The sequence below is a fragment of the Pistacia vera genome, unplaced genomic scaffold (genome assembly GCF_008641045.1).
Source record: "Pistacia vera cultivar Batoury unplaced genomic scaffold, PisVer_v2 Contig545, whole genome shotgun sequence".
NCBI lineage: Eukaryota > Viridiplantae > Streptophyta > Magnoliopsida > Sapindales > Anacardiaceae > Pistacia > Pistacia vera.
This window is the reverse complement of record NW_022196385.1, coordinates 348,776-492,954: the sequence shown is the minus strand read 5'-3', so window position 1 is coordinate 492,954 and position 144,179 is coordinate 348,776. Positions and strand designations below refer to the sequence as shown.

At 33.2% G+C, this 144,179-nt stretch overlaps 6 protein-coding genes, 2 long non-coding RNA genes and 1 pseudogene across 12 annotated transcripts in view; all 9 read left to right on the top strand.

Moving 5' to 3' along the window:
- Nucleotides 1–38,594: 38,594 nt before the first annotated feature.
- On the top strand, nucleotides 38,595–40,527 carry LOC116107680 (ALBINO3-like protein 2, chloroplastic). Its single transcript, XM_031393977.1, has 6 exons — nucleotides 38,595–38,637; nucleotides 38,736–38,909; nucleotides 39,003–39,059; nucleotides 39,600–39,689; nucleotides 39,936–40,045; nucleotides 40,176–40,527. The coding sequence occupies exons 1-6, from the start codon at nucleotides 38,629–38,631 to the stop codon at nucleotides 40,252–40,254; spliced, it is 519 nt and encodes a 172-aa protein (XP_031249837.1). The 5' UTR covers nucleotides 38,595–38,628; the 3' UTR covers nucleotides 40,255–40,527.
- A 3,972-nt stretch (nucleotides 40,528–44,499) lies between these two features.
- On the top strand, nucleotides 44,500–51,156 carry LOC116107650 (ALBINO3-like protein 3, mitochondrial; the record flags this gene model as incomplete). The annotated part of the gene is made up of 9 exons (XM_031393939.1): nucleotides 44,500–44,658; nucleotides 45,963–46,038; nucleotides 46,652–46,703; nucleotides 47,336–47,450; nucleotides 47,839–48,126; nucleotides 50,229–50,302; nucleotides 50,510–50,599; nucleotides 50,836–50,945; nucleotides 51,075–51,156. Coding segments are annotated over exons 5-9 (534 nt in total), but the record flags the coding sequence as incomplete, so codon positions are not given.
- Nucleotides 51,157–51,160: 4 nt separating this feature from the next.
- Nucleotides 51,161–52,156, top strand: LOC116107687. The gene is made up of 3 exons (XR_004124512.1): nucleotides 51,161–51,171; nucleotides 51,651–51,752; nucleotides 51,995–52,156. It is a non-coding gene; the product is annotated as an uncharacterized LOC116107687 (long non-coding RNA).
- Nucleotides 52,157–56,088: 3,932 nt separating this feature from the next.
- LOC116107649 lies at nucleotides 56,089–62,213 on the top strand (annotated as a pseudogene).
- Nucleotides 62,214–82,108: 19,895 nt separating this feature from the next.
- LOC116107648 (disease resistance protein SUMM2-like) lies at nucleotides 82,109–83,150 on the top strand. The gene is made up of 2 exons (XM_031393938.1): nucleotides 82,109–83,047; nucleotides 83,130–83,150. The coding sequence occupies exons 1-2, from the start codon at nucleotides 82,109–82,111 to the stop codon at nucleotides 83,148–83,150; spliced, it is 960 nt and encodes a 319-aa protein (XP_031249798.1).
- A 23,032-nt stretch (nucleotides 83,151–106,182) lies between these two features.
- On the top strand, nucleotides 106,183–118,123 carry LOC116107688. Of its 2 annotated transcripts, none has more exons than XR_004124513.1 (3): nucleotides 106,183–106,468; nucleotides 106,668–106,781; nucleotides 118,078–118,123. It is a non-coding gene; the product is annotated as an uncharacterized LOC116107688 (long non-coding RNA). The 2 variants fall into 2 exon arrangements; XR_004124514.1 differs by lacking the exon at nucleotides 118,078–118,123 and adding an exon at nucleotides 117,142–117,219.
- A 13,044-nt stretch (nucleotides 118,124–131,167) lies between these two features.
- On the top strand, nucleotides 131,168–134,157 carry LOC116107647 (disease resistance protein At4g27190-like). The gene is given in 2 exon segments (XM_031393937.1): nucleotides 131,168–131,786; nucleotides 131,789–134,157. Coding segments are annotated over 2 exon segments (2,988 nt in total).
- A 3,067-nt stretch (nucleotides 134,158–137,224) lies between these two features.
- Nucleotides 137,225–140,694, top strand: LOC116107681 (ALBINO3-like protein 3, mitochondrial). 4 transcript variants are annotated; one of them, XR_004124509.1, is made up of 7 exons: nucleotides 137,225–137,240; nucleotides 138,232–138,333; nucleotides 138,686–138,757; nucleotides 139,366–139,439; nucleotides 139,688–139,777; nucleotides 139,990–140,099; nucleotides 140,246–140,694. XR_004124509.1 is itself a non-coding variant. In XM_031393979.1 (4 exons), the coding sequence occupies exons 1-4, from the start codon at nucleotides 139,536–139,538 to the stop codon at nucleotides 140,256–140,258; spliced, it is 282 nt and encodes a 93-aa protein (XP_031249839.1). In that variant the 5' UTR covers nucleotides 139,452–139,535; the 3' UTR covers nucleotides 140,259–140,694. The 4 variants fall into 4 exon arrangements, 2 of the variants coding, with proteins under 2 accessions (XP_031249839.1, XP_031249838.1); XR_004124508.1 differs by having other exon boundaries at nucleotides 139,322–139,439; XM_031393979.1 differs by lacking the exons at nucleotides 137,225–137,240; nucleotides 138,232–138,333; nucleotides 138,686–138,757; nucleotides 139,366–139,439 and adding an exon at nucleotides 139,452–139,604.
- Nucleotides 140,695–144,166: 3,472 nt separating this feature from the next.
- The window catches only part of LOC116107678 (flavin mononucleotide hydrolase 1, chloroplatic-like), a 5,740-nt gene continuing 5,727 nt past the window's right edge, over nucleotides 144,167–144,179 (top strand). The window contains exon 1 of the mRNA XM_031393974.1: nucleotides 144,167–144,179. This exon is cut by the window's right edge and continues 267 nt beyond it. The gene's annotated coding sequence lies outside the window, so the exon portion shown is untranslated.

The window sequence follows — 144,179 nt, the reverse complement described above, 5'->3', positions numbered from 1 at the left end:
TTATAGAATTTGGATTTTTCAATGTTGATGTGATTATATCTAAGTAAGGGAAAGCTTCTTGAAGAGTAGATTGTTTGGTTTAGACTTTAGAGAATAGGTAGACTTTGTTCTTAATGGTAGTTTCTGATAATTTTTTTTTTAAACTTGGAGAAAACAAATGTTTCTTTGAATATTATGGTTTATTTCATAATGTTGTATGGTATGTATTGTGAGAAGTTAATATATTGATGAATGATATTATTTTGGTTAATGGTTGATTTTGATGCGATGATTTAAACATATCGGTTTCCATACCAATTCTGATTATAATATTGAGAATCGTGTAATTTAATTGTTGCTGATATTATAAACTAAGAAAGAAAAGCTTCTTGAGTTGCATAAATTTATTTTTTTTTAATTTATTTACAACTACAGTTTTTTTTTTTTTTTTTTTTTTTTTTTTTTTACTCTTTGGAAACAGATGATACATGAATCTTAGGAAAATACATTTGGTTGGGAGTTTTCAGAAACAGTATTTGGATACTCAGCATACCTTGCTCTTAATCTTTCCAGTTTTTTCTTATATTAAGGTTGCGATAACAAAGAGAATTTATGCTCAGAATGCCTATGAAGGAACTAATAGAATCAAGCACCCACTGCATGGATTGAATTCAAAAAGGGCTGATTGATGAGGTATGTGCGACACTAATGTGCAAATATTAGCTTTCATTCAGTTGAAGGAACTCGTTTTCAGTTAAATTGATTTGAGGCATCATTGTAGTAGTGAAGATTAAATTTGTACAGTATAAATGTTGAGTGATCATTTTATTAGTAATTAGGTCAATTCCTGTTTAAATTTGAAAAGTCATAAGATTTTATATCCTTGTATTTATTTTGACTGCATAATGATTATATTATTGTTTTCTTTTGTGGTTTGTGTGTCCTTTTTATATTTTGAAGTCTGGATTGCATTGAAACACAAGTTGGATTTTGGAATTTAAAATTGTTGATCACTAATCACTATTTCTGGATTGTTAACTTGTTGGAAATATGGAGTGATCTCTCCTCCCAAAAGTTGAGAATCTTTACAAAGTATGCCCCGTTTTTTTGGCAATTCTCTTATTCTCTTCATCGTGTAAATTTGATAGATTTTACCTTACAACTCCCTTCTGCTTATAATCCGCTCTATTGTTTTTTAAATTAACGTCATTGATCATCTAATTAGCTGTTCTTTGCTTTGGTTCCTATCAAATGTCCTATACTAATGTGTTTTGTCTTATTTTAGATGGAGTTAGCAGAAAATCCTTTAATGACGGAAGGCCTTTCAATTTGGAAGGTTGGTATGAGCTTTGAAAATCTAGTGCCTGCCATGTTAGAGCGGAGAGCATGTTCTGGGTTTTGCCTGAAAATTGTTTTGGACTTCAGTACAAGAAATCATATAAGTATTTTTTTTTTTTTTTTTTTTAACTGAGTTTTGGTTCAGTAACAATGCAACTTATTTTGTTATTTTTCTTTTCTTACATTGTATTAACTGCATTGTTTGTGATTCTTTTTCAAAACAGTTTCAGTTACATACATGAACCAGCAAATATGAATAATTGATAACAAATTGTTAATTAACTTTTAATCCAACTAATCTAACTCTTATACAGTAGCGTTTTTGTACTGGTTAGTGGTCTGTATCTTTCATTTTGTTTGTAATTTTCTTATGTCATGATCACTTTAGCCTGTCCTTTTTATCCTTTCCATCAGTTTAATCAAATTAGAAAGTGAAACACCAGTATATTTGTAATATTTTGAGAATCAATTGCAGATATTCTGATTTATCTTATTTCTGAATGACTATTCCTTGGATATGTTGATATGCTCTATGTTCTCTTTCTTCTATGGATCTATCCATCCTTATTTGTAAATACTGATTTTAACTAAAAATCTCTGCAGGACTTAAAAATTGTATGAGAAGAGGATTATTACATAGAAGGTGTTGAAGATTGCTTTTTGATTTAAAACAAAACAACTATGAGATGCATGCTTTCACTAATTATCCTATCAGCTGAGGTGAACTTGGTTTTTACTTTTGGAGGTCTTTTGACCAACATAAGCCAGAAAAAAAAATTTATGCACAAACTTCTTCTTTTAAAGTATAAGTAATACACAATAACCGTTGCTTAAAATTTCTGTTCACATTGAAGTTAGTGGAAAGAGTGAGTATCTCACACATGCTGCATACTTCTCAGAGAGTGCCTATCTAATTGGTTAAAAACTTTTTATGAATTACAATATTGCCTCTAGGTATAGCATAAATACCTTTATATCCATTATTAAATCCTCATTCCATACAAAGAATAAGCAATTTCTTCTTTGTCTTCTAAATCGGTTCTGCATCCAGCAAGATGTATCAATCTTTATTATTATTTTTTTTTATTTTTATTAGGTGCATGAGAGCTAAACTTTCCAAATTGGAAGTGATGAAAACATTTTATCAAATGGTGGCCATGAGACGGAGGAAGCTCTAGCTCGGTAGAGCACATAGCCTGCTTCACGAAACTGATTAGTTGCCTTCAATATATAGAGTACATGATAAAATTAGTGCCTCCACCATTTCCACCACCTCAGTCAGGAAGGAGTTTCATTGATCAATTTCACTTTTCCGGAGGGAAGCAAAAACAATCGGGTGTCCCTCATTTCTGTGCTTCCTAGCCTCCTTGTCCATCCAGGTGATACGCTACATATATTCTGTAAATAACTTTACCTTTCTTCTCCCATCTCAAACCTAGATACACAGACCTAGAAAGAAACACATCTCCTAATTGAAAAAATATATAGATGTTAGCTAGTTCATTCTGTACATTATTGTAATATATAGAGTATTCTTAAATTCTTTGTATCTTCCTTTTCCATGTTAAATGAAATTCACTCTTGAGATGTTTTGTGAAAAATAGAGGAAAACTTATTCACACTTATTCACTTAAAAAAATACTATCATACATCTCTATGTTATAGACTAACTCTAGATATCTTGATAACCTAAGTTAGGATTATCCTAACTTTTAAATTTAAAAACTAGATAATGCCTAGATAACTCCTAAGTTTTCACATTCTTATCTTAGGAATTCAACCTCCCCCTCAAGCTGATGAGAAGATGTCTACATTCCCAGCTTGGAGGTAAGACTATCAAAACTTTGTTTAGACAATCCTTTTGTAAGGATATCAGCGGTCTGCTGGCTTGTAGGTAGATATATAAACAACAAAAGCTTCTCTTCTACTTTTCTTTGATAATGGCGATCTATCCCACATGTTTGGTTCTATCATGATGAATTGGATTGTGTGCAATTCCAATTGCAGCCTTGTTGTCACAATGAGCTTCATAGTTCCTCACTCTTGATCCCCAACTCAACTAATAATCTTTTCAACCAGATCAGTTCACAAATACCTTGTGCCATTGCCCTAAACTCAGCCTCTGCACTACTCCTTGCTACTACAGTTTGCTTCTTGCTCCTCCAAGTCACCAAATTTCCCCAAACAAATGTACAATATCCTGAGGTAGACCTTCTACACCGTTGAACCTGCCCAGTCTGCATCTGTGAAAGCTTCCACCCTTTCTTTCATTAGTCTTCCTAAAGAACAGTCCTTTTCCAGGAGTTTTCTTCAGATATCTTAAATTCTATTTACAGCCAAGATGCTTCTCTTGTGGATTGTGCATATGCTGACTTACAACACTTACAGAAAATGCTATGTCAGGCCTAGTAGAGATAAATATATCAATCTCCCAACTAGTCTTTGATACCTCCCTTTATCAACTGGTGTATCTCCATTTATCTCATTAAGTTTCACATTCTGTTCAATGGGAGTCTCAGCAGGTTTGCAACCTAACATTCCAGTATCCTTCAATAAATCCAGAACATTTCCTCTGAGACACAGAAATTCCCTTCTATTCCTTGCAATCTCCATGCCTAGAAAATATCTTAGCTGCCCCAAATCCTTTATCTCAAAGTCCTGAGCAAGAACTTTTTTTACCATATCCATTTCTTCAAGATTATCCCCTGTAAGAATAATCATCAACATATACTATTAAGATAGTAATCTACCATCCTTAGTCTTGAAAACGTGTATGATCAGCTTGTCCTTGAATAAAACCATAACTCCTGATAGCCTTAGTAAATTTCTCAAACCAGGCCCTAGAGACTGCTTCAAGCCATACAAAGATTTTTTCAGCCTGCACACCTTCTTGTCAGCCTGATTTCCTTCAAAACCTGGTGGCAACTCCATATAAACTTCTTCTGCAAGATCACCATTCAAGAAAGCATTCTTAACATCCAATTGTTGCAAGGGCCAATCTAAATTTGTAGCAAGAGATAGAAGCACTCTAATAGTGTTCAGTTTGGCTACAGGAGCAAAAGTCTCCTCATAATCTACTCCATAGGTTTGTGTGAACCCCTTGCTACCAATCTTGCCTTGTATCTCTCAACTGTTCCATCTGCCTTGTATTTCACTGTAAAACCCATTTGCAGCCAACAATAGTCTTCTTTTCTGGTAAGCTCACCGCTCCAGTCCTATTCTTTTCCAAGGCCTTCATCTCCTCCATTACAAGCCCTTTCCATTTAGGATCACCAAGGTTCATCTACTGATTTTGGAACTTCTATAGTTGAAAGATTAGTAACAAATGCACGAAAACCAGAGGACATTTATCATAGGACACAAACTTAGAAATAGATGTAAAGTACAAGATCGAACTCCTTTTCTAGAGCTATAGAAGATCATCTCTTGATTCAGACTTACTAGGAGACAAACCTTTTCCAACTGATGACTGTGAGTCAATGACTTCTTCTGGTTGGGATATTGGCCTTGCAGATCATTAAGATGCTCATTACTTTGATGATCGCTTTCCGAGAATAAAATTTCAGTCCTGGCTGATTGAGTCTTGCTAATCCTCCCCTGTCTTTTTGTGTTTCTGACCTACAATTTCATGATTTTCTGTTCTGATAGAATGGGACTTATAGCCTCAGAATCTGGTCTAGTTAGAAGAGGTTGAGTTAGGGGTAATTCAGGTTTAGAGTGTTGATGTGAAAGTAGGATTAGAATTCTGACTTAAGGGAAGTGTTATTTCCCAAAAAATCTTCATTTAAGTTCTCCCCCTGAAGAGAAGGATTGGGAAATAAGGGTGAGACTCAAAGAAAGTCACTCCTTAGAAATAAACATTTTTCCCTTAATAGGCAAAACCCCTTATAGCCTTTCTGTGTGGGAGAGTATCCTACAAACACACATTTAATGGCCCTAGGTTCTAACTTGCCTCTATTCGGAGAATGGGCATGAACATATGCAGTACCACCCAAAGTTTTCAAAGGAAGAGAATTGAAGCTCTAAAGGTAGAAAATGTTTCAAGGAAGACAGACAAAGGAGTATTGACTCTAAACTCCTAGAAGGCAGCCTATTGATTAATAGGTGGCTGTGAGGACTGCCTCACCCCAAAAATATTTAGGCATGTTCATGGTGAACATCAAGGCCCGGGCAACCCTAATAGGTGCCTATTTTTTCTTTCAGCAATCCCATTCTGCTGGGGTATCTACACATGAGCTTTGGTGGATAATCCCATGGCTGGATAGATAATTTCCTAGGATAGAATTGAAATACTCTCACCATTGTCAGTCCTTAGATTTGAATCTGTGTTTGGAATTGAGTTTTAACCATGGAATGAAACTTCTGAAAAATCTGACCTGCTTCAGATTTTTCTTTCAAAAAAATATACCCAACTTAGTCTAGTATGGTCATCAATGAAGGTAATAAACCACTTAGATCCTGCAATGTTTGTAACCCTAGAGGGTCCCCAAATATCACTATGGATTAAAGAAAAAGGTCTAGACTTCTTGTGGATTTGCTGAATACATTGAACGAGTATGCTTTGCAATTTGGCAGATTTCACATTGAAATATAGGAATTTTATTTCTGAAAATAATGGAACAACCTTTTCAAATAAGGAAAACTAGGAGTGCCTAATCTCTATGCCATAACATTATTTCTAAATTACCGAAACTGAGGCAGAATTACACCTAATGCATAGCTGAGTTATTCTCATTAGCCTTCTCATCAAAGTAGTAGAGCCCTCCTCTTCTCTAGCATGCCAATCATCCTCCCCGAGGTAAGTCCTGAAATTCACAGTGGGAAGAGAGAATTTAGCCACACATTTTAGTCTTTGGTTATTTTGCTAATGGATAATGATTACAAGACAGGCTAGGAACATGAAGGACAGAATTTAAACAAAGATTTCTAGAGTTGGACTGATCCTTTACCAGCTACATTTGACAAGGAACCGTCAGCTGTTTTGACCTTAAATTACCATCATGGACTGTACACAAACACACTTGAGTTCCTGACATGTGATCTGAGGCTCCTGAATCTATAACCCAAGGTTTTGTTTGTTCCCAACTAGTATGCAGAGCTGTGAGGGAATTACCAGTCTCACAAATGACCATGAATGACTTGAAGAACCAAATGAACCAGACCTGGACTGACTAAACAACTCATGTAGGTGTTCTAACTGCTCTTTGCTGAATGGTACAGGCCTTGGATGATCCTCAACTTTCGAGATGTATTTTCCTCCACATCAGCATGAAATCCCTTGCCATTAGGTTTATTTGTCTTCCAATTTGATGGTCTGCCATGTAGTTTCCAGCAGTTAGCCTTAGTATGCTTTGGCCGATGACATATTCACACCAGATTTTCTCTCCTCGTCTCACAGTTTTTGATCTACATTAGGATTGGTATGTGTCCTCCCACCCTTGGAAACAAGAGCTGAGGCTCTGATTGTGGCTGTGTACCCAAACTGCTAGTTCCTGCTAAATCACCCATCATCACTTTCCTTCTGCTTTCTTCTCTTCTTACTTCTGCAAACACTTCACGAATAGAATGTAGGATTCTTTTCCCAAAACCCTACCTCTCACTTCATCTAGTTCCTTATCACCCTGCAAGGACTCAAACACTCTCTTCCTTTCCAACATCTTAGTGTACTTTACATTGTCTTGAGAGCAACTCCAATTTGCCTCATAGAATAAATCCAACTCTTGCCACAACTTAGCCAATACACTATATATTGGTTACAGACATGTTACCTTGTTTGTCTCTCTCAACCTTGATTTGATCTCAATATCTGTGCTGAATTCCCCATGTCTGAATATGTTTCTTTTGCTATTCCCAATATCTTTGCAGTGGGAAGAAACAAATAGAGCCGGCCTATCTCCTCCTCCATGGAATTGATCAACCAGGCCATTACTGTACTGTTCTCAGCATCCCACTTCTCATATGCTGGATCATCTTCCTTCGGAGCTTTGACTGCTCCAGTCAAGTAACCCAATTTTCCTCTACCTCGAACCATCAACTTCATAGTTTGAGACCATGGGTATAATTTTTTCCATTCATTTGTGAACACTAATTTGAACGGAATTTTATCATTTAACTGAGGTTGGACTCCTGTTTGTCCAGATTGCAAGTCTGAAGAAGGAATCTGTTGAACATGTGGTGGACTTGGCTCCTACCCTGCCTGCCACCAGTCATGCTGTTTTACACCATCAATTACTATGCCCAGAGAACCTGGCTCTGATACCATGAAAAATAGAGGAAAACTTATTCACACTTATTCACTTAAAAAATACATATCATACACTCTAGTTATGACTACTCTAGATATCTTGATAACCTTAAGTTAGGATTATCCTAACTTTTAAATTTAAAAACTAGATAATGCCTAGATAACTCCTAAGTTTTCACATTCTTATCTTAGGAATTCAACATTTTGCTTTAATTAGTTGTGTATAAAGCGTTTTCAGGTGGGTAATTATTGCTACTTCGACTTTGGCATTCAGACTTGCAGTGCTAACTGAAAAATATATTATAGTGTTAGCCAGTTATTTCTGTACTGTTATTGTTTTCTTTGCTTTTTATTCTTTTGGTATTTTGATCTGTTTGTCTTCTGTCCTTTAGGCGAAAACTTAAGCAACAGTAGCCTCGTATATAGTTTGGTTGAAAATTTTGTACTTATTTATTTTGTTGTGTTTTGTTCATTCTTCAGGTCCCATGTTTTATGTTAGGTTTTACTAGTATTCAAGAACGGTTTGATTGTGTATGACACACACTGCTTGAATATTGTATAGAGCAATAATATATGTATTAATGCTTACTATAGTTAAATTCTTTATTATTCATTGACTAATATCGTTGAGGGTTACCTTCCTGTTATTACTTTCTTTTGGATTACAAATGACTTGATATGTACTGAACCAGACAATTTGGCCATGCTCTTGCAACATGCAGCATAATTTTATAAAGATGACATATGATAATACCCATCTCATTTCTATAGTTTTTGTTGGTTCTCATCTTATTATTTTATAGTGAATGAAACAGTTTACAATTCTTAATTTGGTTGCCAAGATCTCTGTTCTATCTTTAATATTCTCATCAATGAAGGAACTCATTTTGCTTTTCGTTCCCTGCATATGTCTCATATTTTTTTTTGAAATGTGATGTTATTTTGCTATAGGCATAGAATGTATGATGCTCTGTCCATGGAATTTATTACAGGGTATAAGACAGGTAAACTCAGTGATGCTTTTGGTATTCTACACACTCCCGAAACTTATTATTCTCAAAACTATGCTACGATTTGAGTTCAATTTTAGGACCCAGCCATTGGCCGCTGTAACTTTTTGAGCTGGGTCAGCAGGCTTAAAATATAATTACTCGATGAAAAAAGGGCATTCATTTTTTTAAAATTTGTTTCCATTTTCTTCTGTATGTTACAGGGGGAAATGGCTGAAGGAATTGTACACGGAAAGAATTGCAAATTTGGAAGAGCCAGAGGAAAAAAGTTCCAAAGCCCATTATTATGATGGATTGGTATTACTTTCAAGGTATGAATTTTCACAATCATTTCTCAGTGTTTTTACTTATACCTGGTAATCGCTCATCTCACAATTGATCAATATCGTCATTACAATTTATGTCTATTGTTTGGACACTAACACTTGGGTTTTTCAGTGCTTTATATAATGTAGGTCGCAAGGCTGAAGCTGTAAGCATCTGCACTGAGCTGCTGCTTATAATCCTGAGTATAATGAACTACTGCAATGATGTGAAAACCATGATGATTTTCCAAGTGCTTAGCAGCGCAGAAGAGATTACTAATTTGTAAAGTGTACAAGTGATGTTGTAAAGTCATCTGCTCGAGGCCACCTACACAACATATCATCCCCATATTTTTTGGACCATCAAATCGTAGAGTCCTGCAATAATTCCCCGTCTTCATTGTTCAACTCATGATGAACTTCCGGGAAGGTTTTGCTATAATAAGGGAATGTTAATTAAATTATTTCATTTCTCATTTTGTTTATTGAATTGTATTGTACATTGAATAAGTTTTAACTAGTGCTTGTATGGCAGATTGTGCCACTGCAGCACTCCAATCTTGGATAGATTAAAATTATGAGAACTGTTTCATTTTTTGACTTCAAAAGAAGAGGAGAACTATTTTATAAGATAATAATTTAGAATTGGGACGTTATGTTTGTAATCCTCCCGTCATATTATGGATTTCCCCTTAGCTTTTGCTCAATTTTGATTATCGCCCTAACATTTTACTTTAATTATTATTGACCTTTCTGAGATTTGCTAGGTATTGGTAACCACTCTCAGTTAGGTTTGGCAAATACTTGATGGGATCGGTTGCTTGGAAAAACCCAATCCCACTGGACAAGTTAATCCTCAAATGGTGGGTTGGGAGTAGATAATAGAGTAGTCTCATCCCCGCCCCGAATATATATATAATCTACTTTACGTTAACTCTTTTGTTAAATTACTTTGATAATATATTAATTTGTGTTATAAAACGATGAAAGTAAAGAAGAAAAGCATAAAAATGAGGAAATTTATTATGAAAATAGAAAGAAGTTGCAGCATAAAGCAAAGAAAGAAAATGGTATGAGGGGGAAGGTCATACTACATAGCATCTTGAAATGATGATTCCATCCTTCGTCTTCCCTCCCAAGACTGCTTTTCTTTTACACATGATATTTGTGTAATGAATCTTTCATGTATTCAAATCAATGCAGATATATTACATGTTAAATTATGTAGAATATTTCTTGTCCTCAAGAAGAGCAAATCAATTGTACATAAGCAATCTTTACACACAATCTAGTACATGTACATATAAATAGACAGCATCCAATAACTTGCAACATTGTTGATGAAACCAAACAGCCTTGACATGTCATAGATTTTGACGCATTAACATGTTATAAAATAGAATTGATGTTGTAACAATGAAACCAAGCAGCCTTGGCAGCAAAGGCAGGAGTGGAATCGTTCAAAAAATTTCAGGAGAATTAATGCTTTTCCTTCTTCATATAAATCACTTTTCTATGCTCAACTTTTCTCTTTTCTTATTCTGCGTTCGTCCGCCTAATACCCTTGCTTGAAATCATATATACCTTCCTTCTTCACTCAAGATGCATTACATACCTTCCTTCTTCACACCATTTAATTTCTTTGCTTTATGCTGCAACTTTCTCTTTTCTTATTTCATACAAATATTTCTTCTTCTTTTGGTGCTTTTCTTTCTTTATTTTTATCATTTCATGACGCAAATAATATTATCAAAGTAATTAACACAGGAGTTAAAAATAGTAGATTTTAAATATATATCTGTGCTATACTTATATATGATTTTATACGTAAAATTTGACGTGTAGTAATTTGTTTTTATACCCAACTAATTGTATTCTTCATGCTCACTGTAGATATTGATATTCTCTTTCCAAAGACATTTCTTATAGAATAACCAATTGTAGATTCTACACATTAACATGATATAAAAGTAAAGAAAGATTATGTTGTAATTAATAAGGATGGACCCAGTAGGCTTGACACAAAGGCAGAAGATGAATTACATGCTTTCCTTCTTCAATAAATCACTTTTCTTTGCTCAAACTTTTCTCTTTCTTATTTCATTTATTACTCCTCCTCCTTTTTGATTTGTGCTTTTCTTATTCTTATCATTTCTCAAATTGCATTCGTCCTCTTTGTTACAACTAGCTCACAAAATCTCTCCTAAATACCTTTGCTTATATTTTATCCCTTTCACCTTCAATCATTCAAATAGATTCTCTCTTTCACCTTGCTTGAAATCATTTTACTTCTTTTCCGTTTGTTCTTATCATTTCACAACATTCAATTATTCATTCTTTAATTATTTCTTCATCCGATATGTTTGTGTCCTCCTCTTTGTTGCAAACTAAGCCACTAAATTTCTCTTAACCTTTCCTTCAAATCCTTTCTTTTGTCCTTCTCTCACCTTCAATCACTCAAATAGATTCTCTCTTTCGCCTTGCTTGAAATCGTTTCACTTCTTTTCCGTTTGTTCTTATCATTTCACAACACTCAATCATTCATTCTTTAATTAATTTCTTCATCTGATTGGTGTTGGTGTCCTCCTCTTTGTTGCAACTAAGCCACTAAATTTCTCCTAAACCTTTTCTTCAATCCTTTCTTTATCCTTCTCTCACCTTCAAGAGTACTTAGTAGCAAAAAAAAAAAAAAAAAAAAAAAAAAAAAAAAAAAAAAAAAGCCATGGAATTTCTTCTTCAAGTACTGTGGAGGTTGGAAAGTGCTGGTTCGCAGCTGCTGTGTGATCAACTTGGTTACTTGTTTCATTACACAACAATGTTAAAACTTGAAAAGCAATCTAGAAGCTGGCAGTGGCAGAGACATGTGCAAAGAAAAATCGAATTTGCTAAAAAAGAGAAATCATCTTCGCTAATGTTCAAAGTTGGATAGTTGAAGTTGACAATATTCCACAAGAGCTCAAATTTTTTGGAGGAAGACAAAGCCAACAAGAGGTGCCTCAAAGGGTGGTGCATTAATATCAAACAACGTTATCAATTCAGTAAGGAGGCAAAGCATACTCTGGTGATTTCTGATTACCTCCAAGAGTGGGAAACTTTGAGAGCGTGTCTTGTCCTGCTCCTCCATCTGGAATTATATCGTCATCTAAAGTATTTTATTCTGCCCTTTCGAATCTAGAATTCGATCAAGAGGAAAGTTAGGCGTTATTGATGATCATAATGTTAGCTAATTGGAATATGGAATGGGGGGTGTGGTAAAACCACACTAGTTAAAGAAATCAGCCAACATGTAAAAAGCTAAGATGTATGGTGCTGTAGTGATGCGGTTGTCTCTCAAACCCCTAGTATTATGAAGATTCAGGCGATATTGCTGACATGTTAGGTGCAACGAACTTCTGCCGGCTAATTCTGAAAAAGCAAGAGCAAGTTTCCTATGGATACAATCAAGAGCAGGAGCGAATCCTCATTATTTTAGATGACGTTTGGGAAGAAATCAAATTGTGAGATTGATTCTTTTGGAGTGACCATAGAGTTGTAAAATTTTAATCACCTCTCGAAGCAAAACTGTATGTAATCAAATGGAGTGTCAGAGATATATACAGTTGAAACTTTATCAAAACAATCTTGGGCACTTTTCAGCAAGATTGTCGACTCAAATGCGAAACTTCTGACATAAACTCTATTGCAAGAGTGATAGCTGCCAAATGTGGTGGCTTGCCACTTGCAATGTGTAACAATAGCAGGAGCTTTAAAGGGCGAGAACAAGCATGGTGTGAGCAACGCGGCACGACAACTTCAAAGTCCACCCCATCTGACATCCAAGGAGTGGAGGAGATCTTTTTTCGTCCTTGGAACTGAGCTTGAATCATCTACGAAAAGTGGGTCAAAATTGCTTTTCTTACTTTGTAGCTATTTCCAGAGGATTACAAAATTCCTATTGAATTTTAGTGAGATACCAATGGTCAGAGGGGTTTAAAGATGTTGATGAGACAAGAAAATGTCAGAGATAGAGTTCATGCTATTGTAGTACCATCACTTCTTCCTTTCTCTTAATTGATGATGGTGAAGAGTATGTTAAATGCATGATGTAGTGCGGGATTTCACATTAACATAGCTCCTAAATACAACCACCAATTCTTGTAAAGCTGGCATTGGTCTACGAGAGTGGACAATAATACATGCGAGATTTCACATGCATCTCATTGATGTCAAATAATACTATGGAGCTACCTAATGAGTTGGAATGCCCAAAGTTGCAAGTTTTGATGTTGCAAGGCAATTTTGAGATTTTTTTTCCTGAGAACTTCTTTCAAGGAATGAAAATCTTAATGTTTTAAAACTTGAGTGGATTCAGCTCTTGTCGTTGCCTGATTCACTTTCATTTCTTTCAAATCTTAAAACATTATATGTTAGTGGTTGCAAGTTGGGTGACCTATCAATGATTGGAGGTCTAGTAAACTAGAGATTCTAGCCTTTCCAGATCTTCTATTCAAGAGATCCCTGATTCCTTTAGCCAATTAGATATCTCAGGTTATTAGATTTGAATAATTGTTGGGAGTTAACACTAATACCTGTGGTGTAATATCCTCTCTTAAAAAGTTAGAAGAGTTGTACATTAATAGATTTTGGCAATGGGAATATGAAGTGAAATTTGAAAAGCAAGTCATCTTGTTGAGTTACAAGCTTTGTCTCAATTAACTCATTAGAGATTATATTCCAAACCTTAACCTCTCACCAAAATTGTTGGTATTCCAAATAACCTATCCAACTTTAATAAGAATAGGTTTAGAGTGTATTTTTGATGCTTCTATGGATAGAGTAGATACTCAAGAAATATGCTTGTCTCACAAACCAACATTTCAAAATATATGACTGGGTTAAGGTTTGCTCAAAAGAACCGAGCGTCTACTTTTAGAGAATATTGTTATTTAAAGAGTATTAGTCATAACCTAGTTGAGAAGGGTTCAATGAATTAAGTGTCTTTTATCGCATCTTGTGAATCATTGGCGTATATATTTGATTGTAAAGATATTAAGATTGCGAGAGGGAGAACCAAGTTACTCCTCGTTAGAGCTTCTAGAATTGGAAGAATTGCCCGAGTTGTCACTATATGGAATGGTGACCATCAATCCATAAGTCTTTGTAGCTTGAAGAGAGTAAAACTTTGGTTAGCAACAAGTTGATAAAACTATTTTCAGCAACTCTACTCCAAAGCCTTATTGTTTGGAAAAATAGATATAAGGTATTGCAATAATTAGAGGAGATCTTTGAGAAGAAAGAAACTTTGGATGAGGAGTTAGACCACACCTAACCTCCCCAAGTTTGGGAAACCTAACTACTATACAAATAATGATTGTGATAAATTAAAAAACCTCTTCACCCCTTCCATTGTCAACCTGGTGAAGCCAAAAGTCTTCAAATATGGGAGGCTCAACAATAGAAGAAATAGTCACAAATGAGAAAGGAGAAAAAGAAGCATCAATAGAGAGATAGTGTTTCCGTTTGTACTACTTGGACCTTTATTATTGGACAACTTCACTTGTTTTAGCTCTGGATCATATACTATTGATATCCAACATTGGAGAGGATAGAGATATGGGGATGTGGAAAAATGAAGACCTTTGGTTGTGGAGAGCAAGTGACACCCAAGCTTAACAAAGTGTTTGTCGAGGTATGAAGAACGTTGGAATGGCAACTTGAATGCCACAGTGCAAGATTACTTCAATGAACAGGTATGTAGTTAATGATGAAAGAGCTACATTACTGCTGTATTTATTGTAAAGTTTTACTTTTTTGCATTGATGATCTTCTCATGGATGCACTTTATTTGAAATAAATGTATATAAATATGACATTAATTCAATAGAGTAACCTATCCCATTGTTTTAAGATTTGAGATACATGATAGCTTATCAACATTCATGCCTAGCATATTAAAAGCTAACACTGGCCGATGTTTAGGTTTTTTGACTTTTTATACGCAATCTTTTTCACAAACAGGGGGATGTGATTGTTCTTTCCAGCTTTCTTTATGTTTGTAGTTTGTGATTGTTTTTAAACACAATACTTATAGCTGCTGTTTACACAACCAATTAAGCTAACATTTGCCTCATACAGTCCACACTAAATTGACTGTTTTATATTAATTTTTCAATAGTTGTTTCATTATTTTTTTTATATCTCTTAATCCTAATAAATAATTTTGTTTCTTTTCTAATAAAATTATAATATTCAATTTATTATGGAATAGTTTTCATTTTTTTCAATATATATATTAAATAATAAATCTTATTATATTAATTGTGTGACAATTTTTTATATTCTATATTTGAAATTATACATTTTAAATATAAAGTTCAATGTTATTTATTATTAATAAACTAATTGCTTTTGTAGGTGAATGAGACAGAAGATTAATTCAAAGTAGAGAGTGAAAAAGGTATGAATCGTGATTTATCATATTATTTATTCAGTATTATTGAATAACACAAGAAATTTGCTTAATTGTTCCTATGATTGTGTATATATTCAATCTTCTTGGATACTGTTCTCATTTTTTATATTTTAAAACCAAGTTAATATTAGTTATCAATTAAATATTCATATAAAAAAATTAGTTTATACCTTATTGAATTTTAGGGTATTTTAGTAACTGTCATATACATAATTAATTTTTTATTTAAAATCCTTCCTAAAGTACCTTTATTTTTTTAACTTCTCTTTGTAGTTTGTAATTGTTCTTTCTCAACTTCATTTTTCTTTTGTTTGTAGTTTGTGATTGTTTTTAAACACAATAGTTATAGGTGCTAGTTGCTTCTTTCTCTTTACTACCAATTAACAAAAATTTGCCTCATACAATTCAATACACAAAACCAATAATAATTTTGTATCTTAATAAAATTATAATAAGTTATTTTATTATGTGAATATTGTTTTCATTTCTCTTCTATATATATATTATTGTGATAACTTTTCATATTCTACATTTTAAATATAAAGTTCAAGTGGTGTCTATTATTATAAGCTTATTGTTTTTATAGGCAAATCGGCAAGCGGATCAAAGATGGTAGAATCTTGTTTATCAATTATTTATTCAATATTATTGACAACACAAGAAATTGTGTAATTTGATTTTCTTGATTATTCATATGATTTGAATATATTCATCACTAACACAGATTAAAAAAGAAAAAAATAAAAATTGATGGATCAATAGATGGTTGCTATTTTGGGGATTGTTCCTCGTCCTTATGGGTAGCTCATCCGCTAACTTCAATGGTACCTCTGTATAGTCAAACGGTGTTAGCATAATGAGTAGTGAAAGTGGTGTTTTGCTATGAGATGGGAAAAATTCATCTTGTTGGATAGAGTTTTTATTTTTTATTTAAATTAATCTAATGTTAATTATCAACTAAATTAAATAATTATGCGCATAAAAAATTAGTCTTACCTTAGATTGATTTTTAGGGCATTTTAGTAATTATTATTTATGTAATTAATTTTTTATTCGAAATCCTTCCTAAAAGACATATCCCTTTTCAAAATATTTGATAAACACTTTTAATTTATAGATTAGAAGTAATTGATTACTTTATAAACTATAACAATCCTATTAGATCTCTCAAGAGTTTGTTGATTGCTGTTTGCTTTATTAAGAGTTTGTTAGATTAGAGTTAGCATGGTCAACATTTATTTTTATGTATTCATCTTTTACATGTTTATTCATAACCAATGCTCTATAGACGAGGAGGAAGAAGAAGAAGAAGAAGAAGATGATGATGATGATGATTATGATGATGATGACAATGATGATAATGAAGAAGATGACGATGAAGAAGAATGATGAATTAACTACTTGTTTTGAAGATATTGAGATATCGATGCAAGAAATTTTAGTAATTTGATTTGCTCTATCATTCATATCATATGACTGTTTTGTATAAACATTAATGGTGTGTGTACATGCTTTTATATTTATTATTTGTAATTCATGCATAATTTTTTTTTTTCCCTTTTTATTGTATTTAGTCTTATTCGAGAGGTAAGGCTCGTTACGTCCCCCTCTGTCTAGGTGTCATTTTGTTTTTCAATTAATAAAATTTCCCTCGTACCGTCGAGGTTTGCTTAAAAAAAAATTAATAGTATAAGATTTTATTTATGATATAATTGAAATTTACTTATTATAGATTGGATGCATGAGATTTTTAACGTTATTCCAATTATAAATCAACTAGATGAAAGACGCACGGGTTCGTTATGACTTTGGTGTTGACATCATGTATGTTTGAATCATTGGATGTTTCAATTGATTTAGACTGCTCTTTTTATGGTGTTGATGAGTAATGAACCAATAAATTGATGATCCAGTAATTGAGTTCATATCTAATCATGAAACAACATGTTTGTTGTGCGTAAGGCTAATTTGTTTTCAAAATGAAACTAATTATAGCCAAATAAAGAACTCCCCAGATTATAGTCTGAGGACATTTACAGTATAATACTGCTAACTTATCATTAATAGGATAATCCCAAGATGCTTATGAATACTCCCCTCCGGCAATTTCACCTTGTCCTCAACGTGAAAGTCTGGAATTTGCTGTGCTATTAACTCCAAAGGTTCCCATGAAGCATCATGATCTGGAAGACCCTCCCACGCAATCAAAACTTCCCTGTCTGTTCAATTAAAAGTAAAACAAATTGTGAAAATAAAATATGTTAGAAAGCAATATATATATATATAATAGTTGTGAACTTATTAATTTCAAAATGCTAGTCTCTATATATCCCTTAAGGTCAGGATCTAGCTTTTGGGACACCATTGATGGACAGATGATCATCATCATTAAGTGTGTCAAATATTTACTCCATCAAAATTCAAACACATTGATGATGCAATCAAAATCACACATGCGATTAAACTTCAAAATTTGTTAATAAGGCCTTGATGTTTCTATTTATTAAGTTAAATAGCAATTAATTGTAGTAAACTTCAAGTTAAATTACTAAACTTGTAGTAACACAAATTGGATCCGATGATTTTAGAATCCATGGTGATAAAAAAAACAAAAACAGTAGTAGATCAAAGTTTTAGCAATAAACTCAATCAACAACCAAGCTTCAATCAAAATGACTATCACTGACAAAACAAAAACAACAATAGAGAAGAAAAAGCATGTAGAGAAAGGATTGAAATGGAATAAAAGAAGTTTACCAGGAAGAGACGAGACTTGGAGGGAACTGAAAGTCAAAATAGAATAGAAAGATGAATGCTACTGAAGATAAAAGCAAGTTGATGAGATAGATGATGAAACAAGGCTGTGGGCTGTGTTGAAGTGGAAAATTGGATATGAGAGATGAAATGAAGTAGTTAAAGAGAGATGAAAGGAAGAGATCGACGGTGAAGAGAGGAAATCGCAAATGGGAGAGTGACAAAATGGGTTAAGGCTTCATGGTATGAAGATTTTGGGGGGGAAAACGGGTGGCAAATTGGGTTTAGGATATAAAAAGTCAGGTTATGTTTGATCCACTGTTTAAAACCCAACCTGGGTAAAACCCGGCAAAGTTTCCGGTCCCGGGTGAACCGGTTAACAAAAACTTTTAAAATTAGCAAATACACCTCTAAAAATTACATATAAGTCCCTATAGATTGAACTTTATCAAACACACCTTAAATACAATCGACCGGCGACTGATTGACGGCAGCAACACCCCAGATGCAACCTAATCATCCCTTAAGCCCATTTCCATTAAAATCTACTCAAGATATGGTCAAAATAGGTTCAATTTTGCCAGATCTCACCGACATCGGCGTCGGCATCTAGGCCAGTCTCATCGACGCTAGCGTCGAAAACCCTCCCCATCACCAGGAATTACTCCCTCTTCCTCCCGACCAAAACCCACCTACCCCACCCTGTTAGCCTCGCCAATCGCTGGCAAAACCATTGTTGCTGCTGCCATATTTGTTCATTTTCCGGTCGATTTACTCACCGAAATCAACGCGACACCACCATTGCATTTACCGGCACTTACTCTTCAAAAGCCCCAAGCTTCCCTTTTTTGGGAAAAACGGATCAAACCAGTGTTTAAAACCCGCCTGGCCTGGCCGGTTTAACCGGGACTTGGCAGCTTCAACAGACCGGTTTAATTTTTCCGATTCGCCCCAAAACCCTAAGATTTGGAGGATAATCGGTGAACAATCAACGACCGAAAACTTGGGGCTTTTGAAGGGTAAGTGCCGGTGAATGCAATGGTGGTGTCGGCGTTGATTTCCAGTGAGTAAATCGATCGAAAAACAACAAATCTGGATTGGCAAATGGGTTTTGTCGGTGATTGGCGAGACTAACAAGGGTAGGGTGAGGTGGGTTTTGGTCGGGAAGAAGAGGGAGTAATTCCTAGGTGATGGGGAGGGTTTTCGACGTCGACGTCAATGAGATCTGGCCGGAATGCCAACGCCGACGTCGGTGAGATCTGGCCGAAATCAAACCTATTTCGCCGATCTTGAGTAGATTTTAATGGAAATGGCTTAAGGGACGATTGAGGTTGCATCTGTTGGCCATCAATCAGTCGCGGTTGATTTGCATCTAAGGTGTGTTGATAAAGTTCAATCATATAGGGACTTACATGTAATTTTTAGGGGTGTATTTGCTGAATTTTAAAAGTTTTGTTAACCGGTCCACCGGGACCCCGAAACTTTGCCGAGTTTTACCCTGGGTTGGGTTTTAAAACACTGTATTATAGTACTCTCGGTCTAACTATAAGTTATTCAGGTAAATGACCCCCGATTTTTGGTCCTTCTAACTAACTCACAAGCCAAGTCCCAGTCGAACCAGTTCTGTTTGTTCAACCAGTCAAACAGAACTAGTTTTTAAAACCTTAATTTTAATAATAAAAATAAATAACAGAATAGCTAATTAACCATGCATTTATATCAAATAATACTTTAAAAGTGTCATAAACATGTTAAAATTGTCAATTGTTAAATATGTGTGTAAACAAGTTAAATTTGTCAATTATTAAATAGGACAAATTATTAAAGTGTTTTAAACAGGTCAAGTTATTAAACGTGTCGTAATGGGTTGAAAATTTTATAACACGAATATTAAATAGGTTGAAACCTTAACATGAATAAGTAAATAGATTGGGTTTGGATTGAAACTTATTCAACTATTTATTGATATTTGTAAAGCATACAAGACAATGTAACATCGTTTGCTGGGGGTTTATAGTATTCTTGAATAACTAGGGGGTTAGAGAATATTCCAAAAGAGAATATTAATTTAATCCTTCCATTTTTTTTTTTTGGTCATTCAGTTGTATTATAAAGTGAAATAAGTTTTAGCTAGTACTTTGCATAGTGATGTCACTGGGGCACTCCCAATTTTAGTGATTAAATTATGAGAATTTTTTTTTCTTTTTTTATACCTCGAATAAGAGATAATAACTATTTTATAAGAATAATTACCGGGACATTATGTTGTTGTAAACTCCCTTCAAGTTGTTGATTTCATCTAAGTTTTTGCTTAAATTTGATGATCTTCTCTAACATTTTACTTAATTATATTGTCCTTTTTTGATTTGCTAAAGATCTTTGATCGATTGCTTGAAAAAATCCAACCCTAGGGGAGGGATCCCCAAAAAATTTTATGTTGATGAGAAATGATACACCTAAAATTGAGAGTTTGTGCAAATGAAAACCCGAAAAAAAAAAAAAAAAAAAAAAACTGTCAACAAGAAATTTTAAACTAATAATAAAATTCAATTAATTATATCACTTTAATTTCTTTTTAATTTTCCTCTAAGACCATATACCCTTAAGATATTTACTTGATCCACTTACAAATACGGGTTTGTGTTTTAATGGGTTGAGATGAGTGGTTAATGTCCTTAATCATGGTCTTGAATACTGTCAAGGTTACTATACAGAAATATTAGCGATACTTTCTTTCTCATCATTGACTTCTATTTTGATTTGTATAAAAACCAAACTAGCAACTGTTTTGTTTATAGAAAGTATAGGCTTGCAACACTTTTTTTTTTTTTTTTTTTCGGTCTTTATACACTATCAGAAGGAAGTGCAAGAGTAAAAAAGAAAATGTGTTAGCATTCATAGACATAATACAAGGAACGTGATGGATAGTTTCCAGACTAGGGGGACATTTAGAAATTCTACAAAAGCAAGGGGAGGTCGAAAATTCAACCTAAAGCTTAACAAAAACAACAGGGACTAAAATGATATTACACTTCATTTTCCCGGGACCAAACAAAACAAACCCAATCCACTGCACGGTTCGGACTAGGATCGAATGGCAGCAGTGTCTATGAGAGTACCTACCACACTGAGTTCTACAGCAATCCTCTAAAAGCTTACTCTAGAAAACCCACAAGAATATCTTTAAATCCGATCTTAAAAAACATTACAAAAAGGCCCCTCATGCCTCTTGAGTGGAAAACTCAACAGGAAAGCTTCCCATACTGCTCTTTGACATCATGGCACAATCGTTCGTGACCCTTTTTACCAGGATGTCCCTGCCTCTTTGGGTACTCGCTCTTTTGCTCATTTGTTTATGTTTTTTGTCAGAAATTGGGACGCCAAAGTCAAAGCCTTTTCGAAGAAAAAAAATAAAGTTTTATGTAAGCAATGAAATGAATTAGTGTGAACAGAATTAGATTATTTGTGAAGAATTCTGATCAAATAAAGGGTAAAGAGAGATAGTGGGGTTGTTTTGTTGGTTGTTATTTCAATAATGCTGATACAGTATCATGAGGACGAAATATTTTCAGTTTCATGGTATTTCTCATTATAGAATTTTGGATTTTTCAATGTTGATGTGATTATAATCTAAGTAAGGGAAAGCTTCTTGAAGAGTAGATTGTTTGGTTTAGACTTTAGAGAAAGGTAGAGACTTTGTTCTTAATGGTAGTTTCTGTAATTTTTTTTTAAACTTGGAGAAAACAAATGTTTCTTTGAATATTATGGTTATTTCTATAATGTTGTATGGTATTGTATTGGAGAGAGTAATATATTGAATGAAGATGAATATTATTTTGGTTAATGGTTGATTTTGATGCGATGATTAAAACATATCGGTTTCCATACCAATTCTGATATATAATTGAGAATCGTGTAATTAATTGTTGCTGATATATAACATAAAAAAGAAAAGCTTCTGAGTTGCATAAATATTAAATTTTTTTAATTTTTACAACATACAGTTTTTTTTTTTTTTTTTTTTTTTTTTTTTACTCTTTGGAAACAGTGATACATGAATCTTAGGAAAATACATTTGGTTGGGAGTTTTCAGAAACAGTATTTGGATACTCAGCATACCTTGCTCTTAATCTTTCCAGTTATTTTCTTATATTAAGGTTGCGATAATCAAAATGAGAATTTATGCTCAGAATGCCTATGAAGGAACTAATAGAATGCAAGCACCCAACTGCATGGATTGAATTCAAAAAGGGGCTGATTGATGAGGTATGTGCGACACTAATGTGCAAATATTAGCTTTCATTCAGTTGAAGGAACTCGTTTTTCAGTTAAATTGATTTGAGGCATCATTGTAGTAGTGAATGATTAAATTTGTACAGTATAGAATGTTGAGTGATCAATTTTATTAAGTAATTAGGTCAATTCCTGTTGAAATTTGAAAAGTCATAAAAGGATTTTATATCTTGTATTTATTTTGACTGCATAATGATATTATTGTTTCTTTTTGTTTGTTTGTTGTCCTTTTTATATTTTGAAGTCGGGATTGCATTGAAACACAAGTTGGATTTTGGAATTTAAAATTGTTGATCACTAATCACTATTTCTGGATTGTTTAACTTGTGGAAAATGGAGTGATCTCTCCTCCCAAAAGTTGAGGCTTTTACAAAGTATGCCCCGTTTTTTTGGCATTTCTCTATTCTCTTCATCGTGTAATTTGATAGATTTTAGCCACTAACTCCCTTCTGCTATAAAATCCGCTCTATTGTTTTCTTAAATTACGTCAATTGATCATCTAAATTAGCTGTTCTTTGCTTTTGGTTCCTATCAAATGTCCTATACTAATGTGTTTGTCTTATTTTAGATGGAGTTAGCCAGAAAATTCTTTAATGACGGAAGGCCTTTCAATTTGGAAGGTTGGTATGAGCTTTGAAAATCTAGTGCCTGCCATGTTAGAGCGGAGAGCATGTTCTGGGTTTTGCCTGAAAATTGTTTTGGACTTCAGTACAAGAAATCATATAAAACGTATTTTTTTTTTTTTTTTTTTTTAACTGAGTTTTGGTTCAGTAACAATGCAACTTATATTTTGTTATTTCTTTTCTTACATGTGATTAACTGCATTGTTTGTTTGATTCTTTTTCAAAACAAGTTTCAGTTACATACATGAACCAAGCAAATATGAATAATTGATAACAAATTGTTAATTAACTTTTAATCCAACTAAAATCTAACTCTTATACAGTAGAGTTTTTGTACTGGTTAGTGGTCTGTATCTTATCATTTTGTTTGTAATTTCTATGTCATGAATCACTTTAGCCTGTCCTTTTATCCTTTCCATCAGTTAATCAAATTAGAAAGTGAAACACAGTATTTAGTGTAATATTTTGAGAATCAATTGCAGATATTCTGATTTATCTTTATTTCTGAATGACTATTCCTTGGATATGTTGATATGCTCTATGTTCTTTCTTCTATGGATCTATCCATCCTTATTTGTAAATACTGATTTTAACTAAAAATCTCTGCAGGACTTAAAAATTGTATGAGAAGAGGATATTATTACATAGAAGGTGTTGAAGAATTGCTTTTTGATTTAAAACAAACAACTATGAGATGCATGCTTTCACTATTATCCTATCGCTGAGGTGAACTTGGTTTTTATTTTGGAGGGTCTTTTGACCAACATAAGCACAGAAAAAAAAAATTTATGCACAAACTTCTTTCTTTTAAAGTAAAGGTAATACACAATAACCGTTGCTTAAAATTCTGTTCACATTGAAGTTAGTGGAAAGAGTGAGTATCTCACACATGCTGCATATCTTCTGCAGAGAGTGCCTATCTAATTGGTTTAAAAACTTTTTATGAATTACAATATTGCCTCTAGGTATAGCATAAATACCTTTCATATCCATTATTAAATCCTCATCCATACAAGAATAAGCAATTTCTTCTTTGTCTTCTAAATCGGTTCTGCATCCAGCAAGATGTATCAATCTTTATTATTATTTTTTTTTATATTTTATTAGGTGCATGAGAGCTAAAACTTTCCAAATTGGAAGTGATGAAAACATTTTATCAAAATGGTGGCCAGTGAGACGGAGGAAGCTCTAGCTCGGTAGAGCACATAGCCTGCTTCACGAAACTGATTAGTTGCCTTTCAATTATAGAGTACATGATAAAATTAGTGCCTCCACCATTTCCACCACCTCAGTCAGGAAGGAGTTTCATTGATCAGTTTCACTTTTCCGGAGGGAAGCAAAAACAATCGGGTGTCCCTCATTTCTGTGCTTCCTAGCCTCCTTGTCCATCCAGGTGATACATAGCTACATATATTCTGTAAATAACTTTACTTTCTTCTCCCATCTCAAACCTAGATACACAGACCTAGAAAGAAATGCACATCTCCTAATTGAAAAAAAATATAGATGTTAGCTAGTTCATTCTGTACTATTATTGTAATATATAGATGTAATCTTTTAAATTCTTTAGTATCTTCCTTTCCATGTTAAATGAAATTCACTCTTGAGATGTTTTGTGAAAAAATAGAGGAAAAACTTATTCACACTTATTCACTTAAAAAATACATATCATACATCTCTAGTTATAGACTAACTCTAGTATCTTGATAACCTTAAGTTAGGATTATCCTAACTTTTAAATTAAAAACTAGATAATGCCTAGATAACTCCTAAGTTTTCACATTCTTATCTTAGGAATTCAACACTCCCCCTCAAGCTGATGAGAAGAGTCTAGCATTCCCAGCTTGGAGGTAAGACTATCAAAACTTTGTTTAGACAATCCTTTTGTAAGGATATCAGCGGTCTGCTGGCTTGTAGGTAGATATATAACACACAAAAGCTTCTCTTCTATCTTTTCTTTGATAAGTGGCGATCTATCTCCACATGTTTGGTTCTATCATGATGAATTGGATTGTGTGCAATTCCAATTGCAGCCTTGTTGTCACAATAGAGCTTCATAGGTTCCTCACTCTTGATCCCCAACTCAACTAATAATCTTTTCAACCAGATCAGTTCACAAATACCTTGTGCCATTGCCCTAAACTCAGCCTCTGCACTACTCCTTGCTACTAAAGTTTGCTTCTTGCTCCTCCAAGTCACCAAATTTCCCCAAACAAATGTACAATATCCTGAGGTAGACCTTCTATCACTCGTTGAACCTGCCCAGTCTGCATCTGTGAAAGCTTCCACCTTTCTTTCATTAGTCTTCCTAAAGAACAGTCCTTTTCCAGGAGTTTTCTTCAGATATCTTAAAATTCTATTACAGCCTCAAGATGCTTCTCTGTGGATTGTGCATATGCTGACTTAACACTTACAGAAATGCTATGTCAGGCCTAGTATGAGAAAATATATCAATCTCCCAACTAGTCTTTGATACCTCCCTTTATCAACGGTGTATCTCCATTTATCTCATTAAGTTTCACATTCTGTTCAATGGGAGTCTCAGCAGGTTTGCAACCTAACATTCCAGTATCCTTCAATAAATCCAGAACATATTTCCTCTGAGACACAGAAATTCTCTTATTCCTTGCAATCTCCATGCCTAGAAAATATCTTAGCTGCCCCAAATCCTTTATCTCAAGTCCTGAGCAAGAACTTTTTTTACCATATCCTTTCTTCAAGATTATCCCCTGTAAGAAAATATCATCAACATATACTATTAAGATAGTAATCTTACCATCCTTAGTCTTGAAAAACAGTGTATGATCGCTTGTCCTTGAATAAAACATAACTCCTGATAGCCTTAGTAAATTTCTCAAACCAGGCCCTAGGAGACTGCTTCAAGCCATACAAAGATTTTTTCAGCCTGCACACCTTCTTGTCAGCCTGATTTCCTTCAAAACCTGGTGGCAACTCCATATAAACTTCTTCTGCAAGATCACCATTCAAGAAAGCATTCTTAACATCCAATTGTTGCAAGGGCCAATCTAAATTTGTAGCAAGAGATAGAAGCACTCTAATAGTGTTCAGTTTGGCTACAGGAGCAAAAGTCTCCTCATAATCTACTCCATAGGTTTGTGTGAACCCCTTAGCTACCAATCTTGCCTTGTATCTCTCAACTGTTCCATCTGCCTTGTATTTCACTGTAAAAACCCATTTGCAGCCAACAATAGTCTTCTTTTCTGGTAAGCTCACCAGCTCCCAAGTCCTATTCTTTTCCAAGGCCTTCATCTCCTCCATTACAGCCTCTTTCCATTTAGGATCATCAAGGCTTCATCTACTGATTTGGAACTTCTATAGTTGAAAGATTAGTAACAAATGCACGAAAACCAGAGGACAATTTATCATAGGACACAAACTTAGAAATAGGATGTAAAGTACAAGATCGAACTCCTTTTCTAAGAGCTATAGGAAGATCATCTCTTGATTCAGACTTACTAGGAGACAAACCTTTTCCAACTGATGACTGTGAGTCAATGACTTCTTCTGGTTGGGATAATTGGCCTTGCAGTCATCATTAAGATGCTCATTACTTTGATGATCAGCTTTCCGAGAATAAAATTTCAGTCCTGGCTGATTGAGTCTTGCTAATCCTTCCCCTGCTTGTTCTTGTGTTGACCTACAATTTCATGATTTTCTGTTCTGATAGAAATGGGACTTATAGCCTCAGAATCTGGTCTAGTTAGAAGAGGTTGAGTTAGGGGTAATTCAGGTTTAGAGGTGTTGATGTGAAAGTAGGATTAGAATTCTGACTTAAGGGAAGTGTTATTTCCCAAAACAATCTTCATTTAAGTTCTCCCCCTGAAGAGAAGGATTGGGAAATAAGGGTGAGACTCAAAGAAAGTCACATCCTTAGAAATAAACATTTTTCCCTTATAGGGCAAAAACACTTATAGCCTTTCTGTGGGAGAGTATCCTACAAACACACATTTAATGGCCCTAGGTTCTAACTTGCCTCTATTCGGAGAAGGGCATGAACATATGCAGTACACCAAAAGTTTTCAAAGGAAGAGAATTGAGAGCTCTAAAGGTAGGAAATGTTTCAAGGAAGACAGACAAAGGAGTATTGAACTCTAAACTCCTAGAAGGCAGCCTATTGATTAAATAGGTGGCTGTGAGGACTGCCTCACCCCAAAAATATTTAGGCATGTTCATGGTGAACATCAAGGCCGGGCACACTCTAATAGGTGCTATTTTTTCTTTCAGCAATCCCATTCTGCGTGGGGTATCTACACATGAGCTTTGGTGGATAATCCCATGGCTGGATAGATATTTCCTAGGATAGAATTGAAATACTCTACCATTGTCAGTCCTTAAGATTTGAATCTGTGTTGGAATTGAGTTTAACCATGGAATGAAACTTCTGAAAAATCTGACCTGCTTCAGATTTTTCTTTCAAAAAATATACCAACTTAGTCTAGTATGGTATCAATGAAGGTAATAAACCACTTAGATCCTGCAATGTTTGTAACCCTAGAGGGTCCCCAAATATCACTATGATTAAAGAAAAAGGTCTAGACTTCTGTAGGGATTTCTGAATACATTGAACGAGTATGCTTTGCAATTTGGCAGATTTCACATTGAAATAATGATGAATTTTTTTTCTGAATAATAATGGAAACAACCTTTTCAAATAAGGAAAACTAGGATGGCCTAATCTTCTATGCCATAACATTATTTCTAAATTACCAGAAACTGAGGCAGAATTACACCTAGATGCTATAGCTGGATTATTCTCATTAGCCTTCTCATCAAAGTAGTAGAGCCCTCCTTCTCTTAGCATGCCAATCATCCTCCCCGAGAGTAAGTCCTGAAATTCACAGTGGGAAGAAGAGAATTTAGCCACACATTTTAAGTCTTTGGTTAGTTTGCTAATGGATAATAGATTACAAGACAGGCTAGGAACATGAAGGACAGAATTTAAACAAGAGTTTCTAGAGAGTTTGGACTGATCCTTTACCAGCTACATTTGACAAGGAACCGTCAGCTGTTTTGACCTAAGATTACCATAACATGGACTGTAAGACACAAACACACTTGAGTTACCTGACATGTGATCTGAGGCTCCTGAATCTATAACCCAAGGTTTGTTTGTTCCCAAACTAGTAGCAGAGCTGTGAGGGAATTACCAGTCTCAGCAAATGAACATGAATGACTTGAAGAACCAAATGAACAGAACTGGACTGACTAAACAACTCATGTAGGTGTTCTAACTGCTCTTTGCTGAATGGTACAGGCCTTGGATGATCCTCAACTTTCAGAGATGTATTTTCCTCCACATCAGCATGAAATCCCTTGCCATTAGGTTTATTGTCTTCCAATTTGATGGTCTGCCATGTAGTTTCCAGCAGGTAGCCTTAGTATGCTTTGGCCGATGCAATATTCACACCAGATTTTCTCTCCTCGTCTCAACAGTTTTTGATCTACATTAGGATTGGTATGTGTCTCCCAACCCTGGAAACAAGAGCTGAGGACTCTGATTGTGGCTGTGTACCCAAACTGCTAGTTCCTGCTAAATCACCCATCATCACTTTCCTTCTGTCTTTTCTCTTCTTACTTCTGCAAACACTTCACGAATAGAAGGTAAGATTCTTTTCCCAAAACCCTACCTCTCACTTCATCTAGTTCCTTATTCAGCCCTGCAAGGAACTCAAACACTCTCTCCTTTTCCAACATCTTAGTGTACTTTACATTGTCTTGAGAGCAACTCCAATTTGCCTCATAGAATAAATCCAACTCTTGCCACAACTTAGCCAATACACTATAATATTGGGTTACAGACATGTACCTTGTTTGGTCTCTCTCAACCTTGATTTGATCTCAAAATCTGTGCTGAATTCCCCATGTCTGAATATGTTTCTTTTGCTATTTCCCAAATATCTTTTGCAGGGAAGAAACAAATAGAGCCGGCCTATCTCCTCCTCCATGGAATTGATCAACCAGGCCATTACTGTACTGTTCTCAGCATCCACTCTCATATGCTGGATCATCTTCCTTCGGAGCTTTGACTGCTCCAGTCAAGTAACCCAATTTTCCTCTACCTCGAACCATCAACTTCATAGTTTGAGACCATGGGATATAATTTTTCCATTCAATTTGTGAACTAATTTGAACGGAATTATTATCATTTAACTGAGGTTGGACTCCTGTTTGTCCAGATTGCAGATCTGAAGAAGGAATCTGTTGAACATGTGGTGGACTTAGGCTCCTACCCTGCCTGCCACCAGTCATGGCTGTTTTAACCATCAATTACTATGGCCAGAGAACCTGGCCTGATACCATGAAAAATAGAGGAAAACTTATTCACACTTATTCACTAAAAAATACATATATACATCTCTAGTTATAGACTAACTCTAGATATCTTGATAACCTTAAGTTAGGATTATCCTAACTTTTAAATTTAAAAACTAGATAATGCCTAGATAACTCCTAAGTTTTCACATCTTATCTTAGGAATTCAACATTTTTGCTTTAATTAGTGTGTGTATAAGCGTTTTCAGGTGGGTATTATTGCTACTTCGACTTTGGCATTCAGACTTGCAGTGCTAACTGAAAAAATATATATAGATGTTAGAGTTATTTCTGTACTGTTATGTTTTCTTTGCTTTTATTCTTTGGATTTTGATCTGTTTGTCTTCTGTCCTTTAGGCGAAAACTTTAAGCAACAGTAGCCTCGTATATAGTTTGGTTGAATAAATTTTGTACTTATTTATTTTGTTGTGTTTTGTTCAATTCTTCAGGTCCCATGTTTTATGTTAGGTTTTACTAGTATTCAAAGAACGGTTTGATTGTGTATGACACTAACATGCTGAATATTTGTATAGAGCAATAAATATATGTATTAATGCTTACTATAGTAATAAAGTCTTTATGTATTCATTGACTAATATCGTTGAGGGTTACCTATCCTGTTATTATTTCTTTTGGATTACAAATGACTTGATATGTATCTGAACCAGACAATTTGGCCATGCTTCTTGCAACATGCAGCATAAATTTTATAAAGATGACATATGATAATCCCACTCATTTCTATAGTTTTTGTTGGTTCTCATCTTATTAGTTTTATAGTGAATGAAACAGTTTACAATTCTTAATTTGGTTGCCAAGATCTCTGTTCATCTTTAATATTCTCATCAATGAAGGAACTCATTTTGCTTTTCGTTCCCCTGCATATGTCTCATATTTTTTTTGAAATGTGATGTTATTTTGCTATAGGAGCATAGAATGTATGATGCTCTGTCCATGGAATTTATTACAGGGTATAAGACAGGTAAAACTCAGTGATGCTTTGGTATCTACACACTACTCCGAAACATTATTCTCAAAACTATGCTACGATTTGAGTTCAATTTTAGGACCCAGCCATGGCCGCTGTAAACTTTTTGAGGGTCAGCAGGCTTAAAAATATAATTACTCGATGAAAAAGGGCATTCATTTTTTTAAATTTGTTTCCATTTTCTTCTGTATGTTACAGGGGGAAATGGCTGAAGGAATTGTACACCTGGAAGAATTGCAAATTGGAAGAGCAGAGGAAAAAGTTCCAAAGCCCATTATTTAGATGGATTGGTATTACTTTCAAGGTATGAATTTTCACAATCATTTCTCAAGTGTTTTTACTTAAACCTGGTAATCGCTCATCTCACAATTGATCAATATCGTCATTACAATTTATGTCTATTGTTTGGACCACTAACTACTGGGTTTTTCAGTGCTTTATATAATGTAGGTCGCAAGGCTGAAGCTGTAAAGCATCTGCACTGAGCTGCTGCTTATAATCCTGAGTATAATGAACTACTGCAATGATGTGAAAACGACGATGATGATTTTCCAAGTGATCTTAGCGCAGCAGGAGAGGAGATTACTAATTTGTAAAGTGTACAAGATGATGTGTAAAGTCATCGCTCGAGGCCACCTACACAACATATTCATATCCCATAAGTTTTTGGACCATCAAGATCGTAGAGTCCTGCAATATTCCCCGTCTTCATTGTTCAACTCATGATGAACATTCCGGGAAGGTTTTGCTATAATAAGGAATGTTAATAAATTATTTCATTTCTCAGTTGTTTATTGAATTGTATTGTACATTGAAATAAGTTTTAACTAGTGCTTTGTATGGCAGATAGTGCCACTGCAGCACTCCAATCTTGGATAGATTAAAATTATGAGAACTGTTTCATTTTTGACTTCAAAAGAAGAGAGAGGAACTATTTTATAAGAATAATAATTTAGAATTGGGACGTATGTTTTGTAATAAACTCCCGTCATATTATGGATTTCCCTTAAGCTTTTGCTCAATTTTGTTATCTGCCCTAACATTTTACTTTAATTATTATTGACTTTCTGAGATTTTGCTAAGGTATTGGTAACCACTGCTCATGTTAGGTTTGGCAAAATACTTGATGGGATCGGTTGCTTGGAAAAACCCAATCCCACTGGACAGAGTTAATCCTCAAATGGGGGTTGGGAGTAGGATAGAGTAGTCTCATCCCCGCCCCGAATATATATTAACTACTTTACGTAACTCTTTTGTTAAATTACTTTGATAATATTAATTGTGTTTATAAAACGATGAAAGTAAGAAGAAAAGCTAAAAATGAGGAAATTTATTATGAATAAGAAAAGAAGGTTGCAGCATAAAGCAAAGAAAAGAAAATGGGTATGAGGGAGAAGGTCTATACTAATAATGCATCTTGGAAATGATGATCCATCCTTCGTCTTCCCTCCCAAGAACTGCTTTTCTTTTACAACATGATATTGTGTAGATGAATCTTTCATGTATTCAAAATCAAATGCAGATTATTACATAGTTAAATTATGTAGAAATATTCTTGTCCTCAAGAAGAGCAAATCAATATGTACATAAGAAATCTATTACACACAATCTAGACATGTACATATAAATAGACAGCATCCAATAACTTGCAACATTGTGTGAAACCAAACAGCCTTGACATGTCATAGTTTTGACGCATTAACATGTTATAAAAGTAAAGAATGATGTTGTAACAAGGATGAAACCAAGCAGCCTTGGAGCAAAGGCAGAGGATGGAATCGTTCAAAAAATTTCAGGATGAATTAATGCTTTCCTTCTTCAATAAATCACTTTTCTATGCTCAAACTTTTCTCTTTTCTTATTCTGCGTTCGTCCGCCTAAATACCCTTGCTTGAAATCATATATACCTTCCTTCTTCACTCAAAGATGCTACATACCTTCCTTCTTCACACCATTTAATTTTCTTTGCTTTATGCTGCAACCTTTCTCTTTTCTTATTCATACAAATATTTCCTTCTTTTTGTGCTTTTCTTTCTTTATTTTTATCTTTCATGACGCAAATAATATATTATCAAAGTAATAACACAGGAGTTAAAAATGAAGTAGATTTTAAATTTATCTGCTATACTTATATATGATTTTATACGTAAAATTTGACTGTGTAGAAATTTGTTTTTATACCCAACTAATTGTATTCTTCATGCTCACTGTAGATATTGATATTCTCTTTCCAAGACATTCTTATAGATAAACCAATTGTAGATTCTAAACATTAACATGATATAAAAGTAAAGAAGATATATGTTGTAATTAATAAGGATGGAACCAAGTAGGCTTGACAGCAAAGGCAGAAGATGAATTACAGCTTTCCTTTTCAAATAAATCACTTTTCTTTGCTCAAACTTTTCTTTTTCTTATTTCATTTATATACTCCTCCCTTTTTGATTTGTGCTTTTCTTATCTTATCATTTCTCAAATTGCATTCGTCTCTTTGTTAAAACTAGCTCACAAAATCTCTCCTAAATACCTTTGCTTATATTTTATCCTTCTTTCACCTTCAATCATTCAAATAGAATTCTCTCTTTCACCTTGCTTGAAATCATTTTACTTCTTTTCCGTTTGTTCTTATCATTTCACAACATTCAATTATCATTCTTTAATATTTCTTCATCCGATTATGTTTGTGTCCTCCTCTTTGTTGCAAACTAAGCCACTAAATTTCTCTTAAACCTTCCTTCAAATCCTTTCTTTTGTCCTTCTCTCACCTTCAATCACCAAATAGAATTTCTCTTCGCCTTGCTTGAAATCGTTTCACTTCTTTTCCGTTTGTTCTTATCATTTCACAACACAATCATTCATTCTTTAATAATTCTCATCTGATTGTTTGTGTGTCCTCCTCTTTGTTGCAAACTAAGCCACTAAATTTCTCCTAAACCTTTTCTTCAAATCCTTCTTTTATCTCTCTCACCTTCAAAGAGTACTTAGTAGCAAAAAAAAAAAAAAAAAAAAAAAAAAAAAAAAAAAAAAAAAAAAAAAAAAAAGCCATGGAATTTCTTCTTCAAGTACTGTGGAGGTTGGAAAGTGCTGGTTCGCAGCTGCTGGTGATCAACTGGTTACTTGGTCATTACAACAACAATGTTGAAAACTTGAAAAAGCAATCTAAGAAGCTGGCAGATGGCAGAGACATGGCAAAAGAAAATCGAATTTGCTAAAAGAAATGGAGAAATCACTTCGGTAATGTTCAAAGTTGGATAGTTGAAGTTGACAATATCCACAAGAGCTCAAAAGTTTTTTGAAGGGAAGACAAAGCCAACAAGAGGTGCCTCAAAGGGTGGTGCATTATATCAAACAACGTTATCAATTCAGTAAGGAGGCAAAGAAGCATACTCTGGTGATTTCTGATTACCTCCAAGAAGTGGGAAACTTTGAGAGGCGTGTCTTGTCCTGCTCCTCCATCTGGAATTATATCGTCATCTAAAGTATTTTATTCTGGCCCTTTCGAATCTAGAAATTCGATCAAGGGAAAGTTATGAAGGCGTTAATTGATGATATAGTTAGCATAATTGGAATATGTGGAAAGGGGGGTGTGGGTAAAACCACACTAGTTAAAGAAATCAGCCAACATGTAAAAGAGCTAAGATGTATGGTGTGTAGTGATGGCGGTTGTCTCTCCAACCCTAGTATTATGAGATTCAAGGGATATTGCACATGTTAGGTGCAACGAACTTCTGCCGGCTAATTCTGAAAAAGCAAGAGCAAGTTTCTATGGGAGACAATCAAGAAAGCGGAGCGATCCTCATTATTTTAGATGACGTTTGGGAAAGAATCAAATTGGATGAGATTGGTATTCCTTTTGGGAGTGACCAAGAGGTTGTAAAATTTTAATCACCTCTCGAAGCAAAACTGTATGTAATCAAATGGAGTGTCAGGAGATATATACAGTTGAAACTTTATCAAAACAAGAATCTTGGGCATTTTCAGCAAGATTGTCGCACTCAAGTCGAAACTTCTGACATAAACTCTATTGCAAGAGTGATAGCTGCAAATGTGGTGGCTTGCCACTTGCAATTGTAACAATAGCAGGAGCTTTAAAGGGCGAGAACAAGCATGGGTGGAGCAACGCGGCACGACAACTTCAAAAGTCCAACCCATCTGACATCCAAGGAGTGGAGGAGATCTTATTTTCGTCTTGGAACTGAGCTTGAATCATCTACGAAAAGTGGAGTCAAAATTGCTTTCTTACTTGTAGCTTATTCAGAGGATTACAAAATTCCTATTGAAGTTTTAGTGAGATACGCAATTGGTCAGGGTGGTTTAAAGATGTTGATGAGACAATAGAAGATGTCAGAGATAGAGTTCATGCTATTGTAAGTACATCACTCTTCCTTTCTCTTAAGATGATGGTGAAGAGTATGTTAAAATGCTGAGTGAGTGCGGGATTTCACATAAACATAGCTCCTAAATACAACCACCAATTCTTGGTAAAAGCTGGCATTGGTCTACGAGAGTGGACAAATAGAGATACATGGAAGATTTCACATGCATCTCATGATGTCAAATAATACTATGGAGCTACCTAATGAGTTGGATGCCCAAAGTTGCAAGTTTTGATGTTGAAGGCAATTTTGAGATTTTTTTTTCCTGAGAACTTCTTTCAAGGAATGAAAAATCTAATGTTTTAAACTTGAGTGGATTCACGCTGTCGTTGCCTGATTCACTTTCATTTCTTCAAATCTAAAACATTATATGTTAGTGGTTGCAAGTTGGTGACCTATCAATGATTGGAGGTCTAAGTAAACTAGAGATTCTTAGCCTTTCCAGATCTCTATTCAAGAGATCCCTGATTCCTTTAGCCAATTAAGTAATCTCAGGTTATTAGATTTGAATAATGTTGGGAGTTAACACTAATACCTCGTGGTGTATATCCTCTCTTAAAAAGTTAGAAGAGTTGTACATTAATAGATTTGGCAATGGGAATATGAAAGTGAAAATTTGAAAAGCAATGTCAATCTTGTTGAGTTACAAGCTTTGTCTCAATTAATCATTTAGAGATAATATTCCAAACCTAACCTTCACCAAAATTGTTGGTATTCCAAAATAACCTATCCAACTTTAAATTAAGAATAGGTTAGTGATATTTGATGCTTCTATGGATGAGAGTAGATACTCAAGAAATATGCTTGTCTACAAACCAACATTTCAAAAATATAGACTGGGTTAAAGGTTTGCTCAAAAGAACGAGCGTCTACTTTTAGAGATATGTTAATTTAAAGAGTATTAGTCATAACCTAGTTGAAGAAGGGTTCAATGAATTGAAAGTCTTTTAATCGCATCTTGTGAATCATTGGCGGTATATTTGATTGTAAAGATATTAAGATTGCAGAGGGAGAAACCAAGTTACTATCATCGTTAGAGCTTCTAGAATTGGAAGAATTGCCGAGTTGTCACATATTGGAATGTGACCATCAATCCATAAGTCTTTGTAGCTTGAAGAGAGTAAAACTTTGGTTATGCAAAAGTTGATAAAACTATTTCAGCAACTCTACTCCAAAGCCTATTGTTTGGAAGAAATAGATATAGGTATTGCAATAATTTAGAGGAGATCTTAGAAGAAAGAAGAAACTTTGGATGAGGAGTTAGACCACACCATAAATCCCAAGTTTGGGAAAACGAACTATATACAATAAATGATTGTGATAAATTAAAAAACCTCTTCACCCCTTCCATTGTCAAATGCCGTGTGAAGCTCAAAGTCTTCAATATGGGGATGCTCAACAATAGAAGAAATAGTCACAAATGAGAAAGGAGAAAAAGAAGCATCAATAGAGAGGATAGTGTTTCCTAGTTTGTACTACTGGACCTTATTATTTGGACAACTTCACTGTTTTAGCTCGGATCATATACTATTGAATATCCAACATTGGAGAGGATAGAGATATGGGGATGTGGAAAAATGAAGACCTTTGGTTGTGGAGAGCAAGTGACACCCAAGCTAACAAAGTGTTTGTCGAGGGGTATGAAGAACGTTGGAATGGCAACTTGAATGCCACAGTGCAAGATACTTCAATGAACAGGTATGTAGTTAATGATGAAGAGCTACATTACATGTGTAATTAATATTGTAAAGTTTTACTATTTGCATTGATGATCTTCATCAGCACTTTATTTGAAATAATGTATATAAATATGACATTAATTCAATAGAGTAACCCTATCCATTGTTTAAGATTTGAGATACAATGAATAAGCTTATCAACATTCATGCCTAGCTATTAAAAGCTAACACTGGCCGATTGGTTATGTTTTTGACTTTTATAACGCAATCTTTTTCACAAACAGGGGATGTGATTGTTCTTTCTCAGCTTTCTTTATGTTTGTAGTTTGTGATTGTTTTTAAACACAATACTTTAGCTGCTAGTTTACACAACCAATTAAGCTAACATTTGCCTCATACAAGTCCACACTAAATTGACTGTTTTATAATTAATTTTTCAAATAAGTGTTTTCATATTTTTTTATATCTCTTAATCCTAATAAATAATTTTGTTTCTTTTCTTATAAAATTAAATAAGTTCAATTATTAGTGAATAGTTTTCTTTTTTTCAATATAATTTAAATAATAAATCTTATATATTAATGTGTGACAATTTTATATTCTATATTTGATTATACATTTTAAATAATAAAGTTCAAATGTTATTTAATAATAAACTAATTGCTTTTGTAGGTGAATGAGACAGAAGAATTAATTCAAAGTAGAGAGTGAAAAAGGTATGAATCGTGATTTATCATATTTTATTCAGTATTATTGATAACACAAGAAATTTGCTTATTGTTCCTATGAGTGGTATTATTCAATCTTCTTGGATACTGTTCTCATTTTTTATATTTTAACCAAGTTAATTTTAGTTATCATTAAAATATCATATAAAAAAATTAGTTTATACCTTATATTGAATTTTAGGGTATTTTAGTAACTGTCATATACATAATAATTTTATTTGAAAATCCTTCCTAAAGTACCATTTATTTTTTTAAATCTTCTCTTTGTAGTTTGTATGTTCTTTCTCAACATTTTTCTTTTTGTTTGTAGTTTGTGATGTTTTTAAAAACAATAGTTATAGGTGCTAGTTGCTTCTTTCTCTTACATAACCAATTAAACAAAAATTGCCTCATACACAATTCAATACACAAAACCAATAAATAATTTTGTATCTTAATAAATTATAATAAGGTTATTTATTATGTGAATATTGTTTTCATTTCTTCTTCTATATATATATTAATTGTGTGATAACTTTCATATTCACATTTTAAATAATAAGTTCAAGTGGTGTCTATTATAATAAGCTTATTGTTTTTATAGGCAAATCAGGCAAGCGGATCAAAGATGGTATGAATCTTGTTTTATCATATTATTTATTCATATTATTGACAACACAAGAAATTGTGATAATTGATTTTCTTGATTATTCATGATTGTGAAATATTCATCACTAACACAGATTAAAAAAGAAAAAGAAAATAAAATTGATGGATCAATAGTGGTTGCTAGTTTGGGGATTGTTCCTCGTCTTATGGGTAGCTCATCCGCTAACTTCAAGGTACCTCTGTGATAGTCAAACGGTGTTAGCCTAATGAGTAGTGAAAGTGGTGTTTTGTATGGAAGATAGGGAAAAATTCAATCTGTTGGATGAGAGTTTTTATTTTTTATTTAAATTAATCTAATAGTTAATATAACTAATTAAAAAATTATGCCATAAAAATTAGTCTATACCTTAGATTGATTTTTAGGCATTTTAGTAATTATTATTTATGTAATTAATTTTTTATTCGAAAATCCTTCCTAAAAGACATAATCACTTTTCAAAATATTTTGATAACACCTTTTAATTTATAGTATTAGAAGTAATTGATTACTTTTAAACTATAACAATCATAATAGACTCTCAAGAGTGTTGATGATTGCTGATTGCTTTATTAAGAGTTTGTTAGATCTTGTTGGATAGGTTACGCAATTGCGTAATTGATTTTCGAGACCATTAAAAATAAGTGGGGTTCCTAGACGTTACTCCCCCGGCTGAATGGGCAAAAGTCGTTACATAAATACCGATAGTGTCAATGGCCTATTGAATTTTGAGAACACTGCTATCTAGTTCATTTTATTTTCTTTTTTCTAATTGCTGGTCTCAGAAAGGCTATTATTTGTCAGGGAAGTTCCCCTGACCCCGTGCGGCAGTAGAATCAATAATTTGTTTGCTTTGATTTGCAGGGAGTCTGGTTTATTGGGTTACTAATAGCACATTTGGTATGATTCAGGTAGTTATTGCCATTTTATTTCTTGGAAAGAATTTCTTTTTCATATGTTTGAAATGTTTTAATTGGTTTAGTGTGTGAAATCATAATCAACTTTGCAGCAATTATCCCTCAAACATCATGCTGTTCGTGCAAAGCTGGGGTTACCGGACAAGGATGCTCCATCAGCATTGGAAAAATCTGAAGAAATTGATAGTCCTGGAAAACATTTGGATTCCCCCGCAAAGCAACGCAAAATATCTGTCAAGGACCTAACCCCTAAAGGACTGGTAGCTGTAAGTGACTAACCTCGAAACATCACCCACAATTTGAATGTAAGGGTTGTGTTACATGTTGTCTTACATCTTTGTAGTTTGGATTTTGGACAGCTTTCAGTCAAAACACTTGACAAAAGGACAGAAAGAAGGAGCAATTTCTTTTTTGCAGTAATATTCACTTCTTATGTCTCTTTTCCTTCCCGTCTTCATTCTGTGGTTTTATTTATATTAAAATATCGAATAATTTCCTTAGTTATTGCACTAAGTGGTTGACATTTCATCACAAACTGGCACTTGATAAGGATCCTGATTACATAATTGCTTTGATAGTTATGGGTCAAACTCAACTGCAGAAAGGACTGCTAGCAGAAGCTATTGAATATTTGGAGCGTGCTATCTCCAAGTTCTCTCAAGTTTAATTTAATTATCTTATGTTTTTTTCACAATCAGATGTTTAGTATATAAAGTAGGATTTATAATGGCGGGATGCATGCTTTATTTATGATTTATGGTCACTAGAGAATTTTAAATAAAAGTTTTATATTATATTGGAAAGAGCATATAAAACCCTTATACATTGTGCTTTAGTCACCCCCATTCATTTTATCCTAGCATTTGATTCTTCCTAATTTTGAAAGTTATTTTCTTGCTCATATCAACATTCCTGGTTGCCATTAACTAAAAGGTGTTTCTTTGACATCCCATCAGCTCTTCATCTCCGGCCATCCCACAGAACTTGAGAATATTGATCTTCTAATTGTTGCTTCTCAGTGGGCTGGTGTTGCCTATATAAAACAGGTAAAACTCAGTGATGCTTTTGGGATTCTGCTCACTACTTTGAAATAAAAGGCCATGAGCATAACATATTATTCTCAAAACTATGCTACAATTTGAGATCAATTCTAGGACCCAGCCATGGGCCACTGTAACTTTTCGAGCCTGGTCGGCAGGCTTAAAAATATTTATACTCGATGAAAAGGGGCATTCTTTTTTTTTTTTTTTTTTTGTGTTTCATTTGTTTCCATTTTCTTCTGTATGTTACAGAGGCAAATGGCTGAAGGAATTGTACACCTGGAAAGAATTGCAATTTTGGAAGAGCTAGAGGAAGAAAGTTCCAAAGTCCATTATTATGATGGATTGGTATTACTTTCAAGGTATGAATTTACACAATCATTTCTCTAAGTGTTTTTAGTTATAACCTGATAATCGCTCATCTCACAATTGATCAATATCGCCATTACAATTTTTGTCTATTGTTTGGGCACTAACTACTGGGTTTTTCAGTGCTTTATATAATGTAGGTTGCAAGGCTGAAGCTGTAAAGCATCTGCGTTTAGCTACTGCTTTTAACCCCGAGTATTAACGGACTACTGCAACAATGTGAAAACGCCAACGATGATTTTACAAGTGATCTTAGCGGCAGCAGAAGAGGAGATTAATGGTGGCAAAATGGATCATGACACAGTTTAGGCAGGTTGATTGACACGATCAAAACCTTTGTTAAAGGGTTGGGTTTGGGCTGAGGGTTATCACCCTTCGAACCCGTTTATGATATATTAATACTTAATTATCATAATTTTAATCAATGTTTTAAAAACCAATCCGAGGTGAAACCTGACAAACTGCCAGGTCTCGAGTTGACAAACTGAACTGGTTCAATCGGTGATGTCATTATGTTAATGTTAGCAAAAAAAAATTCAGAATTCAGAATCCAGAATTCCAGATTACAAATTCTTGAAAAAAATTCTTTAACAAAGCATTAATCCATATTACAACTAATTACAAATCAAAATAACAAAATTCACGAAGAAAACATATAATCATTAATAAACATTTTAGCAAAAAATGATTTTCTTCACCTAATAATCTTCAATTCATCCTCAATTGAACTTGACACACCATGTGACAGATGATCATCATGTAATTCACACAGTTTATATAATGAGGTAGTTTTAAGTTTGTGTAACTACTACGTTAGTTTTAGTGTCATTGCGATTAAACTTCAAAATTTGTTTAATAAGGCCTTGATGTTTCTATTTATTAAGTTAAATAGCAATTAATTGTAGTAAACTTCAAGTTAAATTACTAAACTTGTAGTAACACAAATTGGATCCGATGATTTTAGAATCCATGGTGATAAAAAAAACAAAAACAGTAGTAGATCAAAGTTTTAGCAATAAACTCAATCAACAACCAAGCTTCAATCAAAATAGACTATCACTGACAAAACAAAAACAACCCAATAGAGAAGAAAAAGCATGTAGAGAAAGGATTGAAATGGAATAAAAGAAGGTTTACCAGGAAGAGACGAGACTTGGAGAGGAATTGAAAGTCAATAATAGAATAAGAAAGATGAACTGCTACCGAAGATAAAAGCAAGTTGATGAAGATGATGAAACAAGGCTGTGGGCTGTTGTTGAAGTGGAAAATTGGATATGAGAGATGAAATGAAGAAGTTAAAGAGAGATGAAAGGAAGAGATCGACGGTGAAGAGAGGAAATCGCAAATGGGAGAGTGACAAAATGGGTTAAGGCTTGATGGTATGAAGATTTTGGGGGGGGGGGGGAAAACGGGTGGAAAATTGGGTTTATAGATATAAACAGTGAGATTTATGTTTGATCCACTGTTTTAAAACCCAACTTGGGGAAAAACCCGGCACAGTTTCCAAGTCCCAGGTGGACCGGTTAACAAAAACTTTTAAAATTCAGCAAATACACCCCTAAAAATTACATGTAAGTCCCTATAGGATTGAACTTTATCAAACACACCTTAAATGCAAATCGACCGGCCACTGATTGACAGCAGCAACACCCCAGATGCAACCTCAATCGTCCCTTAAGCCCATTTCCATTAAAATCTACTCAAGATCTGGCCGAAATAGGTTCAATTTCGACTAGATCTCACCGACACCGGCGTCGGCATTCCAGGCCAGATCTCATCGACGCCGGCGTAGAAAACCCTCCCCATCACCCAGGAATTACTCCCCTCTTCCTCCCGACCAAAACCTACCTCACCCCACCCCCGTTAGCCTCGCCAATCGCCGGCAAAATCTCATTGTTGCTGCTACCATATTTGTTCATTTTCCGGTCGATTTACTCACCAGAAATCAACGCCGACACCACCATTGCATTCACCGTCACTTACTCTTCAAAAGCCCCAAGCTTCCTGTTTTTTGGGAAAAACGGATCAAACCAATGTTTTAAAACCCAGCCCGGCCCGGTCGATTGAACCGGGACTTGGCAGCTTCAACAAGCCAGGTTTAATTTTTTCGATTCACCCCAAAACCCTAAGATTTGGGAGGATAATCGGCGAACAATCAACGACCGAAAACTTGGGGCTTTTGAAGGGTAAGTGCCGGTGAATGCAATGGTGGTGTCGGCGTTGATTTCCAGTGAGTAAATCGATCGAAAAACGAACAAATCTGGCACTGGCAACAATGGGATTTTGTCGGTGATTGGCGAGGCTAACAAGGGTAGGGTGAGGTGGGTTTTGGTCGGGAAGAAGAGGGGAGTAATTCCTAGGTGATGGGGAGGGTTTTCGACGCCGACGTCAATGAGATCTGGCCTGGAATGCCAACGCCGACATCGGTGAGATCTGGCCGAAATCAAACCTATTTCGGCCAGATCTTGAGTAGATTTTAATGGAAATGAGCTTAAGGGACGATTGAGGTTGCATCTGGGGTGTTGTCGCCATCAATTAGTTGCCGGTCGATTTGCATTTAAGGTATGTTTGATAAAGTTCAATCCTATAGGGACTTACACGTAATTTTTAGGGGTGTATTTATAAATTTTAAAAAATTTTGTTAACCGGTCCACCCGGGACCCGGAAACTTTGCCGAGTTTTACCCCGGGTTGGGTTTTAAAACACTGTATTATAGTACTCTCGGTCTAACCATAAGTTATTCACGGTGAAATGACCCCTCGATTTTTTGGTCCTTCTGACCTAACTCACAAACCAAGTCCCAGTCGAACCAGTTCAACCAATCAAACAGAACTAGTTTTTAAAACCTTAATTTAATAATAAAAATAAATAACAGAAATAGCTAATTAACCATGCATTTATATCAAATAATACTTTAAAAGTGTCACAAACATGTTAAAATTGTCAATTGTTAAATATGTTGTAAACAGGTTAAATTTGTCAATTATTAAATAGGACAAATTATTAAACGTGTTTGAAACAGGTCAAGTTATTAAACGTGTCGTAATGGGTTGAAACATTTATAACACGAATATTAAATAGGTTGAAACCTTTAACATGAATAAGTAAATAGATTGGGTTTGGATTGATACAATACGTCAACTTATTTATTGATTTATTTGTAAAGCATACAAGACAATGTAAACTCATTTGCTCGGGGGTTTATAGTCATTCTTGAATACTCGGGGTTTACATGTGAAAGGGGTTTAGAGAATATTCCAAAAGAGAATATCAATTTAATCCTTCCATTTTTTTTTTTTTTTTGGTCATTCAGTTGTATTATAAAGTGAAATAAGTTTTAACTAGTACTTTGCATAGTAGATGTCACTGGGGCACTCCCAATTTTAGATAGATTAAAATTATGAGAATTTTTTTTTTTACCTCGAATAAGAGATAGTAACTATTTTTATAAGAATAATTACCGGGGCATTATGTTTTGTTGTAAACTCCCTTCAATGTTGTTGATTTCATCTAAGCTTTTGCTTAAATTTGATGATCTTCTCTAACATTTTACTTAATTATTATTGTCCTTTCTATGATTTTGCTAAAGTATCGTTTGATCGATTGCTTGAAAAAATCCAACCCTAGTGGACGAGGGATCCCCAAAAAATTTTATGATTGATGAGAAATGATACACCTAAAATTGAGAGTTAGTGCAAGTGAAACCCCCCACCCCCCCACCCCCCCGCCCGGCCCAAAAAAAAAAAAAAAAAAAACTGTCAACAAGAAATTTTAAACATAATAAATAAAATTCAATTAATTATATCATTTTACTTATTTAATTTTTTTTTTTTAATTTTCCCTCTAAGGACCTATATACCCTAAAAATATTTACTTGACTCCACCTCACAAATATGGGTTTGTGTAATGGTTGAGATGAGAGGTTAAAGTCCTTAATCATGGTCCCGAATATTGTCAAGGTTACTTTATACGAGAAATGTTAGCAATACTTACTTTCTCATTCATTGACTTTGATTTTGATTTTGTATAAAAAACCGAACTAGCCACTCTATTTTGTTTATGGGGAAGTATAGGCTTGCAAACCTTTTTTGTTTTTTTGTTTTGGTCTTTATACACTATCAAGAAGGAAGTGCAAGAGTAAAAAAGAAAATGTTGTTAGCATTCATCGACATAATACAAGGAACGTGATGGATAGTTTCCAGACTAGGGGGACATTTTAAAATTCTACTAAAAGTAAGGGGAGGTCGAAAATTGAACCAAAACTAAACAAAAATAACAGTGACTAAAATGATATTACACTTCATTTTCCCGGGTACCAAACAAAACAAACCCAACCCACTTCACGGTTCGGAACTAGGATCTGAATGGCAGCAGTGTCTATGAGAGTACCCACCACACTGAGTTCGACAACAATCCCTCTAAAAGCTTACTCTAGAAAACACACAAGAATTTCTTTAAATCCGAGCTTTAAAAACATTACAAAAAGGCCCCTCATGGCCTCCTTGAGTGGACAAACTCAACAGAGAAAGCTTCCCATACTGCTCTTTGACATCATGGACACAATCGTTCGTGACCCTTTTTACCAGGATGTCCCTTCCTTCTTTGGGTAATCGCTCTTTTGCTCTATTTGTTTATGTTTTTTGTCAGAAATTGGGACGCCAAAGTCAAAGCCTTTTCGAAGAAAAAAAATAAAGTTTTATGTAAGCAATGAAAATGAATTAGTGTGAACAGAATTAGATTATTTGTGAAGAATTCTGATCAAATAAAGGGTAAAGAGAGATAGTGGGGTTGTTTTGTTGGTTGTTATTTCAATAATGCTGATACAGTATCATGAGGACGAAATATTTTCAGTTTTCATGGTATTTCTCATTATAGAATTTTGGATTTTTCAATGTTGATGTGATTATAATCTAAGTAAGGGAAAGCTTCTTGAAGAGTAGATTGTTTCGTTTAGACTTTAGAGAATAGGTAGAGACTTTGTTCTTAATGGTAGTTTCTGATTATTTTTTTTAAAACTTGGAGAAAACAAATGTTTCTTTGAATATTATGGTTATTTCTATAATGTTGGTATGGTATTGTCTTGAAGAAGTTAACATATTGAATGAGGATGAATATTATTTTGGTTAACGGTTGATTTTAAAGTGATGATTTGAAATATATTGGTTTCCATACCAATTCTGATTATATAATTGAGAATCGCGTAATTTAATTCTTGCTGGTATTATAACATAAGAAAGGAAAGCTTCGGGAGTGCTAGAGTGTTTGTGTTTGTGGTTTCAGTTATGATAAATCTTACAGAACTTAGAGATTAAATGTTTTTGGGAAATTTAACGGAGGTTTATGATGATTTTTGCAAATTCAGAAAGGTTCTTGATGAAATGGTGGCGTCTTTCTGCACGTCTCTATCTTTAAGATGATCAAAATGACTATTGAGCATAGTTAGCGCCTAGAAGTAAATGCTTCCAATCCATAGAAATTCACAAAAATATTGTTAATCATCTTCTATGATGTAGGCTCTTGAGTTAGGGTCTATAAAGGTAATAGACGACCGCATGTAATGAATTGATGCATCTTGGTTTGTGTGTGATGTTGTGCTTATTCACCAAGTGTCTTGTTAAGGACACATGCTAACATAGTGATGAAGATAACTGTTGTTGATGCCTTATTGGCCATTGCTTTGCCTATTTGTGTTATGATTAGAGAGCTTGTATAAATATTAGAATTTTTTCTTTTTACAAGGGACAGATTTTTTCCTTTTTGGAAACAAATGATACATGAATCTTACAAAAATACATTTGGTTGGGAGTTTTCAGAAACAGTATTTGGATACTCAGCATGCCTTTCTCTTGATCTTTCCAGTTATTTCCTTATATGAAGGTTGCAATAATCAAAATGAGAATTTATGCTCAGAATGCCTATGAAGGAACTAATAGAATGCAAGCACCCAACTGCATGGATTGAATTCAAAAAGGGGCTGATTGATGAGGTATGTGCGACACTATTGTCCAAATATTATCTTTCATTCAGTTGAAGGAACTCATTTTTCAGTTAAATTGATTTGAGGCATCATTTGTGGTATTGAATGATTAAATTTGTACAGTATAGAATGTTGAGTGATCAATTTTATTAAGTGATTAGGTCAATTCGTGTTTGAAATTTGAGAAGTCATAAAAGGATTTTATATCCTTCTATTTATTTTGATTGCATAATGGTTATATTATTGTTCTCTTTTTGTGTTTATGTGTCCTTTTTATATTTTGAAGTGTGGAGTTGCATTGAAACACAAGTTGGATTTTGGAATTTAAAATTATTGATCAATAATCTCTATTTCCGGATTGTATAACTTGTTGGAAATGTGGAGTGATCTTTCCTCCCAAAAGTTGAGGATCTTGCAAAGTTATGCCCCTGTTTTTTGGGCAATTTCTCTCATACTCTTCATCTTGTAAATTTGATATATTTTAGCCTTAATAACTCCCTTCTGCTATAAAATTCACTGTATTGCTTTCTTAAATTTACATCAATTGATCATCTTAATGTGCTGTTTTTTTGCTTTTGGTCCCATCAAATGTCCTATACTAATGTGTCTTGTCTTATTTCAGGTGGAGTTAGCTAGAAAATTCTTTAAAGACGAAAGGCCTTTCAATTTGGAAGGTTGGTAAATTTCTCTTTTTATGAGCTTCGACAATCTAGTGCCTGCCATGTTAGAGTGGAAAGCATGTTCTGGGTTTTGCCTGACAATTGTTTTGGTCTTCAGTACAAGAAATCATATAAAACGTATTTTTTTTTTTTTTTTTTAACCGAGTTTTCGTTCAGTAACAATGCAACTTATATTTGTTATTTTCTTTTCTTACATGTGATTAACTGCATTGTTTGTTTAGATTGTTTTTCAAAACCAGTTTCGGTTACATACGTGAGCCAAGCAAATATGAATAATTGATAATATATTGTTAATTAACTTTTAATCCAACTAAAATCTAACTCTTATACAATAGCAATTTTTGTACTGGTTGCTGGTCTGTATCTTATCATTTTGTTCGTAATTTTCTTATGTCATGAATCACTTTAGCCTGTCCTTTTTATCCTTTCCACCAATTAATCAAATTACAAAGTGAAACGCAGTATTTTAGTGTAATATTTTGAGAATCAATTGCAGATATTCTGATTTATCTTTATTTCTGAATGACTATTCCTTGGATATGTTGATATGCTCTCTGTTCTCTTTCTTCTATGGATCTATCCTTCCTTATTTGTAAAATACTAATTTTAACTAAAAATCTCTGCAGGACTTAAAAATTGTATGAGAAGAGGATATTATTACATAGAAGGTGTTGAAGAATTGCTTTTTGATTTAAAACAAAACAACTATGAGATGCATGCTTTCACTAATTATCCTATTTGGTAAGGTGAACTTGGTTTTTACTTTTGGAGGGTCTTTTGACCAACCTGAGCTCAGAAAAAGAAATTTATGCACAAACTTCTTTCTTTTAACATATATGGTAATACACAATAGCCGTTGCTTAAAATTTCTGTTCACATTGAAGTTAGTGGAAAGAGTGAGTATCTCACACATGCTGCATATCTTCTGCAGAGAGTGCTCATCTAATTGGTTTAAAGACTTTTTATGAATGTACAATATTGCCTCTAGGTATAGCATAAATACTTTCATATCCATTATTAAATCCTCATTCCATACAAAGAATAAGCAATTTCTTCTTTGTCTTCAAATCGGCTCTGCATCCAGCAAGATGTATCAATCTTTATTATTATTATTTTTATATTTTATTAGGTGCATGAGAGCTAAAACTTCTTAAATTGGAAGTGATGAAAACATTTTATCAAAATGGTAGCCAGTGAGATGGAGGAAGCTCTAGCTCGGTAGAGCACATAGCCCGCTTCATGAAACTGATTGGTTGCCTTTCAATATATAGAGTACATGATAAAATTAGTGTCTCCACCGTTTCCACCACCTCAGTCAGCAAGGAGTTTCGTTCATCAAATTTCACTTTTTTGGAGGGAAACAAAAACAATCGGGTGTCCCTCATTTCTGTGATTCCTAGCCTCCTTGTCCATCCAGGTGATATAGCTACATATATTCTGTAAATAACTTTACCTTTCTTCTCCCATCTCAAACCTAGATACACAGACCTAGAAAGAAATACACATCTCCTAATTGGAAAAAATATATAGATGTTAGCCAGTTAATTCTGTACTATTATTGTAATATATAGATGTATTCTTTTAAATTTTTTAATATCTTCCTTTTCCATGATAAATGAAATTCACTCTTGAGATGTTTTGTTTTAATTAGTTAGTGTAGAAAGCGTTTTCAGGTGGGTAATTATTGCTACTTCGACTTTGGCATTCAGACTTGCAATGCTAACTGAAAAAATATATATGGATGTTAGCCAGTTATTTCTGTACTATTATTGTTTTCTTTGCTTTTTATTCTTTTGGTATTTTGATCTGTTTGTCTTTTGTCCTTTAGGCGAAAACTTTAAGCAACAGTAGCCTCGTATATAGATTGGTTGAATAAATTTTGTACTTATTTATTTTGTTGTGTTTTGTTCAATTCTTCAGGTCCCATGTTTTATGTTAGGTTTTACCAGTATTCAGATAATGTCACTGATTGTGTATGGCACTAACATGCTTGAATATTTGTATAGAGCAATAAATATATGTATTAATGCTTACTATAGTAATATAGTCTTTATGTATTCATTGATTAATATCGTTGAGGGTTACCTATCCCGTTATTACTTTCTTTTGGATTACAAAGAACTTGATATGTATCTGAACCAGACAATTTGGCCATGCTTCTTGCAACATGCAGCGTAAATTTTACAAAGATGACATATGATAATTACCCATCTCATTTCTATAGTTTTTGTTGGTTCTCAAATTATTAGTTTTATAGTGAATGAAACAGTTTATAATTCTTAATTTGGTTGCAAGATCTCTGTTCTATCTTTAATATTCTCATCAATGAAGGAACTCATTTTGCTTTTCGTTCCCCTGCATATCTCATATTTTTTTTTGAAATGTGATGTTATTTTGCCATAGGAGCATAGAATGTATGATGCTCTGTCCATGGAATTTATTACATGGTGGGACTTTGTGGTTCCAGAGTTTGACTTAATAACCTCATGGTCTTGTAGGCCCCGTCTTTCCAATAGTGATAGACTGATAGCTGCTCCACTAATGTTGAGGTATTTGACTGTATCAATGATTAAAAGTTCTAAACCAGATTGTCAGTTATTATGTTCCTTCATCTTTCTGGTTATAATGGTGATGCAGAACATCCCTCAATCCTTATCAAGCTGAGTCACCCCCTTTTTTTTTTGTTTCCGGCGGGGGGGGGGGGGGGGGGTGGTGGGGGGGGGGGGGGGGGGGGGGGGGGGGGGGGGGGCGGGGATGGGGATTGTGAATTAATATTAACATATTATGAGAAGTTGTTACTGGTCATCTTATTACAGTTTGTGCCATCTTTTGTTTGATATATTTACCTGATTTCTTTTAGGAAATCTTCGCTTGGAAAGCAAGAAGGCCCGCATGGCTTATTGGCAAATTTTAGTTGAGAACAGTTTTATTTAGGTTTGACTGGGAAGTTCCCCTGACGTTGTGCTGGGTATAATCACTAATTTATTTGCCTTGATTTGTTGGGTCGTCTTATTGGGTTGCTAATGCACATTTAGTATGATTCAGGTTGTTATTGCAATTTTCTTTTTTGGAAAGAATTTGTTCCTATGTGTGATATGTTTTAGTTGGTTTAGTGTGAAATCTGAAGAAATTGATAGTCCTGAAAAAAATTTGGATTTCCCTGCAAAGCAACGCAAAATATGTTTCAAGGACCCAACCCCTAAAGAGCTGGTAGCTGTAAGTGACTAACCTCGGAACCTCACCTACAATTTGAATGTAAGGTTTGTGTTACATGTTGTCTTCAATCTTTGTTGTTTGAATTTTGGACAGCTTCAGTCAAACACTTGTCAAAAGGACCGAAAGAAAGAGCAAATTCTTTTTTTGCAGTAACTTTCTCTTCTTGTGCCCCCTTTCCTTCCCTCCGCATTCTGTAGTTTTATTTTATTAAAACATCGAATAAGAGCTGTTGCCCTAAGTAGTTAACGTTTGATGACGGACTGGCGCTTGATGAGGATCCTGATTACATAAATGCTTTGATAGTTATGGGGCAGACTCAACTGCAGAAAGGACTGCTAGCGGAGGCTATTGAATATTTGGAGCGTGCTATCTCCAAGGTCCGTCTAGTTTAATTTAATTATCTTATGTTTTTTCACAATCAGATGTTTTGGATATAAAGTAGGATTTATATAGGCGGGAAGCATGCTTTATGGTAATTACAAAAGTTTAAATAAAAGCGTTTTATTAACTAAAAGTATTTTATGCTCATATCAACGTTTCTGCTGTGTCATTAACTAAAAGTTGTTTCTTTGACATCACATCAGCTCTTCATCTCCAGCCATCCCACAAAAGTTGAAAATATTGATCTTTTAATTGTTGCTTCTCAGTGGGCCGGTGTTGCCTATATAAGACAGGTAAAACTCATTGATGCTTTTGGGATTCTACCCACTACTCTGAAATAAAAGGGCATGAACGTAACATATTATTCTCAAAACTATGCCACAATTTGAGTTCAATTTTAGGACCCAGCCATGGGCCACTGTAAACTTTTTGAGCTCGGTGAGCAGGCTTAAAAATATAATTACTCGATGAAGAAGGGCATTCATTTTTTTTTTTTTCATTTGCTTCCATTTTCTTCTGTATGTTACAGGGGAAAATGGCTGAAGGAATTGTACACCTGGAAAGAATTGCAAATCTGGAAGAGCTAGAGGAAAAAAGTTCCAAAGCCCATTATTATGATGGATTGGTATTACTTTCAAGGTATGAATTTACACAATCATTTCTCAAGTGTTTTTACTTATAACCTGATATTCGCTCGTCTCAGAATTGATCAATATTGTCATTACAATTTATGTCTATTGTTTGGGCACTAACTACTGGGGTTTTCAGTGCTTTATGTAATGTAGGTCGCAAGGCTGAAGTTGTAAAGCATCTGCATTTAGCTGCTGCTTATAATCCCGAGTATAATGAACTANGGTTTGATCGTGTAAGGCACTAACATGCTTAAATATTTGTATAGAACAATAAATATATATGTATTAATGCTTACTACAGTAATATCGTCTTTATGTATTCATAGATTAATATCGTTAAGGGTTACCAATCTTGTTATTACTTTCTTTTGGATTACAAATGACTTGATATGTTTCTGAACCATACAATCTGGCCATGCTTCTTGCAGCATGCAGCATAAATTTTATAATGATGACATATGACAATTACACATCTTATTTCTATAGTTTTTGTTGGTTCTCATCTTATTAGTTTTATAGTGAATGAAAACAATTTACAATTCTTAATTTGGTGCCAAGTTCTCTGTTTTATCTTTAATATTCTCATCAATGAAGGAACTCTTTTTACTTTTCGTTCCCCTGCATATGTCTCATATTTTTTTTTTTGAATGTGATGTTATTTTGCTATTGGAGCATAGAATGTATGATGCTCTGTCCATGGAATTTATTGTAGGGTGGGACTTTGTGGTTCCAGAACTTGACTGAATTCCCTCATGGTCTTTTAGGCCCCATCTTTCCAATAGTGATAGCTGCTCTCCACTCCTCTAATGTTGAGGTATTTGACTCTATCAATGATTAAAGTTTTCAAACCAGGTTGTCAGTTATTATGTTCCTTCATCTTTCTGGGTATAGTTTTGTGATGCAGAACATCCCTAAATCCTTATCAAGCTGAGTCCCCTGTTATTTATTTATTTTTATTTTTTTGTTTGGGGGGGGGGTGGTTATTGTGAATTGATATTAACATATTATGAGAAGTTATTGCTGGTCATCTTATTACTTGTTTGATATATTTTCCAGATTTCTTTTAGGAAATCTTCACTTGAAAGACAAGAAGGCATGCATGGCTTACCGACAAAAATGAGTTGCTAACAGTTTTGTTTAGGTTTGCTTACTGCTATATTAGTAAATTCTAAATTTTTTACTGTCTAGATTTTATGTTCACGTCAATTGTGAGAATAAGAATGGCATATTGTCCATTTTTATTTTTTAAAACCAAGTTAATAATTGTTATCATTAAAATATATATCACATAAAAAATTAGTTTAAACCTTATATTGAATTTTAGGGTATTAGTATTATCATTACTAATTAATTTTTTTTTGAAAATCCTTCCTAAAGTACATAATCACATTCAAAAATTTTCCTAAGACAATGAACCCTGTAAAATTTTAGGAATTGAAATTAGCATCTCTTAAATTGAAAAAAGAATTTTATTTTTTTCATTTTTAAAATTTTAGGAATTGAAATTAGAGTCTAAACAAGAATTACTCTCCACCGCCGCTCTATCACCTCTTCCACGCGACACTACCACCACCAGAACCGTCAGAGTCACCCTACTTCAAGCACTCGCCGGTGGGTTCTCGTATCTTCCACTCCGGTTCAGTAGACGACGCTCGTTCACTGACTCCTGCCGATCCCGGGAGATTTTAACTTTTGTGACGGAGTGATTGGCAGTGGTGAAGAGTCGATTCTTCCTGTTAAAACTCTGATTTCGGTGCTCGATGCTTATCATAACTCTCTGGCTTCCCTTGGTAAAGCTTGCTCTCTCTAGCTTACTTTTATGTGTAAATGTGTTTCATGAAGTGGAATTGTCACAAAGCGCTATAAAATTGCTCTCTCTTTGAAATTTTATTTTCTTCTTTTAAATTCTTTTATTCTTCCTTTTCGTGGTGAATGAAATTCACTCTTGAGATGTTTTGTTTTAATTAGTTGTGTATATAAGGACTTTTTAGAGGGGTAATTATTGCTACTTCGACTTGGCATTCAGACTTGCGTTGCTTCCTGTTGTTGTTTTGCAGCTTCTTAAGCTGCGAAAGATAGGGAGTTATCTCCTAAATGTAAGTCTGCTTTTTCATTTCACTTGCAATTTGTTTGTAGCTCTAGTTACATCCGTTCTTTGGAGTTCTTGCCAGTACACATTCGCTAGAGAATAAAACTTGAAAACACAAATGCAGTAGTGTAAATTCTACTATATGCTAGTTTCTTTCTTGAAGTGTGATATCATATAGCGTAAGGTGGACCGAAGGGATACTGGATTAGGATTTATAAAACCTTTATATTTGTGGAATTTTTGAGTTATGCTGGGATTACTGGCTTGTTAATAATTAATGAAGGTTGTCAAGCTACATGAACTATTAACAAATTAAGTTTAGTTGGCATATTTACCAACTGAGTGTAGAGCGTGGCAGAATATTGTTGATTTTTTTTGTTTTTGCTTCACCTTGATGGTATGTTGTGTGGTGTCCTTAAAGCCTGTATCTGATGTACGACTCTTGACCATGATTGTTTTTGTAAAGGAGTAGGAGTAGAAGTAGGTTTTGGGGGTCATACGTAAAAGAGAAGGAAGGAATATTTCTTCCTTGAATTGAGGTTTTTCCAAAAACCGTCTATCTGATGCTCAATGTTGTATCATTGTCTTTGATGCCGTCAAGTTTGGTAAGGGCATTTATGCACACAATGGTCCGTGTACCAGTATAAGTTTCTGTTTCTGTTGTGCATGTGTTTTTGTGTAGACATTCCAAGTGAGGCTGCAGTACTTATTAACAATTGTCTGATATGTGGAGATATTTATTCTTCTTTCCCGCATAGAATATGTAATTCAGACTTGCCTCCGAGGTTGCGAGTCGTATGTAATTCTATTCATCGTCCTCATTAACAGTTGGATACTAGATCATTCTTCTGGAATTCTTGCAGGGTCATTCTCCCTCTCCCTTTCATTGTTGTTCATATATTTAATTTGCAATGAATTTTTGTTTGACCTCGTATGCATTTCTCAAGTCCCTCCACCATTTCCACCACCTCAGTCAGGAAGGAGTTTCATTGATCAAATTTCACTTTTTCGGAGGGAAACAAAACAGTTGGGTGTCCCTCATTTATGTGGTCCTTGCCTCCTTGTCCATCCAGGTGACAGCTATATATATTGTGTAAATAACTTTCCTTTCTTCTCCATCCAAGCCAAGACACACAGACATAGAAAGAAATTCACATCTTCTCTGAAGAAATAGTTAGATGTTGGGTTAGAGGATTTTGAGTTAGATTCAAAAGCCTGGAATCTATATAGAGGGCCAGTTATTTCTGTACTATTATTGTTTTCTTTGCTTTTTTTTTTTTTTTTCTTAATTCTTTTGGTATTTTGATGTATTTGTCTTCTGTCTTTTAGGCTGAAACTTTTAGCAACAGTAGCCTAGTATATAGTTTGGTTGAATATTTTGTACTTATTTATTTTGTTGTGTTTTGTTCAATTCTTCAGGTCCCATTTTTTCTCTGGGTGTGACCGAATTCAGAAATGTCACTGGAGGGTCATCCACAAAATGCATGATGTAGTGCGGGATTTCGCATTAAACATAGCTCCTAAATACAACCACCAATTCTTGGTAAAAGTTGGCATTGGTCTACGAGAGTGGACAAATAGAGATAAATGTGAAGATTTTACATGCATCTCATTGATGTCAAATAATACTATGGAGCTACCTAATGAGTTGGAATGCCCAAAGTTGCATGTTTTGATGTTGCAAGGCAATTTTGAGATTTTTTTTCCTGAGAATTTCTTTCAAGGAATGAAAAATCTTAATGTTTTAAACTTGAGTGGATTCACGCTCTTGTTGTTGCCTGATTCACTTTCATTTATTTCAAATCTTAAAACATTGTATGTTAGTGGTTGCAAGTTGGGTGACCTATCAATGATTGGAGGTCTAAGTAAACTAGAGATTCTTAGCCTTTCCAGATCTTCTATTCAAGAGATCCCTGTTTCTTTTAGCCAATTAAGTAATCTCAGGTTATTAGATTTGAATAATTGTTGGGAGTTAACACTAATACCTCATGGTGTTATACCCTCTTTTAAAAAGTTAGAGGAGTTGTACATTAATAGATTTTGGCAATGGGAATATGAAAGTGAAAATTTGAAAAGCAATGCCAATCTTGTTGAGTTATAAGCTTTGTCTCTATTTACTCATTTAGAGATTAATATTCCAAACCTTGACCTCTCACCAAAATTGTTGGTATTCCAAAATAACCTGTCCAAATTTAAATTAAAAATAGGTTATAGTGATTTCGGTGATGATTATTTGGATGAGAGTAGATACGCAAGAAATATGAATGTCTCAAAAACCAACATTTCAAAAATACATGATTGGGTTAGAGGTTTGCTCAAAAGAACCGAGTGGCTAGTTTTAGAGAAAATTGCTAATTTAGAGAGTATTAGCCATAACCTAGTTGAAGAAGGGTTCAGTGAATTGAAGTATCTTCATATCACATCTTGTGAATCATTGGTATATATATCTGATTGTAAAGATATTAAGATTACAGAGGGAGAAGCCAAGTTACTCTCATCGTTAGAGTATCTAATATTGGGATGGTTGCCAGAGTTGTCACATATATGGAATGGTGACCATCAATCCATAAGTCTTTGTAGCTTGAAGAGAGTACAACTTTGGTCATGCTATAAGTTGATAAAACTATTTTCACCAACTCTACTCCAAAGCCTTATTTGTTTGGAAGAAATAGATATAAGGTATTGTAATAATTTAGAGGAGATCTTTGAGAAGAAAGAAACTTTGGATGAGGAGTTAGACCACACCATAACCTCCCCAAGTTTGGGAAACCTAACTTCTATACAGATAGTTAGTTGTCCTAAATTAAAAAACCTCTTCACCCCTTCCATTGTCAAATGTTTGGTGAAGCTCAAAAGCCTTCAATTATGGAGATGCTCAACAATACAAGAAATTGTCACAAATGAGAAAGGAGAAAAAGAAGCATCAATAGAGAGGATAGTGTTTCCTAGTTTGTACTACTTGGAACTTAGATATCTAGACAACCTCACTTGTTTTAGCTTTAGATCATATACTATTGAATACCCAGCATTGGAGAGGCTAGAGATATGTGGATGTAGAAAAATGAAGACCTTTGGTTATGGAGAGCAAGTGACACCCAAGCTTAACAAAGTGTTTTCAGAATGGGGTTATCGTTGGAATGGCAACCTGAATGTCGCAGTTCAAGAGTACTTCATTGAACAGGTACATACTTAATGATGAAAGAGCTACATTACATCTTGTAATTAATATTGTAAAGTTTTACCATTTTGCATTGATGATCTTCTCATTGATGCACTTTATTTAAATTAAATGTATATAAATATGACATTCAAATCAATAGAGTAACCCTATCCTATTGTTTTAAGATTTGAGATATAATGAATAAGCTTATCAACATTTATGCCTAGCACTGGCCGTTGGTAATGTTTTTGACTTTTTATATGCAATCTTTTTCACAAACAGGGGGATGTGATTGTTCTTTCTCAGGTTTCTTTATGTTTCTAGTTTGTGATTGTTTTTTTCAATATATATATTAAATAATAAATCTCATTATATTAATTGTGTGATAATTTTTTATATTCTATATTTGAAATTATACATTTTAAATAATAAAGTTCAAGGGGGTGTTTATTATTAATAAACTTATTGTTTTTGTACGCGAATCAGACAAAAGAATCGGATTCAAGTTGAGAGTGAAAATGGTATAGTTGTGTAATAAATCTCGTTATCTTAACTGTGTGATAATTTTTTATATTCTATATTTGAAATTATACATTTTAAATAATAAAGTTCAAACGGGTGTTTATTATTAATAAGTTTATTGTTTTTATAGGCGAATCTGACAGAAGAATTGGATTCAAGTAGAGAGTGAAAATGGTATAAATTATGGTTTAAAACATATTATTTATTCGATATTATTGACAACACACAAAATTGTGATAATTTGATTTGCTTAGTAATTCATTTGATTGTGAATATATTCAATCTTGTTGGATACTGTTTTTATTTTTTATTTTTTAAAATAAAGCTAATATTTAATTATCAATTAAAATATTCACATAAAAAAATTAGTTTATACCTTATATTGAATTTTAGGGTATTGTAGTAATTATCATTACATAATTAATTTTTTATTTGAAAATCCTTCCTAAAGTACATAATCACTTTCAAAATAATTTTCCTAAGACAAGTTAACCCTATAAAATTTTAGGAATTGAAATTAGAATCTCTTAAATTGAAAAAAGAATTTTATTTTTTTCATTTTTTTAAAATTTTAGGAATTGAAATTAGAGTCTAAACAAGAATTACTCTCCACCTCACGCACCGCCGCTCTATCACCTCTTCCACGCGACACTACCACCACCAGAACCGTCAGAGTCACCCTACTTCAAGCACTCGCCGGTGGGTTCTCGTATCTTCCACTCCGGTTCAGTAGACGACGACTCGTTCACTGACTCCGTGCCGATCCCGGCGGAGATTGTTAACTTTTGGGACGGAGTGATTGGCAGTGGTGAAGAGTCGATTCTTCCTGTTCAAACTCTGATTTCGGTGCTCGATGCTTATCATAACCTCTCTGGCTTCCCTTGGTAAAGCTTGCTCTGTCTAGCTTACTTTTGTGTGTAAATGTGTTTCATGAAGTGGGAAATTGTCACAAAGCGCTATAAAATTGCTCTCTCTTTGAAATGTTATTTTCTTCTTTTAAATTCTTTTATATCTTCCTTTTCGTGGTGAATGAAATTCACTCTTGAGATGTTTTGTTTTAATTAGTTGGTGTATAAGGACTTTTTAGGTGGGTAATTATTGCTACTTCGACTTTGGCATTCAGACTTGCGTTGCTTCCTGTTGTTGTTTTGCAGCTTCTTAAGCTGCGAAAGATAGGAGAGTTATCTCCTAAATGTAAGTCTGCTTTTTCATTTCACTTGCAATTTGTTTGTAGCTCTAGTTACTTCCGTTCTTTGGAGTTCTTGCCAGTACACATTCGCTAGAGAATAAAACTTGAAAACACAAATGCAGTAGTGTAAATTCTACTATATGCTAGTTTCTTTCTTGAAGGTGTGATATCATATAGCGATAAGGTGGACCGAAGGGATATCTGGATTAGGATTTATAAAACCTTATATATTTGTGGAATTTTTGAGTTATGCTGGGATTACTGGCTTGTTAATAATTAATGAGAGGTTGTCAAGCTACATGAACTATTAACAAATTAAGTTTAGTTGGCATATTTTACCAACTTGAGTGTAGAGCGTGGCAGAATATTGTTGATTTTTTTTGTTTTTGCTTCACCTTGATGGGTATGTTGTGGTGTCCTTAAAGCCTGTATCTGATGTACAGACTCTTGACCATGATTTGTTTGTTAAAGGAGTAGGAGTAGAAGTAGGTTTTGGGGGTCAATACGTAAAGAGAGAAGGAAGGAATGATTTCTTCCTTGAATTGAAGGTTTCTTCCAAAAAATCGTCTATCTGATGCTCAATGTTGTATCATTGTCTTTGATGCCGTCAAGTTTGGTAAGGGCATTTATGCACACAATGGTCCATGTACCAGTATAAGTTTCTGTTTCTGTTGTGCATGTGTTTTTTTGGTAGACATTCCAAGTGAGGCTGCAGTACTTATTAACAATTGTCTGATATGTGGAGATATTTATTCTTCTTTCCCTGCATAGAATTATGTAATTCAGACTTGCCTCCGAGGTTGCGAGTCGTATGTAATTCTATTCATCGTCCTCATTAACAGTTGGATACTAGATCATTCTTCTGGAATTCTTGCAGGGTCATTCTCCCTCTCCCTTTCATTGTTGTTCATATATTTAATTTGCAATGAATTTTTGTTTGACTCTCGTATGCATTCTCATAGTGCCTCCACCATTTCCACCACCTCAGTCAGGAAGGAGTTTCATTGATCAAATTTCACTTTTTCGGAGGGAAACAAAACAGTTGGGTGTCCCTCATTTATGTGGTTCCTTGCCTCCTTGTCCATCCAGGTGACACAGCTATATATATTGTGTAAATAACTTTACCTTTCTTCTCCCATCTCAAGCCAAGACACACAGACATAGAAAGAAATTCACATCTTCTAACTGAAAGAAATAGATAGATGTTGGGTTAGAGGATTTTGAGTTAGATTCAAAAGCCTGGAATCTATATAGAGGGCCAGTTATTTCTGTACTATTATTGTTTTCTTTGCTTTTTTTTTTTTTTTCTTAATTCTTTTGGTATTTTGATGTATTTGTCTTCTGTCTTTTAGGCTGAAACTTTTAGCAACAGTAGCCTAGTATATAGTTTGGTTGAATAAATTTTGTACTTATTTATTTTGTTGTGTTTTGTTCAATTCTTCAGGTCCCATGTTTTCTCTTGGGTGTGACCAGAATTCAGAAAATGTCACTGGAGGGTCATCCACGGTTTGATCGTGTAAGGCACTAACATGCTTAAATATTTGTATAGAACAATAAATATATATGTATTAATGCTTACTACAGTAATATCGTCTTTATGTATTCATAGATTAATATCGTTAAGGGTTACCAATCTTGTTATTACTTTCTTTTGGATTACAAATGACTTGATATGTTTCTGAACCATACAATCTGGCCATGCTTCTTGCAGCATGCAGCATAAATTTTATAATGATGACATATGACAATTACACATCTTATTTCTATAGTTTTTGTTGGTTCTCATCTTATTAGTTTTATAGTGAATGAAAACAATTTACAATTCTTAATTTGGTGCCAAGTTCTCTGTTTTATCTTTAATATTCTCATCAATGAAGGAACTCTTTTTACTTTTCGTTCCCCTGCTTATGTCTCATATTTTTTTTTTTGAATGTGATGTTATTTTGCTATTGGAGCATAGAATGTATGATGCTCTGTCCATGGAATTTATTGTAGGGTGGGACTTTGTGGTTCCAGAACTTGACTGAATTCCCTCATGGTCTTTTAGGCCCCATCTTTCCAATAGTGATAGCTGCTCTCCACTCCTCTAATGTTGAGGTATTTGACTCTATCAATGATTAAAGTTTTCAAACCAGGTTGTCAGTTATTATGTTCCTTCATCTTTCTGGGTATAGTTTTGTGATGCAGAACATCCCTAAATCCTTATCAAGCTGAGTCCCCTGTTATTTATTTATTTTTATTTTTTTGTTTGGGGGGGGGGTGGTTATTGTGAATTGATATTAACATATTATGAGAAGTTATTGCTGGTCATCTTATTACTTGTTTGATATATTTTCCAGATTTCTTTTAGGAAATCTTCACTTGAAAGACAAGAAGGCATGCATGGCTTACCGACAAAAATGAGTTGCTAACAGTTTTGTTTAGGTTTGCTTACTGCTATATTAGTAAATTCTAAATTTTTTACAGTCTAGATTTTATGTTCACGTCAATTGTGAGAATAAGAATGGCATATAATTTCCCCTGTAATATTTATACCATATTTAGTACAAATTATTTATCTTCCTTATTGCAGTATTACAACAGATATTTGGATGTCTAGACGCTACCTTTATTTTGTTCCATGATTTTAAATCAGATTTCCCTTTTAGCTTACCTTCTTGGATATTTTTATTGTTTATTGAGATTCACAGTGAAATTTATTTTTGTTCTTGTATTTGTCCACAGTTTATTGAGTAATCATTAATCTCAGAATTTAAGCTCATAGGATAGATTCCTAATTGCATAATTGATTTTAGGAACCATTCAAACTAAGTGGTTCATATATGTTACCTCATCCCCGGCTGAATGGGCAAAAGTTGATACATAAATACTGATAATGCCAATGGCCTATTGGATTGTGAAAACACTGCTATCTATTTCATTTTAATTTCTTTTTCTAATTGCTGGTCTTTACCCTTATCAGAAAGGTTAGTGTTTGATAGGGAAGTTCCCCTGACGTTGTGCTGGGTATAATCACTAATTTATTTACCTTGATTTGCTGGGTAGTCTTATTGGGTTACTAATTGCACATTTAGTATGATTCAGGTAGTTATTGCAATTTTCTTTTTTGGAAAGAATTTGTTCCTATGTGCGATATGTTTTAGTTGGTTAAGTGTGTGAAATCATAATCAACTTTGCAGCAATTATCCCTCAAATATCCTGTTGTTCGCGCAAAGTTGGGGTTACCTGACAAGGATGCTCCATGAGCACTGGAAAAATCTGAAGAAATTGATAGTCCTAAAAAACATTTGGATTCCCCTGCAAAGCAACGCAAAATATCTGTCAAGGGCCTAACCCCTAAAGAACTGGTAGCTGTAAGTGACTTACCTCGGAACCTCACGTACAATTTGAATGTAAGGGTTGTGTTTCATGTTTTAAGATTTGAGATTTAATGAATAACATTCATGCCTAGCATATTAAAAGGTAATTGTCAAGAGTTTCCCAACCCAACACCCCGTTGGTAAGGTTACTTATTCAAACAACCATCATAACATAACATAACATAGCCCCATTTATTTGTTAAAATCTTCTCTGTGTAGATTGTTATTGTTCTTTCTCAGCTTTCTTTTTCTTTGTAGTTTGTGATTGTTTTTAAACACAGTGGTTATAGCTGGTAGTTGCTTCTTTCTCTTTACACAACCAACTAAACAAACATTTGCCTCATACTAATTCAATAGACAAAACCAATAAATAATTTTGTTTCTTTTCTTAATAAATTTATAATAAGTTCAATTTATTATGTGAATATTGTTTTCATTTCTCTTCATTTTTTTTTTTTTTTTAAATATGGATTTTAAATAATAAATCTCATTATATTAATTGTGTGACAACTCTTCATATTCTATATTTGAAATTATACATTTTAAATAATATGGTTCAAGTGGTGTCTATTATTAATAAGCTTATTGTTTTTTTAGGCAAATCAAGCAGGAGGATCAAAAGATGGTATGAATCTTGTTTTATCATATTATTTATTCAGTATTATTGACACCACAAGAAATTGTGATAATTTGATTTTCTTGATTATTCATATGATTGTGTATATATTCATTACTAACACTGATACAAAAGGAAAAATAAAATAAAATTGATGGATCAGTAGATGGTCGCTAGTTTTGGTGATTGTTTGCCGTCCTTATTGGTAGCTCATCCATCGACTTCAATGGTACCTCTGTGATAGTCAAACGAAGTTGGCATAATGAGTAGTGAAAGTAGTGTTTTGCTATGGAAGATAGGGAAAAATTCAATCTTGTTGGATAATGTTTTTTATTTTTCATTTAAATTAAGCTAATAGTTAATTATCAATTAAATTAAATAATTATTTGAATAAAAAATTAGTCCATACCTTATATTGATTTTTAGGGTATTTTAGTAATTATTATTTATGTAATTAATTTTTTATTCGAAAATCCTTCCTAAAGTACATAATCACTTTTCAAAATATTTTGAAAAACACTTTTAATTTGTAGTATTAGAAGTAATTGATTATTTTATAAACTATAACAATCTATAATTGAGTCTAAATTAGATCTCTTAAGAGTTGTTGATGATTGTTGATTGCTTTATTAAGAATTTGTTGGATATAGAGTTAGCATAGTCATACATATTATTGTTATATATTCATCTTTTACATGTTTATTCATAACCAATGCTCTATAGAGGAGATCATGATGATGATGATGATGATGATGAAGAAGATGGTGATGATGATGAAGGATGAATTAACTACTTGTTTTGAAAGATATTGAGATGTCGATGCAAGAAATTTTAGTAATTTGATTCGCTTTATCATTCATATGATTGTTTTGTATAAACATTAATGGTGTGTGTACATGCTTTTATATTTATTCTTTGTAATTCATGCACAATCATTTTTCTTTTTTCTTTTTATTGTATTTAGTCTTATTTGAGAGGTAAGACTCATTACGTCCCCCTCTGTTTAGGTGTTATATTTTTTTTTTCAATTAATAAAATTTCCCTCGTACTGTCGAGGTTTACTTAAAAAAAAAATTAATAGTATAAGATTTTATTTATGATATAATTGAAATTTACTTATTATAGATTGGATGCATGAGATTTTTAACGTTACTTCAATTATAAATTGTTGTAGATAATCATGCAAAATCTTACAGATATTGCATGATTAAGTGAATAAATCTATAATAGGATATTAGGATTGTAATCAATACATAATAGGAACAAATCTGTAAAATAGGAAGTTAGATTTTTTATTTCCTAGATTAGATTATTTATTTCCTAGATTAGTTCTCTATTTTCCTATATATTGATGTATAATTTGTCAATGCAATACATAAGAAAATTACAATCAGTTCTCTGTTTGTAACGGTATCAGAGCATACAAGCAATTCTAAGTTGTTTTTTATTTTTCAGTTTGTTTTTTTTTTCTCTTCTGCCCAAGTGAGCATTTTTCGTGAGTCACCCTGGAGAGTGGCCATTTTTTCTCAGCGACTGCCTAGGAATTCCTCAGTTTCTCACCAAATCAGAACATTTTTGTTGATTTCTGTTGATATCAGTTTTGTTTCTGTTGATATGAGTTTGTTCGTTGAAGAGTTTTTGTTGGCTATTTTCATCTTCTTACCATGACTAAGGTGGAAAATTTGGGCCGGGTTAGGCGGGTCAACCCACCCGGCCCGGGAAAATGGGTTAGGCCCGGACCGCCAAGATGGCGGTCCGGGTTGACCCTAACCCGGCAGCAACCCCCGCGGGCCGGGTTGCACAATGCAACCCCCAACCCGGCGGGTTGCTATTTTGTCTCTTTTGCAAGAGACCCGGCAACCCGCCGGGTTGGTTGTGTACCAACCCGCGGGTTGGCCGAAAAAAATTAAAAAAAATAAAAAAATTTTTATTTATTTTTCAAATTACCCTTTTACCCTTGAAATATAGCCGTTTTATAGCCGTTGAAAGGGTCTTTTTCGTCATTTCTCTTTCCCATTTTTTCCTATAAATTGGCCTTAAGTTCTCACATTTTTCTCACACACTCAAATTCTCTCATTCTCTCATATTCTCTAATCTCTAATCTCTCAATTATTCATTTATTAGTTTTTGCAATTGCTCATATTTTAATTTTTATTAGTTTTTGCAATTTTTAATTCATATTTCCAATTTTCCAAATTCCAATTTCCATACTCCAATAAGTCTAATTTTCTTATATTAAATTTTATGTATCAAAATTGAATTAATATTTGAAATGTTAACAAACAAAAAATTGAATTGAATTATTGATATTAGAAAAGTTAATTAAATAATTATTTTATAATTATTTATTTGAAAAGTTAATAAAAAAACAAAAAAAAAAAAAAAAAAAGGAAAATTGGGCTACCCCGGCCCAACCCCGCCACCTAACCCCGGGTTAGGGCTGGCGGGCCGGCTAGGCACCCATTTTGGAGAAAATGGCGGCCTAACCCGGCCTGCCTTTTGTTGGCGGGCGGATTAGGCCCGGCCCGCCAACAAAAGTACCCCGCCGCGGGCCGGCCGGCGGGTTACTTTTCCACCTTTAACCATGACTGTAAGTCTATAATTGATATGGTTCCTGTAATGTCAAAAATTACGGACCATAAGCTTATGGGTCTGATAACTATTTTGATTGGAGTAAGACAATTCGTCTTTATCTGCGAAGCATTGGTAAAATATCATCTCATCAAATTTCATCTGAAGACGATTCAAACAAACATGGTTGAGAGAGGATGCCCTGTTGTTCTTGCAAATACGGAACTCCATCAACAGTGAGGTACTTGGTTTAATTAATCATTGTGAATATGTGAAGAATTGATGGACTATCTAGATTTTTTGTATTCTAGGAAAGGAATGTTTCTAGTATTTTTGATGTATGCAAAGCTTTTTATCGAGCTGAGAAACAAGATAGTGTCTTTTACGGCCTATTTTATGGATTTTAAAAAGACATATGAAGAACTTAACTTCTTCTACCGGTGAGTGCTGATGTGAAAGTTCACAAGCTCAACGAGAGAAAATGGCGATTATGAGTTTCCTAGCTGGACTCCCTTCTGAGTTTGAATCTACTAAATCTCAGGTTCTTGCTAGTTCTGGATCACCTCCCTCCAAGACATATTTACTAGGGTTCTTCGTACAGAAAGCACTCCATCTGTTCAATCGGTAGTGCTCTTGTAAGTCGAATCATGACACTGGGCGTTCATATACAGGAGCAATAATAGAGAGGGGTTCGAATTATCGTGAGAATCGAGTCAGGGTCAAGGGATTGGTGTGCTACTATTGTCATGAACCCGGTCATACAAAGCACACGTATAGAAAGTTGCAAAATAAGACCCACCTCAGTCAGCTCATTGTTACCGCTACTGATACTTCTGAGAAGAAGGTTATGATTTCAGCTGATGAGTTTGCCATTTTTTCAGTATCAAGAATCATTGAGTCCTCATCTACTTCCATCACTGTTGTCGCCGAGTCAGGTAAACCAAACACATGTCTTATTTCCTCATCCTCCAATGGGTCATTGATTCTGGTGCCACGATCATATGACGGTAATCATAGTCTCTTTTCATCATATCATTCACATAATTCTTTGTCTAATGTTACTTTAGCTGATGGGTCAACTTCTTGTGTTCTTGGGTCTGGGTCTGTTACCCCTACTCCGTTAATTTCCCTATCCTCTGTATTGAGTCTACCACAGTTCGCTTTTAATTTATTTTCTGTGAGTAAACTCACTCGCGCTCTTAAATGTTGCATCTCATTTTTCCCTGATCATTGCCTGTTTCAGGATCTTACGACGAGGTAGATTATTGTAAAGGACATGAATATGGAGGGCTTTACATCCTTGAACACCAGGTGCCCAGAACCATTGCATGTTCTAGTATTTCGACCCCTTTTGAGGAGCATTGTGTTGGACATCCTTCTTTACCATTGTTAAAGAAACTATGTCCTCAGTTTAATAAATTATCTTCGTTAGATTGTAAGTCATGTCAATTTGCTAAACACCACCGTCTTTCTTCAGTCCAAGAGTCAATAAACGGGCTACTGTCCCCTTTGAATTAGTTCATTCAGATGTTTGGGGTCCGGGTTCTATTGTGTCTAAACCTGGATTTAAATATTTTGTTACCTTTGTTGATGACAACTCCGTGTAACTTGGCTTTATTTAATGAGAATCGTTCTGAGTTGTTTTCTCCATTTTTGTGCCTTTTGTGCTGAAGTTAAAACTCAATTTAATACTTCTGTCCACATTAAGAAGCGATTAGGCCCAAGAGTATTTCTCGATTCTTTTCAGTCTTATATGCGCCAGCATGGCATTCTTCATCAATCCTCTTGTGTTGACACACCATCCCAAAAGTAGTCCGAGAGGAAAATAGGCACCTTCTTGAAACCGCTCGAGCCCTATTATTTCAAATGCAAGTCCTAAACGTTTTGGGCCGATGCAGTTTCCACGGCCTGTTTTCTAATTAACCGCATGCCTTCCTCTATTTTGAATGGTTCCACTCCTTACAGTGTTCTCTTCCCGTCTAAGTCTTTGTTTCCTATTACCCCAAGATATTTGGTAGTACTTGTTTGTTTCGTGTGTTCGACCCCAAGTAACCAAGTTAGATCCCAAATCTCTTAATTGTGCTTTTCTAGGTTCCTCTCTTCTTCAGAAGGGATATCGATGTTATTGTCCGGTCTTAATAGTATTTGGTGTCACCTGATGTTACTTTCTTAGAAACACCCCTTTTTTTCCCACTTCGTCACCTATACACGTCAGGGGAGGACGATGACTTACTAATCTATACTGTCACGTCCACACCTGGTCTTCCCCACATACTGTTCCTCCTCCGGCACCACCACTTGTCCGTCCACTACCTCCAATTCGCATTGTCTATTCTCGTCGACAGGAACCTCTTGTACCAGTCCCTTCGTCGTTAGACCCTCCCCAGTGATCCGATACATGTGTTCCTCGTCAAGAAGACACTCAACTTCATGTCCTACCCAGACTCTCGTCGTTGGTCCAACCTTGAGTGTTTTTGATCTTCCTCTTGCTCTTCGGAAAGGTAAACGTTGTGTACTTATCCTATATCTTCATTTGTTTCTTATGATCACCTATCATCTTCTTCTTGTTCTTTTGTGCATCACTAGACTCTGTCTCCCTTCCTGCAACTGTCCATGAAGCCTTACTCATCCTGGTTGGCGTGATGCTATGATAGAAGAGATGACTGCTTTAGATGTTAATGGTACTTGGAACTTGGTTGACTTACCTACTGGAAAGAAGCCTATTGGATGCAAATGGGTGTTTGCTGTTAAAGTAAATCCTAATGGGTCAGTGGCTCGGCTTAAAGCGTTCTTGTAGCTAAAGCTATCTCAACTTATGGGTGGATTATTTTGACACTTTTTCCCCTGTGGCTAAATTGACTTCTGTTCCTTATTTATCTCTATGGCGGCTACTCATTCTGGCCATTACATCAGTTGGACATAAAAAATGCTTTTTACATGGTGACCTTCAAGAAGAAGTCTATATGGAGCAACCACCTGGATTTGTTGCTCAGGGGAGTATGGGAAATTTTGTCATCTTCGCAAATCGTTGTATGGTTTGAAAACAGATCCACATGCTTGGTTTGGAAAGTTCAGTGAGGTAGTTGCAAAGTTCGGAATGACAAAGCAACGTCTGATCACTCAGTCTTTACAAACAACGCAGTTGGCTTATTTCTTGTTGTATTTTTTGACGACATTATCATCACTGGGAGTGACACACAGGGATTGCATTATTAGTCATTTCTTCACCCTCAGTTTCATACAAAAGATTTAGGAGTGTTGAAGTATTTCTTAGGGGTTGAGGTAACAGGACAAGAAGGCATCTTCCTCTCTCAGAGAAATAGTACTTAACTTATTAACTGATACAGGAAAATTGAGTGCTAAGCCATGTAGTACGCACTGTTTCCTAATTTGCAACTTACCAAGATGGTGAACTATTTGAAGATCCTGAGAGGTATAGAAGACTGGTTGGAAAGTTGAACTATCTAACAGTCACTTGTCCTGATATGCGTACTCTGTTAGTGTAGTAGTCAATTCATGTCTTCTCCTACTGTTGATCATTGGGCAGCGTTAGAACATATTCTGTGTTATCTGAAAGGACTCCAGGACTGGTATTTTGTACAAATCATGGACATAATATATTGAGCTGTTCTCTGATGCAGATTGGGCTGGTTCTAAGATAGATAGGATCCCTACGGGCTACTGTGTTTTTATTGGTGGAAATTTGGTCTCATGGAAGTAAGAAGCAAATTGTTGTGCCCCGATCTAGTGCAGAATCGGAATATAGGGCTATGGCCCAGTCTGTGTGTAAAGTAATATGGATATATCGTTTTTGACTGAAGTTGGTCTTATGGCCTCTTTGCCAGCAAATTGTGGTGTAACAAGCCGCTCTGCATATTGCTTCTAATCCCGTATTTCATGAACAACTAAGCACATTGAAATTGACTGTCATTTCATCGTGAGAAAATACAGCAGGTTTAATTTCTATAGGATATGTGAAGACTGGAGAGCAACTAGGAGATTTTTTCACTAAAGCTTTGAATGGGTGTCGATTGATTATATTTGTAACAAGCTGGCATGATTAAATCTATGCTCCATCTTGAGGGGGAGTGTTGTAGATTGTTGTAGTAAATCATGCAAAATCTTACAGATATTGCTTTAAGTGAATAATCTATAATAGGATATTAGGATTGTAATCAATACATAATAGGAACAAATCTTAAAATAGGAAGTTAGATTTTTTATTTCCATAGATTGATTATTTATTTCCTAGATTAGTTCTCTATTTTCCTATATATTGATGTATAATTTGTCATCAATACATAAAAATTACAATCAGTTCTCTATTTGTAACATAAATCAACTAGATGAAGCGCACGGTTCCTTATGACTTTGGTGTTGACATCATGTATGTTTGATCATTGGATGTTTCAATTGGTTTAGACTGCTCTTTTTATGGTGTTGATGAGTATAACCCAATAAATTGATGACCAATATTGAGTTCATACCTAATCATGAAACAACATGTTTGTTGTGTTAGGCTAATTTTGTTTTCAAAATGAAACTTTAAAGCCAAATAAAGAACTCCCCAGATTATAGTCTGAGGACATTTGGATAATACTGCTAACTTATCATTAATAGGATAATCCCATATGATCAATTCCTAACAGCCTTGTCACTACCTAACTTTCCCTTATCTCTTTTAGAATAAACCCTCAAATCAAGATGCTTGTCAATACTCCCTCCAGCAATTTCACCTTGCCTCAACGTGAAAGTCTGGAATTTGCTGTGCTATTACCCCAAAGGTTCTCCCATGAAGCATCATGATCTGGAAGACCCTCCCACGCAATCAAACTTCCCTGTCTGTTCAATTAAAAGTAAACAATTGTGAAAATAATATGTTAGAAAGCATATATATAATAGTTGTGAACTTATTAATTTCAAATGCTATCTCTATATATCCCTTAAGGTCAGGATCTAGCTTTTTATATTAAAGCTATGTACGCTGCAGCGTTATCTTTAAGATTTGAGAGTTGTGAACTTATTAATTTCATTGGTAGGCATATAGTAATTGAACCTCCCCTCTGTCCCTCCTCCTCTGACAGCAACCCATCGCCATTCTTATCACACCTGGCAACAACTCTTCAGCAGAAAAATCTGCAACTGGCAACAACACTTCAGCAGAAAAATCTGGCAATTTCTCAACAACATAAACACTCTGCCCATAACACCCGCGAGCATTTCAATAGTAACCTCAGTCATTCAAATCAACAACGACTCACACAGACAATCAACATTAACCTCACAATTAATTCAACAGAAGTTTAGCATAGAAAAACAATAATACCTAGCAATTCATTCAGCAGCAGCTTGCATAGAAAAAAGTATTATTGGATAAAGATGGTTGTCTGTCGATTCCCATCAAAAGTTCCAAGGAATTCAATACAGGAACCATAAATACCTGCATAAACTAAACTTTGCCCAGTTAGCAGCTCTTAACATCGTCTCTGCATCATCATCCCAAAAACCCCAACAGCTCTGCCCCATATTCTCTTGAAAATTTGAAATCTCGTTAGCAACTGCAAGCAAAACCGAATGCTTGGAGTTTGGCCAAATAATCATTCCAATAAAATTAGCACCAGCTTCTGCTGCCATAGCAGCATCTTTAGTTGATGTATCCCATACATCTTAACCAATCGTACATTCTTTTCACGCTCCTCATCATAAAGTAAATTTCTAAGTTCCTCCCCTTACGCTTGCAATATACCATCTTAACGTGATTAGTAATGGTTAAAACAACTTTCAATGATGAAAAAGGATTTTAACATCACCTTGGATTGGCCTGCTGTGGAAGTTAAAAATTTTGCTCTGAAATAGGCCACCTATTAATAGCTGAATACTGGCATTGCATCGTTTGAAATGAACAACAATTTACGATACTGATGTTACTAACTGCCTTACAAACAAAGTTGACAAAGAACTCCGAAAAGGGTATTCGTAAAATTTTAAAAAAGGTCTCAAGAATTCACAACTTCAACCATTCCCTTTAATCTATACATATAAATAAGTTTTCTTGAGACTTGGGATGCCACTATTTAATTGTTCTAAATATTTAGGTGAATATGAAAAGATTAACATGAATCTATAAATATTTTAATTAGACTATTGGTGTCCAATATGTGCTATTAATACTATAAAAAACAATTCTAAAGTTACAATTGAATCCAACACGAATCCTACACAGCAATCATATTTAATAAGCTCTTAAATCCTATGTGGTATCCTACGTGGAATCCTCATGGAATCCAAAAGGCGATTAATAGAAAGGATGGACTTCAGTATATAAAAATATAGATGGTTCAAATGTTTGCTGAGTATCTATTTTCGATAAAATTACTAATTTAAAGAATTAGTCATAATGTAGTTGAAGAAATAGACATTTTTAAAAATTAATAAATTATTAAAACATTTTTAAATAATAAATGAATTAAATTAAAGTGTAATATATAATACAAAAATTAAACAAAATTTTGAATTGAAAGGTTATTCAACAAGGAGGATGAATTGAAAGTAGACAGTAAAAATGGTATGAATCATATTTTAGCAAGATTCAATCCCTCTAGAGTTAGCAGACTCATCCATATTGTTGAATTATATACATGTTTATTGACAGCCAGAATCTGTTTATGCTAGAAGAAGAAGAAGAAGGGTCTGTGTATTGTGATTGCTTTTATAGAGAGTTTGTGAATTGTGATTGCTTTTGATACCCTGCATAGCAATTATGATAATACAAGATTGTATTGTATTTTCTGATCTCAATTTGGAAACCCAAAACTTGCTGGTTGTAAAAGAAAAGGAAGCGGCTGAAAAGAATCTAGAAATTATAGAAACTGATGCTCAGAACTGGATGTCAGAGATCAATAAAATCACTACAGAAGCTGAAAATTCTGGAGGATGAAGTCAAAGCAAACAAGAGGCGTCTCAATGAATCCCAGACAACGTAACCAACTCAATAAACAGGTAAAGAATAATATTTATGTTGTGCTGATTATATGCTAAAACTGTGTAGTTTTTGTGTTTTTACACTTTCTGGGTTTGTTTAAGGCCTTTCATAGAACATGTTTGATGGAATGCTTTTGGGAATGGTTTCTTCATGCAACATGTTCGATGAAATGCTTGTGAGGAATGGTTTCTTACATGTGGTGTGTTTGTTGACAAATAGTTCAAAGACGCGTAAAACAAGTACTACTTGGACCTGATTGGTTTGCTCGCAAACAAATGACAGTTACAACCTGGCATGAGATGATTTCCAACTATTTGAATTTATTTATAGGTACTTAATCGGATTGATAAGCCTATTTAGTTCATCTTTCTGGTGTTGCAATGCCTGAGCAAGACCCTGATACGTTAATTGTGATGGAACTATGAGAGTTTGGATTGAACGTAAATATGGAAACGGCAAGATGATAATAATATGATACTCCACTTAAGGTAGGAACACCGTTACACGCAATGTTAATCAAAATACTCAATAATCATTTCTCAACGCAAAGACTCTCTTTAAATAGGTCACCTCTACAACCTGGTATCATTCCTACAATTCAGATACGAGAAAGCTAACATGCAAATAACGATAAGGATAAAAACTCTTCTACACACTTATTCTTATCCTACCACTAGAGCTATTCTGATATTTAGGATTAGGAGTCCTAATCCTACTACTCTTCCAATAGAACCCCATCAGACCCATTTAATTAGTTTCGTTTGTGAGCCAATGCACGCTTATTCTGATGAGGGTTGAAGCATAGTATTACCTGGGTCATTTACTTATCCTTAAAATTATTGCTCCAATTCTTACATTTGCTTAACTTCTTTGTTCATGATAGACTTATGTTTATTGCACATTTACATAATGCAATCTTACATTACATTACAAAATCAAACTGAGCATTACAAATAGTATCTATCTTTTATGTTGATTTTCCAAGAGAGAATGGATGATGCTCTTTGAAGAATCCTTGTGTTTTTGCTAGTGTCACCTTGCGTATTACTGTAACTGTGTTTTAATCCAAGAAATTCGCGAGTTAAATTGTTTCTTTTTTCCTAAATTCATTTGATGGCAAAACATGTGTTGATTCGTATTACTAAAGGATTTTCATCTCTGACTGTATCTCTGCCTTTGTATTTTGAATTTAGATCTGCGCCAGTGCTGACTTTGTTGGTTAATGCAAGAAGATTGCTCACATCTTACTTATTGGAGCTAAACTTTACGAAGGAATTTTCTAATTTCATGATACAAATTGGATGGAGATGCTATGCATGACCATTATCGAATGCACTCATTCGAACATTTAAATAAGGGTAAGGTTGTTTCTTTACTAGGTTTTCCTGTGTCTGTAATACCATTCTTGTTGTAATTCTAGAGGAGTAATAGTGCAATACAGTAACTTTATGTTATAATTCATTTATTTTAGTCAGAAATCCTATTGGAGAGATCTAAAAATGTAGGTGTTACAGAGCAAGAGATATTTAAGCGTATTCGTCTGATACCTTATGAATTAAGTATTAAATATGACATTCACATCATAGAGTAATCGTAATATGAATCCTGCAACTTGAGTTCCCAATAATTAAAGAGGATTATTCAACAACCACCATAACCTACATAAAATATGCCCCATTTATTGTTAAAATCGGTATTTTGTAGTTCATTTTATTCTTTCACAGCTTTCTTTTCTTTTAGTTGTGTGATTGTTTTAAACACAAATAAAAATTAGTTTCTTTTCTTAATAAATTATAATAAATTCAATTATTATGTGAATTTGTTTTTCTTCTTTCTTTTTCAATATATATATATAAATTATTTATACTCATTTTATTTGATTTCAATAAATATATATAAATATGGCATTCAATTCAATAGAATAACCGTTACATACAAATTGATTTGCATTACTTTTTTGGTTAGATAATTGTCATTTCTTATATTAGCATTTATTCAATGTACAGCGGAGTGAAATCTAGGGAATAAACAATTTTTTTTTTAAGGTTACAATTTTAATTATAGTTAAATTCTTAGAGATACATTATTTAGGTGCTTTTATTTTCTAAATCTCTTAATTCTAAAAAATAATTTGTTCTGTTATTAATAAAATTATAATAAGTCAATTTATTATGTGAATATCTTTTTCATTCTTCTCTCTTCTCTCTCCTCTCTCTCTCTTTTTTCAAAACTAATTACTTATAAACATATTAATATATTAGTATATTTAAATGATACATAATAATTTCAAGGGGGTGTATTATATAAGTTTATGTTTTGTAGGGGGACCAAGCAGAAGGATCAGATAAAGTAGAAAACTAAAAATGGAATGAAATGGTGTATTATATATTATTTATTGAGTATTATTGACAAACAAGAAATGTGATAATTTGATTTGTTTGATTGTTCATATGATTTTGTATATATTCAACTTGTTGGATACTGTTTATTTTTATTTTCTATTTTTTAAACAAAGCTAATATTTAATTACCAATTAAAATATTCACATAAAAAATTAATTATACTTAATTGAATTTTAGGGTATTTTAGTATTATATTCACTAATGTTTTATCCTAAAGTACATAATCATTTTTCAAAATATTTTACTGAGACAAGTTAACCCTGTACAATTCTAAATTGAAATTAGAATCTCTTAAATTAAAAAAAAAATTTTTCTTTTATTTTTTAAAATTTTAAGTGAAATTGAGATTTGCTGAACACTCCATAAAATTTTAATCATTAATTTCTTTTTGAAAATAAAAAAATAGCACTTTAAATTGATAGGACTAAAAACAGCCAATATGGAATGTAGTATATAGATGTATAAATTTAATTTTATATGTTTTAAACTAAATATGAACAATAATTTATTTTAAATGAAGCATTATGTCCAAAATGTTCATATAATAAGGATAAATGTAACAAAAAAAGATAACTCGTAATCTTAGAATACTAAAAAAAATGAAAAATGAAGTAATCGATTACCTCCAATATATATATAACTACTATTGGTATTTGAAGATACTGAATCTTATAGTACTTGACAATTAAATGTACTCAATATATTTGACAATCAAAGCTGGTACAAGTAAGAAAATCATTTCTAATAATTGACAATTAGCCTCAACGCTTAATCATAACTCGTAATCAACGTGGAATACAATAATTATAGATAATTTTTAATTTGCATTATCGTAACCAAACGCCCTACAACAACGCGTATTTTATTTAGAATTTTTTTTATAATATATAGGGGCCACATTTCTTTTTTTCCAACTATTTTTTTTTACTTTTGGGTAGAATAAAACGGGTCAGGCTCTAATGGCAACTTCAGGCTTTACTACACACCGTCGCTTCACTCGCTCTCCACCTCACGGCGCCGCGTTCTATCCTTCTCCACGCGACACTACCACCCCAGAACCGTCAGAGTCGTCCTACTTCGGCACTCGCCGGCGATTTCTCGTTTCTTCCACTACGGTTTTAGTAGACGCGACACGCTCATGACTCGTGCCGATCCCGGCGGAGATTGGTAACTTCTGTGACGGAGTGATGGCAGTGGTAAGAGTCGATTCTTCCTGTTCAAACTCTATTTCGTGCTAGAAGCTTATCATAGTCTCCTGGCTCCCTTGGTAAAGCTTGCTCTCTCTAGCTTATTGTGTGTAAATGGTTTCATGAAGTGGATAATTGTCACAAAGCGCTTTAAAATTGTAAACATTGTTATAGATAGGAACTTCTTTGAAATGTTAATTTCTTCTTTTAAATTCTTTATATCTCTTCTTCATGGTGAATGAAATTCACTCTTGAGATGTTTTGTTTTAATTAGTTGGTGTATAAGGACTTTTCTGGTGGGTAATTATTGCTACTTCGACTTTGGCATCGACTTGCGTTGCTTCCTGTTGTGTTTGGGAAAGATAGGAGGAGTCTTGTAATGTAAGTCTGCTTTTTTGTTTTACTTGCAATTTGTTCGTAGCTCTTAGTTACTTCGCGTCTTTGGAGTCTAGTCAGTCACATTCGCTAGAGAATAAAACTTGAAAACACAAATGCAGTAGTGTAAATTCTGCTATATGCTAGTTTCTTTCTTGAAGGTGTGTATCATATAGCGATAAGGTGGACAGAGGATAATGGATTAGGATTTGTAAAACCTATATATTTGTGGATTTTTTAGGTTATGCTAGGATTATTGGCTTGTTAAGAATAATGAGAGGTTTCAAGCTACATGAACTATTAACAAATTAAGTTTAGTTGGCATTTTTTACCACTTGAGTGTAGATCGTGGAGAATATTGTTGATTTTTTTGTTTAGGAGTAGAAGTAGGTTGGGGTCAATACGTAAAGAGAGAAGGGAGGAATGATTTCTTCCTTGAATGAAGTTTCTTCCAAAAACTTCGTCTATTGATGCTCAATGTTGTATGTCTTTGATGCCGTCAAGGTTGGTAAGGGCATTCATGCACACAAGGTCTGTGTATCAGTACAAGTTTCTGTTTCTGTTGTGCATGGTTTTTTGGAAGACATTCCTAGTGAAGCTGCAGTACTTATTATCAATTGTCTGATATGTGGAGATATAGAAGCAACTGATTATTTTATAAACTATAACAATCCATAATTGAGTTTAAATTAGATTAAGAGTGGTTGATGATTGTGATTGCTTTATAGAGTTTGTTGGATGATATATTGTATATATTCATCTTTTACAGTTTATTCATAACCAATGCTCTCTAGAGGAAGAAGAAGATGATGATGAAGCAGAAGAAGGATGACTAACTATTGTTTTGAAAGATATTGAGATGTCAATGCAAGAAATTTTATCATCATATGATTGTTTTGGATATATATTATAAAACATTAACGGTGGTGTAAAAGCTTTTATATTATTCTTTGTAATTCATGACATTCATTTTTTTTCTTTTTTTTTTCCTTTTTTTATTGTATTTAGTCTTATTTAGAGGATAGGCCTCTTATGTCCCCTCTGTCTAGGTGTCATTTTTTTTTCAATTAATAAAAATTTTCTCTACCGTCGAGGTTTGCTTAAAAAAAATAATAGTACAAGATTTTATTCATGATGTAATTAAAATTTACTTATTATAGATTGGGTGCAACGAGATTTTTAACCTTATCCAATTATTAATCAAAGGGTTAATGTTTGCTTAAAAGAAATGAGTATCTAATTTTTGTAAAATTACTAATTAAAGAGTATTAGTGTAGTGTGAAGAAATAGACATTTTTAAAAATAATAAATTATTAAACATTTTTAAAATAATAAATCAATTAAATTAAAGTGCATCTGTATATAATACAAAAATTAAACAAAATTTTGAATTGAAAGGTTATTCAACAGGAGGATGAATTAAAGTAGATAGTAAAAATGGTATGAATCATATTTTATTAAGATTCAATCCCCTAGAGTTAGCAAAGTCATCTTCATATTGTTAAATTATATACATGTTTATTGACAACCAGAACTTGTAATGCTCTGTGGAGGGAACAGTAGAAGAAGAAGGGTCCAATAGAGTCTCAAAAATCTCTACGCATATGAAAAGTACACACCACATCAGCTTTATAGAGAGTTTGTGAATTGTGATGCTTTTGTACCCTGCATAGAATTATGATAATACAAATTGTATTGTATTTTCTGATCTCAATTGGAACCCAAAACTTGCTGGTTGTAGAGAAAATGAAGCGCTGAAAGAATCTAGAAATTATAGAAACTGATGCTCAGAACTGGATGTCAGAGATCGATAAATCACTGCAGAAGCTGAAAATTCTTGGAGGCGAAGTCCAAGCAAACAAGAGGGTCTTAGTGAATCCCAGACAACGTAAACCCTCAGTAAAAAGGTAAAGAATAAATATATGTTGTGCTGATATATGCTAAAATTGTGTAGTTTTGTGTTTTATACTTTCTGGGTTTGTTTAAGGCATTTCATTGAACATGTTGATGGAAAGCTTTTGAGGAATGGTTCTTTAGCAACATGTTGGAAATGCTTGAGGAATGGTTTCTTACATGTGGTGTGTTTGTTGACAAAGTTCAAAGAAGCATAAACAAAGTACTACTTGGACCTGATTGGTTTGCTCGCAAACAAATGACAGTTACAACCTGGCATGAGGTGATTTCCAACTACTTGAATTTATTAATGTCTCAATCGATTGATAAGCCTAATTAGTTCATCTTCTGGTCTTGCAATCCCTGAGCAAGACCCCATTTAATTGTTTCGTTGTGTAGCCAGATGCATGCTTATTTCATCGAGGGGTGAAGCAGAGTATTACCTTGGCCATTACTATATCCTTAAAATTATTGCTTAATTCTTACATTTGCTTACTTTTTCATTCATGCATATACTTATTTGTTTATTTCTTACATTGACATAATGCAATCTTACATTACATTTACAAAATTCAGACTATAGGCATTACAAATTAGTCTATCTTTTATGTTGATTTCCAAGCAGACCTAGATGATTTCTTTTGAAGAAATCCTTTGGTGGTTTTTGCCAGTGTCACCTTGCGTATATTGTAATTGTGTTTTATCCAAGAAATTCGAACAGTTAAATTGTTTTTTTTTTCCCTAATGATTCATTGATTGGCAGAACATTGTGTGATTCGTATTACCAAAGGATTTTTCATCTCTGACTGTATCTTGCTCTTGTATTTTGAATTTCAGATTTGCGTCAGTCTGATCTTTGTGTTGTTAATGCAAAGAGGATTGGCTCACATCTTACTATTATAGAAGGCATGTGTATCTGTCTTAAAAATTTCTCCAATACTATCAAACATGAATTGTATTCTAATTTCAAGTTCCTTGCTGCTGAATGTATGTAGGGTACTCTACTTTTCTTAACTTCTAATATTTTTCATTTCTCTAGATGAATTATTTATCTTTGAAATAACTACAAAATCATGATTTTTTAAACTATATGATGTTTTGGTGTATCACTAAATTGGAAGTGGAGTTTGATTCAGAAGGAAGTACACAACCATGTTCTTTAGTGTCAACATGATTGATTGATAGAGAATCAAAGCCAAAGCATAGTTTCTTAGAATTAATTTTTAATGGGAAAAAACAACTTAATTTGTTTTCCAATAGGCAGTATCTTTGTTTTCGTTTATGTTTTCTTTGTTGATATTGAGGATTGTGGATAGGGAAATCACTATCGTCCAGCCAAGATACCTTTGACTTTAGTGAGCCCCTTAAATTTACAGAGGTAATTTATTTGTTTTTGCTTAATTTCATGATACAAATTGTATGAGAGATGAATATGACATAGATCCCAATTATCGAAATTCAATCTGGAACATTTAGATAGTGGTAAGGGTTGTTTGACTTTCGGTTTCCATGTTGTAATAGCTATTGTTGTTGTATCCTAGAGGCAGTGTAATTTGTGCTGTACTTTACTTATTGCTATAACTTCATTCTATTTAGGTCAGAAACCATTGAGAGAACCTACACAAGTAGGTTGTGACAGAGCAGAGATCATTGCGTTACTCAGAATTAAGGGAATTTTGTCTACACCTATGGTTGATACCACTATTTTGGGTTATTCTACATTTGAGATTCTAGCATATCAGTTTCACAGTCCAAGTCTCAAGTGTTCTACTGTCCTAAATCAAGAAAGAGTTAAACATAGCAAATCCAGGAAGGATATATAAACTCTTTAGAATCAACATGTTGTGATTGATTCTACCCTGGTAGTTGCAACAGTTGTTATGAAATCTATGCTATGGCTTAATTATTGAAATTCATCAGAATATCTATGAATTCATACTGCCGACGCTGTTATGTACAAAATAAACAACTGAACTTTTTAAATCAATGACTTTACACTATGGTCATATGTCATTGCTAGTTGCCACTAATATAAAAATTTGAAACTATTTGACTTCATTCAGGTACCATATATATATATATATATATATGCAAAAGTTGCTTATGCTCATGTCCTTCCTACTGGTTACTCTTGAGTCTGACAAAGAAAGATGATGTGGCTTGCTGTGAGAGAGATTGGAGTGAAATACAAGAACGTTGTATAATAATTCTATATATATTTCAATGGTATACATATAATATAGTTGCTGATGCTTGTGAAATAGGGATGTCTGTGAAACATTCAAAATACGACCCAGATATCTTGGTACATTCAAAATAGTTAAGTGATTGAGTTTGTCTCTAATAGGTTTCCTTTTTATATTGATCGAATTTATGATATGTGAGACTGTCCCATGTAACTTTTTCTTGGACAGAGGATGGTGTGTAGGGCAGCATTTGTCTTGCAGTTTTGTTCACCTAAATTTCAGCTATACATTCTAAGAGATATTGGAACAATTCAATTCAAAGTCAAAATGATATTAAGGGCATTTATAACGCTTTTGTCAATTACATGATTGTATTTTTCAGGATTATTTTTAAATGTAAACATATAACCTTGATTGTAATCCACATGTTCAGGCTAAAATGTATACATTGATTTCTCTTGCTGAAGACAAGAATTTGATTCTGAATACTTCACAGATTGAGCTCGATGGTTATAAAAGAAAAGAATGAAATCATTCATTCATGGATTGTTTTGATACTAGCTTCACAAGTATCTTCTTGCCAATGAAGCATATTCATTTCTCTTGCAGAAGACAAGAATATTTCTAGATTTCTTCTTATGCTGAATATATCAATTCATAATTACAACTATTTTGTTGAAAGAAAAGATGAGCATGTAATAAGGATTGAAACTTATTTTCAATATCAATTTCATCCTACTTCTTTATATCATTCACTTTTATTGCTTTATATATTCCTTTGTTTTTATATTTTTTTAAGGGAGACAAACCAGTCTTTTGAACAAAAATATTTCATAAATCTCTTTCTTACAGATTCTAACTCATAACATTATTTAAAGAAAGAATGATCTGTAACAGGATGGAACCAAGCAACCGAGAGCAAAAGGCAATAAGGATGGAATCAATTACATACCTTGCTTCTTCTTCTCATTCAAATTTTCTTTTCTTTTTATGCGTATCATTTCACAACACCAACCAACTCAAAGATGCATACATAACTTCCTTCTTCACACCATGGACAGTTAATCCTCGAATGACATACTTCATGTTACTCTTGTGTTAAACTATTCTGATAATATATTATTTGTGTATGAAATGATGAAGTAAGAAAGAATCGCATAAAAAGAAAGAAATTTATTAGAAATAAGAAAAGAGAAGGTGTACAGCATAAAGCAAAGAAAAGCAAATGGTATGAAGAAGGAAGGTCTATATTACATAATGCATTTGGAAATGAATGATTCCATCCTTCGCCTCCTCCCAAGACTGCTTTCTTTTATAACATGCTACTGTGTTATATGAATCTCTCATGTATTCAAAATCAAATGCAGATATATTATTAGTTAAATTATGTAGAAATATCTTGTCCTCAGAAGAGCAAATCAATATGTACAGAAGCAAATTATTTACACAAAGATAGTACATATTGATAGACAACATCCAATAAACTTGAAACATTGTTGATGGAACCAAGCAGCCTGGACATGCTATAGATTTTGACGCATTAACATGTTATAAAGTAAAGATGATGGTTGCAAGCAGCCTTGGCAGCAAAGGCAGAGGATGGAATCATTCAAAAAATTTCAGGATCAATTTCATGCTTTCTTCTTCATATAAACACTTTCTTTGCTAAACGTTTCTCTTTTCTTACTGTGTTGTCCTCCTAAATACCCTTCTCGAAAATTACGATACCTTCTTCACTCAAAGATGCATTACATACCTTCCTTCTTCACACCCATTTAATTTTCTTTGCTTTATGATGCAACCTTCTCTCTTTTCTATGTCATATCAATATTTCTTTTCTTTTGTGCTTCATTTCTTTACTTTTTCATTTCATGATGCAAACAATATATTATCAAAGTAGTTTAACACAAGAGTTAAGAATGAAGTAGATTTTAAATATATATCTTGCTATACTTATATGATTTTATACGTAAAATTTGATTGTTGCTTTTATATCCAGCTCATTGTATTCTTCATGCTCAATATAGATATTGATTTTCTCATTCCGAAGACATTTCTTGTAGAATATATCTACATTTTATTTTGAATAAATTAATTGTAGATTCTAACACATTAGCATGTTATAAAAGTAAAGAAAGAAATATGTTGTAATTAATAAGGATGAAACCAAGCAGGCTTGACAGCAAAGGCAGAAGATGAATTACATGCTTTCCTTCTTCAGATAAATCGCTTTTCTTTGCTCAAACTTTTCTCTTTTCTTATTCATTTATATACTCCTCCTCCTTTTAATTTGTGCTTTTCTTATTCTTATCATTTCTCAAATTGCATTCGTCCTCTTTGTTACAACCTAGCTCACAAAATCTCTCCTAAATACCTTCTTTCACCTTCAATCACTCAAACAGAATTTTCTCTTTCACCTTGCTTGAATTTATTTCACTTCTTTTCCGTTTGTTCTTATCATTTCACAACGCTCAATCATTCATTCTTTAATTAATTTCTTCATCTGATTGTGTTTGTGTCCTCCTCTTTGTTGCAAACTAAGCCACTAAATTTCTTCTAAACCTTTTCTTCAAATCCTTTCTTTTATCCTTCTCTCACCTTCAAAGAGTACTTAGTAGGAAAAAAAAAAAAAAAAAGCCATGGAATTTCTTTCTTCAATTACTGTGGAGGTCGGAAAGTGCTTGTTCACAGCCGCTGGTGATCAACTTGGTTACTTGTTTCATTACAACGACAATGTTGAAAACTTGAAAAAGCAAGCTAAGAAGCTGGAAGATAGCAGAGACACGGTGAAAATGAAAATAGAATCTGCTAAAAGCAATGGAGAAAACATTTTTCCTGATGTTCAAAGCTGGATAGCAGAAGCTGAGAGTATTTCTGCAAAAGCTAAAAAGTTTATTGAAGATGAAGTCAAAGCCAACAAGAGGTGCCTCAAAGGGTGGTGCATTAATCTCAAACAATGTTATCGATTCAGTAAGGAGGCAAAGAAGCATACTCTGGAGATTTCTGACCAGCTCCAAGCAGTGGAAAAGTTTCAGATAGTGTCTTGTCCTGCTCCTCCGTCTGGAATTATATTGCCATCAAAGTTGTTTTCTTCAGGCACTTTTGAATCTAGAAATTCAATTAAGAAGCAAATTGTGAAGGTGCTAATTGATGATCATAATGTCAGCATAATTGGAATATGTGGGATGGGGGGCGTGGGTAAGACCACACTGGTCAAAGAGATCAGCAAACAAGTAAAAGAAGAAAAGATGTATGATGTGGTGGTGATGGCGGTTGTGTCTCAGACTCCTAATATTGTGAAGATTCAAGAGGAAATTGCTAACATGTTGGGTTTGAAACTTTCGACTGATATCGAGTCAGGAAGAGCACGATCCTTGTGGGAGAGAATCAAGAAAGAGAAGCGGATTCTTGTCGTGTTGGATGACGTTTGGGAAAGAATCAAATTGGATGAGATTGGTATTCCTTTTGGGAGTGACCATAGAGGTTGTAAAATTTTAATCACCTCTTGGAGGACGAAGTCAAAGCAAACAAGAGGTGTCTTAGTGAATCCCAGAAAACGTAACCAACTCAGTAAACAGGTAAAGAATAAAATTTATGTTGTGCTGATTATATGCTAAAATTGTGTAGTTTTGTGTTTTTATACTTTTGGGTTTGTTTAAGGCATTCATTGAACATGTTTGATGAAATGCTTTTGAGGAATGGTTTCTTCATGCAACATGTTTGATGAAATGCTTGTGAGGAATGGTTTCTTACATGTGGTGTGTTTGTTGACAAATAGTTCAAAAGAAGCATAACAAGTACTACTTGGACCTGATTGGTTTGCTCGCAAACAAATGACAGTTACAACCTGGCATGAGGTGATTTCCAACTACTTGAATTATTTATATGTCTCAATCGATTGATAAGCCTAATTAGTTCATCCTTCTGGCTTGCAATCCCTGAGCAAGACCCCATTTAATTGGTTCTGTTTGTGTAGCCAGATGCATGCTTATTCTCAGAGGGTTGAAGCAGAGGTATTACCTTGGCCATTTACTTATCCTTAAAAATTGCTTTAATTACATTTGCTTAACTTCTTTTCATTCATGATATTACTTATTGTGTTATTTCACATGACATAATGCAATCTTTACATTTACATTTACAAATTCAGACTATAGGCATTACAAATTAGTTATTATCTTTATGTTGATTTCCAAGCAGCCTAGATGATTCTTTTGAAGAAATCCTTTGTTGGTTTTTGCCAGTGTCACCTTGCGGTATATTGTAATTGTGTTTATCCAAGAAATCGAACAGTTAAATGTTTTTTTTTTCCCTAATGATTCATTTGATTGGCAAGAACATGTGTGATTCGTATTACCAAAAGTTTTCATCTCTGACTGTATCTCTGCTCTTTGTATTTTGAATTCAGATCTTGCTGTAGTTTGATCTTTGTGTTGTAATGCAGAAGGATTGGTCACATCTTACTTATCATAGAAGGCATGTGTATCTGTCTTAAAAATTTCCCAAAACTATCAAACATGAATTGTTTCTAATTTCAAGTTCCTTGCTGCTGAATTGTATGTAGGGTACTCTACTTTCTCTTTATCCTTCTAATTATTTGTTCATTCCTCATAGATGAATTATTTATCTTTGAAAATAACTACAAAATCATGATTTTAATACTATATGATGTTTGGATGGTACACTAAATTGGAAGTGGAGTTTGATTTCAGAAGGAAGTACACAACCATTCTTTATGTGTCAACATGATTGATTGATAGAGAATCAAAGCCAAGCATTGTTTCTTTAGAATTAAATGTTTTTATGGGGAAAAAAAAACCTTAATTTGTTTCCAATAGGCAATCTTTGTTCCATTTGTTTTTTTTGTTGATATTGATGCATTGTGGTAAAGGGAAATCACTATCGTCCAGCCAAGATACTTTGACTTTAGTGAGCCCCTTCAAATTTACAGAGGTAATTTATTTGTTTTGCGTTAATTTTCATGATACAAATTGTATGAGAGATGAATATGACATAGATCCCAATTATCGAAATTCAAATCTGGAAAATTTAGATAGTGGTAAGGGTTGTTTTGACTTTCTAGGTTTCTCATGTCTTGTAATAGCATTGTTGTAATTCCTAGAGGCAGTGTAATTGTGCCTGACTTTAACTTTATTGCTATAACTTCATTCTATTTAGGTCAGAAACCATTTGGAGACCTAACAAGTAGGTTGTTGACAGAGCAGAGATCATTGCTGTTACTCAGAATTAAGGTAATTGTCTACACATGGTTGATACACATATTTTGGTTATTACATTGAGATTCTAGCATATCAGTTTCACAGTCCAAGTCTCAAGTGTGTTCTACTGTCCTAAATTCAAGAAAGAGTTAAACATAGCAAATCAGGAAGGATATATAAACTCTTAGAATCAACTTATGTGTGATTGATTCTACCCTGGTATGTTGCAACAGTGTATGAAAATTGCTATGGCTTATTTATGAAATTCATCAGAATATCTATTGAAATTCATACTGCCGACGCTGTTATGTACAAAAAACAACTGAACTTTTTAAATTCAATGACTTACACTATGGTCATATGTCATTGCTAGTTCCACTAATATAAATTTGAAACTATTTGACTTCATTCAGGTACCATATAATATAAATATATGATGCAAAAGTTGCTTATGCTCATGTCCTTCCTACCTTGGTTACTCTGAGTCTGACAAAGAAAGATGATGTGCTTGCTGTGAGAGAGATTGGAGTGTAAATACAAGAAACGTGTTAAAATATATATATATATAATTTCTTCAATGGTCTACTATAAATAGTTGCTGCTTTGTGAAATAGGGATGTCTGTGAAACATTCAAAATACGACCCAGATATCTTGAGTAAACATCAAAATAGTTAAAGTGATTGAGTTTTGTCTCTAATAGGTTTCCTTTTTTATTTGATCGAATTATGATATGTGTGCCCAGTAACTTTTTGGGCAGAGGATGTTGTGTAGCGGCAGCTATTTTGTCTTGCAGTTTGTTCACCTAAATTTCAGCTATACATTCTAAGAGATATTGGAACCATTCAATTCAAAGTCAAAATTGATATAAGGGCATTATAACTGCGTTTGTCAATTACATGTTGTATTTTTCAGGATTTTATTTTTAAATGTAAACATATAACCTTGATTGTATCCACATGTTCAGGCTTAAAATAGTATACATTGATTTCTCTTGCTGAAGACAAGAATATTGATTCTGAATACTTCACAGATTGAGCCTCTGATATGTTATAAAAGAAAAGAATGAAATCATTCATTCATGGATTGCTTTTGATACTAGCTTCACAAGGATCTTCTTGCCTAATGAAGCATATCATTTTCTCTTGCAGAAGACAAGAATATTTCTAGATTTCTTTTTTATGCGAATATATCAATTCATACTACAACATTAATTGTTGAAAGAAAAGAATGAGCATGTAATAAGGATTGAAATTATTTTCAATATCAATTTCATCCTTACTTCTCTATCATTCACTTTTATTGCTATATATTCCTTTGTTTTTATACTTTTTTTAAGGGAGACAAACCAGTCTTTCTGAAAACAAAATATTTCATAAATCTCTTTCTTACAGATTCTAACTCATAAATTATTTAAAGAAAGAATGATCTTTAACAAGGATGGAACCAAGCAACCTGAGAGCAAAAGCAAATTAAGGATGGAACAATTACATACCTGCTTCTTCTTCTCATTCAAATTTCTTTTCTTTTTATGCTGTTATCATTTCACAACACACAACCAACTCAAGATGCATTACATACTTCCTTCTCACACCATGGACAGAGTTAATCCTCGAATGCACACTTCATGTTAATCTTGTGTTAAACTATTCTGATAATATATTATTTGTGTTATGAATGATGAAAGTAAAGAAAGAATCGCATAAAAAAGAAAGAAATTTATTATGAAATAAGAAAAGAGAAAGGTTCAGCATAAAGCAAAGAAAAGCAATGGTATGAAGAAGGAAGGTCTATATAATAATGCATTTGGAAATGAATGATTCCATCCTCGCCTTCCCTCCAAGACTGCTTTTCTTTATAACATGCTACTGGGTTATATGAATCTCTCATGTATTCAAAATCAAATGCAGATATATTATTTAGTTAAATTATGTAGAAAATCTTGTCCTAAGAAGAGCAAATAATATGTACAGAAGCAAATCTATTACACACAATCTAGTACATATTGATAGACAACACAATAAACTTGAAACATTGTTGATGGAACCAAGCAGCCTGGAATGCTATAGATTTTGAGCTTAACATGTTATAAAGTAAAGAATGATGTTGTAACCAAGCAGCCTTGGCAAGCAAAGGCAGAGGATGAATCATTCAAAAAATTTAGGATATTCAGCTTCCTTCTTCATATAAATCAATTTCTTTGCTCAAACTTCTCTTTTCTATTCTGTGTTCGTCCCCTAATACCCTCCTGAAATCAATATACCTTCTCTTCACTCAAAGAGCATTACATACCTTCCTTCTTCACACCATTTAATTTTCTTGCTATGCTGCAAACTTTCTCTTTCTATTTCATATAAATATTTTTTCTTTTGTGCTTTTCTTTCTTACTTTTACATTCAGGATGCAACCAATTATTAGTCGCTAGAGAATAAAACTTGAAAACACAAATGCAGTAGTGTAAATTCTGCTATATGCTAGTTTCTTTCTTGAAGGTGTGATATCATATAGCGATAAGGTGGACCGAAGAGGATAACTGGATTAGGATTTGTAAAACCTTATATATTTGTGGATTTTTTAGGTTATGCTAGGATTATTGGCTTGTTAAGAATTAATGAGAGGTTGTCAAGCTACATGAACTATTAACAAATTAAGTTTAGTTGGCTTTTTTTACCGACTTGAGTGTAGATCATGGTAGAATATTGTTGATTTTTTTGTTTAGGAGTAGAAGTAGGTTTTGGCGGTCAATACGTAAAGAGAGAAGGGAGGAATGATTTCTTCCTTGAACTGAACGTTTCTTCCAAAACTTCGTCTATTTGATGCTCAATGTTGTATCATTGTCTTTGATGCCGTCAAGGTTGGTAAGGGCATTCATGCACACAATGGTCTGTGTATCAGTACAAGTTTCTGTTTCTGTTGTGCATGTGTTTTTCTGGAAGACATTCCTAGTGAAGCTGCAGTACTTATTATCAATTGTCTGATATGTGGAGGTATTAGAAGCAACTGATTATTTTATAAACTATAACAATCCGTAATTGAGTTTAAATTAGATCTCTTAAGAGTTGTTGATGATTGCTGATTGCTTTATTAAGAGTTTGTTGGATATATTATTGTATATATTCATCTTTTACAAGTTTATTCATAACCAATGCTCTCTAGAGGAAGAAGAAGATGATGATGAAGCAGAAGAAGGATGACTTAACTACTTGTTTTGAAAGATATTGAGATGTCAATGCAAGAAATTTTATCATTCATATGATTGTTTTGTATATATACTTATTATAAACATTAACGGTGTGTGTAAAAGCTTTTATATTTATTCTTTGTAATTCATGTACATTCATTTTTTTTTTCTTTTTTTTTTTCCCTTTTTATTGTATTTAGTCTTATTTTAGAGGTAAGGCTCATTATGTCCCCCTCTGTCTAGGTGTCATTTTTTTTTCAATTAATAAAATTTTTCTCGTACCGTCGAGGTTTGCTTAAAAAAAATTAATAGTACAAGATTTTATTCATGATGTAATTAAAATTTACTTATTATAGATTGGGTGCACGAGATTTTTAACCTTACTCCAATTATAAATCAACGGGTTAAATGTTTGCTTAAAAGAAATGAGTATCTAATTTTTGATAAAATTACTAATTTAAAGAGTATTAGTCGTAACGTAGTTGAAGAAATAGACATTTTTTAAAATTAATAAATTATTAAAACATTTTTAAAATAATAAATCAATTAAATTAAAGTGCAATACTGTATATAATACAAAAATTAAACAAAATTTTGAATTGAAAGGTTATTCAACAAGGAGGATGAACTTAAAGTAGATAGTAAAAATGGTATGAATCATATTTTATTAAGATTCAATCCCTCTAGAGTTAGCAAAGTCATCTTCATATTGTTAAATTATATACATGTTTATTGACAACCAGAACTTGTTAATGCTCTGTGGAGGAATCAGTAGAAGAAGAAGGGTCCCAATAGAGTCTCAAAAATCTCTACAGCATATGTAAAAGTACACACCACATCAGCTTTTATAGAGAGTTTGTGAATTGTGATTGCTTTTGATACCCTGCATAGTAATTATGATAATACAACATTGTATTGTATTTTCTGATCCCAATTTGGAAACCCAAAACTTGCTGGTTGTAGGAGAAAATGAAGCCGCTGAAAAGAATCTAGAAATTGTAGAAACTGATGCTCAGAACTGGATGTCAGAGATCGATAAAATCACTGCAGAAGCTGAAAATTCTTTGGAGGACGAAGTCAAAGCAAACAAGAGGTGTCTTAGTGAATCCCAGAAACGTAACCAACTCAGTAAACAGGTAAAGAATAAAATTTATGTTGTGCTGATTATATGCTAAAATTGTGTAGTTTGTGTTTTTATACTTTTGGGTTTGTTTAAGGCATTCATTGAACATGTTTGATGAAATGCTTTTGAGGAATGGTTTCTTCATGCAACATGTTTGATGAAATGCTTGTGAGGAATGGTTTCTTACAGTGGTGTGTTTGTTGACAAATAGTTCAAAAGAAGCATAACAAGTACTACTTGGACCTGATTGGTTTGCCGCAAACAAATGACAGTTACAACCTGGCATGAGGTGATTTCCAACTACTTGAATTATTTATATGTCTCAATCGATTGATAAGCCTAATTAGTTCATCCTTCTGGCTTGCAATCCCTGAGCAAGACCCCATTTAATTGTTCTGTTTGTGTAGCCAGATGCATGCTTATTCTCAATGAGGGTTGAAGCAGAGGTATTACCTTGGCCATTTACTTATCCTAAAATTAGCTTCTAATTTACATTTGCTTAACTTCTTTTCATTCATGATCATTACTTATTTGTTATTTCACATGACATAATGCAATCTTTACATTTACATTTACAAATTCAGACTATAGGCATTACAAATTAGTTATCTATCTTTTATGTTGATTTCCAAGCAGCCTAGATGATTCTCTTTGAAGAAATCCTTTGTTGGTTTTTGCCAGTGTACCTTGCGATACTTGTAATTGTGTTTATCCAAGAAATTCGAACAGTTAAATGTTTTTTTTTTCCCTAATGATTCATTTGATTGGCAAAACATTGTGATTCGTATTACCAAAGTTTTCATCTCTGACTGTATCTCTGCTCTTTGTATTTTGATTTCAGATCTTGCTGTAGTCTGATCTTTGTGTTGTTAATGCAGAAGGATTGGCTCACATCTTACTTACTCATAGAAGGCATGTGTATCTGTCTTAAAAATTTCCCAAAACTATCAAACATGAATTGTTTCTAATTTCAAGTTCCTTGCTGCTGAATTGTATGTAGGGTACTCTACTTTCTCTTTAATCCTTCTAATTATTTGTTCATTCCTCATAGATGAATTATTTATCTTTGAAAATAACTACAAAATCATGATTTTAATACTATATGATGTTTGGATGGTACACTAAATTGGAAGTGGAGTTTGATTTCAGAAGGAAGTACACAACCATGTTCTTTATGTGTCAACATGATTGATTGATAGAGAATCAAAGCCAAGCATTGTTTCTTTAGAATTAAATGTTTTTATGGGGAAAAAAAAACCTTAATTTGTTTTCAATAGGCAGATCTTTGTTCCATTTTTTTTTTTGTTGATATTGATGCATTGTGGTTAAGGGAAATCACTATCGTCCAGCCAAGATACTTTGACTTAGTGAGCCCCTTAAATTTACAGAGGTAATTTATTTGTTTTTGCTTAATTTTCATGATACAAATTGTATGAGAGATGAATATGACATAGATCCCAATTATCGAAATTCAATCTGGAAAATTTAGATAGTGGTAAGGGTTGTTTGACTTTCTAGGTTTCTCATGTCTTGTAATAGCATTGTTGTAATTCCTAGAGGCAGTGTAATTGTGCCTGTACTTTAACTTTATTGCTATAACTTCATTCTATTTAGGTCAGAAACCATTTGGAGACCTAACAAGTAGGTTGTTGACAGAGCAGAGATCATTTGCTATTACTCAGAATTAAGGTAATTTTGTCTACACCTATGGTTGATACCACTATTTTGGGTTATTCTACATTTGAGATTCTAGCATATCAGTTTCACAGTCCAAGTCTCAAGTGTTTCTACTGTCCTAAATTCAAGAAAGAGTTAAACATAGCAAATCCAGGAAGGATATATAAACTCTTTTAGAATCAACTTATGTTGTGATTGATTCTACCCTGGTATGTTGCAACAGTTGTTATGAAATCTATTGCTATGGCTTAATTTATTGAAATTCATCAGAATATCTATTGAAATTCATACTGCCGACGCTGTTATGTACAAAATAAACAACTGAACTTTTTAAATTCAATGACTTTACACTATGGTCATATGTCATTGCTAGTTGCCACTAATATAAAATTTTGAAACTATTTGACTTCATTCAGGTACCATATATATATATATATATATATATGCAAAAGTTGCTTATGCTCATGTCCTTCCTACCTTGGTTACTCTTGAGTCTGACAAAGAAAGATGATGTGCTTGCTGTGAGAGAGATTGGAGTGTAAATACAAGAAACGTGTAAATATATATATATATATAATTTCTTCAATGGTCTACTATATATATAGTTGCTGATGCTTTGTGAAATAGGGATGTCTGTGAAACATTCAAAATACGACCCAGATATCTTGAGTAACATTCAAAATAGTTAAAGTGATTGAGTTTTGTCTCTAATAGGTTTCCTTTTTTTATTATTGATCGAATTTATGATATGTGAGACTGTCCCATGTAACTTTTTCTTGGACAGACGGATGTTGTGTAGCGGCAGCTATTTTGTCTTGCAGTTTTGTTCACCTAAATTTCAGCTATACATTCTAAGAGATATTGGAACAATTCAATTCAAAGTCAAAATTGATATTAAGGGCATTTTAAAACTGCTTTGTCAATACATGATTGTATTTTTCAGGATTTTATTTTTAATGTAAACATATAACCTTGATTGTAATCCACATGTTCAGGCTTAAAATGTATACATTGATTTTCTCTTGCTGAGACAAGAATATTTGATTCTGAATACTTCACAGATTGAGCCTCTGATCATGTTATAAAAGAAAAGAATGAAATCATTCATTCATGGATTGCTTTTGATACAGCTTCACAAGTATCTTCTTGCCTAATGAGCATATTCATTTTCTCTTGCAGAAGACAAGAATATTTCTAGATTTCTTTTTCTATGCGAATATATCAATTATACTTACAACATAATTTTGTTGAAAGAAAAGAAGAGCATGTAATAAGGATTGAAACATTATTTTCAATATCAATTTCATGCCTTACTTCTTCATATCATTCACTTTATTTGCTTTATATATTCCTTCTTGTTTTTATACTTTTTTTTAAGGGAGACAAACCAGTCTCTCTGAACAAAAATATTTCCATAAATCTCTTCTTACAGATTCTAACACATAACATTTATTTAAGAAAAGAAGATCTTGTAACAAGGATGGAACCAAGCAACCTTGAGAGCAAAGGCAAATTAGGATGGAATTCATTAATTTCAACATCATTACATACCTTCTCTTCAAATTTTCTTTTTTTTATGTGTTTCATTTCACAACATACAACCAACTCGAAGATGCATACATACTTCTTCTTTACACCCATTGGACAGAGTTAATCCTCGAATGGAAAGAATGGCATAAAAAGAAGAAAGAAATTTATATGAAATAGAGAAAAGAGAAAGGTGCAGCATAAAGCAAAGAAAAGCAAATGGTATGAAGAAGGAAGGTCTATATTACATAAGCATCTGGAAAGAATGATCCATCCTTCGCCTTCCCTCCCAAGACTGCTTTTCTTTATAACATGCTACTGTGTTATATGAATCTCTATGTATTCAAAATTCAATGCAGATATATTATATAGTTAAATTATGTAGAATATTCTTGTCCTCAAGAAGAGCAAATCAATATGTACAGAAGCAAATCTATTACACACAATCTCGTACATATTGATAGACAGCATCCAATAAACTTGAAACATTGTTGATGGAACCAAGCAGCCTGGACATGCTATAGCTTTTGAGCATGACCATGTTATAAAAGTAAAGAAGATGTTGTAACAAGGATGTAAACCAAGCAGCTTGGCAGAAAGGCAGAGGATGGAACATTCAAAAAATTTCAGGATGATTACATGCTTCCTTCTTCATAAAATCATTTTCTATGCTCAAACTTTTCTCTTTCTTATTCTGCGTTCGCCTCCTAAATACCCTTGCTGAAATCATATATCCTTCTTCTTCACTCAAAGATGCATTACAACCTTCCTTCTTCACCATTATTTTTTTGCTTTATGCTGCAACCTTTCTCTTTTCTTATTTCATACAAATATTTCTTCTTTTTGTGCTTTCTTTCTTTATTTTTATCATTTCATGACGCAAATAATAATTATCAAAGTAATTAACACAGGAGTTAAAAATGAAGTGATTTTAAATATATATCTTGCTATACTTATATATGATTTATACGTAAAATTTGATTCTGTAGCAAATTTGTTTTTACACCCACTATTGTATTCTTCATGTTCAGTGATAGTATTGATATTCTCTTTCAAAGAACATTTCTTATAGAATAAATTAATTGTAGATTCAAACATAATGTATAAAAGTAAAGAAAGATATATGTTGTAATTATAAGGATGGAACCAAGAGGCTTGACAGCAAAGGCAGAAGTGAATTACATGCTTTCCTTCTTCAAATAATCATTTTCTTTGCTCAACTTTTCTCTTTCTTATTTCATGTATATACTCTCCTCTCCTTTTTTTATTTGGCTTTTATTCTTATCATTTCTCAAATTGCATTCGTCTCTTTGTTACAAACTATCTAACAAATCTCTCCTAAATACCTTTGCTTATATTTATCCTTCTTTCACTTTCATCATCACAATAGAATTCTCTCTTTCACTTGCTTGAAATCATTCTTCTCTTTCCGTGTTCATCATTTCACAACATTCAATTATTCATTCTTTAATTAATTTCTCATCCGATTGTGTTGTGTCCTCCTCTTGTTGCAAACTAGCCACTAAATTTCTCTTAAACCTTTCCTTCAAATCCTTTCTTTTGTCCTTCTCACCTTCAATCACTCAAATGAATTCTCTCTTTTCGCCTGCTTGAACGTTTCACCTTTTTCGTTGTTCTTATCATTTCACAACACTCAATCATCATTCTTTAATTAATTTCTTCATGATTGTGTTTGTGTCCTCCTCTTTGTTGCAAACTAAGCCACTAAATTTCTCCAAACCTTTTCTTCAAATCCTTTCTTTATCCTTCTCTCACCTTCAAGAGTACTTAGTAGCAACAAAAAAAAAAAAAAAAAGCCATGAATTTCTTTCTTCAAGTACTGTGGAGGTTGGAAAGTGCTGGTTCGCAGCTGCTGGTGATCAACTTGGTTATTGTTTAATTACAACAACAATGTTGAAAACTTGAAAAAGCAATCTAAGAAGCTGGCAGATGGCAAGACATGGTGCAAAGAAAATCGATTTGCTAAGAAATGGAGAAATCATCTTCGCTAATGTTAAAGTTGGATAGTTGAAGTTAATATTTCCACAGAGCTCAAAAGTTTTTTGAAGAGGAAGACAAAGCCAAGAAGAGGTGCCTCAAAGGGTGGTGCTAATGTCAAACAACGTTATCAATTCAGTAAGGAGGCAAGAAGCACTCGGTGATTTTTGATTACCTCAGGAAGTGGAAACTTTGAGAGCTGTCTTGTCCTGTCCTCCATCTGGAATTATATCGTCATCTAAAGTATTTTATTCTGGCCCTTTCGAATCTAGAAATTCGATCAAGAGGAAAGTTATGAAGGCGTTAATTGATGATCATAATGTTAGCCTAATGGAATAGTGGAATGGGGGGTGGGGTAAAACCACACTAGTTAAAGAAATCAGCCAACATGTAAAAGAAGCTAAGATGTATGGTGCTGTAGTGATGGCGGTTGTCTCTCAAACCCCTAGTATTATGAAGATTCAAGGCGATATTGCTGACGTGGTTAGGGCAACGAACTTCTGTCCGGCTAATTCTGAAAAAGCAAGAGCAAGTTTCCTATGGGATAAATCAAGAAGCAGAGAGAATCCTCATTATTTTAGATGACGTTTGGGAAAGAATCAAATTGGATGAGATTGGTATCCTTTTGGGAGTGACACCGAGATTGTAAAATTTAATCACCTCTCGAAGTAAAACTGTATGTAATCAATGGAGTGTCAGGGTATATACAGTTGAAACATTATCAAAACAAGAATCTTGGGCACTTTTCAGCAAGATTGTCGACTCGAATGTGAAAATTCTGACATAAACTCTATTGCAAGAGTGATAGCTGCCAAATGTGGTGGCTTGCCACTTGCAATTGTAACAATAGCAGGAGCTTTAAAGGGGAGAACAAGCATGTGTGGAGCAACGCAGCACGACAACTTCAAAAGTCCAACCCATCTAACATCCAAGGAGTGGAGATCTTATTTCGTCCTTGGAACTGAGCTTGAATCATCTACGAAAAGGAGTCAAAATCGCTTTCTTACTTTGTAGCTTATTTCCAGAGGATTACAAAATTCCAATAGAAGTTTTAGTGAGATACGCAATTGGTCAGAGGTGGTTTAAAGACGTTGATGAGGCAATAGAAGATGTCGAGAGAAAGTTCATGCTATTGTAAGTACCATCACTTCTACTTTCTCTTAATTGATGATGGTGAGAGAGATGTTAAAATGCATGATGTAGGGCGAGATTCGCATTAAACATAGCTCCTAAATACAATACCAATTCTTGGTAAAGCTGGCATTGGTCTACGAGAGTGGACAAATAGAGATACATGCGAAGATTTCACATGCATCTCATGATGTCAAATAATACTATGGAGCTACCTAATGCGTTGGAATGCCCAAAGTTGCAAGTTTGATGTTGCAAGGCAATTTGAGATTTTTTTTCCTGAGATTCTTTCAAGGAATGAAAAATCTTAATGTTTTAAACTTGAGTGGATTCACGCTCTTGTCGTGCCTGATTCACTTTATTTCTTTCAAATCTTAAAACATTTATGTTAGTGGTTGCAAGTTGGGTGACCTATCAATGATTAGAGGTCTAAGTAAACTAGAGATTCTTAGCCTTTCCAGTCTCTATTCAAGAGATCCCTGATTCCTTTAGCCAATTAAGTAATCTCAGGTTATTAGATTTGAATAATTGTTGGAGTAACACTAATACCTCGTGGTGTAATATCCTCTCTAAAAAGTTAGAAGAGTTGTACATTAATAGATTTTGGCAATGGGAATATGAAAGTGAAAATTCGAAAAGCAATGTCAATCTTGTTAAGTTACAAGCTTTGTCTCGATTAACTCATTTAGAGATTAATATTCAAACCTTGACCTCTCACCAAAATTGTTGGTATTCAAAATAACCTATCCAACTTTAAATTAAGAATAGGTTATGTGAATATTTGATGCTTCATGGATGAGAGTAGATACTCAAGAAATATGCTTGTCTCAAACCACAATTTCAAAAATATATGACTGGGTTAAAGGTTTGCTCAAAGAATGAGCGTCTACTTTTAGAGAATATTGTTAATTTAAAGAGTATTAGTCATAACCTAGTTGAAGAAGGGTTCAATGAATTGAAGTGTCTTTTAATCGCATCTTGTGAATCATTGGCGTATATATTTGATTGTAAAGATATTAAGATTGCAGAGGGAGAAACCAAGTTACTATCATCGTTAGAGCTTCTAGAATTGGAAGAATTGCCCGAGTTGTCACATATATGGAATGGTGACCATCAATCCATAAGTTTTGTAGCTTGAAGAGAGTAAAACTTTGGTTATGCAATAAGTTGATAAAACTATTTTCACCAACTCTACTCCAAAGCCTTATTTGTTTGGAAGAATAGATATAAGGTATTGCAATAATTTAGAGGAGATCTTTGAGAAGAAAGAAACTTGGATGAGGAGTTAGACCACACCATAACCTCCCCAAGTTTGGGAAACCTGACTACTATACAATAAATGATTGTGATAAATTAAAAAACCTCTTCACCCCTTCCATTGTCAAATGCCTGGTGAAGCTCAAAAGTCTTCAAATATGGGGATGCTCAACAATAGAAGAAATAGTCACAAATCAGAAAGGAGAAAAAGAAGAGCAATAGAGAGGATAATGTTTCCTAGTTTGTACTACTTGGACCTTTTATTTGGACAACCTCACTTGTTTTAGCTCTGGATCATATACATTGAATACCCAACATTGGAGAGGATAGAGATATGGGGATGTGGAAAAATGAAGACCTTTGGTTATGGAGAGCAAGTGACACCCAAGCTTAACAAAGTGTTTGTCGAGGGGTATGAAGAACGTTGGAATGGCAACTTGAATGCCACAGTGCAAGATTACTTCAATGACAGGTATGTAGTAATGATGAAGAGCTACATTACATGCTGTAATTAATTTGAAAGTTTACCATTTTGCATTGATGATCTTCTCATTGATGCACTTTATTTGAATATATTATAAATATGACATTAAATTCAATAGAGTAACCTATCCCATTGTTTTAAGATTTGAGATACAATGAATAAGCTATCAACATTCATGCCTAGCATATTAAAAGCTAACACTGGCCGATTGGTTATGTTTTGACTTTTATATGCAATCTTTTTCACAAACAGGGGGATGTGATGTTCTTTCTCAGGTTTCTTTATGTTTCTAGTTTGTGATTGTTTTTAAACACAATACTTATAGCTGCTAGTTTACACAACCAATTAAACTAACATTTGCCTCATACAAGTCACACTAAATTGACTGTTTTATAATTAATTTTTCAAATAAGTGATTTCATTATTTTTTTTTAAATCTCTTAATCCTAATAAATAATTTTGTTTCTTTTCTTAAAAAATTATAATAAGTTCAATTTATTATGGAATATTGTTTTCATTTTTTTTCAATATATATATTAATATAAATCTTATTATATTATGGTGACAATTTTTTATATTCTATATTGAAATTATCTATTTAAATAATAAAGTTCAAATGTTATTTATTTAATAAACTAATTGCTTTTGTAGGTGAATGAGACAGAAGAATTAATTCAAAGTAGAGAGTGAAAAAGGTATGAATCGTGATTTATCATATTATTATTAGTATTATTGAATAACACAAGAAATTTGCTTAATTGTTCCTATGATTGTTATATATTCAATCTTGTTGGATACTGTTCTCATTTTTGTTTTTTAAAACCAAGTTAATATTTAGTTATCAATTAAATATTCACATAAAAAAATTAGTTTATACCTTATTGAATTTTAGGGTATTTTAGTAACTATCATTACATAATTAATTTTTTATTTGAAAATCTTCCTAAAGTACCATTTATTTTTTTAAATCTTCTCTTTGTAGTTTGTTATTGTTCTTTCTCAACTTCCTTTTTCTTTTTGTTTGTAGTTTGTGATTGTTTTTAAACACAATAGTATAGCTTCTTTCTCTTTACATAACCAATAAACAAAAATCTGCCTCATCAAATTCAATACACAAAACCAATAAATAATTTTGTATCTTAATAAAATTATAGTAAGGTTATTTTATTATGTGAATATGTTTTTCTTTCTCTTCTATATATATAATTGTGTGATAACTTTTCATATTCTCATTTTAAATAATAAAGTTCAAGGGTGTCTATTATTAATAAGCTTATTGTTTTAAGGCAAATCAAGCAAGCAGTAAAAAGATGGTATGAATCTTGTTTTATCATATTATTTATTCAATATTATTGACAACACAGAAATGTGATAATTGATTTTCTTGATTATCATTGATTGTGTAATATTCATACTAACAAACAGATACAAAAAGAAAAATAAAATAAATTGATGGATCAATAGATGGTTGCTAGTGGGGATTGTTCCTCGTCCTTATGGGTAGCTCATCCGCTAACTTAATGGTACCTCTGTGATAGTCAAACGGTGTTAGCATAATGAGTAGTGAAAGTGGTGTTTTGCTATGGAGATAGGGAAAAATTCAATCTTGTTGGATAGAGTTTTTATTTTTTATTTAAATAATCTAATAGTTAATTATCAACTAAATTAAATAATTATGCGCATAAAAATTAGTCTATACCTTAGATTGATTTTTGGGGCATTTTAGTAATTATTATTTATGTAATTAATTTTTTATTCGAAAATCCTTCCTAAAAGACATAGTCACTTTTCAAAATATTTTGATAAACACTTTTAATTTTAGTATTAGAAGTAATTGATTACTTTATAAACTATAACAATCCATAATTGAGCCTAATTAGATCTCTCAGAGTTGTTGATGATTGCTGATTGCTTTATTAAGTGTTTGTTGGATATACAGTTAGCATAGTCATACATATGCTGTTATATATTATTCTTTACATGTTTATTCATACCATGCTCTGTAGAGGAAGAAGAAGAAGAAGAGAAGAAGATGATGATGATATGATGATGAAGGGAATAAACTACTTGTTTTGAAAGATATTGAATGTCGATGTGAGAATTTTAGTAATTGATTTGCTCTATCATTCATATGATTGTTTGTATAAAAATTAAGGTGTGCGTAAAGCTTTATATTTATTCTTTGTAATTCATGCATAATCATTTTTCTTTTCTGTTTTTTCCTTTTTGTATTTTTAGTATTATTTGAGAGGTAAGGTTCATTACGTCCCCCTCTGTCTAGATGTCATTTATTTTTTCAATTAATAAAATTTCCCTCGTACCGTCGAGGTTTGCTTAAAAAAAATTAATAGTATAAGATTTTATTTATGATATAATTGAAATTTACTTATATAGATTGGTGCATGAGATTTTTAACGTTACTCCAATTATAATCAACTAGATGAAAGACGCACGGGTTCCTTATGACTTTGGTGTTGACATCATGTATGTTTGAATCATTGGATGTTTCAATTGTTTAGACTTCTCTTTTTATGGTGTTGATGAGTAATTGAGTTTCATACCTAATCATGAAACAGCATGTTTGTTGTGCGTAAGGCTAATTTGTTTCAAAATGAAACTAATTAAAGCCAAATAAAGAACTCCCCAGATTATAGTCTGAGGACATTTACAGTATAATACTGCTAATTATCATTAATAGGATAATCCCATATGATCAATTCCTAACAGCCTTGTCCACTACCTAACTTCCCTTATCTCTTTTTGAATAAACCTTTAATACAAGATGCTTATCAATACTCCCCTCCAGCAATTTCACCTGTCTCAACGGAAAGTCTGGAATTTGCTGTGCTATTAACTCCAAAGGTTCCCATGAAGCATCATGATCTGGAAGACCCTCCCACGCAATCAAACTTCTCTGTCTGTTCAATTAAAAGTAAAACAAATTGTGAAAATAAATATGTTAGAAAGCAATATATATATAATAGTGTGAACTTATTAATTTCAAAATGCTAGTTCTATATATCCCTTATGGTCAGGGTCTAGCTTTTCCATGATTAAGCTATGTACGCTGCAGCGTTATCTTTAAGATTTGAGGCTATTTGAGAGGGGTTCAAGACTAGACCTTTATTCATAAAATATGAGAAATTTTAAATTGTAATAGCACCGATAATTGAGAAATAAATTAAGGACAATGCATTAGTTACGCATACACGTATATCGAGTCCTCACCTCCTGTACCCCCTCCTCTAATAGCAACCCATCGCCGTTCTTATCACACCTGGCAACAACTCTTCAGCAGAACAATCTGTCACTGGCAGCAACATTCAGCAGAAAAAATCTGGCAATTGGCAACAACTCTTCCTCAACAGCATAAACACTCTGCCACAAACACCCAGGAGAGCATCTCAATAGTAACCTCAGTCATTCAAATCAATAGCAGTTTAACATAGAAAAACAATATTATCCTCACAATTCAATTCAGCAGCAGCTTGGCATAGAAAAAGTATTATGGGTAAAGGATGGCTATCACAAAGACATACATACTGCACTACTCAAGCTTTGCCCAGTCATCAGCTCTTAGTATCTTCTCTGCTCATCATCCACAAACACCTCTTCCTCAGCAGCATAAACCTCTGCCCATAAACACTCAGCAGAGAATCTCTACAATAACCTCAATCATTCAAATCAACAACAGCTCAGCATGGAAATCAATATTAACCTCAGCAATTCAATTCAACAACAGTTTAGCATAGAAAAAACAATAATAGCCTTAGCAATTCATTTAGCAGCATTCAATTCAGCAGCAGCTTAGCATAGAAAAAAGTATTATTGGATAAAGGATGGTTATCTGGTCAATTTCCATCAGAAGTTTCAAGGAATTCAATATCAGAATACCTAAATACCTGCATAAACTCAAGCTTCGCCCGTTAGCAGCTCTTAACATCGTCTCTGCATCACCATCCACAAACACCCCAACAGGTGCTGCTCCCATATTCTCTCGAAAATTTTGAAATCTCTTTAGCAACTGCAAGCAAAACCGAACGCTGGAGCTTGGCCAAATAATCATTCCAATAAATTAGCACCAGCTTCTGCTGCCATGAGCATCTTTAGTTGATGTAATCCCATACATCTTAACCAATGGTACATTCTTTTCACGCCCTCATCATTAAAGTAAATTTCTAAGTTCCCTCCCCTTACGCTTGCAATACACAATCTTAAGTGATTAGTAATGGTTAAAACAACTTTCAATGAAAAAAAAGGAGTTTAACATTACCTTGGATGGCCTGCTGGAAGTTAAAAATTTTGCTCTGAAATAGGCCACCTATTAATAGCTTGAATACTGGCATTGCATCGTTTGGAATGAACAACAAATTGACGGTACTGATGTTACTAACTGCCTTACAAACAAAGTCGACAAAGAATCCGAAAAGGGTATTCGTAAAATCGAAAAATTTTAAAAAAGGTCTCAAGAATTCACAACTCAACCATTCCCATTTAATCTCTACAATAAATATAAGTTTTCTTGAGACTTGGGATGCCACTATTTAATTGTCCTAAATATTTAGGTGAATATGAAAAGATTACATGAATCTATAAATATTTTAATTAGATTATTGGATGTCCATATGTGCTATTAATACTAATAAAAAATAATTTTAAAGTTGCAATTGAAATCCTACACGACAACATATATTAATAGAGCTCTTAAGATCCTATGTGGCATCCTACGTGAAATCCTACATGGAATCAAACGGTGATTAATAGAGAGGGTGGACTTAAGATTATAAAAATATAGATGGGTAAATGTTTGCTGAGTATCTAATTTTCGATAAATTACTAATTTAAAAGATATTAGTCATAATGTAGTTGAAGAAATAGACATTTTTAAAAGTTAATAATATTAAAACATTTTTAATAATAAATGAATTAAATTAAAGTGAATATATAATACAAAAATTAAACAAATTTTGAGTTGAAAGGTTATTCAACAAGAGGATGAATTGAAAGTAGACGGTAAAAATGGTATGAATCATATTTAGCAAGATTCAATCCCTCTAGAGTTTGCAGACTCATCCATATGTTGAATTATATACATGTTTACTGACAACCAGAATCTGTTTATGCTCTGTATAGGAAGAAGAAGAGAAGAAGAAGAAGAAGAAGGGTCCCAAAACAGTCTCAAAAGTACGCACCACATCAGCTTTTTTTGAGAGTTTGTGAATTGTTATTGCTTTTGATACCCTGCATAGTAATTATGATAATACAAGATTGTATAGTATTTTCTGATCTCAATTTGGAAACCCAAACTTGCTGGTTGTAAAAGAAAAGGAAGCCGTTGAAAAGAATCTAGAAATTATAGAAACTGATGCTCAGAACTGGATGTCAGAGATCGATAAATCACTGCAGAAGCTGAAAATTCTGGAGGATGAAGTCAAAGCAACAAAGAGGCGTCTCAGTGAATCCCAGACAACGTAACCAACTTAGTAAACAGGTAAAGAATAGCATTTATGTTGTGCTGATTATATGCTAAAATTGTGTAGTTTTTGTGTGTTTACACTTTCTGGGTTGTTTAAGGCATTATAGAACATGTTTGATGGAATGCTTTTGAGGAATGGTTTCAGCACATGTTTGATGAAATGCTTGTGAGGAATGGTTTTCTTACATGTGGTGTGTTTGTTGACAATTGTTAAAAGAAGCGTAAAACAAGTACTACTTGGACCTGATTGGTTTGCTCGCAAACAATGACAGTTACAACCTAGCATGAGATGATTTCCAACTATTTGAATTTATTTATAGTACTAATCGGATTGATAAGCCTATTTAGTTCATCTTTCTGGTGTTGCAATGCCTGAGCAAGACCCTGATACGTTATTGTGATGGAACTAGAGACTTTGGATGAACGTAAATATGAACGGCAAGATGATAATAATATTGATACTCCACTTTAGGTAGGAACCACCGTTCACGCAATGGTTAATCAAATACTCATAATCTTTCTAACGCAAAGACTCTCTTAAATAGGCTCACCTCTACAACCTGGTATCATTCCTACAATTCAGATACAGAAAGCTAACATGCAAATAACATAAGGATAAACAACTCTTCATACTATCCCTTATTCTTATCCTACCACTAGAGCTATTCCTGATATTTAGGATTAGGAGTCCTAATCCTACTACTCTTCCGAATAGAATCCCCATCAGACCCCATTTAATTAGTTTCTGTTTGTGTAGCCATATGCACGCTTATTCTGATGAGGGTTGAAGCATAGGTATTACCTTGGTCATTTACTTATCCTTAAAATTATTGCTCCAATTCTTACATTTGCTTAACTTCTTTTCTTTCATGATATACTTATTTGTTTATTGCTTTCATTTACATAATGCAATCTTACATTTACATTTACAAAATTCAAACTGTAGGCATTACAAATTAGTTATCTATCTTTTATGTTGATTTTCCAAGCAGAATTGGATGATTGCTCTTTTGAAGAAATCCTTTGTTGATTTTTGCTAGTGTCACCTTGCGTATATACTGTAACTGTGTTTTAATCCAAGAAATTCGACGAGTTAAATTGTTTCTTTTTTCCCTAATTATTCATTTGATTGGCAAAACATGTGTTGATTCGTATTACTAAAGGATTTTTCATCTCTGACTGTATCTCTGCTCTTTGTATTTTGAATTTCAGATCTTGCTGCCAGTGCTGATCTTTGCTATTGTTTAATGCAAGAAGGATTGACTCACATCTTACTTATTGAGCCCCTTCAAATTTACAGAGGAGGTAATTCTTACATAATTTTCATGATACAAATTGTATGAGAGATGCATATGACATAGACCCCAATTATCGAAATTCAATTCTGGAACATTTAAATAAGGGTAAGGGTTGTTTTGACTTTCTAGGTTTCTTTTGTCTTGTAATAGCCACTTCTTGTTGTAATTCCTAGAGGCAGTATAATAGGTGCCAATACATTAACTTTATTGTTATAACTTCATTCTATTTTAGGTCAGAAACCTATTTGAGAGATCTAACAAGTAGGTTGTTAACAGAGCAGAGATCATTTACCGTTATTCGTTGATACACTTATTTGAATTAAATGTATATAAATATGACATTCAAATCAATAGAGTAATCGTAAATATGACATTCATGCACTTGAGTTCCCCAATAATTAAAGTTACTTATTCAAACAACCACCATAACATAACATAACATAATATAGCCCCATTTATTTGTTAAAATCTTCATTTTGTAGTTCATTATTCTTCTTTCACAGCTTTCTTTTTCTTTCTAGTTTGTGATTGTTTTTAAACACAATAATAAATAATTTAGTTTCTTTTCTTAATAAAATTATAATAAATTCAATTTATTATGTGAATATTGTTTTCATTTCTTTTCTTTTTCAATATATATATATAAATTTATCTTTATAACTCATTTTATTTTATTTCAATTAAATATATATAAATATGGCATTCAATTCAATAGAATAACCGTTTACATACAAATTGATTTGCATTACCTTTTTCTGGTTAGATTAATTTGTCATTTCCATTTATTTAGCATTTATTCAATTGTACAGCCGGAGTGAAAATCTAGGGAATAAACAATTTTTTTTTAAGTTTACAATTTTAATTATAGTTAAATTCTTAGATATACATTATTTAGGTGCTTTTATTTTCTTAAATCTCTTAATTCTAAAAAATAATTTTGTTTCTTTTATTAATAAAATTATAATAAGTTCAATTTATTATGTGAATATCTTTTTCATTTCTCTCTCTCTCTCTCTCTCTCTCTCTCTCTCTCTTTTTTTCAAAACTAATTATACATTTCAAATAATAAATCTTGTTATATTAAGTGTGATAATTTTTCGTATTGTATATTTAAAATTATACATTTTAATTAATAAATTTCAAGGGGGTGTCTATTATTAATAAGTTTATTGTTTTAGTAGGGGGACCAAGCAGAAGGATCAGATTAAAGTAGAAACTAAAAATGGTATGAATTATGGTGTATTATATATTATTTATTGAGTATTATTGACAACACAAGAAATTGTGATAATTTGATTTGTTTGATTGTTCATATGATTTTGTATATATTCAACTTTGTTGGATACTGTTTTTATTTTCTATTTTCTATTTTTTAAAACAAAGCTAATATTTAATTACCAATTAAAATATTCACATAAAAAATTAATTTATACCTTAGATTGAATTTTAGGGTATTTTAGTAATTATCATTCACATAATTAATTTTTATTTCCTAAAGTACATAATCATTTTTCAAAATATTTTTACTGAGACAAGTTAACCCTGTACAATTCTAAAAATTGAAATTAGAATCTCTTAAATTAAAAAAAAAAATTATTTCTTTTATTTTTTTAAATTTTTAAGTGATAGATTGAGATTTGCTGAACACTCCATAAAATTTTAAATCATTAATTTCTTTCTTGAAAAATAAAAAATAGCACTTTAAAATTGATAGGACTAAAAACACTGCCAATACTAAGGAATGTATATATAAGATTATAAATTTAATTTTATATGTTTAAACTTAAAATATGAACAATAATTTATTTTAAATGAGGGCATTATTGTCCAAAATGTTCATTAATAAGAGATAAAATTGTAACAAAAAAAGATAACTCTGGTAATCTTAGAATACCTAAGAAAATGAAAATAGAGGTAATCAGATTACCTCCAATATTACTAATAGTAACTACTATTGGTATTTGAAGATTACTGAATCTTATATTACTTGACAATTAAATTTGGTAATCAATATTATTTGACAATCAAATGTGGTAATCAAGTAATATAAGATAACATTTTCTCAATAATTTGACATTACCGCCAATCAAACGCTTTTAATCAATATTACTTGATAATCAAACGTGGTAATCAAATAATATAAGATAACATTTTCTTAATAATTTGACATTATCGTCAACCAAACGCCGATACAACAAAGGTGTATTTTTATTTAGAATTTTTTTTATTACATTATATAGGGCCACATTTCTTTTTTTCCCAACTATTTTTTTTACTTTTGGGTAGATAAAACCCGGTCAGGCTCTAATGGCAACTTCCAGGCTTTTACTATCACACCGTCGCTTCACTCGCTCTCTATCTCATGCGCCGCCGTTCTATCACCTTCTCCACGCGACACTACCGCCACCAGAACCGTCAGAGTCGTCCTACTTCGGCACTCGCCGGCGATTTCTCGTTTCTTCCACTCCGGTTTTAGTAGACGACGACACGCTCACTGACTCCGTGCCGATCCCGGCGGAGATTGTTAACTTCTGTGACGGAGTGATTGGCAGTGGTGAAGAGTCGATTCTTCCTGTTCAAACTCTGATTTCGGTGCTAGAAGCTTATCATAGTCTCTCTGGCTTCCCTTGGTAAAGCTTGCTCTCTCTAGCTTATTTTGCGTGTAAATGTGTTTCATGAAGTGGATAATTGTCACAAAGCGCTTTAAAATTGTAAACATTGTTATAGATAGGAACTTCTTTGAAATGTTAATTTCTTCTTTTAAATTCTTTTATATCTTCTCTTTCATGGTGAATGAAATTCACTCTTGAGATGTTTTGTTTTAATTAGTTGGTGTATAAGGACTTTTCTGGTGGGTAATTATTGCTACTTCGACTTTGGCATTCAGACTTGCGTTGCTTCCTGTTGTTGTTTTGGGAAAGATAGGAGAGTTATCTTGTAAATGTAAGTCTGCTTTTTTGTTTTACTTGCAATTTGTTCGTAGCTCTATACAGTGATTTTCTCTGCTGAAGACAAGAATATTTGATTCTGAATACTTCACAGATTGAGCCTCTGATCATGTTATAAAAGAAAAGAATGAAATCATTCATTCATGGATTGCTTTGATATAGCTTCACAAGTTATCTTGCCTAATGAAGCATATTCATTTTTCTTGCAGAAGACAAGAAATTTCTAGATTTCTTTCTTATGCAGAATATTCAATTCATACTTACAACATTAATTTGTTGAAAGAAAAGGTGAGCATGTAATAAGGATTGAAACATTATTTTAATATCAATTTCATACCTTACTTCTTCAACATCACTTTATTTGCTTATATATTCCTTCTGTTTTTATACTTTTTTTAAGGGAGACAAACATTCTAAAATATTTCCATAAATCTCTTTCTTACAGATTCTAACTCATAACATTATTTAAAGAAAAGAATGATCTTGTAACAAGGATGGAACCACAACCTTGAGAGCAAAGGCCAATTAAGGATGGAATCAATTAACATCATTACCTGCTTCTTCTTTATTCAAATTTCTTTTCTTTTTATGTGTTATCATTTACAACACACACCAACTCAAAGATGCATTATATCCTTCTTTTACACCATTGGACAGAGTTAATCCTCGAATGGCACTATTCATTTAACTCGTTGTTAAACTATCTGATAATATTTATTGTGTTTGAAATAATGAAAGTAAAGAAAGAATCGCCTAAAAAGAAGAAAGAAATTTATTATGAAAGAAAAAGAGAAAGGTTGCAGCATAAGCAAGAAAAGCAAATGGTATGAGAAGGAAGGTCTATATTACATAATGCATCTTGGAAATGAATGATTCATCCTTCGCCTTCCCTCCCAAGACTGCTTTTCTTTTATAACATGCTACTGTGTTATATGAATCTCTCATGTATTCAAATCAAATGAGATATATTATTATAGTTAAATTATGTAGAAATATTCTTGCCTAAGAAGAGCAAATAATATGTACAGAAGCAAAATATTACACACAATCGATACATATTGATAGACACATCCAATAAACTTAAACATTGTTGATGGAACCAAGAACCTGGACATGCTATAGATTTTGACGCATTAACATGTATTAAAGTAAAGAATGATGTTGTAACCAAGCAGCCTTGGCAGCAAAGGCAGAGGATGATCATTCAAAAAATTTCAGGATGAATTACATGCTTTCCTCTTCATATAAATCACATTTCTTTGCTCAAACTTTTCTCTTTTCTTTCTGGTGCGTCCTCCTAAATACCTTCCTGAAATCTATAACCTTCCTTCTTCACTCAAAGATGCATACATACTCCTTCTTCACACCATTTAATTTTCTTTGTTTATGCTGCAACCTTTCTCTTTCTTATTTCATAATATTCCTTCTTTTTGTGCTTTTCTTTCTTTCTTTTATCATTCATGACGCAAACAATATATTATCAAAGTAGTTTAACACAAGAGTTAAGAATGAAGGAGATTTTAAATATATATCTTGCCATCTTATATGATTTTTATACGTAAATTTGATTGTTGCTTTTATACACCAGATTGTATTCTTCCTGCTATATAGTAATTATTTCTCTTCCGAAAAACATTCTCTTGAGATAATCTACATTAGTTTGAATAATAATTGTAGATTTAAACATTACAGATGTTATAAAAGTAAGAAAGAAATATGTTGTAATTATAAGGATGAAACCAAGCAGGCTTGACAGCAAAGGCAGAAGATGAATTACATGCTTTCCTTCTTCAGTAAATCCTTTTCTTGCCAAACTTTCTCTTTTCTTATTCTTTATATACTCCTCCTCCCTAATTTGTGCTTTTTATTTCATTACTTTCTCAATTGCATTTGTCTCTTTGTTCAAACTAGCTCACAAACTCTCCTAATACTCTTATATTTATCCTTCTTTCACCTTAATCACCAAAATAGAATTCTCTTTAGCCTTGAATATTTCACTTCTTTCCGTTTGTTCTTACATTTCAAACACTCAATCATTCATTCTTTAATTAATTTCTTCATGATTGTGTTTGTGTCCTCCTCTTTGTTGCAAACTAAGCCACTAAATTTTCCCTAAACCTTTCTTCAAATCCTTCTTTATCCTTCTCTCACCTTCAAAGAATACTCCATAGAATTCTTCTTATAAGATTGGCAGAGAAAATTGTTTCTCCATATTGCTGGAGGTCGGAAGTCTGTTTGACAGCCCTGGTGTCAACTGGTTACTTGTTCATTACAACGACAATGTGAAAACTTGAAAAAGAGCTAAGAAGTGGAAGATAGCAGAGAACAGGTGAGAAGAAAATAGAATCTGCTAAAAGCAATGGAGAAAACATTTTCCTGATGTTCAAAGCTGGATAGCAGAGAGGAAATATTTCGCAAAAGCTGAAAAGTTTTTGAAGATGAGACAAAGCCAACAAGAGGTGCCTCAAAGGGTGGTGTGTTAATCTCAAACAACGTTATCGCATTCAGTAAGGAGGCAAAGAACATACCTGGTGATTTCTGATCAGCTCCAAGAAGTGGGAAAGTTGAGAGGTGTCTTGTCTGTCCTCCGTCTGGAATTATATCCATCATCAAGTTTTTTCTTCGGCACTTTGAATCTAGAAATTCAACAAGAAGCAAATTGTGAAGGTGCTAATGATGATCATAATGTTAGCATAATGGAATATGTGGAATGGGGGGCGTGGGTAAGACCACATCGGTCAAAGAGATCAGCAAACAAGTAAAAGAAGAGAAGATGTATGATTCTTGTGGGAGAGTAAGCAAGGAAAGAGAGCGGATTCTTGTCGTGTGGATGACGTTTGGGAAAGAATCAATGGATGAGATTGGTATTCTTTGGGGTGACCATAGAGGTTGTAAAATTTTAATCACCTTCGAAGCAAAACTGTAGTAATCAAATGGAGTGTCAAGTATTTACAGTTGAAATTTATCAAAACAAGAATCTTGGGCACTTCAGCGAGATTGGCTCAAATGTCGAAACTTCTGACATAACTCTTTTGCAAGAGAGATAGCTGTAAATGTGGTGGCTTGCCACTTGCAATTGTGAAATAGCAGGAGCTTTAAAGGGCAAGAACAAGCATGTGTGGAGAACGCGGCACGACAACTTCAAAAGTCCAACCCATCTGACATCCAGGGTGGGGGGACTTATTTATCTTTGGACTGAGCTTGCATATCTAGAAAAGTGGAGTCAAATCCTTTCTTACTTGTAGCTTATTTCCAGAGGATTAAAATTCCAATTGAGTTTTAGTGAGATACGCGATTGGTCAGAGGTGGTTTAAAGATGTTGATGAGACAATAGAAGATGTCAGAGGTAGAGTTCATGCTATTGTAAGTACCATCACTTCTTCTTTCTTAATTGATGATGGTGAAGAGTATGTTAAAGATGATGTAGTGCGGATTTCGCATTAACATAGCTCCAAATACAACCACCAATTGGTAAAGCTGGCATTGGTCTACGAGAGTGGACAATTTATGAAGATTTCACATGATCTAGTGTAAATAATATGAGCTACCTAATGAGTGGAATGCCCAAAGGCAGTTTTGATGTTGCAAGGCAATTTTGAGATTTTTTTTCCTGAATTTCTTTCAAGGAATGAAAATCTTAATGTTTTAAACTTGAGTGGATAGCTCTTGTCGTTGCCTGATTCACTTTCATTTCTTTCAAATCTTAAAACATTTATGTTAGTGGTTGCAAGTTGGGTGACCTATCAATGATTGGAGGTCTAAGAAACTAGAGATTCTTAGCCTTTCCAGATCTTCTATTCAGAAGATCCTGATTCCTTTAGCCAATTAAGTAATCTCAGGTTATTAGATTTGAATAATTGTTGGAGTTAACACTAATACCTCGTGGTGTATAATCCTCTCTTAAAAAGTTAGAAGAGTTGTACATTAAAGATTTTGGCAATGGGAATATGAAAGTGAAAATTTGAAAGCAATGTCAATCTTGTGAGTTACAAGCTTGTCATTAACTCATTTAGAGATTAATATTCCAACACTTGACCTCTCACCAAATTGTTGGTATTCCAAAATAACCTATCCAACTTTAAATTAAGAATAGGTTTAGTGAATATTTTGAGTTATTTGGATGAGAGTAGATACTCAAGAAATATGCTTGTCTCACAACCAACATTTCAAAAATATGACTGGGTTAAAGTTTGCTCAAAAGAACTGAGCGTCTATTTTAGAGAAATTGTAATTTAAGAGTATTAGTCATAACCTAGTTGAAGAAGGGTTCAATGAATTGAAGTTCTTATTCAATCATGTGATGAAGATAAAGTATTAAATAATTGAAGGAGACCAAACTAACTTTTAGCAATTTAGAGGAATTGGAATGTATTTACCCAACTTGTTGAAGATGTGAACCTCAGCCATATTTAGTAAATTAAAAACTTTAGGTTATGCAAAAGTTAAATTTTACCAATCTACTCCAAAGCCTATTTGTTTGGAAGAAAATATAAGTATTGCAATAATTTAGAGGAGATCTTTGAGAAGAAAGAACTTTGGATGAGGAGTTAGACCACACCATAACCTCCCAAGTTTGGGAAACCTGACTACTTTAAATAATGATGTATAAATTAAAAAACCTCTTCCCCCTTCCATGTCAAATGCTGGTGAGACTCAAAGTCTTCAAATATGGGTGCTCACAATAGAAGAAATAGTCACAAATGAGAAAGGAGAAAAAGAAGCATCAATAGAGAGGATAGTGTTTCCTAGTTTGTACTACTTGGACCTTATTATTGACAACCTCACTGTTTTAGCTCTGGATCATATACTATTGAATACCCACTTGGGAGGTAGAGATATAGGGATGTGGAAAATGAAGACCTTTGGTTATGGAGAGCAAGTGACACCCAAGCTAACAAGTTGTCAAGGGATGGAGAACGTTGGAATGGCAACTTGAATGCACAGTGCAAGTTACTTCAATGAACAGGTATGTAGTTAATGATGAAAGAGCTACATTACATGTTGTAATATATTGTAAAGTTTTACCATTTTGCATTGTGATTTCTCATTGATGCACTTTATTTGATTAAATATATAAATATGACATTCAATTCAATAGAGAACAGTAATATCATACAAATTGATTTGGTGTTTGATTTGAGTTGGGATAAACTCTTGGCATTTGCTGAATCACTTGCATTTTCTTTCAACGGTAGCGCACTAAATCTTCGTGGTGACAATTTGGGTGGACCTACAGTGTGGAAGTCTAAGTAAACTAGAGATTTTAGCCTTTCCACATATTCTATCAGAGATCCATGTATCCTTTAGCCAATAAGTAATCTAAGGTTATTAGAATTTGCAGATTCTTGGAAGTGTAACGCTAAACCTCATGGGTTTACCCTCTTTACAAAGTAAGGAGTTGTACTTAATAGTTTAACAATGGGATCAAGAAAGTGAGAATTGATAAAGCGAATACCATCTTGTGAATTAGAAAGCCTTGTCCGATGATCCTTAGAGCTTTTATTCAAAACCTGACCTCCACCAAAATTGGTGAGTATTCAAAATAACTGACCAAATTTAAATTAAGTAATAGGTGTAGTGTATCTAGAGGATTATTGGGAGAGAGTAGATACTCAAGAAATATGCATGTCTCAAAAACTAACTATTTCCAAAAAATACCTAGATGGGAAGAACGGTTTGCTCAAAAGAACGAGTATCTAGTTTAGAGAAAATTGCTAATTAGAGAGTATTAGTCATAACTAGTTGAAGAGGGTTCAATGAATTGAAGTATCTAATATTCATCATGTGATGAGCTAAAGTATCTCCTAAATACATTGGAATGGCCACCCAAACTCAGATTTTCTACAATTTAGAGGGAATTGCGTTATCTATTTTAATTCCAACTGTTGTGAATGATTGTCATTGGACACTATCCAACCCAACCTCCAGACCACACCATAAACCTCCCCAAAGTTTGGGGAAAACCTAACTTTATAACAATAATTGTGGTGTCCTAATTAAAAAAATCCTCCTAACACCCTTCCATTGTACAGATGCCTGGTTGAGCTCAAAATCTTACAATAAGGATATGCTCAACAATAGAGAACATAGTCACAAATGAGAGGAGAAAAGAAGTCATTAATAGAAAGAATAGGTGTGTTCCTCAGTTTGTACAACTTGCACCTTTGTTATCAAACTAGTCTCACTGTGTTTAGCTCTAGATTATATCTATTGATGTTTAATACCACAGCATTGGAGAGGTAGAGATAAGTGGTGTGGAAAAATAAAGACCTTGGTTATGGAGAGCAAGTGACACCACGCTTAACAAAAGTGCGAACATGGGATGGAGAACTTGGAAAGGCAAACCTGAATGCCACCGTTCAGAGTATTTCAGAGAAAAGTATGTAGTTAATGATGAAAGAGCTACATACCATGTGTAATTAATATTGTAAAGTTTTACTATTTTGCATTGATGATCTTCATTGATGCACTTTATTTGAATTTAAATGTATATAAATATGACTCAATTCAAGTAGAGAACAGTATATATTAATACAAAGTGATTGTGGTTAGATTACAAAGGAAGGATGAGGTTTGGAATGGTTGCCAGTTGAGAAAGGATGGCTAACAAAGAGTAAGTGTTTAAGAGTTGAGCATGAATGAATAAACTTTTCAACATTATGCCTGGCTAGTTGCCAGAGTTCCAACCAATACCACTTTTATATGAATCTGTTATGTATCATCATGTCAATTTAACAGAAAATGGTATTATAAATCTAATGATTATTTTAACATAGAAAGCCAAGATCAGGTAACGAAAGTTATTCTTTATATAAATGAATATGCCTCTCTGATAAATTTGATTTGCATAAATTTTCATTAAACATTAGTTTAGTTGAAAAAATTATAAATAAAACAATCTACTTAAATTAATATTATAAGTTGTTATATTATATGACGCCCACGGCTCCTTTCCCCAACTTTCCTATCGCGATTTCAACCTGATTCAACTTTTCATTAAATTTTAAGGATATTTTAGTAATTAAAATTATGATACTGCAGCTGTTAATATTCACATAATAAGCTCAATTTATTATGTGAATATTGTTTATTTTCTTTAAAAAAAACAAACATTATACATTTAAATAATAAATCTCATTATATTAAATGTATGATAATTTTTCATATTCTATATTTGAAATTAGTAGACATTTCCCAAATAATAAATTTATAAGGGGGGTTCATAGAGTGAAAAAGGTATGATCATAGTTATCATCTTATTATTTATTCGGTATTATGATCAAAATAAGAAATGTGATAATTTACTTGCTGATTGGTTCCTTGCTTTGTATATATATTCAATTTCTATTATTACAATAATTTAGAGTGAAAGTTTTTATTGTAAAAAGAGAAAAACTAAAATTAAAAAAATGATAGAATAAATTTTCTATTACTTATTCAAAAAACAGATAGATAACATTTTTATACTCTCCACTTAACTGACAGAGCAGAGATCATTTGCTGTTACTCAGAATTAAGGTAATTTTGTCTACACCTATGGTTGATACCACTATTTTAGGTTATTCTACATTTGAGATTCTAGCATATCAGTTTCACAGTCCAAGTCTCAAGTGTTTCTACTGTCCTAAATTCAAGAAAGAGTTAAACATAGCAAATCAAGGAAGATATATAAACTCTTTTAGAATCAACTTCTGTTGTGATTGATTCTACCCTAGTATGTTGCAACAGTTGTTATGAAATCTATTGCTATGGCTTAATTTATTGAAATTCATCAGAATATCTATTGAAATTCATACTGCCGACGTTGTTATGTACAAAACGAACAACTGAACTTTTTAAATTCAATGACTTTACACTATGGTCATATGTCATTGCTAGTTACCACTAATATAAAATTTTGAAACTATTTGACTTCATTCAGGTACCATATATATATATATTGATGCAAAAGTTGCTTATGCTCATGTCCTTCCTACCTTGGTTACTCTTGAGTCTGACAAAGAAAGATGATGTGCTTGCTGTGAGAGAGATTGGAGTGTAAATAAAAGAAACATGTAAATATATATATATGTAATTTCTTCAATGGTCTACTATATATATAGTTGCTGATGCTTTGTGAAATAGGGATGTCTGTGAAACATTCAAAATACGAACCAGATATCTTGAGTAACATTCAAAATAGTTAAAGTGATTTGAGTTTTTTCTCTAATAGGTTTCCTTCTTTTATTATTAATCGAATTTATGATATGTGAGACTGTCCCATGTAATTTTTTCTTGGATAGATGGATGTTGTGTAGTGGCAGCTATTTTGTCTTGCAGTTTTGTTCATCTAAATTTCAGCTATACATTCTAAGAGATATTGGAACAATTCAATTCAAAGTCAAAATTGATATTAAGGGCATTTATAACTGCTTTTGTCAATTACATGATTGTATTTTTCAGGATTTTATTTTTAAATGTAAACATATAACCTTGATTGTAATCCACATGTTCAGGCTTAAAATAGTATACATTATTCATATGATTTGTATATATTCACTTTGTTGGCTTACTGTTTTTTATTTTTATTTTCTCTTCTTTACAAAACAAGCTCCTATTTAATTACCAGTAAAATACTTCCACATAAAAAATTAATTTATACCTTATTTGAATTTTAGGGTACTTTTTAGGACTTATTCATTCACCTAACTAATTTTCTATTGTTCCCTCAAGTACATTATATTTTTCAAAATAGTTTCCGTATTTGTACAATATTGATATTATAAATAGTAATTTAGAGTGAAAGTTTTTATTAAAAAAGTGTAAAGTAAATTCAAAAACCTAGAGATAACAGGAGTATTTTTATTTAGAATTTTTTTTTTATTACACCCCACATTTCTCCTTTTCCTAACTATTTTTTTATTTTTACTTTTGGGTGAAAACAAACCGGGTCAGGCTCTAATGGCACTTCCAGGCTTTTACTATCCACCGTCGCTTCACTCGCTCTCACACTCACGCGCCGCCGTTCTATCCTTCTCCACGCGACACTACCACCACCAGAACCGTCAGTAGTCCTACTTGGCACTCGCCGGCGATTTCTCGTTTTCTTCCACGCCTCCCGGTTTTTAGTAGCACGACGACACGCTCACTGACTCCGTGCCGATCCCGCGGAGATTGTTAACTTCTGTGACGGAGTGATTGGCAGTGGTGAAGAGTCGATTCTTCCTGTTCAAACTCTGTTTCGGTGCTAGAAGCTTATCATAGTCTCTCTGGCTTCCCTTGGTAAAGCTTGCTCTCTCTAGCTTATTTTGTGTGTAAATGTGTTTCATGAAGTGGATAATTGTCACAAAGCGCTTTAAATGTAAACATTGTATAGATAGGAACTTCTTTGAAATGTTAATTCTTCTTTTAATTCTTTTATATCTTCTCTTTCATGGTGAATGAAATTCACTCTTAGATGTTTTGTTTTAATTAGTTGGTGTATAAGGACTTTTCTGGTGGGTAATTATTGCTACTTCGACTTGGCATTCAGACTTGCGTTGCTTCCTGTTGTTGTTTTGGGAAAGATGAGAGTTATCTTGTAAATGTAAGTCTGCTTTTTTGTTTACTTGCAATTTGTTCGTAGCTCTAGTTACTTCCGTCTTTGGAGTTCTAGTCAGTACACATCGCTAGAGAATAAACTTGAAAACACAATGCAGTAGTGTAAATTCTGCTATATGCTAGTTTCTTTCTTGAAGGTGTGATATCATATAGCGATAAGGGGACCGAAGAGGATAACTGGATTAGGATTTGTAAACCTTATATATTTGTGGATTTTTAGGTTATGCAGGATTATGGCTTGTTGATTATGAGAGGTTTTCAAGCTACATGAACTATTACAAATTAAGTTTAGTTGGCATTTTTATACCAACTTGAGTGTAGATCGGGGCAGAATATTGTTGATTTTTTTGTTTAGGAGTAGAGTAGGTTTTGGGGTTCAATACTAAAGAGAGAAGGGAGGAATGATTCTTCCTTGAATTGAAGGTTTCTTCCAAACTTCGTCTATTTGATGCTCAATGTTGTTCTTGTCTTTGATGCCGTCAAGGTTGGTAGGGCATTCATGCACACAATGGTCTGTGATCAGTACAAGTTTCTGTTTCTGTTGTGCATGTGTTTTTCTGGAAGACATTCCTAGTGAAGCTGCAGTACTTATTTCAATTGTCTGATATGTGGAGTATTAGAAGCAATGATTTTTTATAACTATAACAATCCATAATTGAGTTTTAATTAGATCTCTTAAGGTGTTGATGATTGCTGATTGCTTTATAAGAGTTTGTTGGATATACATTATTGTATATTTCATCTTTTACAAGTTTATTCATAACCAATGCTCCTAGAGGAAGAAGAAGATGATGATGAAGCAGAAGAAGGATGACTTAACTACTTGTTTTGAAAGATTTGGATGTCAATGCAAGAATTTTATCATTCATAGATTTTTTGTATATACTATATTATAACATTAACGGTGTGTGTAAAAGCTTTATATTTATTCTTTGTTTCATGCACAATCTTTTTTTTTTTTTTTTTTTTTTTTTCCTTTTATTGTATTTAGTCTTATTTTAGAGGTAACCTATTATTCCCCTCTGTCTAGGTGTCATTTTTTTTTCAATTATAAAATTTTCCTCATACCGTCGAGGTTTGCTTAAAAAAAATTAATATACAAGATTTTATTCATGATGTAATTAAATTTACTTATATAGATTGGTGCATGAGATTTTTACCTTACCTCAATTATAAATCAATGGGTTAAATGTTGCTTAAAAGAAATGAGTATCTAATTTTGATAAAATTACTAATTTAAAGAGATTATATCTAACGTAGTTGAAGAAATAGACATTTTTAAAATTAATAAATTATTAAACATTTTTAAATAATAAATCAATAAATTAAAGTCAATACTTATAAATACAAAATTAAACAAATTTGAATTGAAAGGTTATTCAACAAGAGGATGAATTAAAGTAGATAGTAAAAATGGTATGAATCATATTTTTAAGATTAATCCCTCTAGAGTTAGCAAAGTCATCTTCATATGTTAAATTATATACATGTTTATGACAACCGAACTTGTTAATGCTCTGTGAGGAAGCAGTAGAGAAGAAGGGTCCCATAGAGTCTCAAAAATCTCTACAGCATATGTAAAATACACACCACTCAGCTTTTATAGAGAGTTTGTGAATTGTGATTGCTTTGATACCCTCATAGTATTATGATAATACAAATTGTATTGTATTCTGATCTCAATTTGGAAACCCAAAACTTGCTGGTTGTAGGAGAAAATGAAGCCGCTGAAAAAATCTAGAAATTTAGAAACTGATGCTCAGCGGATTGTCGAGATCGATAAATCACTGCAAAGCTGAAAATTCTTTGGAGGACGAAGTCAACAAAACAGAGGTGTCTGGTGAATCCCAGACAACGAACCAACTCAGTAACAGTAAAGAAAAATTTAGTTGTGCTGATTATATGCTAAATTGTGTATTTTTGTGTTTTATACTTTGGGTTTGTTTAAGGCATTTCATTGAACATGTTGTAGAAATGCTTTTGAGGAATGGTTTTCATGCAACATTTTTGATGATGCTTGTGAGGAATGGTTTCTTACATGTGGTGTGTTTGTTGACAAATAGTTCAAAGAAGCATAAAACAAGTACTACTGGACCTGATTGGTTTGCTCGCAAACAAATGACAGTTACAACCTGGCAATGAGGTGATTTCCAACTACTTGAATTATTTATATGTACCATCGGATTGATAAGCCAATTAGTTCATCCTTCTGGGTTGCAATCCCTGAGCAAGACCCCATTTAATTAGTTTCTGTTGTGTAGCCAGATGCATGCTTATTCTCATGAGGTTGAAGCAGAGGTATTACCTTGGCCATTTACTATCCTTAAATTATTGCTCTAATTCTTACATTTGCTTAACTCTTTTCATTCATGCATATCTATTTGTTTATTTCTACATTGACATAATGCAATCTTCATTTACATTTACAAATTCAGACTATAGGCATTACAAATTAGTTATCTATCTTTTATGTTGATTCCAAGCAGACCTAGAGATTGGTCTTTTGAAGAAATCCTTTGTTGGTTTTTGCCAGTGTCACCTTGCGTATATTTGTAATTGTGTTTTATCCAAGAAATTCGAACAGTTAATTGTTTCTTTTTTCCCAATTGATTCTTTGATTGGCAAACATTTGTGATTCGTATTACCAAAGGATTTTTCATCTCTGACTGTATCTCTGCTCTTTGTATTTTGAATTTCAGATCGCTGTCAGTGCTGATCTTTGCTGTTGTTTAATGCAAAAGGATTGGCTCACATCTTACTTACCATAGAAGGCATGTGTACTCGTTCTTAAAAATTTCCTCCAATAACTATCAAACATAATTGTATTCTAATTTCAAGTTCCTGCTGCTGAATTGTATGTAGGGTACTCTCTTTCTCTTAATCCTTCTAATTATTTTGTTCATTTCCTCATAGATGAATTATTATTATCTTTACAATATTATTTATCTGAAAATACTACAAAATCATGATTTTTAATACATATGATTTTGGATAGTATCACTAAATTGGAAGTGGAGTTGATTTCAGAAGGAAGTACACAACCATTTTCTTTATGTGTCAACATGATTGATTGATAGAGAATCAAAGCCAAAGCATATGTTTCTCTAGAATTAAATGTTTTATGGGGAAAACAACTTATAATTTGTTTTTCCAATAGGCAGTACTTTTCCATTTGTTTTCTTATGTTGATATTGATGCATTGTGGTACAGGGAAATCACTATCGTCCAGCCAAGATACCTTTGACTTTGTGTGAGCCCCTTAAATTTACAGGGTTTTATTTGTTTGCTTAATTTCATGATACAAATTGTATGAGAGATGAATATGACATAGATCCAAATTTCGAATTCAATTCTGGAACATTTAGATAGTGGTAGGGTTGTTTTGATTTCTAGGTTTTCTCATGTCTTGTAATAGCTATTTGTTGTAATTCCTAGAGGCAGTGTAATTTGTGCCTGTACTTTACTTATTGCTATACTTCATTCTTTTTGGGTCAGAACCATTGAGAGACCTAACAATAGGTTGTTGACAGAGCAGAGATCTTTGCTATTACTCCAAATTAAGCGCATTCTTACATTTGCTTAACTTCTTTTCATTCATGATATACTTATTTGTTTATTGCTTACATTTACATAATGCAATCTTACATTTACATTTACAAAATTCAGACTATAGGCATTACAAATTAGTTATCTATCTTTTATGTTGATTTTCCAAGCAGACCTGGATGATTGCTCTTTTGAAGAAATCATTTGTTGGTTTTTGCCAGTGTCACCTTGCGTATATACTGTAACTGTGTTTTTATCCAAGAAATTCGCCGAGTTAAATTGTTTCTTTTTTCCCTAATTATTCATTTGATTGGCAAAACATATGTCGATTCGTATTACTAAAGGATTTTTCATCTCTGACTGTATCTCTGCTCTTTGTATTTTGAATTTTAGATCTTGCTGCCAGTGCTGATCTTTGCTGTTGTTTAATGCAAGAAGGATTGGCTCACATCTTACTTATTCATAGAAGGTATGTGTATCTCTCTTAAAAATTTCCTCCAATAACTATCAAACATGAATTGTATTCTAATTTCAATTTCGTTGCTGCTGAATTGTATGCAGGGTACTTTGCTTTCTCATTAATCCTTCTAATTATTTTGTTCATTTCCTCATAGATGAATCATTTATCTTTTGAAAATAACTACAAAATCATGATTTTTTAATACTATATGATGTTTTGGATAGTATCACTAAATTGGAAGTGGAGTTTGATTTCAAAAGGAAGTACACAACCATGTTCTTTATGTGTCAACATCATTGATTGATAGAGAATCAAACCCAAAGCATGTGCTTCTCTTAGAAATAAATGTTTCTATTGCTGCATTGTGGTATATTGCTGCATTGGGGAAAAACAACCTTAATTTGTTTTTTCAATAGGCAGTATCTTTGTTCCATTTGTTTTCTTTGTGTTGATATTGCTGCATTGTGGTATAGGGAAATCAATATCATCCAGCCAAGATACCTTTGACTTTATTGAGTCCCTTCAAATTTACAGAGGAGGTAATTTATCTATTTATTTTTCACGTTTTTGAAGATCTTTATACTTCTTACATAATTTTCATGATACAAATTGTATGAGAGATGAATATGACATAGATCCCAATTATCGAAATTCAATTCTGGAACATTTGAACAAGGGTAAGGGTTGTTTTGACTTTCTAGGTTTCTTATGTCTTATAATAGCCACTTCTTGTTGTAATTCCTAGAGGCAGTAAAATAGGTGCCTATACATTAACTTTATTGTTATAACTTCATTCTATTTTAGGTTAGAAACCTGTTTAAGAGATCTAACAAGTAGGTTGTTGACAGAGCAGAGATCATTTACCATTACTCATTGACGCACTTTATTTGAATTAAATGTATATAAATATGACATTCAAATCAATAGAGTAACTGTAAATATAACATTCATGCACTTGAGTTTCCCAACCCCAACACCCGTTGGTAATTAAAGTTACTTATTCAAACAACCATCATAACATAACATAACATAATATAGCCCCATTTATTTGTTAAAATCTTCTTTTTGTAGTTCGTTATTCTTCTTTCACAGCTTTCTTTTTCTTTCTAGTTTGTGATTGTTTTTAAACACAATAATAAATAATTTAGTTTCTTTTCTTAATAAAATTATAATAAATTCAATTTATTATGTGAATATTGTTTTCATTTCTCTTCTTTTTCAATATATATAAATTTATTTTAATAACTCATTTTATTTTATTTCAATTAAATATATATAAATATGGCATTCAATTCAATAGAATAACCGTTTACATACAAATTGATTTGCATTACCTTTTTCTGGTTAGATTAATTTGTCATTTCCATTTATTTAGCATTTATTCAATTGTACAGCCGGAGTGAAAATCTAGGGAATAAACAAATTTTTTTTAAGTTTACAATTTTAATTATAGTTAAATTCTTAGATATACATTATTTAGGTGCTTTTATTTTCTTAAATCTCTTAATTCTAAAAAATAATTTTGTTTCTTTTATTAATAAAATTATAGTAAGTTTAATTTATTATGTGAATATCTTTTTCATTTCTCTTTCTCTCTCTCTCTCTCTCTTTTTTTCAAAACAAATTATACATTTTAAATAATAAATTTCAAGGGGGTATCTATTATTAATAAGTTTATTGTTTTAGTTGGCGGACCAATCAGAAGGATCAGATTAAAGTAGAAACTAAAAATGGTATGAATTATGGTGTATTATATATTATTTATTGAGTATTATTGACAACACAAGAAATTGTGATAATTTGATTTGTTTGATTGTTGTGATTGTTTTTAAACAACAATACTTATAGCTGTATTTACACAACAATTAAACAAACATTTGCCTCATACGAAACCTTCTTTTCGAATCACTCTCAATTCTTACCCAAAAATGAACACAAAGTCCACACTAAATGATTTTTTTTTTATAATTAAATAAATTAATTTTTTCAAATAAGTGTTTTCATTTTTTTTTTTAAATCTGTTAATCTAATAAATAATTTTTGTTTCTTTTTAATAAAATATAATAAGTTCAATTATTATGTGCATATTTGTTTTCATTTTTTTTTCAATATATATATTAAATAATAAATATTATTATATAATTTGTGTGACAATTTTTTATATTCTATATTGAATTATACATTTTAAATAATAAAGTTCAAATGTTATATTATTATAAACAATTGCTTTTGTAGGTGAATGAGACAGAAGAATTAATTCAAAGTAGAGAGTGAAAAAGGTATGAATGATTTATATATTATTATTCAATATTATTGAATAACACAAGAAATTTGCTTAATTGTTCCTATGATTGGTATATATCAATCTTCGTGGATACTGTTCTCATTTTTTATTTTTTAAAACAAGTTAATATTTAGGTATCAATTAAAATATTCACATAAAAAAATTGTTTATACCTTATATTGAATTTTAGGGTATTTTAGTAACTATCATTTACATAATTATTTTTTATTTGAAAATCCTTCCTAAAGTACCATTTATTTTTTAAAATCTTCTCTTGTAGTTTGTTATTGTTCTTTCTCAACTCCTTTTTCTTTTTGTTTGTAGTTGTGTGTTTTTAAAACACAATAGTTATAGCTTAGTTGTCTTTCTTTACATAACCAATTAAACAAAAATTTGCCTCATACAACTTCAATGCACAAAAACCATAAATAATTTTGTATCTTAAAAAATTATAATAAGGTTTATTATGTGAATTTGTTTTCATTCTCTCCTTAATATATATATATATATATGTGTTGTGTGTGTTGTTGGTGTGTGGTGATTAATGTGTGATAACTTTCATATTCTAACATTTTAATAATAAAGTTCAAGTGGTGTCTATTATTAATAAGCTTATTTTTTTTATAGGCGAATCAAGCAAGAGGATCAAAAGATGGTATGAATCTTGTTTTATCATATTATTATTCAATATTATTCATATGATTGTGTATCTATTATCACTACACACAGATACAAAAAGAAAAATAAAATAAAATTGATGGATCTAGATGGTTTAGTTTTGGGGATTGTTCCTCGTCCTTATGGGTAGATCATCTGCTAAATCATGGTACCTCTGTGAAGTCAAACGGTGGTAGCATATGAGTAGTGAAAGTGGTGTTTGCTATGGAAGATAGGGAAAAATTCAATCTTGTTGGATAGAGGTTTTTTATTTTTATTAAATTAATCTAATGTTAATTATCAACTAAATAAATAATTGTGCGCATAAAAAATTAGTCTATAACCTTAGATTGATTTAGGGCATTTTAGTAATTATTATTTATGTAATTAATTTTTTATTCGAAAATCCTTCCTAAAAGACATAATCACTTTTCAAAAAATTTTTGATAAACACTTTTAATTTATAGTATAGAAGTAATTGATTACTTTTATAAACTATAACATCATAATGAGCCTAAATTAGATCTCTCAAGGTGTTGATGATTGCTGATTGCTTTATTAAGAGTTTGTTGGTATACAGTTAGCATAGTTATAATATACTTATTTTTCTTTACATGTTATTCATACCAAGCTTGTAGAGGAGAAGAAGAAGAAGAAGAAGAAGAAGAAGAGATGATGATTGATGATGATGATGAAGAAGGATGAAATAACTAACTTGTTTTGAAAGATATGAGATGTCGTGTGAGAATTTTAGTAATTTGATTTGCTCTATCATAATTATGATGTTTTGTGTAAACATTAATGGTGTGCGTAAAAACTTTTATATTTATTCTTTGTAATTCATGTATAATCATTTTTCTTTCTTTTTTTTCTTTTTATGTATTTAGTATTATTTGGAGGTAAGGTTCATCGTACCCCTCGTCTAGAGTCATTTATTTTTTCAATTAATAAAAATTTCCCTCGTACCCGAGGTTGACTTAAAAAAAAATTAATAGTATAAGATTTTATTTATGATATAATTAAAATTACTTTTAGATTGGAGGCATGAGATTTTTACCGTTACTCCAATTATAAATCAAGTGATGAAGAGAGCACGGGTTCCTTATGACTTGGTGTTGACATCATGTGAGTTTGAAATCATTGGATGTTTCAATTGATTTAGACTGTCTTTTTATGGTTTTGATGAGTAATAAACCAATAAATTGATGATCCAGTAATTTGGTTCATACTAATCATGAACACAACATGTTTTGTTGTGCGTTAAGGCAATTTGTTTTCAAAATGAAAACTAATTAAAGCCAAATAAAGAAATCCCCAGTTATAGTCTGAGGACATACAGTATAATAATGCTAACTTATCATTAATAGGACATTTACAGATTGTATGCTGCAGCGTTATCTTTAGATTTGAGAGCTATTTGAAGAGGGTCAAGACTATGACCTTTATCCATAAAAATTATGAGAAATTTTAAATTGTAATAGCACCGAATAATTGAAGAAAAAAAATTAAGGACAATGCAGGTGTACGCATATGACGTATATCGAGTCTCACCTCCGTACTCCTCCTCTAATAGCAACCCATCGCGCGTCTATCACAATTAACCTCAGCAATTCAATCAATAGCAGTTTAACATAGAAAAACAATATTATCCTCAACAATTGAATCAACAGCAGCTTGGCTAGTAAAAAAAGTATTATTGGGTAAAGGATGGTTATCACAAAATACATACCTGCACAAACTCAAGCTTTGCCCAGTCATAGTTTAATATTCGTCTCTGCATCATCACATCCACAAACACCCTCTTCCTCAGCACTAAACACTCTGCCCATAAACACTCAGCAGAGAATCTCTACATAACCTCAATCATTCAAATCACAACAGCTCAGCATAGACAATCAACATAACCTCAGCAATTCAATTAACAGCAGTTTAGCATAGAAAAACAATAATAACCTAGCAATTAATTCAGCAGCAATTCAATTCAGCAGCAGCTTAGCATAGAAAAAAGTATTATTGGATAAAGGAGTGGTATCTGGTCAATTCCATCAAAAGTTTCAAGGAATTCGCTATCAGAAAACCTAAAATACCTGCATAAAACTCAAGCTGCCCAGTTAGCAGCTTTAACATCGTCTCTGCATCACCATCCACAAACACCCCAAACAGGTCTGCTCCATATTCTCTCGAAAATTTTGAAATCTCTTTAGCAACTGCAAACAAAACCGAAGCTTGGAGTTGGCCAAATAATCATTCCAATAAAATTAGCACCAGCTTCTGCTGCAGCAGCTTTAGTTGATTAATCCATACGTCTAACCAATGGTACATTCTTTTCACGCTCCTCATCATTAAAAGTAAATTTCTAAGTTCCCTCCCTTACGCTTGCAAATACACAATCTTAACGTGATTAGTAATGGTTTAAAACAACTTTCAGATGAGAAAAAAAGGGTTTACATTCTTGGACTGGCCTGCTGTGGAAGTTAAAAATTTTTGCTGAAATAGGCCACCTATTAATAGCTTGAATACTGGCATTGCATCGTTTGGAAAATGAACAACAAATTGACGTACTGATGTTACTAACTGCCTTACAAACAAAGTCGACAAGAATCCGAAAAGGGTATTCGAAAAATTTTAAAAAGGTCTCAAGAATTCACAACTTCAACCATTCCATTTAATCTATACATATAAATAAAGTTTTCTTGAGACTTGGGATGCCACTATTTAATGGTTAAATATTTAGGTGAATATGAAAAGATTAACTGAATCTATAAATATTTTAATTAGACTATTGGATGTCCAATATGGTATTAATACTAATAAAAACAATTCTAAAGGTGCAATTGAAACAACACGAATCCTACACGGCAATCATATATTAATAGAGTCTTAAATCCATATGTGGCATCCTACGGGGAATCCTACATGGAATCCAACATGGGATTAATAGAGAGGGGGGACTAGGATTATATAAAAATATAGGTGGGTTAATGTTTGCTGAGTATCTAATTTCGATAAAATACTAATTTAAAGAATATTAGTCATAATGTAGTTGAAGAAATAGACATTTTTAAAAATTAATAAATATTTTAAAACATTTTAAATAAAATGAATTAAATTAAAGTGTAATAATAATACAAAAATTAAACAAAATTTTGAAGTTGAAAGGTTATTCAACAAGAGGATGAATTGAAAGTAGACGGTAAAAAAGGTATGAATCATATTTTAGCAAGATTCAATCCCTCTGAGGTTGCAGCACTCCATATTGTTGAATTATACATGTTTACTGACACCAGAAATCTGTTTTATGCTAGAAGAAGAAGAAGAAGAAGGGTTATGTGATTGTGATTGCTTTTTATGAGAGTTTGTGAATTGTGATTGCTTTTGATACCCTGCATAGTAATTATGATAATACAAGATTGTATGTATTTTTGATCTCAATTTGGAAACCCAAAAACTTGCTGGTTGTAAAAGAAAAGGAAGCCGTTAAAGAATCTAGAAATTATAGAAACTGATGCTCAGAACTGGATGTCAGAGATCGATAAAATCACTGCAGAAGCTGAAAATTCTGGAGGATGAAGTCAAAGCAAACAAGAGGCGTCTCATGGGATCCCGACAATGTAACCAACTCTAGTAAAGGTAAAGATAATATTTATGTTGTGCTGATTATATGCTAAAATTGTGTAGTTTTGGGTTTTGCACTTTCTGGGTTTGTTAAGGCATTTCATAGAACATGTTTGATGGAATGCTTTTGAGGAATGTTTCTTCATGCAACATGTTTATGAAATGCTTGTGAGGAATGGTTTCTTACATGTGGTGTGTTTGTTGACAAATTGTTAAAGAAGCGTTAAAACAAGTACTACTTGACCTGATTGGTTTGCTCGCAAACAAATGACAGTTACAACCTAGCATGAGATGATTTCCAACTTACTTGAATTTATTTATAGGTTTAATCGGATTGAAGCCTATTAGTTCATCTTTCTGGTGTTGCAATGCCTGAGCAAGACCCTGATACGTTAATTGTGATGGAACTATGGATTTGGATTGAACGTAAAATGGAACAGGAAGATGATATAATATTGATACTCACTTAGGTAGGAACACCGTTAACGCAATGTGTTAATCAAAATACTCAATAATCCTTTCTAACGCAAAGACTCTCTTTAAATAGGCTCACCTCTACAACCTGGTATTCCTACAATTCAGATACGAGAAAGCTAACATGCAAATAACTGATAAGGATAAACAACTCTTCATACTATCCCTTATTCTTATCCTACCACTGCGCATTTCTATATTTAGGATTAGGAGTCCTAATCCTACTACTCTTCCGAATAGAATCCCCATCAGACCCCATTAATTAGTTTCTGTTGTGTGAGCCATATGCACGCTTATTCTGATGAGGGTTGAAGCATAGGTATTACCTTGGTCATTGACTTATACCGTTTTAAAGTATTGCACTCCAAAGCCTTATTTGTTTGGAAGAAATAGATATAAGGTATTGCAATAATTTAGAGGAGATCTTTGAGAAGAAAGAAACTTTGGATGAGGAGTTAGACCACACCATAACCTCCCCAAGTTTGGGAAACCTAACTACTATACAAATAAATGATTGTGATAAATTAAAAAACCTCTTCACCCCTTCCATTGTCAAATGCTTGGTGAAACTCAAAAGTCTTCAAATATGGTTTTGCTCAACAATACAAGAAATAGTCACAAATGAGAAAGGAGAAAAAGAAGCATCAATAGAGAGGATAGTGTTTCCTAGTTTGTCCTTCTTGTGCCTTTCTTATTTGAACAACCTCACTTGTTTTAGCTCTGGATCATATACTATTGAATACCCAGCATTGGAGAGGCTACAGATATGGAGATGTGGAAAAATGAAGACCTTTGGTTATGGAGAGCAAGTGACACCCAAGCTTAACAAAGTTCTAGGAATATGGAATGAACGTTGGAATGACAACTTGAATGCCACGGTGCAAGAGTACTTCAATGAACAGGTATGTACTTGATGATCCAAGAGCTACATTACATGTTGTAATTAATATTGTAAAGTTTTACCATTTTGCATTGATGATCTTCTCATTGATGCACTTTATTTGAATTAAATGTATATAAATATGACATTCAATTCAATAGAGTAACCCTATCCTATTGTTTTAAGATTTAAGATATAATGAATAAGCTTATCAACATTTATGCCGGTTGGTAATGTTTTTGACTTTTTATATGCAATCTTTTTCACAAACAGGGGGATGTGATTGTTCTTTCTCAGCTTTCTTTATGTTTTCCTATGAAGTTTTAGTGAGATACGCAATTGGTCGAGGTGGTTTAAACGTTGATGAACAATAGAAGATGTCAGAGATAAAGTTCATGCTATTGTAAGTACCCACTTCTTCCTTTCTCTTAATTGATGATGGTGAAGATTATGTTAAAATGCATGATGTAGTGGCGGATTTCGCATTAACATAGCTCCTAAATACACCACCAATTCTTGGTAAAAGCTGGCATTGTTCTCGAGAGTGGACAAATAGAGATACATGGAAGATTTCACATGCATCTCATTGATGTCAAATAATACTATGGAGCTACCTAATGGTTGGAATGCCCAAAGTTGCAAGTTTTGATGTTGCAAGGCAATTTTGAGATTTTTTTTCCTGAGAATTTCTTTCAAGGAATGAAAATCTTATGTTTTAAACTTGAGTGGATTCACGCTCTTGTCGTTGCCTGATTCACTTTCATTTCTTTCAAATCTTAAAACTATATGTTAGTGGTTGCAAGTTGGGTGACCTATCAATGATTAGAGTCTAGTAAACTAGAGATTCTTAGCCTTTCCAGATCTTCTATTCAAGAGATCCCTGATTCCTTTAGCCAATTAAGTAATCTCAGGTTATTAGATTTGAATAATTGTTGGGAGTTAACACTAATACCTCGTGGTGTAATATCCTCTCTTAAAAAGTTAAAGAGTTGTACATTATAGATTTTGGCAATGGGAATATGAAAGTGAAAATTTGAAACAATGTCAATCTTGTTGAGTTACAGCTTTGTCTCAATTAACTCATTTAGAGATTAATATTCCAAACCTTGACCTCTCACCAAAATTGTTGGTATTCCAAAATAACCTATCCAACTTTAAATTAAGAATAGGTTATAGTGAATTTTTGTGCTTCTATGATGAGAGTAGATACTCAAAAATATGCTTGTCTCACAAACCAACTTTCAAAAATATATGACTGGGTAAAGGTTTGCTCAAAAGAACTAGCGTCTACTTTTAGAGATATTGTTAATTAAAGATATTAGTCATAACCTAGTTGAAAGGTTCAATGAATTGAAGTGTCTTTTAATCGCATCTTGTGAATCATTGGCGTATATATTTGATTGTAAAGATATTAAGATTGCGGAGGGAGAAACCAAGTTACTATCATCGTAGAGCTTCTAGAATTGGAAGATTGCCCGAGTTGTCACATATATGGAATGGTGACCATCAATCCATAAGTCTTTGTAGTGAAGAGAGTAAAACTTTGGTATGCCAACCAAGCAGCCTTGGAATAAAAGGCAGAGGATGGAATCATTCAAAAAAATTTAGGATGAATTACATGCTTTCCTTCTTCATATAAATCACATTTCTTTGCTCAAACTTTTCTCTTTTCTTATTCTGTGTTCGTCCTCCTAAATACCCTTCCTTGAAATCATATATACCTTCCTTCTTCACTCAAAGATGCATTACATACCTTCCTTCTTCACACCATTTAATTTTCTTTGCTTTATGCTGCAACCTTTCTCTTTTCTTATTTCATATAAATATTCCTTCTTCTTTTTGTGCTTTTCTTTCTTTACTTTTTATCATTCATGACGCAAACAATATATTATCAAAGTAGTTTAACACAAGAGTTAAAAATGAAGTAGATTTTAAATATATATCTTGCTATACTTATATGATTTTATACGTAAAATTTGATTGTTGCTTTTATACTCAGCTGATTGTATTCTTCATGCTCAATATATATATTGATTTTCTCTTTCTGAAGACATTTCTTATAGAATATATCTACATTTGAGTTTGAATAAATTAATTGTAGATCATAAAAATTAACATGTTATAAAAGTAAAGAAAGATATATGTTGTAATTAATAAGGATGGAACCAAGCAGGCTTGACAGCAAAGGCAGAAGATGAATTACATGCTTTCCTTCTATAGACAAATCACTTTTCTTTGCTCAAACTTTTCTCTTTTCTTATTTCATTTATATACTCCTCCTCCTTTTAATTTGTGCTTTTCTTATTCTTATCATTTCTCAAATTGCATTCGTCCTCTTTGTTACAAACTAGCTCACAAAATCTCTCCTAAATACCTTTACTTATATTTTATCCTTCTTTCACCTTCAATCATTCAAATAGAATTCTCTCTTTNTTTCCTTCTTCAGATAAATCACTTTTCTTCGCTCAAACCTTTCTCTTTTCTTATTTCATTTATATACTCCTCCTCCTTTTAATTTGTGCTTTTCTTATTCTTATCATTTCTCAAATTGCATTTGTCCTCTTTGTTACAAACTAGCTCACAAAATCTCTCCTAAATACCTTTGCTTATATTTTATCCTTCTTTCACCTTCAATCACTCAAATAGAATTCTCTCTTTAGCCTTGCTTGAAATCATTTCACTTCTTTGCCGTTTGTTCTTACCATTTCACAACACTCAATCATTCATTCTTTAATTAATTTCTTCATCTGATTGTGTTTGTGTCCTCCTCTTTGTTGCAAACTAAGCCACTAAATTTCTCCTAAACCTTTCCTTCAAATCCCTTACTTTATCCTTCTCCCACCTTCAAAGAATACTCAAATAGAATTCTCTCTTTATACCCCAGATATGGCAGAGCAAATTGTTTCTCCAATTGCTGGGAAGGTCGCGGATAGTCTGTTTGATGCAGCTCGCCGTGAACTTGGTTACTTGTTTCATTACAACGACAATGTTGAAAACTTGAAAAAGCAGGCTAAGAAGTTGGAAGATAGCAGAGACAAGGTGAGAATGAAAATAGAATCTGCTAAAAGCAATGGAGAAAACATTTTTCCTGATGTTCAAAGCTGGATAGCAGAAGTGGATAATATTTCCGCAAAAGCTGAAAAGTTTTTTGAAGATGAAGACAAAGCCAACAAGAGGTGCCTCAAAGGGTGGTGTGTTAATCTCAAACAACGTTATCGATTCAGTAAGGAGGCAAAGGAACATACACTGGTGATTTCTGATCAGCTCCAAGAAGTGGGAAAGTTTGAGAGTGTGTCTTGTCCTGCTCCTCCGCCTGGAATTATATCATCATCGAAGTTATTTTCTTCGGGCACTTTTGAATCTAGAAATTCAATTAAGAAGCAAATTGTGAAGGTGCTAATCGATGATCATAATGTTAGCATAATTGGAATATGTGGAATGGGGGGCGTGGGTAAGACCATACTGGTCAAAGAGATCAGCAAACAAGTAAAAGAAGAAAAGATGTATGATTCTTGTGGGAGAGAATCAAGAAAGAGAAGCGGATTCTTGTCGTGTTGGATGACGTTTGGGAAAGAATCAAATTGGATGAGATTGGTATTCCTTTTGGGAGTGACCATAGAGGTTGTAAAATTTTAATCACCTCTCGAAGCAAAACTGTATGTAATCAAATGGAGTGTCAACCGATATTTACAGTTGAAATTTTATCAAAACAAGAATCTTGGGCACTTTTCAGCGAGATTGTGGGCTCAAATGTCGAAACTTCTGACATAAGCTCTTTTGCAAGAGAGATAGCTGCTAAATGTGGTGGCTTGCCACTTGCAATTGTGATAATAGCAGGAGCTTTAAAGGGCAAGAACAAGCATGTGTGGAGAAACGCGGCACGACAACTTCAAAAGTACAACCCATCTGACATCCCAGGCGTGGAGGGGATCTTATTTTCATCTTTGGAGCTGAGCTTGCATTATCTAGAAAAAGTGGAGTCAAAATCACTTTTCTTATTTTGTAGCTTATTTCCAGAGGATTACAAAATTCCAATTGAAGTTTTAGTGAGATACGCGATTGGTCAGAGGTGGTTTAAAGATGTTGATGAGACAATAGAAGATGTCAGAGGTAGAGTTCATGCTATTGTAAGTACCATCACTTCTTCCTTTCTCTTAATTGATGATGGTGAAGAGTATGTTAAAATGCATGATGTAGTGCGGGATTTCGCATTAAACATAGCTCCTAAATACAACCACCAATTCATGGTAAAAGCTGGCATTTGTCTACGAGAGTGGACAGATTATGAAGATTTCACATGCATCTCATTGATGTTAAATAATACTATGGAGCTACCTAATGAGTTGGAATGCCCAAAGTTGCAGGTTTTGATGTTGCAAGGCAATTTTGAGATTTTTTTTCCTAAGAATTTCTTTCAAGGAATGAAAAATCTTAATGTTTTAAACTTGAGTGGATTGACGCTCTTGTCGTTGCCTGATTCACTTTCATTTCTTTCAAATCTTAAAACATTGTATGTTAGTGGTTGCAAGTTGGGTGACCTATCAATGATTGGAGGTCTAAGTAAACTAGAGATTCTTAGCCTTTACAGATCTTCTATTCAAGAGATCCCTGATTCCTTTAGCCAATTAAGTAATCTCAGGTTATTAGATTTGAATAATTGTGAGGAGTTAACACTAATACCTCGTGGTGTAATATCCTTTCTTAAAAAGTTAGAAGAGTTGTACATTAATAGATTTTGGCAATGGGAATATGAAAGTGAAAATTTGAAAAGCAATGTCAATCTTGTTGAGTTACAAGCTTTGTCTCAATTAACTCATTTAGAGATTAATATTCTAAACCTTGACCTCTCACCAAAATTGTTGGTATTCCAAAATAACCTGTCCAAATTTAAATTAAGAATAGGTTATAGTGATTTCTATGAGGATTATTTGGATGAGAGTAGATACTCAAGAAATATGCGTGTCTCACAAACCAACATTTCAAAAATACATGATTGGGTTAAAGGTTTGCTCAAAAGAACTGAGTATCTAGTTTTAGAGGAAATTGCTAATTTAGAGAGTATTAGCCATAACCTAGTTGAAGAAGGGTTCAATGAATTGAAGTATCTTAATATCAAATCATGTGATGAGATAAAGTATCTCCTAAATACATTGGAATGGACACCAAACTCAACTTTCTACAATTTAGAGGAATTGCATATGTATTTTAACCCCAACTTGGTTGAAGTATGTCATGGACAACCTCCAGGCCCATCATTTAGTAAATTAAAACTTTTAACAGTGTATAAGTGCCACAACATGTTAAATGTTGTACCAAGTCTACTCCAAAGCCTTATTTGTTCGGAAGAAATATATATAAGATATTGCAATAATTTAGAGGAGATCTTTGAGAAGAAAGAAGCTTTGGATGAGGAGTTAGACCACACCATAACCTCCCCAAGTTTGGGAAACCTGACTTCTATGTTTATAGATGGATGTCCTAAATTAAAAAACCTCTTCGTCCCTTCCATTGTCAAATGTCTGGTGAAGCTCAAAAGTCTTCAAATATGGAATTGCTCAACAATAGAAGAAATAGTCACAAATGAGAAAGGAGAAAAAGAAGCATCAATAGAGAGGATAGTGTTTCCTAGTTTGTACTACTTGGATCTTTTATTTCTAGACAACCTCACTTGTTTTAGCTCTGGATCATATACTATTGAATACCCAGCATTGGAGAGGCTAGAGATATATAGATGTGGAAAAATGAAGACCTTTGGTTATGGAGAGCAAGTGACACCCAAGCTTAACAAAGTGTTTGTCGAGGGGTATGAAGAACGTTGGAATGGCAACTTGAATGCCACAGTGCAAGATTACTTCAATGAACAGGTATGTAGTTAATGATGAAAGAGCTACATTACATGTTGTAATTAATATTGTAAAGTTTTACCATTTTGCATTGATGATCTTCTCATTGATGCACTTTATTTCAATTAAATGTATATAAATATGACATTCAATTCAATAGAGTAACAGTATATATTAATACAAATTGATTTGTGTTTTAGATTTGAGTTGGACTAAACTCTTGTCATTGCCTGAATCACTTTCATTTCTTTCAACTGTTAGAGCACTAAATCTTAGTGGTTGCAATTTGGGGGACCTATCAGTGATTGGAAGTCTAAGTAAACTAGAGATTCTTAGCCTTTCCACATCTTCTATTCAAGAGATCCCTGTATCCTTTAGCCAATTAAGTAATCTAAGGTTATTAGATTTGCATGATTGTTGGAAGTTAACGCTAATACCTCATGGTGTTATACCCTCTCTTACAAAGTTAGAGGAGTTGTACATTAATAGATTTAAGCAATGGGAATCAGAAAGTGAGAATTTGAAAAGCAATACCAATCTTGTTGAATTAGAAGCCTTGTCCCGATTGACTCATTTAGAGATTTTTATTTCAAACCTTGACCTCTCACCAAAATTGTTGGTATTCCAAAATAACCTGTCCAAATTTAAATTAAGAATAGGTTATAGTGATTTCTATGAGGATTATTTGGATGAGAGTAGATACTCAAGAAATATGCATGTCTCAAAAACTAACATTTCAAAAATACATGATTGGGATAAAGGTTTGCTCAAAAGAACTGAGTATCTAGTTTTAGAGAAAATTGCTAATTTAGAGAGTATTAGTCATAACCTAGTTGAAGAAGGGTTCAATGAATTGAAGTATCTTAATATCTCATCATGTGATGAGATAAAGTATCTCCTAAATACATTGGAATGGACACCAAACTCAATTTTCTACAATTTAGAGGAATTGGTTATCTATTTTAATTCCAACTTTGTTGAATTATGTCATGGACAATATCCAACCCAACCTCCAGACCACACCATAACCTCCCCAAGTTTGGGAAACCTAACTTCTATAACAATAATTTGGTGTCCTAAATTAAAAAACCTCTTCACCCCTTCCATTGTCAAATGCCTGGTGAAGCTCAAAAGTCTTCAAATAAGGATATGCTCAACAATAGAAGAAATAGTCACAAATGAGAAAGGAGAAAAAGAAGCATTAATAGAAAGAATAGTGTTTCCTAGTTTGTACAACTTGCACCTTTGTTATCTAAATAGTCTCACTTGTTTTAGCTCTAGATCATATACTATTGAATACCCAGCATTGGAGAGGCTAGAGATAAGTGGGTGTGGAAAAATAAAGACCTTTGGTTATGGAGAGCAAGTGACACCCAAGCTTAACAAAGTGCGAACATGGGATGGAGAACTTTGGAATGGCAACCTGAATGCCACAGTTCAAGAGTATTTTCAGAGAAAAGGTATGTAGTTAATGATGAAAGAGCTACATTACATGTTGTAATTAATATTGTAAAGTTTTACTATTTTGCATTGATGATCTTCTCATTGATGCACTTTATTTGAATTAAATGTATATAAATATGACATTCAATTCAATAGAGTAACAGTATATATTAATACAAATTGATTTGTGTTTAGATTAAAAGGAAGGAATGAGGTTTGGATAATGGTGACCAAGTTGAGAAAGTGATGTGCTAACAAAGGTAAAGTGTTTTAAGATTTGAGATTGAATGAATAACTTTATCAACATTCATGCCTAGCTAGTTGCCAAGAGTTTCCCAACCCAATACACTTTTTATATGCAATCTGTTATGTATATCATCATGTCAATTATACAGAAAATTGTATATAAAATCTAATGATTATTTTTAAACATAAAGCCCAATCAGGTAACAAGTTATTTATTATATAAATGAATATGCCTCCTCTGATAAATGATTTGCATAAATTTTCATAAACATAGTTTAGTTAAAAATTATAAAATAAATACTACTTCTTAAATTTAATTTAAGTTTATTATATGACGGCCCCACGTGTCTCTTTCCCAACTTTTTCATTCTGATTTCACCTGCATTTCACTTTTTCATTATTTTAAGGATATTTTAGTAATTAAAATTATATACTCAGCTGTGTAATATTCACATAATAAGCTCAATTTATTATGTGATATTGTTTTTTATTCTTTTAAAAAAAAACAAATTATACATTTTAAATAATAAATCTCATTATATTAACTGTATGATAATTTTTCATATTCTATATTTGAAATTATACATTTTAAATAATAAATTTATGGGGTTTTCATAGAGTGAAAATGGTATGAATCATAGTTTATCATTATTATTTATTCGGTATTATTGATCAAAAAGAAATTGTGATAATTTACTTTGCTTGATTGTTCCTATGATTGTATATATATTCAATCTTCATTTAAACATAATTTAGAGTGAAAGTTTTTATTTTAAAAAAGAAAAAATAAAATTAAAAAACTGATAGAATAAATTTTTATTACTTATTCAAAAACAGATAGAAAAATTTTATTACTCTCCACTTCACGCGCCGCCGCTCTATCACCTCCTCGCGCGACACTATCACCACCAACCGTCAGAGTCGCCCTACTTCACCACCTCGCCGTTGAGTTCTTGTTTTTCCACTCCGGTTCACTAGTGACGACTCGCTCACTGACTCCGGCGCTTAGTCCTTGCCGATCCCGTGGAGATTGTTAACTTCTGTGACGGAGTGATTGGCAGTGGTGAGATTCAATTCTTCCTGTTCAAACTCTGATTTCGGTGCTGGATGCTCGTCATAATTCTTCCGGCTTCCCTTGGTAAAGCTTGCTCTTCTAGCTTATTTGTGTGTAAATGTGTTTCATGAAGTGGAAAATTGTCTCAAACGCTATAAATTGTAAAATTGGTGTTCTTCTTTAAATTCTTTTATATCTTCCTTTTCATGGTTAATGAAATTCACTCTTGAGATGTTCTGTTTATTATTGGTGTATAAGGACTTTTCAGGTGGTAATTATTGCTACTTGCGACTTGGGCATTCAGACTTTCGTTGCTTCCTGTTGTTATTTTGCAGCTTCTTAAGCTGCGAAAGATAGGAGTTATCTCTTAAATGTAGTCTGCTTTTTCGTTTTACTTGCAATTTGTTTGTAGCTCTAGTTACTTTGTTCTTTGGAGTTCTCGCAGTACACATTCGCTAGAGAATAAAACTTGAAAACAAATGCAGTAGAGTAAATTCTGCTATATGCTAGTTTCTTTTCTTGAAGGTGTGATATCATAAGCGATAAGGTGGACCGAAGATGATATCTAGATTAGGATTTGTAAAACCTTAATATTTGTGGAATTTAAAGTTATGCTAGATTACTGGCTTGTTAATAATTAATGAGAGGTTTGTCAAGCTACTGAACTATTAAAAAATTAAGTTTAGTTGGCATTTTTTACCAACTTGAGTGTAGATTGTGTTAGAATATTGTTGATTTTTTTTGTTTTTGCTTCACCTTGACGGTATGTTTTGGTGTCCCAAAGCCTGTATCTGATGTATATACTCCTGTCCATGATTTGTTTTTCAAAAGTTGGAGTAGGAGTAGGAGTAGAAGTAGAAGTAGTTTTGGGGTCAATACGTTAAGAGAGAAGGGAGGAATGTTTCTTCCTTGAATGGAAGGTTTCTTCCAAAATTCGTCTATCTGATGCTTATGTTGTATCGTTGTCTTTGATGGCCATCAACGTTGGTAAGGGCATTTATGCACACAATGGTCTGTGTACCAGTACAAGTTTCTGTTTCTGTTGTGCATGTGTTTTTTTGCAAGACATTCCAAGTGAGGCTGCAGTACTTATTATCAATTGTTTGATATGTGGAGATATTTATTCTTCTTTTCCTGCATAGAATTATGAAATTCAGACTTGCCTCGGAGGTTGAGAGTCGTATATGTAATTCTAGTCATTGTCCTCATTAACAGTTGGATACTAGATCATTCTTCTGGAATTCTTGCAGGGTCATTCTCCCTCCCCCTTTCATTGTTGTTCATATATTTAATTTGCAATAAATTTTTTTTTTTGACTCTCATATGTGCTTCTCATAGTGCCTCCTCCATTGCCACCACCTCAGTCAGGAAGGATTTTCATTGATCAAATTTCACTTTTTCCGAGGGAAGCAAAAGCAAGGGGGTGCCCCTCATTTCTGTGGTTCCTTGCCTCCTTGTCCATCCAGGTGACACAGCTATATATATTGTGTAAATAACTTTACCTTTCTTCTCCCATCTCAAGCCAAGACACACAGACATAGAAAGAAATACACATCTTCTAACTGAAAGAAATAGATAGATGTTGGGTTAGAGGATTTTGAGTTAGATTCAAAAGCCCGGAATCTATATAGAGAGCCAGTTATTTCTGTACTATTATTGTTTTCTTTGCTTTTTTTTTTTTCTTAATTCTTTTGGTATTTTGATGTATTTGTCTTCTGTCTTTTAGGCTGAAACTTTAAACAGCAGTAGCCTAGTATATAGTTTGGTTGAATAAATTTTGTACTTATTTATTTTGTTGTGTTTTGTTCAATTCTTCAGGTCCCATGTTTTCTCTTAGGTGTGACCAGAATTCGCAAAATCTCACTGGAGGGTCATCCAGGGTTTGATCATGTAAGGCACTAACATGCTTAAATATTTGTATAGAACAATAAATATATATGTATTAATGCTTACTATAGTAATATCGTCTTTATGTATTCATAGATTAATATCTTTTAGTGTTACCAATCTTGTTATTACTTTCTTTTGGATTACAAATGACTTGATATGTTTCTGAACCATACAATTTGGCCATGCTTCTTGCAACATGCAGCATAAATTTTATAATGATGACATATGACAATTACACATCTTATTTCTATAGTTTTTCAAGTACTTTATATATAATTTTTAACCCTAAAGAAACTGGTAGCTGTAAGTGACTAAACTCAGAACCTCACCCTCAATTTGAATGTTAAGGTTTGTGTTGCATGTTGTCTTTCATCTTTGTTGTTTGGATTCTGGACAGCTTTCAGTCAAACACTTGTCAAAAGGACAGAAAGAAACAGCATTTTCTTTTTTGCAGTAACTTTCTCTTCTTATGCCCCCTTTCCTTCCCTCCGCCTTCTGTAGTTTTTTTGTTATTAAAACATCGAATGATAGCTGTTGCACTAAGTGGTTAACGTTTGATGACAGACGGGTGCTTGAGAAGTATCCTGATTACATAAATGCTTTGATAGTTATAGGGCAGACTCAACTGCAGAAAGGACTGCTAGCGGAGGCTATTGAATAGTTGGAATGTGCTATCTCCAAGGTCCGTCTAGTTTAATTTAGTTATCTTATGTTTTTTCACAATCAGATGTTTAGTATATAAAGTAGGATTTATATAGGCGGGAAGCATGCTTTATACATGATTTTTGGTAATTACAGAATTTTAAATACAAGTGTATTATTATGTTGGAAAGAGCATATAAGACAGGAAATTTTGAAAGTATTTTTTCTTGCTTATATCAACATCTGGTATGTCATTAACTAAAACCTGTTTCTTTGACATCCCATCAGCTCTTCATCTCCGCCAATCCCACAGAAGTTGAAAATATTGATCTCCTAATTGTTGCTTCTCAGTGGGCTGGTGTTGCCTATATAAGACAGGTAAAACTCAGTGATGCTTTTCTGAAATAAAAGGCTATGAGCATAACATATTATTCTCAAAACTATGCTACGATTTGAGTTCAATTTTAGGACCCAGCCATGGGCCACTTGTGAACTTTTCGAGTTGGGTCGGCAGGCTTAAATATATATTACTCGATGAAAAAAGGCATTCATTTTCTTTTGTTTGTTTCACTTTCTTCTGTATGTTACAGGGGAAAATGGCTGAAGGAATTGTACACCTGGAAAGAATTGCAAATTTGGAAGAGCCAGAGGAAAAAAGTTCCAAAGCCCATTATTATGATGGATTGGTATTACTTTCAAGGTATGAATTTACACAATCATTTCTCAAGTATTTTTACTTATAACCTGATAATCGCTTGTCTCAGAATTGATCAATATCGTCATTACAATTTAGGTCTATTGTTTGGGCACTAACTACTGGGTTTTTCTGTGCTTTATATAATGTAGGTCGCAAGGCTGAAGCTGTAAAGCATCTGCGTTTAGCTGCTGGCCAGCTGCTTATAATCCCGAGTATAATGAACTACTGCAACAATGTGAAAATGACGACAATGATTTTACAAGTGATCTTAGCAACAGCAGGAGAGCAGTTTACTAATTTATTTGTAAAGTGTACAAGACGATGTTGTAAACTCATCTGCTTGAGGCCACCTACGCAACATATTCATATCCCATAAGTTTCCAGATTATCAAGATTGTAGAGTCCGGCAATAATTTCCTGTCCCGGTCGGTCAACTCATGATAAGCATTCCGGCGAAGTTTTGCTATAAAAAGAGAATGTTAATTAAATAATTTCATTCCTTGGTTTGTTTATTGAATTGTCTTATACATTGAAATAAGTTATAACTAGCGCTTTGTATAGCAATAATAATTTAGAATTGGGACATTATGTCTTGTAATAAACTCCCTTCAATGTCATTGATTTCCCCTTGAGCTTTTGCTCAATTTTGATTATTTCCCCAAACATTTTACTTTAATTATTATTGACCTTTATCACTTCTCAGATTTTGCTAAGGTATTGGTAACCACTGTTCATGTTAGGTTTGGCAAAAATACTAGACGGGATCGGTTGCTTGGAAAAATCCAGTTTTATTGGACAAGGGGATCCTTGGAAAATTTTAGGGTTGGTGGGAAAAGATGCCCCCCTAGAACTGAAGGCAAGGATTAGAGTTGAAGTTGAGCTACAAATGTACGTGTGTTTCAAATCGAGATTGGAGGTAAGGTTCTCAACCTTGGCCCTTGAAATTTGTTAAGCTTATCTTATACAAGGATAATAGTAACAAAAGCCACAAGTGAGATAGATGGCCTCAAGATTCGAACTTAAAAGTCAATAAAATGAACAAACCTCTTTGACCGTCGGATCAATCTCCTTGAAGTTAAAAGAATTCATATCAAATGTCTAATTTTGCTAATCAGGAAGTCACCCTTTCACTTTTATTTTGAGCGTGAATAAGAACCAAACTAGAAACTCTTTTGTTATAATATAAACTTGTTAATGTAAATGGTGGGCATCCACCAAAACTGTCACGTACCTTAGACTATAACACATGGCCCTCGTTATGATACTCAAATGACGGATACACTTAAGCATGTCAAAGTTTTATTTGTTCTAAGTGGGCGGCTGGCTGTATAAATAACCCCCACTTTCTCCTGTAAACACACAACACAATTGTGAGAAAAAGTTAATAGAAGTTTTTCATTTCAGCTCTCTTTATTTTACGCTTTTATTTTCGGTCCTTCTTACTTAGTTTATTTTATTACAAACACACCGCTAAAATTATAACACGTTATTAGTATAAGGAGCTCAATAAGTTTAACAATAATACTATGCGTACTTACGAGTGTACTAACCATCATACTTACCTTTATAAATATAAAACATAATATGGGTACCACAAGCATAGTATGGGTACCATATGTAATTTTAACAAAGGTTAATAAGATGGTTAGTAAGATCCGTGAGTACGCATAGCATTACTCTAAGTTTAATAGTTTTATTCATTCATTTTATAATACAAAGGTATTTTGAAATATAAACTTTGGGTGGGAAAGTGTCAATAAGACAAACTTGGGTGAGAAAGTCTTTGGCTCCATTTGGTTGGTTTTTGGGAATACTATTATTAGTATTCCCAAAAAAGTTAAACAGTAAAATACCAAAAAACTCACAATATTATTTAACTTTTTTTAAACCCCCTAAATTTGTTAATTTAATTAAATACCCCTAAATATTTTTTTTAAAAATTTAAAAAACACCCCAGCAATCCACATTTACCAGATTTTGGCCATTACCGTCGGAAAATGGCTGGAATCTGATAGGATGGCGCACTACCGGCTGAATCTGGCTGGTAGTGCGTCGATCTAGCCTTTTTCGACCAGATTCACAATGGATTTGATCGGAAAAGGCCAGATCTTTGGCCGTATTTGCTCGTTAACGTCAACGACGGCCAACAAACAGTAGTCATTGACCATCAACGACGATCGTTTGTTGGCTGTCGTTGACATTGACGAGCAAATACAGCCAGATCTGGCCGTCAATGGCCAGATCTAGCCGTAGATCTGGCCTTTGCCGGCCAGATCCACCGGAGGGTAGCTAGAAAAGGCCATATCGGCGCACGACTGGCAAGATCCAGTCGGTCATGCGCCTATGCGGCGACTCCAGCCACCCTCCAATAGTGGTGGCCTGCTGTCCGTATTTGAGGATAGGTTGAGGGTGTTTTTGTTAACTTTTATTGTTTTATTATCGAGATGTTTTGTAAATAAACAAACATATGGGGTATTTTATTAATTTGTAAATCTTACATCGTAATACCCGCCCAATTCAACTTTTTTTTAACTTTTTTCAAAAAACTTTTCTCAAAAATGCAAAAATGTGAACCAAACGGAGCCTTTACTCTTCTTGATATTTGACTTCTATTTTGATTTTGTTATAAAAACTGTAGGCTTGCAACAACCCCCCCTCCTCCCCACCCCCTTCCTTTTTTTTTTTTTTTTTTTTTTTTTTAACTGTCTTTATACACTATATCAAGAAGGAAGTGCAAGAGTAAAAAAGAAAATGTTGCTAGCATTCATCACCTGAGCTATTTTCGACCCGAGCTGTGAATTTCTTGGCTTGGATTGGCTCGTGTAAGGGGAAATGGATTTTAAGCCAGGCTTGCAAATGGACTTAACGAGTTGAGTTCGAGCCGGTTCGCGAGCCAGCAAAAAAGAAAAACTGCAGTTTTTTTTATAAATTTAGAGTAGATAGTTATTGGTTGGTTCTAGAGGTCCTCACCATGCAGCAAATATTTTCTGGGACCTGGGTCATCAATTTAGTTATCAAATATTTTGCATAATGCATTGATGGTATATTTGATAACTGAATTGATGGTCGGAATTAAACAGAGTATAAAAACCAAGATGAATGGGGTCTTTCGTTTGTGTGTGAGTGTGACTTTGTATGTATTAAATTAATCAAACTAAAACCAAGATAACATTCATATCTGTGACCAAAATAACACACATAAATAATTACCTTTACAAGCTGACACCTTCAGCAAGACAACAACCTTGACGTCGACTGCGACAACGAGATTTGAAAGGTTGTCATCTGCGACAAGCCGAAAACACGACGGACGACGACGAAGCAGATGGGTTTGAGTCGTTTGACAACGAGATTTGAAGGAGACCCCACGAAGCAAACGACACCGAAGCAGATGAGTTTAGGTCGTTTGACGACGAGATTTGAAAGAGACCTCATGAAGCAGACAATGGCGAAGCAGATGGGTTTGAGCCGTTTGACGGCGAGATTTGAAGGAGACTCCACGAAGCAGATGACGACAAGGAAAGAAACTAGAGGCGGCTTACACTTGCCTAAAATTGTTAACTCCTATTGGGTTTACAACAAACAGTGGTGGAGTCGTGTTCTTACGGCTTAAAAATCGGGGGGATTTTTTTCATTTTTGAAAACATTTTCCTTTTGAATTTTTTTTTTTAATCCCCCTTACTTTAAAAACCCTAAATCGCCCTTACGAGTTTGAGCCTGATTCGGCTCGCTAGCCTAACGAGCCGAGCCGAGTCAGGATCTAACTCGGCTCGTAACCTCTCACAAACTGAGTTAAACTGGCTCGAATTCAACCAAGTCGAATCGTTAATGAGCCGAGCCGAGCCAGCTCGCAAGCGGCTCGGTTCATTGAACTATCCTATGAATCATCACATAGTACAATACAACTTATACATACAAGGAACGTGATGGATAGTTTCCAGACTAGGGAGATATTTTAGAATTCTAATAAAAGTAAGGGTAGGTCAAAAATTAAACCTAGAAATTAAACAAAACAACAGGGACTAAAATGATAATACAACTTCATTTTCCCGGGAACCAAACAAAACAAACCCAACCCACCAC

Coding starts and splice junctions, on each gene's coding strand:
- LOC116107680 (XM_031393977.1), top strand. Junction 39,060..39,599: donor GGAGCAATTTCTTTTTTGCA/GTAATATTCACT, acceptor ACATCCCATCAG/CTCTTCATCTCCGGCCATCC. Junction 40,046..40,175: donor GGATTGGTATTACTTTCAAG/GTATGAATTTAC, acceptor TGGGTTTTTCAG/TGCTTTATATAATGTAGGTT.
- LOC116107648 (XM_031393938.1), top strand. CDS start 82,109: ATGGAATTTCTTTCTTCAATTACTGTGGAGGTCGGAAAGTGCTTGTTC. Junction 83,048..83,129: donor GTAACCAACTCAGTAAACAG/GTAAAGAATAAA, acceptor GGTTTGTTTAAG/GCATTCATTGAACATGTTTG.
- LOC116107681 (XM_031393978.1), top strand. CDS start 139,536: ATGATTTTTGGTAATTACAGAATTTTAAATACAAGTGTATTATTATGT. Junction 139,605..139,687: donor GGAAAGAGCATATAAGACAG/GAAATTTTGAAA, acceptor ACATCCCATCAG/CTCTTCATCTCCGCCAATCC. Junction 140,100..140,228: donor GGATTGGTATTACTTTCAAG/GTATGAATTTAC, acceptor TGGGTTTTTCTG/TGCTTTATATAATGTAGGTC.